The 144,179-nt window shown below is 43.9% G+C and overlaps 1 long non-coding RNA gene across 2 annotated transcripts; it reads right to left on the minus strand.

Annotated features, from left to right (window-relative positions):
* Positions 1-27,302: 27,302 nt before the first annotated feature.
* Positions 27,303-102,736, minus strand: LOC144767836 (uncharacterized). Of its 2 annotated transcripts, XR_013598357.1 has the most exons (4): positions 102,584-102,736; positions 87,841-87,971; positions 60,375-60,425; positions 27,303-27,461 (listed from the first exon to the last, which is right to left on the minus strand). It is a non-coding gene; the product is annotated as an uncharacterized LOC144767836 (long non-coding RNA). The 2 variants fall into 2 exon arrangements; XR_013598356.1 differs by lacking the exon at positions 60,375-60,425.
* Between the last annotated feature and the right edge of the window lie 41,443 nt (positions 102,737-144,179).

A 144,179-nucleotide genomic window follows, 5' to 3' on the forward strand; every position in this document is an offset into this window, starting at 1 on the left:
AGATTTGTTTGTGACTTTGCATGTTCAAGCATCCATTTTTTGTCACAGCGCAGGGCGTGCAGTGTAAAAGTGTATAAATTGGGAAGGTATCCATTATATGCCTGCCACCATAACATTCCAGCACCTTCAGATACTCAGTATAACGTAGTTGCCAGTTCCACCTTGTGCTCAGAAAGAACAAGAGGGGTTCCAATAAGTGCACGGCATAGACAAAAGTGATCTAACAGACTTGCACACAAACAAATGAGGCTGTAACAGAATAAGCACTTGCAATACAATAGGTCTCACATTTGCGAGAGTTTGAGCTATTAGCATTGAAATTTATCTGTTTTAAAAACCTGCAAGCAGTGCGTAAACACATACTTTGTACTTATTGTCCTTGCTTATGAGAAGTAAGGTTGCCAGTAAAAGAGGGGCAGTTACTGCTAGCCTTGCTTCCCGTAAGTAACAACTATAAGTACAAAGTGCCTGTTTACGCTCCATCTTGCAGGTTTTCAAAACACATACATAAAAGGCATTGTCATTTACAATACATATACACTAACCTCAGCAGATGCCAAGGGTGGGAACCAGAGGCTCGGGGATAAAGGGCAAGCCAGCCTCCACTCTACTATAAATCCTCAAAAGAAGACTGCCCCTAGATTGTGTTCCTAAGGTATCTACAGAGTTAGGGGGAGATGTGTTGCCAATGGGGGCATCTCATAAAAAGTTCCAGGGTCGATGCAGCTCACGGGGCGAGGCGCCGTTCAGGCCTGCGGGGCGTACTACTTCTTAGCACGCCAGTTCGTACTCGTGGATCTGTGAGGGGCGTCACTTTCTCGGCCAGACAGGTGCAGCACCAGGCTTCCGGTACCACGGTTCGGGGAGGCCTTTCTTGAGGTGCGGCACGAGCCTTGGTATGCAGGAGGACAAAGCGAGACAGTCGGGTACGTTACGACGTACGGACCGTCCGAGGCTATGGAATGTGCTCTGTGCAGATTCCGGCTGGAGAATATGAGAGGCGCACAACGCGCTCCGTTAGCAGGCGAGGTGGCAGGAGAGCGGGCGACCCGGCACTGGAGCGAAGAGTGACTCAGGGATGAGCGGGGCTCTCTGCGGCGGGGTGACCAGGCTCCGAGCTGTCACGACCTTGGGAGGGACGAAGGCACCCGAGTCACAACTCTGGCGAGGGAATAATAACTAAGGCCCAACAGCAGACGGGCACAAGCAGAATAGAAGCCAATGGTCCTGGGGTTCCGTTCAGGGGGAAAGCTCGCAATCAAGCCCTTGGAGATCGTTTCAGCACAAGTCTACAAAGTCCTCTCTGGTCTTTTCCTCTCCTTTCTCAGCAAGGCACCACAGCAGGCCAGTCTTACAGGATACAGACTGGTTTCCGTCCATCAGCTTCTATTGGTCCTTCTAGTCAGGCAGAGGTTCGTCATGGTCAAAACTGGATCTGATTTGTAAGGAGCGGAGCTCCTTTATTTATACTGCGTTTCTTTCGTCTTTGCAGGCCAGGGGGCCTGAGCCTGGTTCAACCCGGTTTTGGAGTACTCTGTTGACAGGAAGCTGTTGTCTTCTTTCAGTGTGCAGGGCAGGGACATCAGACGCTCCGCAGGAGGTGGAGCCAGCATTGTGGTGGTGGAGCACAACCCTACTCAGAGTCAAGGACTACGCCGCCCACCCATCCTGGTATAAGCACCCTATTCACCACCTGGAGGCCCAGACTGTCCCCGGGAATTCCCCAGCCCTGTCACTCATACAAACCAGACAACAGATACACATCCTGGCAAAGGCGGGCTGAATAGGTAGGCAAGCAAAGGCTAACTTTCTCAAAGTAGCGTTTGCAAACACAAGATATTAAAATAAACCTTATCAAAGGAAGTATTTTATTATTCTGAGTACAGGCATACTAAACTCGACATGCCACCGTGTTCCCTGATCCTACCGGAACTTATAGCGTGTAAGAATTCCGGCAGCTCATCTGGCCTAAGAGAACAGGTAGCCCTTCAACAGTGAAGAACGAAACAGGCGTTAATTCACTATTAGGACATGCCACACTCTAGGCTTGTCCTACCTTGTCCTTACAATGCACCCTGCCCGTAGGCCTACCATAGGGGTGACTGATATGAAGTTAAGGGAAGGTTTAGGGACTGGCAAGTGTGGACACTGGTGCAGTCAGCATGACAGTATGAGACTGTACGCCGGGTCTGCAATGGCGGACCCGAGACACATCTTACAAGGCCTCTTCTGTGGGTGGCGCAACCAGCGCTGCAAGCCCACTAGCGGAATTTGTATCTACAAGCCCCGGCACTCCTCGTGCACTTTACTGGAGACTGACAGTAAACCAAATAAGCCAATCGTGGAAATCAATTTCATATACACTTTACATTGGGAGCACTTGCACGGCGGCACGGGTTGGCCGTGGCGCAGTGCCCTGAGCATCGAATACCAGCAAAACTTCTGAGGCACATCAGCAAAAAAGTAGAAGGGAGACTCACGCCAAGGTGCCAGGTCTAAAACGTGTCCCCCCCAGCTGAAATGTGGGGACAACTACCCTTGCCCAGGGAGTTCCTCATCACTAAGGCGGAAAAACCTTGACAGACCGTCAGCATTGGCGTGGTCTATGCCAGGGCGGTGTTCCACCGTAAAGTCCATACTCTGTAGAGAAATGGACCACCTCAACAGTTTCGGGTTCTCACCCCTCATTTGCATCAACCATCTGAGGGGCCTGTGGTCCGTCTGAACTCGGAAGTGAGACCCAAACAAATAGGGTCTTAGCTTCTTCAGGGCCCAGAGCACAGCAAAAGCTTCTCTCTCGATCGCACTCCACCTCTGTTCCCGTGGAAGTAACCTTCGACTGATGAAGGCTACAGGCTGGTCCCAGCCCTCCTCAGTCATCTGTGAAAGGACAGCCCCCACCCCATGCTCTGAAGCGTCTGTCTGCACTAAGAACTCTTTGGAGAAATCAGGAGCCAGGAGCACGGGTTCCGTGCACATGGCCGTTTTCAGGGTGTCGAATGCTTCCTGACAGGGGTCAGTCCAGATCACTTTCCGGGGCTGCTTCTTAGAATTCAGCTCTGTTAAGGAGGCAACGATGGTGCCATATCCCTTGACAAACCTCCTGTAGTACCCGGTGAGTCCTAGGAAGGCCCTCACCTCCGTTTGGGTCTTGGGGGGTTCCCAATCCAGGATGGTCTGAATTTTGGGCTGAAGGAGCGCCACCTGGCCGCTCCCAACTTGGTATCCCAAATACACCACAGAACCCTGCCCGATCAGACGCTTGCTTGCCTTGATAGTGAGGCCTGCCCTGCGCAGTGCCGTCAACACTTCCCACAGGTGTCGCAGGTGTTCTTTCCACGTACCGCTGAACACTGCGATGTCGTCCAGATAGGCGGCACTCGACGCGTCCAGTGCAACCAACACCTGGTTGACCAACCTCTGGAAGGTGGCAGGGGCGTTTTTCATCCCAAACGGCATGACCCGGAACTGGTAATGCCCGTCTGGTGTTGAAAACGCCGACCTCTCTTTGGCCTCATCAGTTAAGGCGATCTGCCAGTATCCAGACGTTAAGTCAAACATGCTGAGATACCGGGCAGCCCCCAACCGATCGATGAGCTCATCAGCTCTGGGGATGGGATGCGCGTCGGTCTTCGTGACTGAATTGAGTCCTCGATAGTCCACACAGAACCGGAGTTTGGGTGTGGCTCCCGGAGAGGCAGCCTTCGGGACCAAGACCACTGGGCTGGCCCAAGGACTTCTGGAGGACTCAATCACCCCGAGAGCAAACATCTTTGAGACTTCCTCCTTGATGCAGGCTCTTACTCTGTCAGTTACACGGTAAGCCTTGTGCTTCACCGGCAAACTGTCTCCCGTGTCCACATCATGGACGCACCAATCTGTGATACCCGGAACCAGGGAGAACAAGTCAGAGAATTGCCCCAGCAGCTGGCGGCATTCACTCTGCTGCTCCGGGGTCAGGGAGGGTGAGAGGTTAACTCCATCCACTGACCCATCTTGCTCAGAGGCCACCAAGAGGTCCGGAAGAGGCTCGGTCTCCTCCTCCATTCCGTCATCGGTTGCCAACAGCATGCCCACTTCGGACCTCTCCAAGTGGGGCTTAAGGCGGTTAACATGTAGGACCCTCAAAGGGTTCCTGGGAGTCTGCAAGTTCACCAGGTAGGTGACAGGACTCTTGCGCTCCACAACCTCAAATGGACCCGTTCACTTATCCTGAAGTGCACAGGGCTCCACTGGGGCCAAGACCCACACCTTCTGTCCAGGTTGAAGCTCCACCAGAGTGGCATTCTGGTCGTACCACCGCTTCATCTCCTCCTGGCTGGCTTCCAGGTTTGCCTCAGCAAGTTGCCTGAATCGCCTAGTCTGGTTTCGGAAGGCCAGCATGTAACTGTATACAGACTGGGGAGGTTTCCTGGGAGATTGCTCCCAGCCTTCCCTAACCAGACTCAGAGGTCCTCGGACCGGGTGACCGTACAAAAGCACAAAGGGACTGAACCCGAGCGACTTCTGTGGCACCTCTCTGTATGCAAAGAGTAGGCATGGTAAGAGGACGTCCCACTTACGCCTCATTGGTCCTTCTAGGCCCATGATCATGCCTTTCAGGGTTCGGTTGAACCTTTCAACCAACCCATTTCTTGGGGGTGGTAAGGGGTGGTGAACTTGTAGGTTACACCACACTCTCGCCAATGGGATTTAATATAGTTCGATATGAAATTGGTGCCCCTGTCAGACACCACCTCTAGAGGGAATACCACTCGGGAGAAAATTCCCATTAGTGCTCGTCCCACCACGGGGGCCGTCACTGTTCTCAGAGGGATGGCTTCAGGGTACCGGGTGGCATGGTCCACCAAGGCCAGGATGATCATGATGCCCAGGGCTGTCTTGGGGTCCAGAGGCCCCACAATGTCAATTCCCACTCGCTGGAATGGGGTACTGATGACGGGGAATGGGTGGAGGGGAGCTTTGTTCTTCCCTCCGCACTTACCAGTTGCCTGGCAAGTCTGGCAGGTCCTACAGTGAGCATCGGAGCTCCTGTGCATTTGGGGCCAATAGAAGTGGGTGACAAGCCTGTCATAGGTCTTTTCCATCCCCAAATGTCCTGCTAAAGGCACATCGTGAGTCAAACCCAGTAGGAAGGCCCTGAACTTCTGGGGTACCACCAGCGCATGGGCTGACCCAGGTTCCGCAGCCTTAGGCCCTGAATACAGGAGATCGTTCTCCCAGTAGACTAAGTGTTTTCCGGACTGAACACCATTGTCCTGGTCTGCAGCCTGCTGCCGCATACCCACGAGAGAGGGGCACTCTCTCTGCTCCTTGCAGAATTCCTCCCTGGAGGGGCCTCCCTCCTGCTGCCAGTGGGTCAGCTCGGGCAGGTCCCCCAGTTCAGCGATCTGTTCCCCGGTAGGCTCCAGGGCATCCCCCTCGAGGTCTGCCTCCTCCTGGGCCGTGGGAACTTCGGGGGCCGGCTGTCCACGCCCCCTGCGCCTTCTCTCTAAGGCCGGTTCCTGGGCCTCTCCTTCAGGCTCCAGGACTTCTTCATCACCCCTACTGGCTGCCATGGACCGCGTGGTCACGCACGCCCAGTCGGGTAGACCCACCATCCGCAGATGAGTCGTTTTCTCCACCTTTCCCCAAGGGGAGTTCTCCAAATCGTTCCCTAGCAAACAATCTACAGGCATGGAGGTCCTCACAGCGACTTGTAAAGTACCTGAGACCCCCCCCACTCGAAGGGAACCTGAGCCATCGGACACTGGCTCTCAGAATTGTCTGCATTGACAACCCTACAGTAGGCGTGCGGTACGACCTGCTCTTGAGACACCAGGTGCTGCCGGACGGCAGTCACACTGGCTCCTGTATCTCGAAGAGCCTCCCCTTTCTTTCCGTTGATGGTCACTACCTGCCCATATTTCTTAGTGTTACTGGGTAGGTAGTTTTCGGGGACCATTTCACTGTCTCCTAGCGAGACTAAGGTCATCTGGACGGGATCCCCAACCCTTTGGACGGCTACTTCCTCCCCAAAATTAACATTAGCTAGTTGCCGGGGTGGAGTACCAGTGGGTACGGGTTTTGCAAATAAGCGACACCTAGGGTCAGAGGCAACGTGACCCTGGTCGCCACACCTAAAACAGGTGATGGGCCCTCTCTGAACAGGTTTACCTGTCGGGGTCCCGGTCTGCTTCGGGGGTGGAGGAGGCTGAGAACCTTTCCCTTGGTTCCCTGGGGGATTACTTTGGGGGCCTTTGTGGAACCCTTTCTGTTTCCCCTGTCCCCCACACTCTTCTCCTGGGGACCCTGCCCACTTTTGGCTGAGTCTCCCACTGGACCCTTGTGGACCCTGGTGCTGAGTCAGCGGTCCGCTTCCTCAGCAAGCTTCCTCGGGTTGGGCAGCTTGCTATCGATCAGGTGCTGGCGTAACTCAGGAAAACAATTAAGCGACAAGTGCTCCCATGCCATTAAATCAAGTAGCCCTTGAAAATCATTCACCTTGCTACTCTTCACCCAACCATCCAGCGCTTTACAGAAAAAGGTCACATACTCCACATATGTACCCTCTTGAATCTTCACACAATTTCTAAACCGTTGTCGATACATTTCAGGGGTTAACCCAAATCGGTTCATTAGGGCATCTCTCATGTGCTGGTAGGAGGTAGCTTCTTCAGAGGAAAGATCTAGCAGGGTATCCTGCCCCTCGGTCAGGAACCGTCCCCACAACCCCGCTCCCCAATCCTTCTCAGGGACCCGGTGGGAGGACATGGCTACCTCGTAGGCCCGGAACCACTGCCCTATGTCATCCCCCTTAAAATACTCCTTAACCACATCCTTCGGTACGTAGACCCTTAGCTCTACCTGCACTGGCGTTGTGCTGCCACCAGGAGCTGCGTCCAAGCCCTTTGCTTTCAGCTCCAATTCTTGGATGCCTATTTAGTGCTTTAGCTGGAGTTTCTTCTCCGACATCGCCATCTGTCCATTCAATCTTGCCATCTCTACTTCATGCGCTCTGGGAGCGGCCTCTGATGACAAGCCTCGGGGCACCTCGACAACGCTATCTGGTGGATCCACCACCAGCTGGTTTTCTGGCTCTCTTGACTCCTTCCAGGCTCTCAGTGCCTTGATGGTCTGGGTTCTGTTTTTGCACCCGGCGTGGGAGACTCGGAACCTTACGCATAAGGCTTTCAACTGCTCGGCTTTATAATTTTCAAGCCCTTCCCAGTCAACATCATTTGAGATCTCTCGGCAAGACACTAAATCTGTGGCTTCGTTATAGGTCTGTTCTCACTACCTGGTGATCAGTAATTTACTGTACATAAATCACAAATGCAAATTCGGAATCCTCACCGCTGCCGACAATGTTAGAATCCGAGGTCTCTGGTTGGCACAGGTATGCACTTGTGCAAAGCAGGGGCCTCTTCCTCTAGTCAGGGCAAGGGAACTACTCCTTCGAATAACCCCTGCTCACCCTCTTGGTAGTGTGGCGCAAGCAGACAAGGCTAATCTTCAGGGCGATAGTTAGTTAAGCATTTATGATTACGCACAGTAAACCCATTGACCCACCACAAATGGACACCACTTGTAAGGTTGTATCAAAAATACGTAGACTTTATATAAAAAATATACTCATATGCAGGATTAACACAAGACCATATAACGTTTAGCGATTTGAGGCCACAAGATTTAAATAGGCATTTAGTCTTTAAATGTTGGTTGTTCAGCAAGGTACGATAGCAGGGAAAACAGAACGTTGTGGACCCTGGATCCGATATGAACTCGAGACGGAGTTCAAGTGTACCTTGCTTGTGGAAGTCCGAGGCGTTTCAGGCGTGGCTACTGGTGAGGGCGGATCCGGGACGAGGCCGACGGTTCTCCAGAGGATCTCTCCGGCCCGGGGCTCCCTCCAGGTGCAAGGTGGGAGAGCAGGACTGTGGAGGGTTGTGGCGATCCAGGGTCGATGCAGCTCACGGGCAAGGCGCCGTTCAGGCCTGCGGGGCGTACTACTTCTTAGCACGCCAGTTCGTACTCGTGGATCTGTGAGGGGCGTCGCGTTCTCGGGCAGACGGGTGCAGCACCAGGCTTCCGGTACCACGGTACGGGGAGGTCTTTCTTGAGGTGCGGCACGAGCCTTGGTATGCAGGAGGGCAAAGCGAGACAGTCGGGTACGTTCCGACGTACTGACCGTCCAAGGCTATGGAATGCGCTCCATGCAGATTCCAGCTGGAGAAGATGAGAGGCGCACAACGCGCTACGTTAGCAGGCGAGGTGGCAGGAGAGCGGGCGGCCCGGCACTGGAGCGAAGAGCGACTCAGGGATGAGCGGGGCTCTCTGCAGCGGGGCGACCAGGCTCCGAGCTGTCACGACCTTGGGAGGGACGAAGGCACCCGAGTCACAACTCTGGCGAGGGAATAAGAACTAAGGCCCAACAGCAGACGGGCACAAGCAGAATAGAACCCAATGGTCCTGGGGTTCCGTTCAGGGGGCAAGCTCGCAATCAAGCCCTTGGAGATCGTTTCCGGCACAAGTATACAAAGTCCTCTCTGGTCTTCTCCTCTCCTTTCTCAGCAAGGCACCACTGCAGGCCAGTCTTACAGGATACAGACTGGTTTCCATTATTCAGTTTCTATTGGTCCTTCAAGTAAGGCAGAGGTTCGTCGTGGTCAAAACCGGATCTGATTTGTAAGGAGCGGAGCTCCTATATTTATACTGCGTTTCTTTTGTCTTTGCAGGCCAGGGGGCCTGAGCCTGGTTCAACCCGGGTTTGGAGTACTCTGTTGACAGGAAGCTACCGTCTTCTTTCAGGGTGCAGGGCAGGGACATCAGACGCTCCGCAGGAGGTGGAGCCAGCATTGTGGTGGTGGAGCACAACCCTACTCAGAGTCAAGGACTACTCCGCCCACCCATCCTGGTGTAAGCACCCTATTCACCACCTGGAGGCCCAGACTGTCCCCGGGAATTCCCCAGCCCTGTCACTCATACAAACCAGACAACAGATACACATCCTGGCAGAGGCGGGCTGAATAGTGAGGCGAGCAAAGGCTAACTTTCTAAAAGTAGCGTTTGCAAACACAGGATATTAAAATAAACCTTATCAAAGGAAGTATTTTATTATTCTGAGTTCAGGCATTCTAAACTCGACATGCTACCGTGTTCCCTGAGCCTACCGGAACTTATAGCGTGTAATAATGCCGGCAGCTCATCTGGCCTAAGAGAACAGGTAGCCCTTCAACAGTGAAGAAGGAACGGGCGGTAATTCACTATTAGGACATGCCACACTCTAGGCTTGTCCTACCTTGTCCTTACAATGCACCCTACCCGTACGCCTACCATAGGGGTGACTGATATGAAGTTAAGGGAAGGTTTAGGGACTGGCAAGTGTGGACACTGACACAGTCAGCATGACAGTACGAGACTGTACGCCGGGTCTGCAATGGCGGACCCGAGACACATCTTACAAGGCCGCTTCTGTGGGTGGCGCAACCAGCGCTGCAAGCCCACTAGCGGATTTTGTATCTACAAGCCCCGGCACTCCTCGTGCACTTTACTGGAGACTGACAGTAAACCAAATAAGCCAATCGTGGAAATCAATTACATATACACTTTACATTGGGAGCACTTGCACGGCGGCACAGGTTGGCCGTGGCGCAGTGCCCTGAGCATCGAATACCAGCAAAACATCTGAGGCACATCAGCAAAAAAGTGGAAGGGAGACTCACGCCAAGGTTCCAGGTCTAACATGGAGCGACCTACTGAGACTTTCTGAAAACAAGAAGTAAAAACATAATCACGTGTGGTAAAGATTCCAACATCCTGATTTAAAACCTGTTGGCTTGTTAAAAAGGACACACAAAGTAGAACTACAAATATTGGGGCCTCCCAGCAGAGTGAAGCACCCATGCATACATATGGCACATACAGCATCATGCATACTATTACTGTCTATCTTCAGTGCTTCCAGCAGCTTTCCCTTAGGCGTCCTCTCTGTCTCCCCATCGATGGAAACTGATGGGAAGGCTGGGGTTATATATACTGAGCTCAATTGGTTAATTGGTCCCTGCGGCCCTGCCCCCCGCTGTCCCATTCGCCACCCCGCTCCCGCCTCCCAGCTGCCCCACCCTCCCACAGCCCCTCATATGGAGGCCGTGCAGCTGCCACACAGCGGATGCGCCTAAGGCAAGCCCGTCTGCTCCCGTCCACGCCTGGACCGCGCCCAGTGCCAGAACTGCTGGCCCTCGCTGGAACCAGGGGACTCGACTGAGATACAACTCCGCCGCCCTCCACGCACTCAACACCGGATGACCACCCGCCTGCTACCGAGCCACCCCGAAGCGCACCCACGGACCCTTCACCTGTCAAGCCTGCAAATTCACCTGCCTCCGAACCTGCCCCCGCCCCTGAACCTCGCAACAACAACAACCACCTCAAGTGCATCCTCCTCAAGACCACCTCTGTCCACAAACACGCCGTCCAATTGTGGGACCTCCTCGACACAATAGCACCACACGTCGCCTTCCTCATGGAAACCTGGAAGAAAGCATCCTCGGCCCCCGACATCGCCATAGCCATCCCGGACGGCAACAAGATCACCCGGAAGGACCGCGTCAACCAAACCGGAGGAGGAATGCCCATCGTCTACAGGAACACCATCAACAACACCTACACTTCCAGATTCACACCGACCCGAAGACCACCCTTAGAGGAACGCTCATCTACAGACCCCCGGGCCCACGCACACAATACAGCGAAACCATTGCCGACATCATCAGCCTCACCAGAATACATTCTCCTAGGGGACTTGACCTTCCACCTGGAGAAAAACAGTGACAACAACACCACCACCTTGCTCAACAACCTCGCCAACCTCGGACTCAAGCAACTGGTGAACACCCCCACCCACCTCGCTGGCCACACGCTCCACCCCATCTTCTGCGCCAGCAACCATGTCTCCTTCAGCCACTCCATCGGACTACACTGGACCGACCACAGATGCATCCACTTCACCTTCAAAAAGAATACATCCCACCACCGCACGCAACAGATCCCCAGCAGATGCTGGAGCAAAATCACCACGACCAGCTCCTCTCATCGCTGAGCCAGAACCCGCCAGCCAACACCGCCGACACCAACAACGCAGCCCACAACCTCGCACAGTGGATCACCAACTGCGCCAACGACCTCGCACCACTGATGAACCCCTCAGGCACTACCGGCAACAGGAAAACCTCAAGGTTCACAGACGCCCTCAAAGAATCAAAGAAATTCTGTCGAACCCTCGAAAAAACCTGGCGCCACGAACCAACTACAGAGAACATGACAGCCCTAAAAAACGCCACCGCGACACCACCAGCTGATCCGCACCACCAAAAGGACAACATTCAAAGAGCGACTAATCAACAACACCCACAACAGCAAGAAACTCTTCAACATCGTCAAAGAGCTCTCCAACCCCAGCGCCAGCAACAACGACATCACACGTCACAAGAACTCTGCAACTCCCTCGCCACGTTCTTCCACCGAAAGATCGCAGATATACACGACAGCTTCAGACCCCAGACTCTGCCAGCGACCCCCACCACCACCCTCAGCATCTGGACCCCCATCAGCACTGAAGACACCACCAACGTCATGAACTCCATCCACTCTGGCTCCCCCTCTGACCCATGCCCCATCATATCTTCAACAAAGCCGACACCATCATCGCCCCCCATCTCCGGAACGTCATAAACATTTCATTCACATCAGCCGCCTTCCCCGAGAGCTGGAAGCATGCGGAAATCAACGCCCTTCTGAAAAAACCAAGAGCGGACCCCAAAGACCTCAAAAACTTCCGCCCCATCTCTCTTCTTCCCTTCCTGGCTAAAGTCATTGAGAAGACCGTCAATAAACAGCTGACTGCTTTCCTCGAGATAAACAACTCGCTCGACCCGTCCCATGCAGGATTTCGAGCCAACCACAGCACCGAGACTGCCCTCATCTCAGTCACCGACGACATCAAGACCCTGATGGACAATGGAGAAACAACCGCCCTCATCCTCCTAGACCTCTCTGCATCTTTCGATACCGTCTGCCATCGCACCCTAATAACCCCCCTCTTCCACATTGGGATCCAAGGAAAGGCCCTGGACTGGGTCACCTCATTCCTCTCCAACAAAAACCAGAGAGTCCGCCTCCCTCCCTTCTGCTCAGAGGCCACCAAGATCATCTGTGGCGTACCTCAAGGCTCCTCGCTTAGCCCAGCCTCATTAAATATCTACATGAGCCCCCTCGCCGCCATCGCACGCAGGCACAACATCAACATCATCTCCTACGCCAATGACACCCAACTGATACTCTCCCTCACCAAAGACTCATCCACCGCCAAAACCAACCTCCAGAAAGGAATGAAAGACGTTGCAGAATGGATGAAGCTTAGTCGCCTGAAGCTGACAAGACAAGACGGAGGTCCTCATCCTCGGACAGTCCCCATCCGCCTGGAACGACTCTGGTGGCCCACAGCACTAGGCTCCGCGCCGACACCCTTGGACCACGCATGCAACCTGGGATTCATCCTGGACCAAGGACCATCTCACCTTCAGGAAACACCTCAAGACCTCGCTTTTCGAGCAGTAGCAGCGCCATCCCCCCCCTTCAGCGCCTTGAGACCCTCGCGGGTGAGTAGCGGGCTCTATAAATGTTCTGATTGATTGATTGAGGTAATGAGCGGTAATTGTAAGCACAGGTGTGTTTCTTGTGTCCTCCTAGAAGGTGTTTGGCCGCCTGGGGGAGAGCGTATCCTGATGGCTGCGTTTTCATTGCTCTGTGTGCAAAAGAGGTAATGAGTGGTAATTGGAGAGCATAGGTGTGTTTCCTGTGTCCTCCTAGAAGGTGCCTGGCTGCCTGCGGGAGGGCGTATCCTGATGGCTGCATTTTCATTGGTCTGTGTGCAAAAGAGGGGTAAAGGCTCTGTTCCACACATGCGCGGTCTTTTCTATGCTTGGCCGAAACTTCTCCGTCTTTTAAAAGAGTTCAAAAGTATGGGAAACACACTGACCGTATCTGCTGGTGCGGGCCAAAGTACATTCAGTACAGTTATTGTGCTCGCAATCGCTCGGAAATATATGGGATACCAGCATGCGAGCGAGCGAGAAGTGTGGTAGCTTTGCCCATGTGTGCTGATGTATGTGGGGATCGGTAGCCTGACAGGATGTTAGCGCAGGCGCACTGAAAACTGGATGTTAGCGCAGGCGCACTGAAAACTGTGAAAACTGCCAGACTTGGCCTATCACATCATAAAACTGAGCGAGGAAGCGCTCGGATTCAACAAATTAATTGTAATTTTTTCAGATGGAGAAAAAAAAACCTCTAGGTATTAGTGATGTTATGACAAAATATCATATATGTTTGAGCACCCAAGTAATTAGCTAGGTATGACAGATTATAATACCATGTTGTACATTGTGGTATTACGCGATGAGGAGTTTAGTGTGGACAGTTAAAATGTCCCATTAATTCTTGGTATTCTTAGGGGCCCAGCTCGGTTTTTGGGGGAGGTTTTTGTAAGTATGTGTCTTCCGTCCAAAATTGGTCAGCTATAAGGGGTGTATGGGCAACTTAGCACTCCTTAGTATGATGTTATGCTGTTCAGGTAGCCATTTGCAGCCAAGGGATCTCGTCGTTCAGGCTCTTCTCCCAGCTGTGAAGTCTGTACACCCACCTTTGTTCTCGGAGGTGTAACTGTCTGGCGGTGTGGGTCCTCTGTTTGTTCATAACCTCCAGTACAACCCATTTAAGGTGCTTGTCATTGTGACCTTTGTCAGTATAATGTGTTGTGAGCCTTGTGTTTGTGTTCCTGCACCGTATTGTGCTGCGGTGTTCACTCACACGCACCTTCACTTTCCTGGTGGTCATGCCGACATATTGTAAGTTGCACGGGCATGTCAGTAGATACACCACACACTGTGTTGCAGAGAACAGATGACAATTACCTGGGCAACGCATTTGCTAGTGGAACAAATATGGGCAGAGAAGCAGGCTTTTTTAAAATGGGGAATAGAAATTACACACAAAAAGGATGAGAAATATCCTCAGTTTCTTCAGCCTGAAAGGGTTGGGGCCCATGTCCTGGTAGTAAGGGAAGAGAGTGACCAGAGTTTACATGTCGATAGTAAAAGCTTTAATACTCCTTTAGGTAATTCCCAGCCTACCACAGTATCAATACTAAAAAGGGGGCAGAAGCCAATCGATCAAGCTGCCCAGTGCCCCAATGATTTTTAAGTCAAGAGTAACACGTAAAGTCAGACTCGTCCTTGGTTCCCGGAGCACTTTTTTCTGCACCACAAAAGAACATGTATAAGTGAAAGAGAAATCACCTATCTGTTAGTCAATCTCTCTTGTTAAGTGTTTGAAATATAGAGGGTCTCCTTGCAAAAATTGATGATGATACATTTTTGAACTGCAAGAAAATTTAAGACATGCTTTTTCTGATGGAAAGCGAGATTAATGTAGCTTCTGATTATCAGCAAACGAATAGACTGATATTTGCTCTTTAGCCCTTTGATGAGTAGTGCTTGTAGCTCTAACGTGTTTGTAGGTATTGCTGTGGCCTCTACCTTTCGGGAGTGTTTGATGAAGATGAAAAGACCACCAGATGGCCACCTGCAGATATTGTATTTCATGGCTGGGATATGAAATTCATAATATTCTGTGATAGTTGTTGTTTCTGTGGCCCAGGTCTCCTAAAGACAGAGGATAATGCTGATATAAAGGTAATCAGGGCAGATTGATCTCAATGAGTTTTGGTGCTACCACTACACAAGGATGCCTGCCTTTGTGCACCAGCAGTGCCAGTCAATGGGATTCAGGGGAGGCAAGATGGCGGCTGAGTGAGAGTCGCTTTCACTCGCCTCCGTACCGCTCCGCGTCTCACCTACCCATCCTGAAAGACTGATGAGCCAGAATAAGTGGACGAATAACAGAGGAGTAGCAACGCGATCGGTGGCATAATGGAACCCCTGGTAGAGTGATCACGCCGACACACTTAGCTAAACAGGGAAGAAATCGGGAGGCAGCCTGGACGACTATATGGACCTACTGATTGGAGATGCGAAGGTCGGCAGCCCTCTCCTCGGTTTTGTGGCTACTGTGCGGTGCTCACTCGGATCGACACAGCGCAGCCTGCCCCACGCGCTGGAAATCAATCATTCATCTTCTGCTAGCAACCGCTGGCAGGAGGACTTGCTCGACCTGCAGGCTGGGGTTGCCTAGCAACGCTGAGAGAGAGAACAGCTTCGGAGTAAAGCAGAGGGAGGCCATGGCCACACGAGGAGGACACGAATGAACTCACCTAAACACACTCTGTGGGCCCCGCAAAAAGAGCTACTCAAAGACAGAGCCTGAGACCAAAGCAGAAAACAAAGATGTGACCAAGAAAACGGACAATCGCACCAACAAATGGGCAAAGTCAGAGAAGGGAAAGGAGAAAACAGAGGCCCCCAAAAGCAGCAAGAAAACTGATTTAAAATGTATGTTGCCGGGTGGACAGGGGGAAAAGAAAAACAGATAGCCATCACCAGCATGTTCTCCCCTATGGAGGGCAACAAGGAGCTGGGGGTTCCAGGGGTTAAAGGGGTACTGCAAATGGAAGATATAGAGGCCAGTCAAGAAACTGTACCCACTGATAGCCCCCAGGGATCCCCCCGGGATAGCCCCATAGTACGCAGCGTGGAAGGGAGGCCCTCCTGGGGATCATGCATGGAGAACACCATCCTCGGGAGCCCAGAAACACCACTCAATGACCCCCAACACAAGGTACATGATGACCTGGACCCGGACAACAGGATAGTAAAGTGTACCTCTACAACCTTGGGAGCGCAAAGAAAGAACTGTAACTGTAACTGAGCAGCCGAACAAGAGAAATAAAAATGAAGGAGCCATCCAAAAAATGGTTCATGACACATGGTATCTCTCCCCAGACTCCATGGAAAATGTTTACTCACTAAATGAGGAATCGGCCGAATCAGTATCCGGGCTCTCTAGTTGCAGTGAAGAGATGGAGGGAGAAGATACCTCTACAAGTAACGGCAGTCAATACGATGAAAAGAGAACCCAGAAGAAGAACAAAATGGGGGTCAGATTTGAAGAAAAACAGATCCAAGAAGAATGGGGATGAGGAAGAAGAGCTCGGATGGGACTACTCGGCCACACAACTAATAGGTCCAGACAACCTGAATGAATCAGTAAGAATATCTAAAGGACAACAACCCGGTCAGGTAGAGGCAAAACCTCATGTTGAACCCCCAGAGCCATCCCTGTCAATGATCTTTCCATCCCTAAAAACCTTCCAAGAGGAAATCAAGAATGAGAACCGTCAGTCGCGACTTGCATCAAAGAAACTCCAAGGCACAATGCGCAAAATTAGGAAAATATTTTCAGAAATAGCAGACAGACTGGCCATGGTGGAGAAACGCACGGAGGACTTAGAAAATACAGTGGATACACTAAAAGAACAGGCATCCTCCCAAGACTGCATGCTAAAGGATGTTATGTGGAAATTGGAGGAGGCGGAAAATCGCCAACGCCGGAACAACCTAAGCTGCTTGGAATTTCCGAAAATGTCGAAGGAAATGATGTTAGGGAATACACCATAAATCTATTGAAAAATTCTCTACCAGAGCTGGCGCATTGGGAATGGGACAAAGAGGTCCTGCGCGTTCACAGATTTCCTCTCTCAATATCCAAATGACCGGCAAATACACAAGGGTACCCACAGGTGATTTTAATATACTTTGGGAACTTCCAGCTCCGCCAGGCAGTGTACGATCTGTCCAGACCAAATATGAAAAGGTAAGGGGAAAACTTTATGTACTTTGCCAAACCAGACTTTGCACATGCCACCGTAGAAAGGAGATGGAGACTCCGGCGGCTAATAACCCCTTTTCAAAAGGCCGGGGCATCGGCTTTCCAACAAAATCCAGCAAAACTGAAAATTATCCATCGAGGGAGGAACTTTTATTTTACTTCCGAAATACAAGCACAGAAACACTTAGATGAGATCATCGCTGGGGGGAAGAGACCTGTCGATACTAGTTAAGTCAGACAACCCCTGAGATTATAATCTGGTAACGGCTAATGACACAGCAAAAACATTCTATCTCCACTTTTGCTGGTGGACCTAAAGAGGCGATAGAAGTGAAGGCATAATGATTAACATTCAAGTACTGATCGGCATCAAAAGGATGAAAACTTTCGATATGTACTAAGATGCAGAGGCTAATGTTATATGCCTGCAGGAGACACATGTGGAGGAGTCCCAACGGTAGCTCTTGAAAACCCTGGGTTATAGATTGATTGTAGCCACAGCACAGGCAACTAAGACATGGGAGTGGTGATTCTGGCAACAGGTGGGGGAATGCAATACATCAGGTCAGCTGCCGACAAACTTGGCATTTGGGCAATAATGAAAGGGATTTGGAGCACCCTGCTGACACGTCACAGCTGAATTATCTCATGCATCATGGTCGATGTGGTTCAGTGTTGCTCGCTTCACACACAGTTCTCACAGTTTTTTGGCCAGTGCCAGTACCAGTATTCTTTTCAAAGGTATCCCCAGACACGTGTTTCTAGAATCCTCTTTCATCAGTGGGGAAAATGTTCATAGGTTGCTGGACGTGCTGCCGCAGTTTCCTCAGGGTTAGTGCCACTCTCAGCGCGCAAGTGCTCACAGAGTTCGTCAGCTCACGGCCCACGGGAGCCATCTTAAACAGTCAAAGGGATTTGGAGCCCCCTGCTGACACGTCACAGCTGAATTAACTCATGCATCATGTGGGCAATAATGGAATGCCAGTATAGGGAAGGGAAAAATAACTACATGCTCCATATATGGGAGTGTCACCGATGATCCAGACATATTAGGATTCATTACAAATGAATTAGCTCACTGGTCACTCCCTTTGATTGTTTGTGGAGATTTTAACCTGAATTTACCATCAGGATCTGGTTTCGCATATAAAGGAAGGAAACCAAGGGTATTCCGAGCACTCAAAGAATTATGCTCCACTCATGGGCTATGGGACTGCTGGCATGCTAAACACTCTAACAATCCAGGCTTTACGTTTTTTTCTAAGCCACATACCAAACTTGCTAGGTTAGATTATGTGTTTGGTTCTAGCACCATGATCTCAAAATGCTTAATAGACAGACTACCACGTGTCCTGTAGGATCATAATCCCCTACTTCTTAGTATCAACAGTGAAGGGATACAACACGACCAAAACATATGGACATTTGAGAGTGCCTTACTCCTAAATGAAGAATCTTGCCAATGTTTAAATAAATGGATACCCGAGTTTCTGGAGGTCAATGTGGGTAGCATGTGGGCAGCGCACCAATAGAAATAGTATGAGACACTCTCAAGGCAGGTGTGAGGGGAGAAACCCTACGATTCTTGCTTAAATCTAATAGAGAAGGCAAACTAAAAATAAGAATGCTGCAGGGGAAAGTGATAGAAGCAGAGGAGGGACTCATAAGAGCAGTAAAAATAAGACAGGATATTGAAGAGGCGCTAAGCAGGGTGGCGATTGCAAGAAACAGAATTAACGATATTTTTACGGAAAAGGCAGTATGCAAGGCTACAATGAACAAAGAGAACATTTACGAACTGAGTGAACAAGTGGGACACCAACTGGCAGTTCGCACGAGACAGCAAGGTACAGCAAATGTGATTAAGGAGATTAGGGACCCTAAAGTGGGCCTTAAACAAGACCCTAAAGCAATAGGAGTGGCATTCCAAAATTTTTATCAAGAGTTTTACCAAGAAACTAATAAAAGACAAGATGAGATCGAGAGATATCTAGAGCAGACTATAATATCTCAGCTGCCACAAAAAGACCAAGAGAGTCTAGAGGAAATACCACATTGGGAAGACATTATACTGTCAATAAATAGTTTAGCCACAGGAAAGGCTACCGGGCTGGAAGGAATACCAATAGAATTCTATGCTAAATTTTTTAGACCACTAAAAGGAATTTTAAGAGATCTAATAACACATGTCTTTCTAGGATGACATCCACCGGGATCGTGGGCTCGTGCTAAATTGTTGTGTTTCCAAAGAAAAACAAAGATCCAATGGAATTGGGATCCTACCGCTCGATCACACTCATAAACTGCGACTCTAAAATATATTCAAAACTATTAGCTAGCTGACTTGCACCAATCACACATAAAATAGTATCAACTCGCCAACATGGATTCATCCCGGGAAGATCCACCACTGATCATGTTCAGCGGGTAATTATACTCTTTGATATAACGGAGGCTGCAGGAGACCCATTGGCACTTATATTATTATACACGGAGAAGGCCTTTGATAGGGTCTCCTGGCAGTATCTATGGACGGCAATGTTAAAGAGTGGAATTGGGGAGCAGTTTATAAATGCCACCCGTATGTTATATACAAATCCCGAAGCAGTTGTCATGATAAACGGGGAAATGTCAGGGAAAATTTACGTAACCAGAGGGACAAGACCCTCTCCCCTACTATTTACAATCTTCATCGACCCTTTTATTCATAGATTACAAGCAATTCGGACATTCTTCCAATTAAAACACCAAATGGCGACACCAAGACTTTAGCCTACGCGGATGACATCGCACTAGTCACAAACGATCCAGGGGATGCAGTAAAAGCAATGGACGAAGAGACTAAACGGTTTGGAGAGATCTCCGGGTATAAGCTAAATCAGGACAAAACCCAGATAGTTATTAACAATAAAATTACCTATAGGGATGATCGGGTAGTGGAAAGCGCCATGTATCTGGGAGTTAATATGACATCTAATTTAGACAAGTTGGTAAAGATCAACAAGGAGCCGCTAATGAAACAAACTGAAAAGAGCCTTAATAGACTACACAATCTACATCTAACTATAGTGGGTAGATGCAATGCTATAAAAATGTTATTTATCCCCGAATTCTTATATTTTTTTAGGACCATATGTTTATAGTTTGCCCCTCAGATATTTAAGGAAGTAGACAACATATACTCTCGATTCATTTGGGGATATAGAAGACCACGCAGAGCACTCAGATACATATCGCTTCCAAAAGACAGAGGCAGCCTCGCCTTGCCTGGTTTATTGGTGGGCCACGATATTGAAGTATAGTAATGCACTAATTGTCCCAAATGGAAATAACAGACAAGAGGGGGTGGTTCCAACACCGCAAGAATTCATCCTGGGTAATGAAGCTAGCGAACATCTCTGGCGACTTACATATAACTGCTATTTCAAAAAAGTGCATTTTAAAACTTTAAAGGGCATTTATATTGCATGGATATGTGCGCAAGCTCCTGGGTATTGGGATGTTCTCCTATTATAACGTTCTATCCAGAAATAATAACCTCCCAGGGATGTTTAATGATACAGTTATGAAAAAATGGCAAAGGATAGGGATTACCCAATGTGGCTGCTTTTATTCCTCAACAGGATTCAAATCATTCGAAGAGCTAAAAAGTGAATTTGGGCTAGACCATAGAGATTTCTTCAAGTATCTACAAGTAAGAGATTTTATAATGAAAAAAGGGGGGAGATGATCCAAATCTCAGAGAATTCAGACAACTGAACTAGTCAGCAAAAACACGACAGCTAAGATTGGGGAAATCTACGATAACCTGAACTCCGCACCCCCTGATGACATGGATACATTTATTTTAAAATGGCAGGATAACCTAGAGATAACTGAGGGGTCAAGCCAGAGATCATACGAACTATCCCAATCATTGCTAATGTCGACTAATTTGCAAGCCCAATATTATAAAACATAGTTCCAGCTGTACTATATACCAAATAAAATCAGTAAATGGCCGGCTGGTAAAGGTACGGAATGCCCATGATGCGCACTGTATGAAGCGGATATTGTACATATATTCGCTACATGTGACACACTCGGTCAGATCTGCAGGGAAATCTCCACCTTTCTATCTGAAATTTTTATTACAAGTTTTGACATTTCAACGGGAGAAATAATGTTAGGAGCGGATGGAGACATTCAACCAAAGGGGATGCAAGGGCTTATATTTACATCTATAGCCGTCTTTAGAATATGTCTGGCCTCGGCTTGGCTGAACACTAACCCACCAGCATTTCAACAATGGCGGGCGAGACTCCTGGCAACATATAACCTAGAGATAGCTATATGTAGTAGGGACAGAAAAAGAAGAAGGGGCTTGAAATCTGGGATCCCCTTTTACAATGGATGCAAGGTCTCATACCTTAATTGTAATTTGGGAATGTTCGATTAATATGTTCAACTATTCCGTAGCATATATGAAGCTATTGATATGTCTTACTATGTATACATTGGAAGTAACATCATGCCTAGGGGTGAGGGAGGGAAGGGGGTGGTATTGTAATAGTTGGGAGTTTGTCTGTAAACAGGGAAAATGCTTTAATAAAGACTTGTTTAATAAGAATTATCTCAATGAGTTTTTTTTAGACCTGCCACGTTCTAGGATATGATTGATACATGCAAGCTGGGAGCTGTCTCCCTGATGGGATTCCCTTGTGTATTAGTGTTCATGATGTGCATGGTACCATTGTGAGAAGTGGCTATCCAATTGAACCCTGTAACCGGATTCTGAGTTTATCACAGGCTCACTGGGATGTATGGTACGTTGGTCAAGTGTGCAGATTATTCTGTATGCATTGGGGGGCTTGGGCGTTGCTGTCTGATCATTGCCCTGTTGGTTGCCGTCAGCTCTCCTTAGGACGGAGTAGACTTCCTTCTTTGGTGGAATGGCTTTGAGCATGTGTGGATATTTCTCTGGTTCGGAGACTTTGATGTCTATCCCTCATTCAGCCAGGATATTTGATTCTTTGATTATAGCCGCCTGATATGAATGTTGGCGCAGCTCTATCAGAGTTGACTCACCATAAGTGTCCCTTGGTAGACTTGAAAACTTGACCCAAACGAGATCCTACTATCGTATGTTGGCCAGAGTGGCTATGTGCTTAAATAGATGAAGTATGTTGCCCCTATTTAAGATGGCATATTGTCCCTTGATGTGATATCTAGGGGTTAGCACTACCTCATGGGTCACCTGTGGGGGTCTTTGCTCCAAGGATAGGGTTCTATTTGTTAGATGGGTGCTGGTTGCATCAAAGCCCACACTCTCCGCTTGGTATGAAGTGTTTGAGGTAAAAGCCAAGAGTAATGGAGCATTGAACAGGCAAAAAGTTGGGGCAAGCAGAGTTATAGAGCTCCAGGTGGGTCACGCCCAAATGTTTGTGGCAGTTACCCCAGAAGGGTTTGCCTGAGTGCTTGAAACTGTCTTCCTATTTATTGTCGGTGGAGCCAGTTTATTCTGGGGAGCCAGGCTTTTTCTTTCGTTCTGTATCCCTCTTATAGTTTCTGCACTGGGAGAGGGTTCCTTCTCTTGTTCTTTACACACAATAGCTGTTAAATAGTTTGCAGCAGACTTTGTGGCAAAGATCAAATGCATCTAAACTGAGCCATTTGCAAGTTCAGGGATTTGATTCTGAGTGGTTAACAGAGATGCCACTCTTTTGGATGTTGTGGTCCTTTTGTGTTGTTTCTTTAGTTTATTCTTAGCCCTCCTAGAGAGCGGCGCATGTAGCAGTTTTTGATGGAGTAGGTTATTCTTGGTTTTAGCAACAGTGGGCTGAGTTCTGGTGCTGATACTTTGCCCCAGTAAGTAGGAAGAAGAGTTGTCACAGGAAGATGGATCTTGGTCACCAGGGTTTGTTTGGGGACTTTCGGTCCCAAAACAATAAGTTGTCTACATGCTAGCTCCAAGGCTGCTGGCTGTGCCCTTGATTACATCTGGAAGGTCAGTTAAGATTTCAGGGCGAGTTGCCCATTTATCAAGGATAGCTGCACATGAGCAGGTGCAGGACCAGGTTTCTTAGTTGCTACATAATTTTTCAATGAGGTCCATCTTGGTGGTCAAGTCCACTAGGCACTGTGCTATAAGTTGGAGGAGATCTATTTGTAACTTTATTTTGGAAGCTTGCCAAAGTAATGCTCAAGCCGTGGCGTAGTATTCTTCTCTGATTGTTGTCAATTGAGGATCATCTGTCCTATTGGTTTTTTGGGAACAGATGGTGGATTGCCTGTTTCCTTCTGCTGTTCTGAATAGCTTTGGGGTGAGCTCCCGTGTTTTTTTTTTAACCTTTATACTCCAGGTTTTGTTAAAATGATGCTGAGAGATCCGCCAGTTCTTGTTTAAAGTCTTTTGTGCCCGTCTTAATCGAACTAGCGACTGGTAACTCAGGGGATCTAGGCTGAGTAGTAGTCTGTGGGGTAAGTTGTTGCTGATTATGGTTTTGGGCTGAAGCTAATTGCTCTGGTCTTTCCGGAGCCTGGGGATTAATGGTGGCGTAAGGGTGCCACAGAATTGTTGGTTCATTTCCAAGGGGACCAGCCCCAGCCTTGGACTGGATTGGGACCTGGGCTTCCCTCTTGAAGCACACAGGTCATATGCAGCAGGTGACTTGCTTGTAAGGGTTTCCCACTCATTGCTGTTAATGTCACATGTTGGTAATGCTGTCAGGGTGGGAGGTTTGCCACCATTTCAAGATTGCTTCTGTAAAAAGTATGTGACATGCAGTTGGAACCTTTTGGGGTAACTTCACAATGGGGTTGCCTGGGCAGTTTTCTGAGTGCTTTGGGTGTTGTGGGGAGCCTTAGGGATCACTGAGGCTTTTCCCTAGGAAGCTGATTGACTGCATGGTGGGCTACCTTTTGGTTATACTGTTAATGGAAGAGTTGTCCTGACCGCCAAGGAATGCCTTATTGTGTTGTTGTGATACCCTAGAAGGGTAATAGGAGTGTAACTGGTAGGGGTATTTCCCCTTGTTGTGCTGGGGGCAAGTGGAGACTTTAGGTTGCAGGGGCAACCTTGGGTAGAGGCAGGCTGGCTGGGTCTTGGGTGCAATGGAAATTGGGATCCAAGCAGAAGGGGAGCTGAGTGCTTTCCAAATGGGAGGACTGTGCAGGTAGGGGTGGGGAGTGGGGTATCCCACCCAGTTTGCAAGCTGCACCTGTGCCTTTTCACATGCATTGGTTGATCCCAGGCCACTTCCGCAGGCTCTGGGCTCAACCAACGTATGGGAAAAGATAGACCACTGCTGGTCTCTGCCCTTCACCCCTCAGCTGTTAGCGGAGTACCTCAGCTATGCGTTTTTCCACTCTGTGCTCACAAAGCTCTCTCTCCCCACTGTGTATCCTGGGTCTCCTGCTTGCGATAGGGTGGCGGCTGGTATATTTGTAAATCCTTTGGTTAATCCAGACTCTCCCTTGCCACCTCCTTTTGGCCTCAGATAAATTGGTGACTGAGGTCACAGAAGTGGTTGCAGTCAGCTCCTCCAGCTTTTCTCTTTACGGTGCTAGCTGTGCAATTACTGAGCCCGGCATCCTTAATAGTGCTCCTGGTGTAGCTGATTCAACTCATCACTGCTTCAGCCAAGAACAGCAGTGCATTAGGGTGATAACAGGTAAGTCTCCGCCGGACAAGCTGCACCCACCAGCCTATCACTGGCTGCCTTCATCCCGTTTGCTGGTCCCCTGGTGCCTAAGCACTAAGTGCCGCTGTTCACTGGAGGTACCCATCGCTCCCCATCCTTAGTGAGGCTATTGGGAGGGAGCACTCCAAATGGCAGATGTGGGTTGCGAGCTGTGAGCTGTTGCTAATGATGGAGCTCTCCTAGCCTGGCATTTCTTTGCAGCACCCCGGGAAGCAAGTGTGTGCGCAAGAGCAACAACGACTACTCCCACTCTGCTCATTGCCCTGTCTGCTCTCTATCTGGCATATGTGTGTGCATACCCAAAACTATTTTAGAAACCTCCAGACATCATGGGGTTCCACATACTTATCAAAAAGGAGTAATAACACAAAGAAGCCATCTTTCCAGCTCCAAGGCTGCAGGACTTAGCAAAATCTACTGACGATATTAGTCTAAAAGTAATTATGAGTTGCTGGAAGTTCTTCTGATCATAGTGTTTAGGATTTAAAACATGTATTGTGAATAAATATTGATTATTACACATAAATGACCTCACAATGAGAAGCATAATTTTGAAACAGAAAAAAGAGCTTCAGAATGTATATATTGAATCAAGTATGAATATTGCCTGATATTGAGTTTAACATCTCGGTGATGTTAGGAACTGTAATAAAACAATGTGCAATCCCATGGACTCTCATTTAGGGTTTGACAAAGTGGGAAGAATGCATAAACGGAGAGCCCTCACACCATGCCAAACCTGAGGTTATCTTACTCTATTTAGATTCACATAATGGCTGGGTTACTGTCATTGGGAACCTTTACGGTCTCTGCCAAGACTCACCTATGTTCCAGCAATCTGTCCGCCATAGGACCACTAACTATCACCATCACCCATTTTCTCTGCCCAAGTCCACCATGATTTGCGGAAACAAAGTTAAAAGGCCAGGCAGTTACTTTTTGTTAAGAGGAAACAGACTCATGCTTTGCAGCTCCCTTCACAGAAGAGAGATTCCTGCCAAATAGTAAGGGATCTATAGATATGGAGTGTACTATTCCAAAATACCTTTTGATACTTAAGTGTCTTCATGCAACTAGGAGACAGCACTTCACATCATTCAAGGTAAAGTCATCTACCAATTCCATCAATGAAGCCACCAACAGGAGTAGACCTCTTTCTTTTCAAGACAATCAGGCAAAGTATCAGTCCCAGCTGTACACCCCTATGCCTCACTCTACAGAAAAGTGCAAAGCCAATCAACCTCTTTATGCGTGAAGAATGCAGAAGATCCAAAAACATATTGACCACAAGTCTGTTTCATCTCTTATATCCACTCCTTCCCACAGGCAGCCTTTAAAGCCATACATCTCCCAGATCTCTCTGACATACTAACCTGCCCAAAGTGATATCTTATGAAGATGATGTCTTACCATTTTACTTCCTCAAAGCTCTCTCTGGGGACACTGCCTTACCACTACGCACCACTGTCAGTGCCTCCCTCACTCAAGGCAAGATCCCAGAAAATGAACAGGTCCCTCCCACTCCTGTCCCACTCCTGTCTTACTCCTGAGTGAACTTAAGTAGACCTAAGTAGACCATGATGACCTACTAACTACAGGCCCATCACTCACCTACCATTCATGAAAAAGATCACTAAAAAACGCGTTATAAGCAACTCCAAGGCCACATCAATGTAACCATCTCCTGCATGTCTAACAGTCTGGCTTCAGATATTGAAAGACGAGCACCTTACACATTGCCAGTCTCAATATCTCCTGCAACCATCAACTCAGGTATGGATGGACATTCTCCTTCGGAAATCAACAGAGGATTTGATACAGATTCCCAGTAATGATGCCCATTCTCCATGGTATGCGCACAGAGGGTCAGTTCATAAAGGCTGGGTACTTTGAACAATAGAAAAATATATTTGTTGTCATGAAACACCATTCTACATGCAACCTGAATATATGTGCTTTTTCCTGCTATCTTACCCTTCTTGGCAAGACTACTTAAATAGTATATTTATTTTCGATACCAGTGAAAAAACCCTCTGCCGGAGGTGCATCAATACCTGCAAATTGACGAGTACTTTGCTATTTCTGCAGGATAGCTCAACCTGAAATACCCATTGCCCCAAACTAACCCTAAATTTACTGTCCCTATAGGAAGAACAACTCCTATCATACGTCTATTTTGTAACTAAAATGTCCTCAAACCCTGATTCTGTGAATGGAGGTGTGACATTTACGATCATGCACTGCACCTTTGGTGCCCTTGAGCATAATTTCTGTGCCCAAACACATTTTTAAGGCATGATTAAGGCATAAAGTCAACAAAAAGCAGTTGATACTTTTGTCCCATTTTCTTCTTCTAATGTCAAAGTAAACACTATAGAACACTATAGAACTGAAACAAAATAAAGAATATAAGGCATGTTAAAAAAAAGGTGCATTACCAGAGACCTTTGAAGAAAACTTCAAAGTACTACTCACACAGACACATACATATATGCACATATGCAACCTTGCTCCCAACCACCCATGCACCTTCCTTTCTTCCAGCGGCACATGCATGCATGCACCTATCTACACATGCCATAACCCCCACCTCTAAAACAGGTGTTTACCCACCAACACAAACACCCAACCCAACACCCCTGAGACAAACAAGGTGCCATAGTAAGGTAGGTGCCACCCGCACTATGTCATAACATTTAAATTAAAGAAACACAGTTTTAAAAACTACTCACAGACAGAATCAATCGTAATAATCATATATTAATCGGTTTGCAAATATTTTATACTCACAGTACTTGGCAACTTCACAAAGTATTCATTTGAAATAAAACGTTGCTGAGAGGAATGGCGATGGAGATTGTGCGGTTTGATTCGCCCCCGCTTGGTAGGGCTTTCTCAAGAGCTATTCTGATTTGGCAGAGTAAAGCTTTGGAGGCTGCTGCAGATATCAACCTGCTAATAAAGCATAGTGAACAGGAAAGGGTTACCATATATAGTGTGACTGGCCCAGTCTCCTGGCCTCACTGGAGTCAATAATCAGTAGGCATGAGAAAGCAAACAAAGAGGAAGTTCTGATTCTTTTTCTCCCTGAAAAAAGATGAGCTCAGATAATCAGACCTTATATAAATTACCAATCTTACCATATATATTCATGCCATTTTCCTAGTCGAGGATGCAAGAAGATCTAAAGGCTCCCAGGTGAATTTATACCATCAGATTATGTCATCAATATTCCAATGTCTTTCAAAAACACTGATAGATGAAAGATCATGTGTGCTTGTTTCAGGCCTTATTGATTTTGAGTGGTTTATATTAATCTAGCATTAGAGTGGATGATTAACTTGTGTGATGTCAGGGAAGCAGATTGGATTTCTCCCGGGATAATATCAGATCCAGTACAGGTCCTTTATTTTGCAGGTGCGAAATGATTTCAAAGGTTTGTAAAAAGAAGCTTTCATGCTATGGATCCGGAATCCTAGGTGTGAAACAAAATGTTGTATAGTTGCTCAATCTATTTTTCAATTGTATTCTTTGGTTCAAATCAAATCAAATCAAAATAAACTTTATTCTTTTTTTTGCATTTAAAAATCATAAAAGTCATATAGTAAAATTTACAAAATACAGACTTGAGAGGTCTTAGAGTTCTTCTTAGGTTGCAAACTATGTTTGATATTGTGGGTATGTGTCCTTAAGGAAAATATGGCAGTGGGTTGAAGTTTCTCTAATCTCCATAAGTTAGGTTCTCAATTTTGTGGGTGTTGAATTTAAAGTAGCTCATTATCATGAAATAGGAAATGCCTTTTATATTCTCCTCTAAATTTTAATCCCCAACATCATTTGAATTCTCTGATTTGAAGATTTTCAGAATTCATCTGCACAATTCTAGTGTATGAGGTGAAAGCATTTGAGGCGGCCCAGAACTGATCAAATGCATATGCTGAAGAGTAGTAGTGAAATGATTGAGCCTTGAGGGACTCTTGCTTTGGTGATGTATGTTGTGAGTATTTTTGAGATAACAAGATAATATTTTTTTCTGTTGTGAGGTATGTGAAAGTGCAGTCAGGGTTTTTTTATTCAGTGGTAAATAATTTGATTGTGAACAGGAGTGTTCCATGTTGAACAGTGTAGAATACGGCATACAGGTTGAGAAATAATATTGCTGTTACTCCATCCGTGGTCACTATTGTTTTCAAATCTTCTCCAATGTAGATCTGGCCTATCACTGTTCCTCAGAAGCCTGTTTGTTCATCTGACGGTAATAAGTTCCCTTCCAGGAAATTCAAAATCTGAAAGGAAGTTACCTTTCTATTAGTTTTCCTAAATATGGACTATTTGGGATTGTTCCGTGGTCTGTAGGTTCTGGTGGGTGCAAATTGTATTTCTGCAAGTGTGGCTGCAAAAATGATATTTTGACATCTGTTGGGAAAGATATTGTATTTAAGGTGCCATAGAGGAAGTTCTTTACGGTGATTGCAGCTTAGGTTGCTAGTAGATTTTTCATAACTATTAATAGTGGACAGGGATTTATTTGTGATCCTGCTAGTCTGCTGAATTTCGCAAGTGGATTTCCAGGAGGTTCATTATATAGGATGATATGGTAGATGCCTCTCTCTTTTGGCGTGCCTTGCTTTTATTGGTTACATTTGGGAGCTATATCTTTTGTTTGAAAACTACAGTTTCGGAGCTTTGGCTTTTGTGACGTCAGTCGACATTATTTTGCAATATTCTTGTGCTTGAGTTGTTGAGATGGTGGCACAATCTAAGTTGGAAATTCAGCCAATATATTGAGCAGTTGCTGTGTCTTTGGAGCAATTATTTTGACCTTCATCCAACATGATTTCCATTTACTTTTTAGCCATGTAGAAGATGTTCAGGTGTTGTTCTATCAAAGGTCTGCTCATCCATTCATATTAATGCACTATAGTGGTTACCTATTTAAAGGTTCGACCTGCTGCAATGTGAATGTTGAATTCCTCTATGTTCAGTTTGTTCCATTGTCTACAGGTTGTCATGTGTGAGGTTGCTTTCTTTGTGGGCTCTTTTAGCATATTGTAAGTGAAAGTGATAAGGTGCTGATCTCTCCAGTGATTAGGTTTAATGATTTTAATGCTTTTAATATTAATAGTCTGAGTTATACAAAACAACATCCAGTGTTAAACTTCTGGTATAGATCGGCAGTAGAATGCATTAATGTAGGTTATGATTGTCCAAACCTGATACACAGGTTATATTATGTGATGGCTTTGTCTGATAGAATGTGACTCCCTTGTATTGTAGTGGTCTGTACAGTAAAGCAAATATTCAGAAGAAGGTTGATTTTGGGTAGGATCTTACCCGCAGTTATTCACAAGCTATAGTATGTATGTGTTTAATGTTGTTTGCTGATATTGATCCCTTGAAGATAATTGCTGATCTTTTTCTAGTTTTACCCTGCAAATTCTGGAAAACTATCTGTGTACTGTTGGGATTGCCTCTTGAAGACCTGATCTCATGCCGTCTGATGGCCTAATTTCAGTAATGAAAGATAATTTTGGACTAAAGTCCCTTATCAGGTTGCTGATATTGTGTACTTGAAACATGCATTTAGCAATATACAGTTTAGGAGGTGATTGTACTGTTGTTGTTGTGGTCAGGAGAGTGATAGGTGCTGGGGGAAGTGAGGTAGGTTTTGAAGTTGAAGCAGATTCAAAAATTAGAGTGGTGGTGGTTCCATAGTTGAGATGGTTACATGCTAGAGGGATGTTTATGCCTGTTGGATGACATCATATTGGGTCTACGGTGTCTCTACTGTTGTCAATAGTGTTATAAGTACTGTTGTTTCTAGTTCTAAGAGATGTGCATGAATTTATTAGGTGATCTAGGGGAAGTGTGTCCTGTCTTGTGAATGATATAAGGACATTGTGGTTTTGCTGCATTTTTGTACAAAGCAGAGAAGGTATCAGTTGAAGAGAGTGAACCTTGCTTTCTTCAGAGTTTCGAGGCATGTGAAAGGTGCCTGTTTTGAAGAGGAATGGAAAGGATTGGGTTCTAGTGTTAAGGCTTTGAACACTGCTATTGAAATTAATCATGAGCATTTTTTGCATTTTATGTGGGTGTTAGGAAAGAGGATGTGCCTGGTAAATATGCCGCTGTTCGGTGTTTGTTTTGTCAATGAGGCCTAGAAAGATAGTGTGAGACTTCCTGAAAGATGTGGATCTTAGGGGATTGAGTGGGATTGAGATCTATGCAATATGTAGTTTGGAATGATAACTATGAATATAGGTAGTTAAAGGTGGATGTTATGTTTCATTGAAAGCCCATAGCTGCCATGGAGTGAGTTAGGATTAGAATGTATTTAATGAAGAATTAAAGTATGAAGGCAGAGTGTGAGTTTGTCGTGGCATTTGGATGACAGGAACCAGCACAAGAAAGGGTGGTTCCACACCAGAGAGATTCAGATATGCAGAAATTGGTGCTTGGATATAAGGAGAGAAGTGAGATGGCTTAGTTTTAGATGAAAGTATAAGGAGAAGTGGATTGGTTTGTTACTATGGCCATGTTTGGTGAGAGCAGAATGAAGGAAAACCATTGGAACAAAGGCAGGCTTTCTTATCGGTAGGTGGGTGGATGTGGGAACAGGAAGAGCGAAGTGCTTGTACCTCAGTGCAGTGTTGGTCTATGAGGTTGCTAGGTTAAGCAGTGAATCCATATGCAGGTCTAAGAACCAATTTCACATATCTAATCTTGGGATGTTCCCAAAGTTATTGATGCATACTTGACTGGATGAATTCTGAGATGGTTAAAGTCTGTGGCAGGTTGGTGCTATGCTTTGAATATTACCTTGATATAGCAGAAGTAGTTTATTGTCTATTTGCACTGTAGAAGGTTTTAAGTATACTGACATAATTGTTAAATCAGCTGAATATTGGTTAAATATCTAGACCGGAATTTAGAGAAGGTGAGTTAGAAGAAATTGGAAATTCTTACTTACCTAGCTCCATGGGGCAGTTGTGGGCAAAGAATTGTGACTCCAGGCCTCTTTTATACTCTAACAGTGGCCATGTGACATGTGATCTAATCTGATATCAACTTGGTATAGTCGGGTGTGGGCTGTGCTGCATCTAATAACACGTCTCTTCCATTGGGTGCATATCTGAAGCCAGGGATCACTGTCATGCCAAGTGAGGAGAAATTTGCACTAACATTTTGCCATAACGGATGCTACCATGTTTTCTTCTGATTGATGGATAGGTTTTTCTGAACAGGATGGCCAACTTACTATTAAAGTAACTTGATGGGGAGGAAGGGCTCTTCAATTTTATGTCGATTTGTTTGTACACACCGCAGTCCCTGTCCAATGTTTTTTCACTTATTATGACTTAATGGAAGAGAGATGTAATTAATGAAGTAAAGTAATAGAGGCCATAAATGTCAGTATTTTATTTTATTTGATTAAGTGTATGAGCACATTAGCATTCAATTGCAGAACAGACAGGGTGTTAGGGGATGATGCCTTATGATGATTAATCTGTGGACAATAAAAGAGATGTACTCACTGTTAAACTACGCTATGTTGCTGGGGAGGAGAGATAGATGGGGTCTTTAATGTAGTGAATCAAATTGATTAATAGGAAAGTATATTAGAGTGTCAACACTGTACTACTTAGCACATAATGGAGACTGGCCCAAAGGACAATATATAAAAGAAGTGGCTAAAGCAAGCACTGTGAGTGGTGGTAGATGTGAGTGTAAGTTGTTCATGTTAAGATGACTGTTAGGCGTGTCTGGGAAAGAAGAGAATACAGTGTATGTCATTTTCTGGGAGTGCACACCTCTCTCAAGTGGTGTAGATAACATTTACATGGATTAAAACCATCCTGACCATCCGGAATCCATGCTATTACAGCAGTAGGACATGTCACAAACTGGTGAATCTGTGTTTAGTCAAGGGTCAGCTGCTAAGTCTGATTAAGTCTATGATGAAGAAGATCTGAGATCAGTTAAATCTCAGTATCAATTATTGAAAGCTGGAGAATTTGGTCACCTAACAGTGTTTTTTTTGTCCGAATCAAAGCAGGAGACAGGTGCTCTTTGTCAAATAAGCTATGTCAGCATCATCTTTGAGGGGACCTCTTGACTTGATCTTGGGACTGGAGAAGAAGACTCAGCAGACAGTTTACCTTTGGTATGCTCAACATCTTAGGGGTTGAACCTAGGTTTTTATGGATGCACCATGTTTTTAACCACCTTAAAGATTCTACATTGAAAGTGTCCATAGCTGTAGTCCATAACAAATGATACCAGATCAGCTGTGTCAGCCATCCTTTTTTTTTCTTATGGAATGTAGCATAATGAACATAGCAATCAGTACAAAAAAACAAAACAAGTGTCCCGGTAGTGGAGCAGATGTCTAACGGCTAGAAATATATTCCTCTTCTTCTGCGTGTCCTGTGAGACTTCAGCTGAGGTGGTCATACCTGCTAGGTTGAAGGAATAAGGTCTTTGTTTCTTAGCTGTCTGAATCATTTGTATTGCTTGCTGGTGATGTAGGGATACAGGTTTTGAAGGAGCATTGCATGCTTGAGTTCACCTCATATTGGGACCACATTCTGTGTGTCCCGCTCACATGCACTATTGGGGTTGTTTGAATATGATGTCTATTATGTCTGACATGAAGTTGACTATGAAACACAGACACTGCATTTCTCCAGTTTCTCTTGGCTAAAGTAGAAGCTGATAGTGCTCTATCTGCTCTTAATTTGTAGGTCAGTGTCCTTTCAATCTAGATCCCAGATTTCTTGTCCACTTTATGGTATGTGCTCTTTGTCCTTTAATCATTTGTACATGGTATCTCATTGAAAATGAAATGATATGACATCTGTGGGTTGCTCTTGATCTTTGTTTCTTTGATAGGGTAATGCCCTCTGACGCAAAAGTGGAATATTTGACAGATTTGGGCCCTTATGTAAAAGCCAAGAAAGCGGAGATAAAATTATCTCCCTATTACCTAGCTGTCGCTAACACCAGTTAGCGACAGCTAGTAGGGGATAGCGACCATCTTGGGCCCCGCTTTGCATGTCAGTGATATTTATCACTAATGACATGCAAGGTGGGCGTGCCAAGATGTTAGCGACTGGAAACAGTCGCTAACATCGCTATCTCCTATTACCAACTTATGGAGATATTCGCGCTAAGCGCCAATATCTCCAAAAGCTAACACCTGCCCTGAGCAGTTCTTAGCCATGTTATCCAATGGGAGGTGGATAACATGGCTAAGAGCATTAGCTCGATAATGCATGAATATCGCTGACTTTTCAGCGATATTCATGCATTGCGGCCGATTTTTATCGCATTTGCGATAAACCTTGGTAATACCAAGGTTTATTTGCAATAAAAATCGCCGCAGCTCAGCGGTAAATTTTTGTCTCTAACCAAGCAATAGCGATAATTATCGCTATTGCTTGGTAATATGCCCCTATATATTTATCTTAAGTGAAGAATGACAGTAGGCACAGGTTGTGGATTATATGTCTTGACAACTTTTAAGAAGGTATTCAGGTAAGCAATTTCAGAAAGGAGACATATTCCATAGAGAAGGGAGTATTTTACAAAATGTAGGGAACTACTCCTAGATTCCAATCTTTTCCCACAATCCTCCTATTATAGAGTGAGTCCCACATATGTACTTTAGTACAGGTGTTTATATTTAATAAACATCAAATAATTTGTTACTCATAACGGGGGCTCATTCTTAACATTCACATTCTGTGTTAGTATTGTAGTGCCAACTATTAGATATGTTCTTTGTTGAGGTTCACAAATGTTTATTGGTCTGTGTTCTAATCTTGGGTATTCTCCTTACTCAAATATAGCTACTAAATAGCCTGTAGTAATATGCCAGAAAAGAGTAATTGGGGTGGGGGCGGGGGGGCAGGAGAAAGCAGTATCAGCATCAGTATGCAACAGGGAGTCATTGGATCAACATGGTTCCAACAAGTACCTATGTGGCTCAAACTAACTTACTGTATGCCAGCAGCTGCCTCCACATCTAGCGTGAGCTCACCCAGGTATCTATTGCAGGAGGTGCACAATGAACATTGTCAGCAGGACAGTTGCACCCTCTGGCATGAAAGCTTAACAAGAGTGTCCAGATGCAGCAGGCAACATGAGAATGAGCAACCTGCATCAGTGTCTGTACCGGCAGCAACAGGTAGGTGAGCATGCACTAATGATGGTGTCTCGACCTAACATAACATGAACCAGGAACCAGCTAATAAGAATATGTTCATGATGGGAGAGCATTTGAGTTGCTCATACCACAATATAGATCCCATGATGTGGGAATCCAAGAGCACAGTCCAACAAATGTACCACTAGTCATAGGTTCCTATCTCATTCTCTCCTGAGCTTATGCTTCCAAACAAGAGCAAAATTAAATTGTTTAGTATTTTTTGTCGACTTGTAATAAAAAGTTAAAGACAAGGGGGCATGACTAAAACGCCACTCAAGTTTGATGCCTAGTCTCGGGGCTCTGCGCTGGAACCACTAATAAAATAAATGCAGTCTCTGAAATTATGTTTTAATGCAACCACGTTTCTCTCATAAAGGAACAACTCCTGACCTGCATCTTCCACATTTTAGCATTCTTTATTTCATGTTAGAGTTGCTAGGGGGGCTAGGGGTGGTTGCATTATCTGGAGCATTATGGCTGCCGTTTTTAATTCTATCTTGATAAACACTTTCTCCTCAGCGCTTCACTCTATCTTGAAGTACCTAAATGCCATATACGTTTAAGATGTACCTATGGTTCTACAATCCTTTCATGGAAGTATCTTGGGAAGTCATCTCTTCATACTCACAGGACTTTTAAGAAGGCTTTTTTCCAAATGTAATCTTGGAGGGACTCACATACCCTTTGACAGTCTCTATTGCATTTTTTGTGTGACCAAGTTATATATAGACCGAATTATGAAACCATTATTTTCAGGTAAAGGTCATTCTATTGACATATCAGACTCTGGTCTTTCTTCTACTGTGCCCTCAATGGATATTGCATGTGCCTCTTTTGACATGACTGAGTCTGGTATCTCTCGTTAAACAGTTTTAGCTCTTTTGCTTTTGAAATCACACTCACCCTCATCTACTAAAAGGCTTAAACAGCATCCTCCTTCTCAACCAAATTCAGAATGTCCTGTGGCTTCAAAAACTGCATTAGGGGACCATTTATTGAGGAAAGCAATTGCTGCATTCAAACTCTTGATGATAGATGGTCAACTCAGGAGTCTAGAATAACATTGGTACAGCAACAAGCCAGTGGCATACAGTAAATATCCTCTAAAATTACCGCTTTGTAGAGGGATGTTATATTGTTGAAGAAGCATGCCGAAGACCTGGAAAATAGGAATAGACATAATAACCTACATTTATATGGTCTTCCTGAATGGATTGTAGTTGAGGATCCCGTTTCCTTCTTCACCTCATTTCTGCCGAAACATCTAGACTTACCATCTTTCACTAGTTTAAATGGAGGCCCTATCGGTACTTTTGCGCCCCCAGAATGTTACTTTTTTTGACGTGCCACGACATATTTATTTGGCCATGTAAAGCCACTTTATGTGGCTTTTCATTGCCTTAAAAATATGTGCCCCTTTCACGCAGAAAAATGTGTTAAAGGGGCATTCCATGGGTGTTGCTGTGGGAGTTCCCACACAACACCCATGGAACCTGACTCATTCCCAGATTTACAAGGCATTGTAAACCTGGGAATGCATCAGAACCTAATGCCACCCTAGGGGTGGTGTTAGGGAGGCACAACGAAGAGAAATTAAAACATTTCGCCTTGCGCTTTCATTTTTCAATGTCGGCTGCATTCTACAGCACAAAGACATAGGAAAGCATCTGAATGGATTGATTTTGTGCAGGAAGTGTCCCTTCCTGCACAAACTCAATCATCCCCACAAGGCAGGTACCCTATCACCATGGTGCGAAGGTGTCCGCATTGGCACACAGCAGCCCATTGTGCACCGGCACAGGGGGAAAGGACATGAGACAGGAATGCGCTGTATCATACAGATACAGTGCATTCCTACCCTTTCCTTTTGCCGTAGGGCAGCACAGTAGGGAGACCTGCCTTGCTGCCCTCTGGAAAAGCCCATAAATAAGGCCCCGAGAGTGCACACAGGGTGGGCCCTCATTTGTTTTCTACAGCTGCCCTGACAATCTCAATGGATTAACCATTTTATTTTGGGAATTATCAAATCTCCTGAAAGTTCTGAATGCAGCCAAATCAAAAAAGTAAGCTATGTGGTCTGGTGCTATAAACCTTTCTGTAGCAAGATGTCTCCACCGCTATGGCTAAACAACATAATTATGTCCTTGACCTTTGACCTGCGCTGCAAGCTTTAGGTGCACACTATGGCTTATTTCATGCGGGCACATTTAAAGTCACTTGTTGGAGTAACACTACCACCTTTGTTGATCCAGCTGAAAACAGGAAATTTATTGACTCTCACTCGAAGGTTTCAATAGACACTGCTTGCCCTCCTCCCTACATTGATTCCAGTGTGGGGAATTCAGCCTTGTTGGTTGTGCCATCTTCGTCTGTATGTTAACATGCCATCATCTGTCCTGAATCTCAAAAAGGCATGTACTTCAGTCATCAGTTTTGTTAAGAACTGGCTTCTGTTGTTCTGTTTGTTATTTCTCCTTGATCTTTTTTTTTCCATTACTATTCCTTTAGTAATTATTTTATGTCATAAAAGCCCAAATGTACAGTTATTGCTCAAGAAACATACTTAAAAGGCAGATGGTTGATTATTAAATTGCAGATCAATAATATTCTGCTAACTATTTTCAATGTCTATGGCCCGAACCAACTGGATTACTCTTTGTGGCCAAATATAGCTAAGACAAGTCTTTTGTTTAAAGATGAATTTTATATTCTAGGTGGTGATGGTAATCAGATTATTGACTCATTCATAGATCAACAATCTCAAGTTTGTTTCATTCCCCACAAAAATCATAAACAATTTCACTGTGCTATTTCCCAGAATCACCTACTAGATGTATGGAAATTGTGTAACGCTGCTGCAAGAGAGTTTTCCTTTTATTCTCCCCCACATGGTGCCCTTGCTCATTTGGTTTATGCTTTTCTCAGCAAACCGCAGGCACAACATCTCATTGCCTCTACGATTGAACCTATTGTTATCCCCTGACCATGCCCTAGTTGTTAAAGATCTGGATCTACTCTCAGCACAACCCACATCCAAAACATGGATTTTTCACAATTCTCTTTTACTTGACCCTCTTTTCTCTACCTCACTTACTACTTTTACGGATTAATTTTTTACACTTAATGCAGGTTCAGATTCAACTACCCAATGCTTACAGTTTTTCTTTAAAGCCACAGCTAAGGGATTTATCATTGACTTTGCTTCAAAAACGAAGAAACACTTTGCTAAACAACATAAATCCTTATCTTACACGCCTAGAACATCAATTCTATACTTCAGCCTTGAATTCTAATTTACAAGAACTTGTTCATGCTAAACTAAACTTTAATAAAATAACTATTGATAATGCCTCATCCATTTTACTATGTAGCAGTGCCCATTATTACGGAGGACATAATAAAGTAGGGACACTCCTGGCTAATTATCTGAAGAGTAGGAAGCAATGAATCTTTATCAAATCTATTCAATTATCTAATGAGAAGCATCAATTCAAAGACCAATATTTTAGAGGACTTTATGAAATGTTATAAAAACTTGTATGCTCCTGATTACTCTGTTCTTTCTTCTCTCATCTAGGCTTATCTTAATGACAATACCCCTCTTCCTCATCATACTCCTAACTTCACAACCCTGGAAATGGATTTATCAGTCTCAGAAATACTCAAAGCGCTCAACTCACTTAAGAAAGGGAAAACTCCTGGTACAGATGGTTTTACAGTAGAGTAAATGTAGATTATAAAATATTCACCATATTACTTGCTTTGTGGGTTGAACCATTTCTACCCAAAATGATAGGCAAGGAACAGTCTTATTCTGTTAAGGGTTAACTGACCTTAGATAATTCTAGGTAATTTTTGTATTTACTAAATGAAGCTTATTCTCTAACTGCAGTCACTATAAATTAGGAAATGGCATTTGATAGAGTCGACCGGGCCTTTTCACTTAAGTCTCTTACATAGCATGGCTTTGGCACCAATATTATTTTGTTCATATCTTTACTTGATATAGCCTCAATGGCTTCTGTTTTGGCCAACGGACTCATATTCCAATATTTCCCATTACAACACGGAGATTGTCAAGGTTGTTCCTTATCTTCCCTTTTATTTGTTTAGCACTGAAGAACCGGGTCAATCAGAACTGGCGGCGTCAGGGACACGTCCAATGTCTTCGGATTCCCCTGTCCTGGCAAACAGAGACACTGAATGCTTCTAGGTGGCGTCAAAGATCAAATTATTGGCTGCAGCCAGTAACAGAAATCCTAGAAGTCATCACGGTATGAGTTCTCAGGAGACTGCTCAATTTTACAAAGCAAGTCATCCCTTTTTATGCCAAAAATCACATTCCAGACAAATACCTAACATTTACAAACTGTCCAATCACATGTATTCACACCCAAAGTATCGCATGACGGTAAAACCAACTTTTCAGTTACCCGGCCCATGATCAATCATTGGTCAAACCCAACATTCTTCTTAAGACAGATCGAACGAACCCATAATAAAAAAGGGCACATGCCCATCGTAAACAGACCATAAAGAAAGGAGCAGAAACAGGTGTGAGTAGGATAAGGCATATTTGTGTGCAATAAAAGTTTTACAATGTCCTGTGCTCTGATCCTTAATCTTGATCAGCTAAAGGGCAGGAACTGGTTTAACAAGGTCAGCTTCAGGCAACAGGGTCAGTTCACTCAGGTCAAACATGACTCAGCACGAACTGGAACTAAGGTGAACATGTACTTAAAAAGACTAGTTCAGCCACAGTCATCGGCCTATGTGAGGGCAACCACAAAATGGCTGCCATACACAAAATGGAACCCAAGGGTTCAGAACGAAATCCCTAAATACATAAGGGCAGATTTATGAAGGCCTTGCGCCACGTTTACGCCGCTATTGCGTCACTCAAGGCGGCGTAAACGTGGCGCATCCCTACGAACGATTTACAACGTGACGCATCTAGGCAGATGTGTCACGTTGTAAAGCCCTGCGCCGCTTGTGGGCGTTCCGGCGCAGGGTGGGCGTTCCGGGGCAGGTGCGCCCCGCAAAAGTGGCTGAGTGAAATCTATAAGATTTCACTCAGTCACTTTCAGGCCAATGCTGCGTCAAAAGCCTGCGCCTGCTTGAAGCAGGCGTAGGTCTTGATGCAGCATTGGTCAGATAGGGCACCCCCGAGCCTTGCTGGAGCTGCGTCGCGCTTGCGACGCAACTCCAGCAATGCGCCGCCTTTACGGCACAGATGCGTCACGCATCTGTGCCGTTTTTGCCCCATTGTGCGCTGCATTGTAAATGCAAAAACAACAATGATGGACAGAATGTGGATCAATGTCACACATTCACCCCAGTCAAAAGATCTGGGCCCAAATCCATCGTTTTTCCACTCCACACCACCCTGGGTTAGACAATGGCGATATGCAAATCAGCGCTGACCCTGTGCCCCATGGGGACAGTCCAGTCCGAACTACAAAAGCCATGTCCTTCCCAGAACGGAAGCAAGCATCCGAGGACCGGCCCGGTTCCGAGGTAACACCTCTCATCAGCCCGGCTAGCTTGCTTCCAGTGGTGTACCTTTGTCCCCCATACTCAGGTGAATATCTTTGAATTGTATAGGGATATTCATGCATTTTTCAGAAAAATTAGGCTAAAAAGATACTTTGCAGAGAATGACCCTTTAACATTGGATAATATATCCCCCAATATAGTTGCCCTACCATCCACCTTCACACCAACCTTAGATCAGGTAGGCCCAGAGATCGCCATCTTTGAGAAAGCAGTCTTAAGTAAATTAAATCAAACTTTAAAGTTTATCCCTAAACCAATTTATAACATCTCAAAAGACGAACATGACTCAATAGAAAAATTTAAAACAAACAAATCAGTCACTGTGAAGAGTAGCGACAAAGGTGGAGGAATAGTTTTAATAGACACCTTAAAATATGAAAGCAAAATGTTGGAGATGCTTAACGACTCGACATTTTATAAGAAAATTAAGCTGAACCCTACGAATAAGATAGTGAAATCCATTAACAAGATAACATCTAAAGCCTTAGGAAAGGGTATTATAAATAAAAAGGAATTTGAATATCTAAATAAATCTGAAGGAAAAATGTCGTGCATCTATGGACTACCTAAGGTCCACAAGAACCAAGAAGATCCTCCATATCGTCCAATAGTATCAACAATAGGAACGCCTTTGGAGGCCGTCTCGAAATATCTAGACAACATTTTGCGTCCATATATTCCATTATCACCCTCCTACATCAAGGACACAGGTGACATTATAAAAAAAGTGGAGAATCTCCAATTTAATCCCCAGAAAGATATTTTAGTGACTCTTGACATCGAGTCACTATATAGTAACATACCACAGACTGGAGCAATAGAAACAACACTATGGTTCATTGAGAAATACCAAATTCCTTGTTGTAGCAATTTTATTAGGGAATGCCTTACTCTTGTACTTACAGAAAACTGTTTTGAATTTGGTGAACAATTGTTCTTACAAACGAAGGGAGTCAGCATGGGAGCCTCGATGGCTCCATCGATAGCAAATATCTACATGATCGCCTTCGAAACAAAAAATATTTTTAACGAAATAGCCCCTTTCTTCGAGTCTGTTTCCCATTGGTACCGCTACATAGATGATATTTTCTTTGTGTGGACCAATGGGGAACAGACCCTGAGGGAATTCCTCCTTTGGCTGAACGAGGCAGATGTAAACTTAAAATTTACTGCACATGCTAACAAAGACAGGGTAGAGTTCCTTGACATTTTTATCAAAAATGGTGATGGCAGATTGCAGGTTGACTTATTTACCAAACCCACTGCCAGGAATACAATGTTGCACTTCAAAAGTTTCCACCCGAAGTGCCAAAAGGACAGTATTCCGTTTTCCCAATTTTTGAGGGTACGACGTAATTGTACAGAATTAAGAGACTATGATTTACAATCTGAGAACATGAAAATCAAATTCCTACAAAGAGGCTACCCACGCCGCCTAATACGAGAGGCTTACAAATGAGCTAGATTCTACGACAGGGATGCACTCCTAAACTCAAACCGAACTAAAAATGCCCCATCCTTGGTTTGTATAACGAAACACTCAACCATAGATGGAAGCATTAGGCAGATTATAAATTCCAATTGGCATTTATTGAACCTGAATAACACCCAACAAAAAATACCCAAACCCATGTATGCGCATAGGCGCAACAAGAATTTAAAAGACCAAATTGTCCGATCCAGATTTAACAAAACTGCGGAAAATCCTCCATTTGTACAAAGGTCTTTCCGGAACAACAACCCAGTAAAAGGCACATCAAGTTGTGGCTCTTGTAAATCCTGTAATAACATTCTTCTCGGTGAAACAATGATCCTAAATAATGTTGAAATAAATGCAAAAGATTTATGGACATGTAACACACAGAATGTGGTGTATCTCATCACATGTCCCTGCCATTTAGGATACGTTGGCGAGACAGGAAGGGCCATAAAAACAAGGCTGACCGAGCATCGGTCAGCAATAAAAACTAAAAAAATGTCTGCACCTTTAGTCAGCCACTTTTTGGACTTCGGACATTCTTCCGAAGAAATGAAGTGGCGCATTCTGGAGAAAATAAAACTACCAAACAACACAGGAGGGGAACAAATCAGGAAAAAGCGAGAACTTTATTGGATCTTTACTCTTGACACATATAAACGTGGCCTGAATTCGGAATGCCCGTGGTCAAATGCAATAATATAATGAAATCAATAGACCATATAGATATGGAACAATATCTCCAACTGTAAAGTTATCATTCACTCTGAACTAGAAGGGACTCGAATTCAATGTAGAGGTCGCTTTCACCTAATTTTACTTATGAAGCAACCTTTATATATCTAATACTTTTGTCTATGATAAAATAATGATCCCTAGGTTACAACAAATAACTCAGATAGTGACACATAAGAACAAAGGGAATCAAAACGATGATTGAAAAAAATGGGTTACTTTCCCTTTATCTATGTCTGAAATAAGTCCCAAAGAAAAAACGGTAGTTACAGCTTTAAATATGGGAGGAGCCCCAGCTCAATGGGATAAACAGGTTAGAGTATAAATACCAATCAAACTACGGCTTGTGAATCCTCTGAATTCCTGCCGTTACAAGCCGCCTGCCGATTGGACCATCCCCAGAGGGAGAAAGAGTGCAAGTAAAGGTGAGTGAGATAAGAAATGTTTCCCCTCGCTCATAATGGCTTTAATCTATAGCAATAAGATAAACCCACAAACTAATATAAGTTTAATTTCTGAGCGTTTTAGGTACTCTGCCTAAAGTATAGAGTCCGCCCACGAGTAAGCGCACATCACCATACTTAATTGGTCCCCGCAGCGAAAGGGTATCGGACGAGGAAACCGGCCTTTTATGCAACACTACTGTCAACAGCGGGAATCCGTGACGGCCCGCGTGAAGGGAACAAGATTCCTTTAAGGTATGAATGCATGCCGCTTTTTCTGATCCGAGGAGATTTGATTAAAGGCGGGTTGCAATAATACCTTTCATAATACTTTTCCCTAAACATTTAAATATGTACGGCACTTCACCTCTTTTAGAGAATTGCCGCTCGGCGCAGGAGGTTTGAATCGCTTTAAGAAGGAAAAAACGAGGAAACCCGTCTTCTATGCAGCGCGATCCCCAACAGCGGTAACAATTAACGGTCTACATGTAAGAAACAAGAGCCTCTTAAGGTATGAAGATAGGCCGTATTCACTAACCTAAGCAGACTTTTTGAAAAGAGGGCCACAAAAATAGCTATTTTAAAATGCAAACATGTGCGGTTTTTCACTCTCTGTAAACAGTTACCGCTCTACATTGAAAGTTCGAATTCCCTGAAAACGTGACGGATTTGGGCTGCAAATCACCTAGCGACTGCGAGAGGGATTTTTTATGACTCTTTTTTACCAATAAGGTGAGAAAAGATACGATTGTTAGCTGCGCTTTGCACTACTAGAAAACCTAAATTACCTATTATGACGACCAATTGGTTTTATTTATAGTTTGGAGGTAAATCGTTTTTATGAAGACAACCACAATGTGGTAGAAATACAGCCTGATTGAGATGGGAGCAGTGTACCATTAAAACAAAGGTAGACGATATAACCCCCCAAAAAAATGATTATGTGGATGAGCACATGTTGCTCTCTAGCACACCCCACACATAAAATACCAAATGGAAGGGCGTTTAAGAAATATGGAATTATCTTTCTTGCAGGTCACACATGCCGATTCTTAGAAAATGAAAATAACGGTGCCTCAATCAGTCTGGTTTTTAATGAAGGTTTTGGCTGGTAAATCTTGAAGAGAGATCGCAGTCAGGTAAAGTTATATGATACCTATCATCTAAGTGAAATAAAAAAGGTACTCACCACTGAGTATTTCAGACTCAAAAGAGCTACTGTTATAGATAGGTATGTAATACTAGATGCATGAGCTTATAGAAACTAGGATACCAGTCTTTAGGTATGGTTCAAATTAATACTGAAACTCTTAAAAGAAATAAATAATTAATCCTAGTTGTCACCCTTTTTCTGTTGGTTTCCTTTACTTATCTTCTCTTTTCTAAACTTTAATCTTGGTTCTATTGCTACCTGAGATAGAAGGTGAAATATTAAAAAATTACTGACATCAAATCAAAATGTGAATCAGCTCTCCAATGAATATTAATAACAGAATAATTGTAAATATTAGACATAACAATTGATATCATGCAGATTGTAACTGTCTAAACCTCTTCTCCCAACGTTTCCTTTTATGTATAAATTTATATCAAGTGCACTGTACTATGCTATGTATTAAAAACTATCTAAAGTTGAACAATGAATGCAATCGATATTCCCATGTTGAACTAAAATGAACCAGATATCACAAAATGAAATGGAAAATGTTTTTTTGTTGGTTCACTGCCATTGATCATCAATCTCAATGTTCTAAAATGAAACTGTAAACTATGACATTTGAATTTTCAAACAAATATATAAGAACTAATAATACTCTGTTCTTTATAGACATATTGGCTGAACGTATAACTGTCCTGAGGAAGACACCACGACGTGTCGAAACGCGTTGACTCAAACTCAACAGCCACAAAAAACTTGAGAAAGAATATGTATTAGTGTCTATCTTAATATGTTTTAATTTATGTTTTCTTCAATTAGAAAACTCATCATTTTTACATCGATAATCTATTATAATTATATGTACACATTGTATAAATTTATCTTTGTTTTTATTAAAAAATACTATTTTTGATATCATTATATTTGTTTGTGTTATGGTTTAAAGTTTCTAACTTTAGTGAATATTTCAGTCGAATACATAGCTGGTTTCTGTTTAATTAATAGCCTGGGTGTTTACCTTCACATTGTATGTTTTCCCTGACCCAGGATTTTTATCCGTATCAGGGGGCCCTTGTTACTTCACAAAATATTATACCCACGGTTCATCCGTGTGGGGCTTCTCGTTTTTTGAGTCGTACCAGTCTAGAGGAAACGTGGGGATCAATCTTTCTATCTCATTGAATATATCCTTGTGGAATCCTTGACTGTCATCTATTCTTCTCCTATTTTTCTGATTCTTCTACATCCTGCCATCTATTATCTCTAGCTTTACGATCCAGCACCTCTAATAACCAATGGCCCATTTTCAAACCTTTGGGTTTTCGGATGAGGACTTTGCCACTCTTGTAGGCACTAGTGCCTCATTTGGAAACAGCTCTTCAAGTAATTCCCTTAAGAATAGTGACACGAACAAACTATTAGATCTCCAAAAAAAACTTATAAGGATCGAAGCCCATGGGGAATTCATGCTGAACTATCTCAAGCATGGTATCATCCCCTTGGGACTGAGGGTCAGGAATATCCCTGGGCTCTTTGTTGATATCAAGACCTTTCTCAACAAATGGAGCATGATTGCTACTCGTTGCTCCAGAGATTTAATGATCCTGATAATATCTACAGCAAAAGATCTTGCTGCAGATATACGAAAAGAAATAGAGGAACTTGAAGACAAACTTAAAAAATCAACAACAGTTGAAGATGCCAATAAACAATTTGACATCGTAAAGCAGGATATCGCTTCTTTTTCTGACTATCTAAGAAAAAGAAAAGAGGAAAAATTTGCTAAGGATAAAAGGTTCTACACCATAGAACGGACCTACCCATATCTTGTGGCAAATTATTTTAAGTCAGATTATCAACATGGGGCACCAAGATACGAAACCCAGCAAAGAATCAACACCTTCTCTGATTCTTCAGACCCTGAGTCGGAAGAAGAAGGAGGGATGGGATTCCACAATGATATGCCCTTTGACCCAAGAAATAACCACAGAGGCAACCGCCGATCTTTTTTAGGGAACAGAGGGGGGAGAGGGGGACGGAGAAGAGTGAGATTCCAAAATCCACAGAGAGGGAACTATCAGAATCACCAGTATGCCCAGGAACCTCAACAGTACCTGGAAACCAGAAGCAAGCAATACTGGAGGAACGGGATGTAATCCCGATATTTAACCTCTCTTCTCACAATCTAGCACCCTCTGACCTCTCTCTTCTATCAAAGGGATTATCCTTTGTCCCCCATACTCAGGTGAATATCTTTGAATTGTATAGGGATATTCATGCATTTTTCAGAAAAATTAGGCTAAAAAGATACTTTGCAGAGAATGACCCTTTAACATTGGATAATATATCCCCCAATATAGTTGCCCTACCATCCACCTTCACACCAACCTTAGATCAGGTAGGCCCAGAGATCGCCATCTTTCAGAAAGCAGTCTTAAGTAAATTAAATCAAACTTTAAAGTTTATCCCTAAACCAATTTATAACATCTCAAAAGACGAACATGACTCAATAGAAAAATTTAAAACAAACAAATCAGTCACTGTGAAGAGTAGCGACAAAGGTGGAGGAATAGTTTTAATAGACACCTTAAAATATGAAAGCAAAATGTTGGAGATGCTTAACGACTCGACATTTTATAAGAAAATTAAGCTGAACCCTACGAATAAGATAGTGAAATCCATTAACAAGATAACATCTAAAGCCTTAGGAAAGGGTATTATAAATAAAAAGGAATTTGAATATCTAAATAAATCTGAAGGAAAAATGTCGTGCATCTATGGACTACCTAAGGTCCACAAGAACCAAGAAGATCCTCCATATCGTCCAATAGTATCAACAATAGGAACGCCTTTGGAGGCCGTCTCGAAATATCTAGACAACATTTTGCGTCCATATATTCCATTATCACCCTCCTACATCAAGGACACAGGTGACATTATAAAAAAAGTGGAGAATCTCCAATTTAATCCCCAGAAAGATATTTTAGTGACTCTTGACATCGAGTCACTATATAGTAACATACCACAGACTGGAGCAATAGAAACAACACTATGGTTCATTGAGAAATACCAAATTCCTTGTTGTAGCAATTTTATTAGGGAATGCCTTACTCTGGTACTTACAGAAAACTGTTTTGAATTTGGTGAACAATTGTTCTTACAAACGAAGGGAGTCAGCATGGGAGCCTCGATGGCTCCATCGATAGCAAATATCTACATGATCGCCTTCGAAACAAAAAATATTTTTAACGAAATAGCCCCTTTCTTCGAGTCTGTTTCCCATTGGTACCGCTACATAGATGATATTTTCTTTGTGTGGACCAATGGGGAACAGACCCTGAGGGAATTCCTCCTTTGGCTGAACGAGGCAGATGTAAACTTAAAATTTACTGCACATGCTAACAAAGACAGGGTAGAGTTCCTTGACATTTTTATCAAAAATGGTGACGGCAGATTGCAGGTTGACTTATTTACCAAACCCACTGCCAGGAATACAATGTTGCACTTCAAAAGTTTCCACCCGAAGTGCCAAAAGGACAGTATTCCGTTTTCCCAATTTTTGAGGGTACGACGTAATTGTACAGAATTAAGAGACTATGATTTACAATCTGAGAACATGAAAATCAAATTCCTACAAAGAGGCTACCCACGCCGCCTAATACGAGAGGCTTACAAACGAGCTAGATTCTACGACAGGGATGCACTCCTAAACTCAAACCGAACTAAAAATGCCCCATCCTTGGTTTGTATAACGAAACACTCAACCATAGATGGAAGCATTAGGCAGATTATAAATTCCAATTGGCATTTATTGAACCTGAATAACACCCAACAAAAAATACCCAAACCCATGTATGCGCATAGGCGCAACAAGAATTTAAAAGACCAAATTGTCCGATCCAGATTTAACAAAACTGCGGAAAATCCTCCATTTGTACAAAGGTCTTTCCAGAACAACAACCCAGTAAAAGGCACATCAAGTTGTGGCTCTTGTAAATCCTGTAATAACATTCTTCTCGGTGAAACAATGATCCTAAATAATGTTGAAATAAATGCAAAAGATTTATGGACATGTAACACACAGAATGTGGTGTATCTCATCACATGTCCCTGCCATTTAGGATACGTTGGCGAGACAGGAAGGGCCATAAAAACAAGGCTGACCGAGCATCGGTCAGCAATAAAAACTAAAAAAATGTCTGCACCTTTAGTCAGCCACTTTTTGGACTTCGGACATTCTTCCGAAGAAATGAAGTGGCGCATTCTGGAGAAAATAAAACTACCAAACAACACAGGAGGGGAACAAATCAGGAAAAAGCGAGAACTTTATTGGATCTTTACTCTTGACACATATAAACGTGGCCTGAATTCGGAATGCCCGTGGTCAAATGCAATAATATAATGAAATCAATAGACCATATAGATATGGAACAATATCTCCAACTGTAAAGTTATCATTCACTCTGAACTAGAAGGGACTCGAATTCAATGTAGAGGTCGCTTTCACCTAATTTTACTTATGAAGCAACCTTTATATATCTAATACTTTTGTCTATGATAAAATAATGATCCCTAGGTTACAACAAATAACTCAGACAGTGACACATAAGAACAAAGGGAATCAAAACGATGATTGAAAAAAATGGGTTACTTTCCCTTTATCTATGTCTGAAATAAGTCCCAAAGAAAAAACGGTAGTTACAGCTTTAAATATGGGAGGAGCCCCAGCTCAATGGGATAAACAGGTTAGAGTATAAATACCAATCAAACTACGGCTTGTGAATCCTCTGAATTCCTGCCGTTACAAGCCGCCTGCCGATTGGACCATCCCCAGAGGGAGAAAGAGTGCAAGTAAAGGTGAGTGAGATAAGAAATGTTTCCCCTCGCTCATAATGGCTTTAATCTATAGCAATAAGATAAACCCACAAACTAATATAAGTTTAATTTCTGAGCGTTTTAGGTACTCTGCCTAAAGTATAGAGTCCGCCCACGAGTAAGCGCACATCACCATACTTAATTGGTCCCCGCAGCGAAAGGGTATCGGACGAGGAAACCGGCCTTTTATGCAACACTACTGTCAACAGCGGGAATCCGTGACGGCCCGCGTGAAGGGAACAAGATTCCTTTAAGGTATGAATGCATGCCGCTTTTTCTGATCCGAGGAGATTTGATTAAAGGCGGGTTGCAATAATACCTTTCATAATACTTTTCCCTAAACATTTAAATATGTACGGCACTTCACCTCTTTTAGAGAATTGCCGCTCGGCGCAGGAGGTTTGAATCGCTTTAAGAAGGAAAAAACGAGGAAACCCGTCTTCTATGCAGCGCGATCCCCAACAGCGGTAACAATTAACGGTCTACATGTAAGAAACAAGAGCCTCTTAAGGTATGAAGATAGGCCGTATTCACTAACCTAAGCAGACTTTTTGAAAAGAGGGCCACAAAAATAGCTATTTTAAAATGCAAACATGTGCGGTTTTTCACTCTCTGTAAACAGTTACTGCTCTACATTGAAAGTTCAAATTCCCTGAAAACGTGACGGATTTGGGCTGCAAATCACCTAGCGACTGCGAGAGGGATTTTTTATGACTCTTTTTTACCAATAAGGTGAGAAAAGATACGATTGTTAGCTGCGCTTTGCACTACTAGAAAACCTAAATTACCTATTATGACGACCAATTGGTTTTATTTATAGTTTGGAGGTAAATCGTTTTTATGAAGACAACCACAATGTGGTAGAAATACAGCCTGATTGAGATGGGAGCAGTGTACCATTAAAACAAAGGTAGACGATATAACCCCCCAAAAAAATGATTATGTGGATGAGCACATGTTGCTCTCTAGCACACCCCACACATAAAATACCAAATGGAAGGGCGTTTAAGAAATATGGAATTATCTTTCTTGCAGGTCACACATGCCGATTCTTAGAAAATGAAAATAACGGTGCCTCAATCAGTCTGGTTTTTAATGAAGGTTTTGGCTGGTAAATCTTGAAGAGAGATCGCAGTCAGGTAAAGTTATATGATACCTATCATCTAAGTGAAATAAAAAAGGTACTCACCACTGAGTATTTCAGACTCAAAAGAGCTACTGTTATAGATAGGTATGTAATACTAGATGCATGAGCTTATAGAAACTAGGATACCAGTCTTTAGGTATGGTTCAAATTAATACTGAAACTCTTAAAAGAAATAAATAATTAATCCTAGTTGTCACCCTTTTTCTGTTGGTTTCCTTTACTTATCTTCTCTTTTCTAAACTTTAATCTTGGTTCTATTGCTACCTGAGATAGAAGGTGAAATATTAAAAAATTACTGACATCAAATCAAAATGTGAATCAGCTCTCCAATGAATATTAATAACAGAATAATTGTAAATATTAGACATAACAATTGATATCATGCAGATTGTAACTGTCTAAACCTCTTCTCCCAACGTTTCCTTTTATGTATAAATTTATATCAAGTGCACTGTACTATGCTATGTATTAAAAACTATCTAAAGTTGAACAATGAATGCAATCGATATTCCCATGTTGAACTAAAATGAACCAGATATCACAAAATGAAATGGAAAATGTTTTTTTGTTGGTTCACTGCCATTGATCATCAATCTCAATGTTCTAAAATGAAACTGTAAACTATGACATTTGAATTTTCAAACAAATATATAAGAACTAATAATACTCTGTTCTTTATAGACATATTGGCTGAACGTATAACTGTCCTGAGGAAGACACCACGACGTGTCGAAACGCGTTGACTCAAACTCAACAGCCACAAAAAACTTGAGAAAGAATATGTATTAGTGTCTATCTTAATATGTTTTAATTTATGTTTTCCTCAATTAGAAAACTCATCATTTTTACATCGATAATCTATTATAATTATATGTACACATTGTATAAATTTATCTTTGTTTTTATTAAAAAATACTATTTTTGATATCATTATATTTGTTTGTGTTATGGTTTAAAGTTTCTAACTTTAGTGAATATTTCAGTCGAATACATAGCTGGTTTCTGTTTAATTAATAGCCTGGGTGTTTACCTTCACATTGTACCTGGGACTCACGTCTGAGCATCCCCAGTACAGAGCGGTTACTGCAAAAACAACAATGATGGACAGAATGTGGATCAATGTCACACATTCACCCCAGTCAAAAGATCTGGGCCCAAATCCATCGTTTTTCCACTCCACACCACCCTGGGTTAGACAATGGCGATATGCAAATCAGCGCTGACCCTGTGCCCCATGGGAACAGTCCAGTCCGAACTACAAAAGCCATGTCCTTCCCAGTTGGGCCCAGATCTTTGGACTGGGGTGAATGTGTGACATTGATCCACATTCTGTCCATCATTGTTGTGTTTGCAGTTACCGCTCGCATTGTAAATGCGGCGCACCATGGGTGGCGGAGCTGTGGCGCACTGTGGCGCACATTAACTGGCGCATGCCTGGGGATGCGCCAGTTAACATAAATCTGCCCCATAGTGAATCCATCAGTCTAACATGACGAAAACACTCATACTTGTGGTACTAACTAGTTACGGTTCGCTAATATCAAATTCGTAACGAAACCATGATGACCTTTATGGAACAGGTTCAGAATTCATGGAACCTCAGCACTTGAACACTTTTTATCTCGAATTCCAAATTATAACCATATATCAGGTTTTCAATATGGTGAAAAACATTAAAAACTCTCCACCTATGAGGATGACATTTTTCTTATCCTTTCCTGGTGTTACAATCCCGGCACTGCTCCCTGAAATCTCTTTTGGTTTAGGTTATAAAATGAATTCTGACAAAACAGAAGTTTTGCCCATTACCAAATGTTGTATTATGCTGCTTTATGACTCCACTGGCTCCCATTGGAATAGTTCAATAATGAAATATAATTTTTACAAATTCTATTACAAATTCAGTTCCAATAAATTTGACGGAAGATTTAAATATAATTGGTAATATTAATTCTGCCTTGGTGGGGTCGTTTCTCTTATATATTTTGTCTATGATCTCAGTTCACATACATCTTACGTACTTTAAGAAAAAACTCCAATTGTCTCTGAAATAACAAAAAAAATCTAGACTCTCCTTATTGCATCTTAGGAAACCTAAAAAGGAAGGAGGTGACAATTGTCTGGACTTTCACACTTATCATAAAGCTTTATGTTTGTTAAAGGCCTCTAAATGGCTCTTCCCATTCTCTTTCCTAGTCATGGCTCTGTGGCTTGACATTGAGTATTCCTTCCTAAAGAAGTCCTGTATTTTTCTTTAAAGAGCATCACTGCATCTTCACCATTATTTAAGAATACATGTGTTCTATTAAAACCTAATTATCAATTACAACATTTATCTCAAGATTCTTTTTTACACTATCCACTTTGGTGCAACCATCTTATCACTATATACAACATACCTTTAGAAAGTCTCGGAGACGAAGGGGTATAATGTGGGCCGAAGATGTATTTCATGGTATTGATTCTCCCTCTTTCCCTCAATTTCAAGCAAAGTTTAATTGCGCTCACTTGCTTTGGCATAAGTTTTCTCTTCTTGTAGAATTATTTTAGAAATTCTTTAGTCACTCCCATCAACTTCTACATCTCCTTATTCGGACAACTCACCTAAAAAAAATCTTATACTCACTCCCAAGGCCTCCCCTATTTGTAAATATTTTTTAACCCCAGATTCTTCTTGGAAAAACCCCAAAATAAGGTTTAGTTGGGAAGCAGATTTGGGATGTGCTTGGGCCATCTTCCTCATGAACAAAAGTTCCAGAACTGCCTCTACTACTCAATGTATGTTCCTTTTATATTATACATTACACCTTACTCCTGCATCTATAGCCAATTTGTTTTTAATATGAATAATAAATCTTGTTGGTCATGTGGGCATCCTAACAGTGATCTGATGTATCGTCTCTTTTTATGCACTCCCACTGCTTCTTTTTGGAATAAAGTCTATTCCTGACATGCAGTGATATTTCACTTATATTGCCCAAAGCAGACGTCATTGCTTTATTGGATTTTGTCACATATGGTTCACATAAGAAAGGACATCATATTGGCCTTAGTTTTTCAACAAATCCCAATCAATTGAAAGTGTTCCACTAATATTTCAGCCAAAGTTTGGTGATATGATGTTTGTCATTATTGTAGATTAGATGTAGTCTTTGTTTCTTTGTGCAAACCACATGTTAATAGAGATTTAAATTGGTTCCATTAACAAATGTCCTAGATATTGCAGCTAAACATCATGTGAATTATACATCCTCTCAAAACGTTAAGCCTCCGTAAAGTGTAACTTTCTTTTAAATATATTTTAATATACCAACCATATATTTTAATTATTCAAAATTGTATGTATTAATTACTGCTTACTGCTATTCAATCTCCAATTGTTGGTTTAGTAAAGTCAGGTCAAATATAACCTTAATTCTGCATCAGCCATAAAAGTATTCAATAAATAGATTAAAATATAAAAATAGTTACATTATTTCAAAACATATTTAAAAAAAATGTCCATGTAAAACAACAGGAACACAATTGCAAGTTGGTACAAAAAGGGGTCACGTTCCAAAATGCAAGAATATGTTATCTCAAAACAGAAGTTTTAGCGCTTCCTTTCATTCACATCAGTCCCAAACTCTTTTTTGCAACTGCACAAGCATTTAAAGAACAAGGATCAGCTCTCGAAATTCTTAATGCTACACAGTAGATTAAAGTGCCTATCTGTCTACAAACTGGTGCAATCCATGTAGAGCTGAACTTGTTTATGCAGCGCACACAAATATACCAAGCCGTACAGATTCGGTTTGACCATCACAAAAAGGCCAGTTCACAGAATTTGAACCTGCCCACCTTGCTGTGAATGGGATTGAGGGGACTGTCCCCACTCTAGGTTGATGATATACAGCCTGATTCATCAAGCTGATTTGCGCTCGCAAAGGGCCAGATTTGAGAATCTGGCCCTTTGCGAGTGCGATTTTTGCATTTGGGATTCATCATCCCAAATGCAAAAATCACTATTACCGAAATCGCATATTTGCAAGGAATTGGATTTAAGGAATCTCTAATAGAGATTCCTTAAATGCAATTCATCAACCAATTAGAAATAGCGAAATCGCAATATTTGGTCTCAATTTACCACCAAGTCTGACTTGGTGGTAAATTGCGAAAATAGTGTAAAAAGCACTTTAGTGCATTTTTTTCTTTTGCATGTTACACACACACATGTCCTTCGGACATGTGTGTGCGCAACACCTGTTCAAATGTGCATTTAAGGGGTGCTACAGGGTGTCCTTTGGACACCCCTGGCACCCTTAAAATCGCTATCTTATTTGCGAGTAGCAAATTGCTACTCGCAAATAAGGGATACTCACCATTCATTCCTATGGGCCTTTTGGCCCATAGGAATGAATGAGGAGTTATTCCTTATTTGCGAGTAGCAAATTGTTACTCGCAAATAAGGAATGTGTAGGAATCGCTATTTATTTAGCAATTCCTACATGAATACCGTTTTGCGAGTCCTCAATAGCGATTCGCTATGAATCGCTATTAGGGGCTCGCAAAACGGTCCGTTGATGAATCAGGCTGATAGCTTCCTATCTAATGGAACTGTGGTCAAATCAAAGTGCTGCTCTAGACTATATGACAGCTTGAAGTCCAGGATCTCTCAAGTCACGGTGGGAGCCCTAACTTTTAGTTCCGTCCCCTGTAGTGTAAACAAAGGTTTTTCAATGCACCAATAGAATGAATGTTGTCTTTAATAGGATAAGGCCAAAGACCACCCTGACCTAGAGAGTTAAAAAGTTATTTTATTGAGGGCAACCATGGGATTTGATTAGAACTATCAGCTGCATAGCGCATCAACACAGGAATGACCCAGATTCTCTGACAAAACAGCAATGGGTGCAATGGGGTTATTTGGGCTACCTTTTTGAAGCCCATAGCAAAAGATAAGGGATACAGTAGGGTGGTTGATGGAAGTGAGGCTAATGATCCTAAACATATTTTCCCTGTCCTTATCACATCAGAAAAATCATTAAAACCCCATAACTCAACACCATATGAAGCTGCTCTGTTGCTGTTGGTTTATATTCTTTTGCCTTTCCCTCTTTTGTCATCCTTGTCCCCCAATACAATCTTTAAACAGCTTTAGTCCCTCCTATCTTGTTAACATTTTGATACATTCCCTGTTCACATATGGTATATTTGACATCCAGTTTTATGCAACTTTATCCCAAATAAAGCTGGTTAAACAATGTGAGAATATACATTCAAGAGTCACTTTTTGTAGTTTGCATCTTGGGTAATTGAGCTACAAATATGTTTTCCAATCTCTAAGCAGTGAAATTAATTAATTTAACCATTCAAATTGATTTCAGCATTAACCCGATTGAAGTTTTTCTGCAATGAACCGTGCCAGATAATAACACTCCATTTGTGATTCAGCCAAGTATTTAAAGAGATAGTTAATTAAACTAGTGAAAGATATATTCTCTAGAACATTACTGCAACTCGCTATATCATTGAAATGTACTATTTTTTGTGATATAAAAGTGGATCTCCAATTAAGCACTGACACCACATCTACAGAATTGTTAATTATAGGAAGGTAGGATCCGTCTGCATAGTAACCCCAGTTTATGCCTGGTGCTAAGCTGTTATTGACTGGTCTGACTAGTATCCTCCTAATCAGGACCACAGTCTATGTGCTTTCTTGCTTACATTGTTATGGTCAGTACTTAGGTCAACATATACATATTTCCATGATGTGTGCCCTTAAAACAAGAGGACAGGGCCTAGTTGTGGGGGTGGTGTATGAAAGTGATATGAACATGATGGAAGGAGGGGGTGGGTCCATGTCAAGGTCAGTATTGTCCATGCCCCTCATTACCTCCTCAGGTACTGGTATGGATTACTGTCAGGTTCATTGGATGTGGGGATTTGAATGTTTAAGGTCCTGAAGACTGTCAGGTTTGTCTATCAGATGTATCACCAATGGAAGGCGGTCCTGCAGGTGTGACAAAACATCAATCAACCAGGAACGGGGTTAGCTGATACACTGCTTTGTCCCACCTGGTATTTTATTGCCTCACCAATTCAAGAGGGTTTTACAACTGCTCAATTTGCTACTGAAGGTTGGTGTGGAGTAGGTTGTCCATATGTGAAACCATATGCTGTAAGGGCAGCAAGATGTTGTTAAGATAATGTGGCATTGAATATGCTGGGCAAAACAATGCTATTCCTACACTGCAGAACCGCAATAAGCCGAGAACCCACACTTGCATTAGCATCTTTCCCTGCTGGGAGTGTCCCACTGCTAATCAGGGGATTCCTGTGTATCTATATTAGGGTCGAAACCATATATCTGGAGCATGCTTGGAGTGTGAGAAAGGGGAATATCTAGTGTATATACAGGGTAGTTGGGGTGAATTGCAGATTCTTTCATAGATGGGATAGCTGGGGTAGCTGAGTCAGGGCACCTGTGCGCTAGCAACCTGGAAGAGTTTCAGATGCAGAAACAGGACCTTGAAAGACTGACCAGGACTGACCTGGATAGTTGTAAAAGTGCATTCTCCTTCTATTTGTCCATGGTATGAGTAACTCACTGTGTGGCTTACAATAGAAGGTGGCCTCTCCCAAGTCTGCATAGCAAACACTGCTGATGGTGGAGTGTTGGGCTCAGTCTCCTCTCGAACAGCTGCTGTGCACAGAATATTACAAACATATTTTGTGAATCACAAACATTTGCAATGTTCACAGACGTTGCGTTGGCATGGTTGCTGTGTGAATTAAACCTAATATGTTGTGTGTAAAGAATTTCCTGAATATCAGATGGTTCTCGCAGTGGAATAGGAAACACTTTTCATGCCTTTTCTAACAGTGTTAAGGTACTTTAACCTAGCATACTACTGAGCAACTAGTGCCGCAGAGCGTGCAAACCATACGCAGAGCGAGATGCCCTTATTTGTATGTTGAATGTTCAAGTGGAAAGGCACAAAGCCTTAAAGGTATTTCTCTCATGTATGCGCAATTAGTCAAGCGTGCACAGTACATCTCTACAGGAGTATCACAGTGTTCTTATTCTTGTTAACACTGGAGCAGCTACATCAGACATGCCATGACATGATGACATGACAAGACATGACAAGACATGGCATGACATCAAAAAAGTAAATCCTCTTCTGTATGCTTGAATTCAAAGAAGCCAGTCTGACATATGTTGACCAACTCAGCCTGGAACTCCTAGGCAACTCAGATCCACATTTACTGCATTTCCACAGACCATGTGGCATGTTCTTTCAACCAATCTCACAGACCATGTGACATATGATTTAACCCAATCCCACAGACCATGTGCTTTCACCCAAATCCACAGACCATGTGCCACATGCTTTAACCCAATCCCACTAACCATGTGCCATGTGCATTCACCCAATACCACAGACCATGAGCCATGTACTTTCACCCAATCTCACAGACCATGTGACATGTGCTTTCACCCAATCTCACAGACCTTGAAAAGTGATTTCACCCAATCTCACAGACCATCTGCAACATGCTTTCACCCAATCCCACTAACCATGTGCCATGTGCATTCACCCAGTCCTACAGACCACATGCCAAGTGCTTTCACCCAACCTCGCAGAACATGTGCAAAGGCCATACCTTTGCTTAATCTCCTGCCAATTAAAAGCATTTGCAGAGCATTGAGGGAGGTTCAGTTGTCAATGTTGGCTTCGCGGCAGTAAAAAGAACCAGGCCCCCAAATAACCACAATTACAAAATGGGTAGTAAATACAGTAGCCCACATTTGTAAATTGCAGTGGCAACTGCTCTTGATGTAATGTGGAAGGACAGCAAGAAGGAGGGGCATAAATACATAAAAAAAGTATAAAATTAAATAAATCAATACTTACCTGACACTGCATCTCTTGCTCCTCTTCTGATCCTCGACTGGTGCACACTGCTCATGCTCCCAGATGCCAATCCCAGTGCTTCTCTCATACTGTGAATAGCATTCCCAGCAAGACAGTAGCACTGGGATTTTTTTTAGCTCTGCCTAGTTTGCCTCTAAGACAGTGCATGGGAGCGTGTGTCTTTTCTCCATCCGGCTGTACAATACAGCCATGTGTAGAAATATGCTTATGCCGGTTTGGCTGGTCAAAGACGTCCGGCCAAACAATCATGTGCACTGTTTTGATTGTCTGAGGGGTGGGGAACCACAGGCATTTCTGTTTGTTGTGGGCAATTTGTTTGACAGTAGTAGAGAAATGCAGTGGTGAAATTCACAATGTACCTTCCATATCAAAAAGTAACACGTCCCTGCACGTCCACCCACAAAGTGTGATTGGTTCACCGATGCAGCTTGTAAGGTGATAACACCATACAAAGCTTGCACAATGCTGGTTACTGCCACCTTGTCTTCATTTGAATATGTTTACAACAGCAGCAGCACACTAATTTCCACAAAAACATTCTATACACAGCCACAAAACCAGTGTCCACACAGTCACAAAATAAACCTACCCTTCAGACAGTCTCATCTGGCACTTTTAAGATTGCACTACAGGCCACAAAAACATGACTATTGTCTACAATTATCAGAGAACCAGTTTGAGCAGACATGCCACATCAAATCATTTATTGACCACAAGAAAGTTCAGATGGAAAAAGCTAATCCATGTGGGAAATTGCGGGTGGTGATAATTTGTGACTAATGAAAATAAGGTATGCCCTGTCTGTTAGGAATGTTATGATTCATTGCAAGTGCTACCTACTTTATTCTGTTGGAGCTACAGCTGAAGACAATATTGACATCTTGATTGATAAGGATTTAATTGATTAACTTAAAGAAATGTTAATTAGATATAGTAGGGTCTGGACATCATGGGGGAAACATAAATGCTTAGATTTGGAGACACACAGTTATGGATGACTCCCCCAGTATCCATGAATACAACAAAGGGGGGGACACTGCTCCAGGGTGAGTAGTGTAATAAGTCACTGCCTCACTTTCTGCAAAGAGGGGAAGAGGGGTGTCCTAGGTCTGGGACTCAGATAGGGGAGAACAAGTCTTTTCTCTTGTTGCCCTCACACCCCCCGAGGGATGTCTTGCTTCATCATCGGCGGTTGGTCCTCGTCTGGCCGGCACTTCAATGCCATATGGGTCCCCGAAGAGTCACTTTATTGGAGATCTTTTGGGAGCTGCTGTTTGATGCGTGAGGGTGTGTGGAGTGAGTCCGCTGTGGAGGGTGATTAAGTGCGAGCAGAGCGTTTAAACTGCCTAAGAGTAACTAAAGAGTGCTTTAATAAAGTGGTACCCATGGGAGAATAAAAAAACCTGTAGTTTTATGAGTTACCCATGTAGGTGTGACGTACCCAGGTAACTAAAAGGTCGACATGTTTCACGTCTCTCTTGTCGTAACAATCTTTGGCATTTCATCAGGACCAAAGCAAACAGTGAGAGTGGTGTTGTGCACATAAAAAATAATAAGGTAGAGGGGTAAGGTTTCCTCTAGACGATCAGTGGGGGTCTGGGGCTAAGAATCCTTTAGTCTAGGCATTTTACTAAATAGTAGATTCCACTCCGAACATGACGTAGGAGAGGTAAAAACGAAAGAGAGACATATTTCAAGTGAGTGAGGGAGGCTGGTGGTTTTACCTCCCTGCACACAAGTCGTAGAAGACGCAAAGTGTGCTACGGTGAGAGAGAACAGCAGGAGAGGGAGACAAGCCAGTCGGCACAGTGCCCATCACTCTCGGCACCCTGTAGAGTGACACACGTGGAAGGAGCCGAGGGCCGGCCGCCCAGAGGAGTGCCAGCACATTTGACTCTCCTCCCGGCATCCCGGGGGCATCCGTGATAGCATTAGTGCTTGTGACATATGAGGGAGCCCTGGCTGGGGTCACGAAGTTTTACTGGTCCTGCGGGTACTAGTATAGGGAACTAGAAGCACCCACCAAACATTGCCTGTGCGGGATGTTTGTGTGAAGGCTAATAAGAGCCCCTCCTGTCCATGTCAGTGACCAGTATTAGGAGTACAGAGGTTAAAAGAAAAGCAAATGTCCAATATTGTATTGCTGCAACCCTACCTAATGAAGGGAGAAATGTGCTCCTTAGGCTAATGGCGTAGGGTGCCCGCACCTTATTGGGCTAGAGAGAGGGTAACAAAAAGATACAGCAACACTGATGAGAAACAGGCACCAAACATTATTCTTGGTTGCTTTTACTTACTTAGCGTAATCCATCACCGCTATGGCTGACATCCTGGTACTTACATATTAGCTTGGGTGTCAGCTCCAATCAACCTGCGCCGTCCTGCCACCTGCCTGCAAGTGAGGGAGAGCAAGCGGAGGTTATCTACAAATACTATTCACCATATGACCTTATTTTATATCAACCAACTAACTCTCTCTCAATCACCTTTGCAAGACCCCCCCAAATGGTTGAGAAACTTCTCTCAGGTCCCCATGGGAGTCCTTGAGGAACAGATAAGCTCACTTCTCCCCGAAACCAATGACCACCTCTCAACTAATGACCTCACTGAATGTGACAACGCAAAGCTAGTGTCCATACTTGACAAAATAGCTCCCCTAAAGCTCAAAAAGAGTAGAGCCATCCCATCCAGATCATGGTTCAATCCTGACCTCCAATCCGAAAGGAGAAAACTTAGAGCCAAAGAAAGAATGTGGAGAAATAACCCTACCTCCATCCTCCGCAATCAACTCAAATCAGCCCGTAGGAAATACAACAACCGCATCAAAAACAAGAAATCCAGCATTTTCCGCTTGGTGCTGGACAGTGCCAAAAACAGACCCATGGAGCTCTATAGCGTCATTAGACAACAAACCTCCAAGCCTGTATCCTCCTCTGTACAGGCGTCCAAAGAACTATGTGATAACTTTGCCAACTTCTTTAATGATAAGATCACCAAAATAGAACTCTCACTGTTCGTCAACAACACGCACCCCATGAAAAGCATTGCGGCTGGATCGCTTGTTCTCTCTCCTGGTTCCTCTCCCAATTCCTGGCTTAGTTTCTGTCCCATCCTAGGAACTGAGATAGTCACTTTGATCTCCACCCCAAGCCCTCAACCCATGTCCTAGACCCCATTCATACCCTACTGACCAAAAAATTGAAGCACGCCTTAGCTCCACTTTGGAGCACGATCATAAATAGCTCCCTGAAAAACGGAGTGGTTCCAGACTGCCTAAAAATGGGTCGTCACCCTCCTGTTGAAATAATTTTAGACCTGTGTAAAACCTCCCCCTTCTTTCAAAAACTCTAGAAAGATGCGTACTACATCAACTAACCCAGCACCTAGACAACATCAACCTCCTGGACCCCACCAGTCTGGTTTCAGAAAAGGCTGCAGCACAGAAACAGCAATTCTCAACATCATCGACGATATCCATGGATCACCAGACTCTGACCTCCTCATTCTCCTTGACCTCTCGGTAGCATTCGATACTGTAGATCACAAACTGCTCATAAGGGCTCTCCAAGAAAGAGCTGGGCTTGGCGAGGTAGTCCTCAAATGGTTCTTCTCCTTTCTACATAATCGCACACAAAAAATCAAAATCAAAATCAAAAACTTCACTTCCGTCCTCCAGCACGTCAAGAAGGGCATCCCTCAAAGATCGGTGCTATCACCGCAACTCTTTAACATCTACATGGCCCCTCTTTCCAAACCTCTCAGAAAAGCCAAAATCCGCTTCCATCTCTACGCTGATGATACTCAGATCTATCTGGAAACTACTTCTCTTAAAGACATACAAAGACTTAATGATGTTCTGAAAGATGTCCAACACTGTCTGACAAGCAACCACCTGAAACTAAATCCTGATAAGACTGACACACTCCTCATCTCGAATAAGGAAGATAACCCCAAAATTGCTGAATGGTTAAAGGCCATCGATGCTCTCAACGGGAATCTCACACTAGCAGACGCTGTCAAATCTCTAGGCATCACTCTAGACTCAAAACTGAACATGAAGAGACACATTAAGAATTCGGCAAAAGCGCTTTCCTTAAAGTCAGACTACTGCACAAAATAAAACCCTACATTCTGTCCAATGATCTCAAACAGGCCATCCAATCTCTGGTACTGTTAATACTGGACTATGGGAACGCAGTCCTCTCAGGAATTCCAAAATCACGCCAGGCCCCCATCAAAACAACGTTGCATGCGGCCGCCAGAATGATCACCGGTGTCAAGACATTCGATCATATCTTCCCAGCTCTCAAGGAACTAAAGTGGCTTCCAGTCGAAATGCGGATTAGCTTCAGAACAGCCTGCCTCACTCATAAAGCCCTTCACACAGGCAAGCCTGAGTACTTGGCAAAAAAACTCAGAAAAGCTGGCCAGACCAGGAACCTGAGAAGTTCAAACTCCCTCATACTCATACCACCAAAAACTAGAAGAAAAAAAAACTGCGGACCAATCTTTCACCGGAAGCACACTCAAAATCTGGAGCTCAATTCCCCCTCACATCAGAACCATTACCTCCTTTGTAGAATTCAAAAGCTAACTCAAAAACCTGTTCCTCAACCGCTCCCGAGGGAAAGGATAGCTCGGGGCAGCTAGCAGACATCAAGCTCTGCTCCAGCTCTTAGACTCCGAAGCACCCTGAAGGCAAATAACTGTCCTGCACTACATTGTGCTGCTCTTTATTTTTGTGTTCTTATGTTGATGTGTCACTTTTCTATTTTTGTTTCTGATGATTATCTGTTATGTAACTATTGTAAAGTGCTCCAATACCCCTGGGTCTGGCCAGTGCTATAGAAAACTTCTTAAATAAAATGTAAACATTTTTTTAAAAATAATTGCCCATAGGAGGCTCCTCTTTCTGGTATTCTTAGTCATTAACACTTTGGCTGCTTGACTCATTTCCCTGCTGTGCTGGACCTTAATGTAAATGGGTGTGGTCATGACGAGCACAGCTTGTCATGAGCACCCTAGAGGTATACGTCATGACGAGCTGAGCTCATCATGAGAACGGAAGGGGTTAACAGGCTGCGCATGCGTGCATCGCTCCAGTGTCTGTGGAGTTGTGCATGCGTGCTGTGTCAGGACTTCTAAAGGGCTATTGAAGGACAGCGCGTGGGTAGAGTGGAGGACAGTGGTTACTCGTATGTGTTCTGGACATGATGCTGTTTATCTAAAGTGATCAGAGATCGTGTGTCTGCACGAAAGTTATCATAGGTGGTGCCCTCCAAAACCAAATAGTATCATACTAGAGCCCCTAGTCAGGACTCCCAGAGTGAGGGAGAGAATTTAGTCTAGTAGTCCTAGCGTTATGAACCTTTCACTGGTTGTGGTGCCGATTATGTGAGTTGGAAAGAGCTGCCAGTGAAAAATGGCACAAAGGGAAGGTCATGAAAGGTATAGAGACTCCTCCATGTGCTGGGTTGGTGTCTCCCTGGTTTAAAGATGACTTTAGGGCATATAAGTGTGGTGTATAATACATGCACTAGAGTCTGTGTCGCGATCACAGAGTCTCCTCCACCCAAAGGAGGAGGTTAAAGTTCAGACCATATTATATTACGTGCACTGGAGTCTGTGTCGCACTCACAGTGACCCTAATGTGAGCCGGAGATAAGAGTTTATCTAACAAAACAGAAATGCCAATACTGATATAAATAATTTGAATAAACCAATGTCCATCCAAATCCAGAAAAGAAATTCAAGAATGGGAATTGCTCATCAATAGCATTTTATTCAACATTTTTTCAAAGAATGTATTTCAAGGTTTAATTCATAGTACAAAAAGGATGTTTCTGACAAACACGTGGGACATAGAGGCATTAACCATGCATTCAATCATTCATTCAAAATTGCAAGCATATCACAAACAACCATATCACATTTACACGCTTTAAGGGAAAAAGTATGTGCAATTTATAACCACAGTAAAACAACAGTGAAAAACAACAAGCAAGAAACAGCCACGGTCTACAAGTGTTTTCCAAGAGCAATGAAGTTAACTATTTTTTCATAATACATTCCTATATCTCAGACAGACTAATTGAAATTCATTATAAATTAATGCTGCAAGATAATGTACAAATACGTGTTTCGAATCCCACTGAATCGTTGGGGATTCTCTTCAGGGCCTACTGCAATATCTGTGACAAATGAAACAAAAGAGAGAAAAAGGAAAAAACCATGAGTGATGCGATTTATACAGTTTTGCAATTCAACCCGGGCCCGGGCAGGTGATTAAGTACACACAGTTAGTAGTTTTACAATTCGTGTGTTTACGCTGTTCCCACACAAAGTCATCCAATTGTTGTGATTTGGTATGTTTGGTTGAAGAGCAAGCTCCACATGTGCCACAGGAGTGGTGTCTAGTCATGGCAGGGAGATTCCATCATTTGGTTTCCTGGGGTCTCTGTTTTGCTCATGGCCATGTGTTGAACAGCTGGTCACGAAGGTTTGTCGTTTGTTTGGGAAGGATCTAGACCCAGTGAGTCGGTGTTGAGGATCCTTCAGTTGTGCTTGATAATCTTCTTTATTTGGTTAGATAGCGGGGTAAAAGTGGTGCGCATGTGATTATGTCGCTGGTTTGACATTCCCTAGTCTCCAGGAGTCCTTGTCAGGTATTATTTCTGGCACGTTTGCTGGCTCTAGAGATCACGTCTATGGGGTAGTGCCTTGAGACTCAAACTCTTGTACCTTGCTGCACTTCTGCTGAATCCTCAAGAATTGGCCATAAGGTAAGTTCTCTCGCAGGGCTTTTGGGTGATAGGTCTTAAAGTTAAGCAGACTGTTGCAGTTGGTCGTCTTTCTGTAGGTTGTGGTAGGCAAGTAGCCGTCTTTGAGGCTTATGAGTAGGTCCAGAAATGGGATTGCCTTGTCACTGGATGGCTTGGTGAAGCGTAGGTGGGGATCCTGGTTGTTGATCCAGTCATGGAATGCAGTGGCAGCCTCTTCTGTTGCCTTTCCAGAGGATGAGGACATCATCGATGTACCTTTTCCAGGTGATGAGATTCCTCTGGAAGCGGTTTGTGTCTGTGAAGATGTTGGTGGCTTCAAAATGACCCGGCTAGGCTCGGAGCTAAGGTGCTCCCCATGCTGGTGTCTAGTACTTGGTGGAATAAGTTGTTAGTCAGTGCCAGCGTGATTGCATCGATGACGAAGCTGGCCGGGGTGTTGGTGGGTAAGTCCGCCTCTCGTAGTAGGTTTCCCACTGCCTCGATGGTGGCATCCTGGTGAATATTTGTGTATAGTGCCTCTAAATCGAGTGTGAGGAATAAGTTGATCCCCTCTGTGTTGTCGCCATTGATCTCTTAGATCAAGATAAGGACGTCGCAGGTGTCTTTGAGGTACACAGGGGTCACCTGGACCAGTGGGCGTAAAAAATGGTTCAAGTCTTTTGTAGTATTGAGTGGTGTTCAGCTGCTGTGAGCACTCTTTCCCGTAGTCCTCGAGGTCCAGGTTCACTGTGGCGCCCCCTTTGTCTGCGGGCTTAATTATGATTGTGGCATATTACTTAAATGAATTGATTGCCTCCCAGGTTTTTTTAGACATATTGTTGTAGGTTGGTCTTGTTTTTAGTAGGTTAGCCTCCTTGAGAACCACTTTCTCAAACATTAGGACCTCACTGGGGACCATTCCACCAGCGGTGTGGGTAAATCTAGACTGTGGTCTCAGTCCTGTGTCGTTGTGCTCAAGTCTCTTTGAAGAAAGACTTGAGTTTTATTTTGCGGAATAGTTGGTGTAATTCCTCATTCATCCTGAAGTTGTCTTCTTTAGATGTAGGCACAAAGCCTAGGCCCATTTGCAATACATTTGTCTCATCTGTTGCAAGTTCCCACTTGGACAGGTTGACGATCAGCTTTTTTGGTGCGTATTGCTTGTTGTCATTCTGGGTTTGTTCTCCATGTCCTGCCCTTGTAAATGTTTGTTCCCTCTTCTTCTTCTTCCTCTGCCTCTTCCCCTTCCTCTGTTCTGAAAAGGATGGGGAGGGTATTGGAAGAATGGCTGCTGGAACTCTGGTTGTGGGCCATAAAGGGGGGATACCACATCGGTGTGCTTGTTGCGGCATGGTTGATTGGGGTATCCATACATTGGGGGCATCAGTGGTGGTGGAAGGAGTACTTGTTGATTTCAGTGCCTACCCACCTATGTTTGCTGAAATTGCTGTTAGATGAATGTCCAGAATGCTGAGAGGTGGACGAGCCATCATAGGACAAGGCATTGTTGTCAGTGGATTGGAAATCCTCCTTGATGTAAGGGTAGATTTTCTCCCTATCAAATCTTTTGATGTCCTTCTGCAGCTTAAAGATCTTCTGTTGGAGAAGGTAGTCTCGATGGTCGGACATTTGTGCGTAAATTTCCACCAGGCGAGTCTTGAAGGCTGATGGACTATTCCTTACTTTTAGACCATTCTCTGCCATGTTGATTTTTATTATCAATGCCTCTGAGAGAAGTTTGGCGGTACTAATAATTAGGATAATCCAGTCAGGGTGCATTTCCATGCAATCTGGCTCCATTCTCGTCTGAAGAGCGAGCCCTCTAGGAAAATCCTAGGTGCTGTGCGTACTAGCAGGCCGTTGGGCGCTGAATTTACTTGAATGTACTCTGTCATTACAGACCCGTGAAGAGCAATTTTCACTTGTAGTTTATTGAGGGAGGCTAGTGAGTTCCAGTCACATTGTAAGCTAGCTCTGGCTGCATTGCCCTCATAGTCCAGTAGTGAGGGTGTCTTTAGTATTTCAGCCACAATGTCTTCACCAAATCTCAACCCCATATTGTCCTCCATAGTGGTATATCCCCCTAGTACCCACCGTCATCTTTCAAGAGGTTATGTGAGAAAAATAGGTTGAATATGGTGAATGCAGTGTGAATGCAGTAACCATGAAAGGAGTTAAAAGCTTTTAGGATAAAGACTGTCCCCGATGGTTGACGACCAATCGATGTTGAGGAAGACTGCCTCCAAAAATCAACACCACTAGCATGAGTAATCAGGAAAGGGGGTGAGGAAACCGCAGTAATGTATTGTAGCTTTTATACCCAAAGATAGAAAGGGACATACAGGAACAGGAAACAATTATTCAGCCATGAAAGAATGGGATAAGACTGAAAAAGGCAATGCCATTCTATATATTAGATTGGCCAGGGAAGACATTGGAAAGTTCTGGCCTGGAGTTAATGGCTCTCAATTCCTTTAAACAGATTGTGCAAATTCTGGGGCCATGTCTATGCCATGTGTTGAGGTCACTGTCTGCAGACCTCACCCCCACATGCCACAGCCACCAAAAAGTCCACATCCCTAGGAGAGCTGAGACACTGCCAGTCGGCACACCCCAAACACCAAAGGTCTGGGACACTAACCTATGTTTCAGCTATGTATCTGCCTCAGATTACCCAGAGTGCTGTGAGGGTGAAAAAAAACTCCCTTCATCAGGAGCAAGAATTGTGGGGTACATACAGATTGAGCGTGTAAATGTGTCCTCAAATGAGCTAGAAAGTTTATTCCTAATTTTAACCTGGAAGTTACTAAACTCAAAAAGTCAAAAAACGCTGCACAGTAGCTAAAATAGATTAATTTTCATAAGCAAAAATATCACATTTGGATACTTGATCAACAAGATAAAAAAAATCTGAATTCTGTGAAATAATCTTGAGTGGATGTCAACAGCCTGAACGAAATTCTCTTTGTAAATGAACTCTTAGTATGACAGCACCTGAATTAGGCCCATCTGAAAAAAATGTCACTTTTGCTATTCCTAAATAGCGAATCGTAAAAAAAACGCTATTTGGGAATTGCAAAGTGAAATGTACATAAATTGAGATTTCCAAATAGCATTCCCACTGAGTCGCAATTGCTATTAGGAAATCTCAAATTAGAAAATCATTAAATTGTAATTTCATAATAGGAAACACACAACTTAAACAAATGGGCCCAATATACCAGTAAACCCTGAGCCCTGAATTCAGAGAAAATAAGTATACTGCTCTAACAATGTTATACTTTTCCATGACACAGATATGCCCAGTCATACCACCAGGTTCACAGTGACAGGGATTGAGCATCCCTTGGGCCATCACACACATTCCCACTACTGTCCTCATTGGCCACAATGGAAACATATGCGCTGCCAACAATGTACACAAGATCTAGCTTGCATCAAACATGATTAGCAGTTTAAGTCCATACTAGCGGCAGCACTGAATCTCAGAGGTCCAGAAAAAACATACTGCAATTAAAGCAGACCCTGGACTCACACACATATAGGACATGTGTTGGTTCGTGTGATGTCCTTGTCAGAACAAAATATTGCTTAGGACAGTTAGTGCTTAATTTGTGGCAGTGGTTTCCAGTGCTCGGTACCAGCACTTAATGTTCAACATCGGCACCTGAGACAGAACAACAGTTGTTTATCATCTCAATATGTATTCAAAACCACTAATACTAGACACCCAAGCCATTCTTATGGTTTTGAGGGCTCATACAGTCTGAAATGTCACATAATGGCAATGGCTGGTGGTAGCCTGCTGACGAGGGCCCTGCCACTTATTTTTCACAAATCGAGCACTAGCGACATTTGAACGTTTAAATGTTGGAAGGCGCATAGATGTCAAGGAAGCTGTATCCTGTATTCATTTTTCTCTAAACAGATCCCTTTTAGGGAGGTGTTAGTGCTTCTTGGAACACCATTGAAACTGATTGCCCTTTGCCATTACAGCAATGAGTACATTCAGATTGTGAAACTACTCTGATAGCCTTGCTGTAGATTATGTATTATGAATGTGGCAAATTGGAAACCGCTTTGCCAGAGGACTCCTGCAAAAGGGAGTTCCTATATTTCAGTGACTATTAATTCAGAAAATGGAGTTGTTTGCCATTTTATTTTGGGTGTAAAGAGGTCTCCCTTTTGGTGATGCAAACTGCATGCTTCTGCCTATCTAGGTGAGTAAATGCAATCCTATGGCCATAAGTACGGAAAGTTGTGCACATTGATGGAAGTCTACAGCGCTACAGCACATAAGTTTATACATTTTATACGCATATTTAAAAAGAGTCAAAAACCGATGATGTCATCATCACCTTATTTATCACCCTGTCATGAGGAGGCCAGATTTGTTGGAACGCTGAAACGCGACCGCGTCAACACTTTCCATAAAGAGGAGTTTTTATTGCCATTGACACAACTTCTGATTCGGGTTCTGTTTAATTACTTTTTGAACCAACTGTGTCTGACTACCTCGGAGTGTACCCCCTAGACTTAATAGGAGGACACCTAGCTGTTGCTTTAATATTTTTTGCTGGGTGAAGAAGAAATTATTTGTGATTAACTTTTTTGTATAAATTTGGTGTATTTTGTCTTTATTTGTGTACATATGTATGTATATTTGTGTATAGTGTAAAATTTGATACGGAAATTTGTGGAGAATAATCCCGTGTGATTACAACAAATAAAATATGTAATCACGTCCTCACACAGTAGTGATGGTTATTGTAATTTGATAGTAGCAGACAAGTGGACAAATGTCACAAAAATAGGAGAATTTAGAGTCCCCTATCACTCAAACATTTGGATATCTAGTCCTCCTTTTACCACTTCTTCAGTTTGCCTGTCATCATCACCTTAAGCACAACATGACAATATGAAATGATGCTATGTTTCAACCTGTGGTGTAGAGATAAAAAGCTTAGTCCTATTTGACATGTGTACTTGAGGGACAAGGTACATAACACACTTCATAATACACTTCTACGGGATATCAACCGCCCATGGGTAACCGCATCTACGTATGTGACGCAAGGAAATATGACGTGACGTTATTCCTGCCCATTGCTTGAGCCTGCTTTCATTTGGTGCTTTGACTTCATGCAACGACATATGATGCTACATTAGTACATCTGGCTTTGCATTCAATTCTAGTGGTGTATGACCAGTTTCTGTCCCTTCACGCCCAATTTGTAGCCATCCTCAGGTGTTTGGCACTAGGCAATGCGAAGCCATTCATCACTCTGCTTGAAGGCAATTATGCAAGAGATTTTGCACAATGAGGTTGATTGACACTGCTATCTCTGATGCTTTCTATAGAGTGCATATCTGCGCAGACGCACAGTGAACTGGGGGCCACATGTACAAAAGGTTTTAGTGGTCGCAAACATAGAATAGGGCTGTTTGAACCTGGACATTATTTAGGGGTTGCCAGGGGTCGCAGCTGTGACCCCTGGCATGAGCTTTGCAACCTCTGCCAGAGTCCCTGTGACCCCCTAGCACAGTTATATCAGCAGTATCACTTCACTTCATGGATTTTGCTGAGCAGGAGCGTGATACAGACCCTCTCAGTCCCCAAGGTGCAGGTTTGGGCAGACTGTCTCCCAGCTTGGGGTTGTGAGGGGGGCACTCAGCCACTTCCTTAAGGTAATCTCCAGATCTGTCAGTAGGCTGCAGCCTGCCATGTGCCTGTGTGCAAAGACAGTGAGACTGACGCTATTCTGCAGAAACGAAAGTAACAATAGAGTGCTACATTTTCTGCAACATTTTAAAGCTTTTTTTTCCTTAAGAAGCCGGTTCAGGGTGAAGAAGGGGTCATGGGTTTCCTTTTTCAGGAATGGGAGTGAGCCTCAGAGGATAAGCTAGTCGGGTGGATTAATGTAGGTAGCCAGTGAGCTTGCCCCATTTACCTAGTGCCACAGTGTTAGCCTGCAGAAATGGCAAGAGGGCTGTTTTTTGATATCCTCTCTTGCTCCCTCCATCTTGGTAAACTGAGCCGGTATCAGCATTTTTCGAGGCATCCTTGGGACTTCATTTGGTAAACAGGTGAGCACAGAAGACCATGTCTTGCATGTCACTACCACGGATTGCTCTCAAATGCAAAATAAAATAGCCCTCACTGCAACTGGCATGAACAGATCATTTTACAATGCTGGTGGGGCTTCCGGTTGACATGAATATATTGTCTTGCGATATACCTGTTTTGATTATCTGTTGTTGTATCATTTACAAAACCAAAAACAAAATAACATGAATTTTAGAAAATTAGTAATATTGTCATTTACAGGCTATTGCTGCACTGTAAGTGCAGCAATCAGCCATTACAGCAGAAATATTTTGTGTGGAGTCCCTTATTTCGACTTTAGCTTCATGCAGTTGCAGGATGGCAGTATAAAAATCATTCCTTCTGTCTGAGTTCATGGCTTCTTCTGTAAATGTACGCAAGTCTGACATGCATTTGATTAAGATGCAGAGCTACCCTTTGTGTGACTGAACAACTGAAGGTCACAGAGCCAGGTCACACAGCAGGGGGTGGCTCAGACGTCAGAGGTGAGCTAGCTATCAGGTGACAGAAGGTGTAACACAGGCCTCTGGCGGTACAAAAGGGGGTGGTGATAGACGGAGCATCTGAATCAATCAAACACTCACATCCAGTCAAAAGATCTGGGTTTAATCCATCACCGTTCTTTAGCCTACTCTGCCACCCCAGTTCAGAAATGGCCATATGCAAATCAGTCTGACCCTGTGCCTCATGGGAACAGTCCAGCCCGAACTGCCAAGCCATGTCTTCCCTGGACCGGAAACAAGCTTCCTAGGACCGGTTTCTGGCATTTCAGCCGTCTTCAGCCCGGCTTGCTTGAATCCAGTGGCAAAGTGAGCAAGGGACTCACGTCTGAGCATACCCTGCCACACTTATGGCGATGGATTAAACCCAGATCAGTTGACTGGGGGTGAGTGTTTGATTTGCTCAAACGCTCCGTCCATCATCCCCTTTTGTATCGTAACACAGGCCTCTGACAGCAGTGGTATCTTCCAGACCTCACTACTCCATTGCGTGACTGGTTAGAAATAACACATCTCTACCCAAAAAAGGGGCACAGGGGCACAGGGACGCTGAACCTCCTCTGAGAGCAGGAAACTCTTCAAGTGCAGCTCAGCCACAAGTTTTCTGTCACTGCCCACCCTGGCAGAACTCTCCTGGGAGTTCCAGAACTAACTTTCTGGCAAAGTTTACTAACACTTTGTGCCTGGCACGTGTCACAAACGTGATGCAAACCTGGAACACAGTGTTCTGTTGGGATTTACTTTACCACTCAAGTCATGATTTGCACTGCAAAGGTGCACGCAGTAACAGAGAGTAGCTGCATGTGCTCCTTTCCTTGAAGGATGTGTCCAAAAGGAGGACAAGGGTGTTCCAATGCAATAATCCTTGGGTGTTGATACAATTTCATATCTACTAACATTTGAAGATGGGGATTTGCTGCCTGAATCATGACTACTTGTGGCAGGGGTAACAGTAGAGCAAGTTTTAAAAGTCTCCATACTTTTCCAACTTTGCACGTGTGTTGCACTGTATAGCACCCAACACAACGGAAACCTGTTAAAGTATGTCAAGGAATAGTTGTTGTACTGACAGCATACCCTTCCTGTACAAAACCTATGCCACATTTGCACTAGGGAGCAAGTGTGTGTGTGTGTGTGTGATGGAAGGCCTTCTAAAGGTTGCCAGCAGAGGGCGAAAGAACACCAGCTACATATATTAGTACATATGGTGCTGTTTTTTCCCTCCTGTTAGTTGCTCTTTGCTGTGCCAAAAGGTACTACATTTGGCACTTTGTTTTGCAAGGGCACATTAGACGGTTAATACTTGTATTAGTTGCAGTTATGAAACAACTCTGGTTCTGAAAAGTGCTTTAATTCTAAAGCCCTCATTTATAGACCTCTGATCTTAATAAAATATTACAATAAATGTGATTCAAATAGGTATGTTCATTTAATATACTTTTTACAGAAGAATTATGTTAACAGATTAAGAAATGCAATAATACCTGGTCTTGGCACAATAAAGTGGTGCCCATTAGCAACACCTTTACATGTTGAAAGGCGCAGATGTCACATGTTATCCCCCATTCAATTCTAGTTTTTCTGCAATATCAGAACTACTAATTTTGGTAATTACCAGAATTGTCATATTGCCAGAAATGCTCCTACCAATGATCTCTCAATGATAGCCTGCATGTCTATGCACAATGTGTCTATTTTATCCTCATATCTTTTTATCTCTGTTTCTATTTCACATTCTCTTTGGTCTGTCTTACTATTCCTAGCAAAATGTTGTTAAAAAAGGGAATTTGTTCACACAGGCTCGTCAAGATCCTGTTGCGAATCCCATTTTAAGAACAAATGTATTTTTGTGCCAAAAATGGGATTATGCCGGTTGGGGAAACCACAAGTGTTTGCTCCTATGGTTTGCAGTTCGTAAAGCCTTGCAAAAATAGAGGGGACACATTGTGCATCCTCTAATGAGGTGTAAGATATGCCATTCATGGGCCATTGCCCATACCTGGCAATTTGATGAAAATTGAAGACACTCTAGTTTGAGAACCCCCAAAATTAAAAATTTACAGTTGAGCAATTCAGTCCCATTTTGGTGGCCTGATGAAGATCAGGTCATTAGTGATGGAGACAGAAGTGGAGGAGACAGATAAAGATTAAGAACATCTTTAAGGCTTCTGGAATCAGCCCATCTATTGTTATATATAGATGCCCCTCATCACAGAGTTGAAGGTATATGAACAAGTCTTTGTAGAGGCAAGGAGGCACTTTAAAATCCGAACACAACGAGGAAATCAGAAAAGAAGGTATAATGTATGTGGAACTATTCCACGCCCTGGCCTCAACCTAAAATGGGTGATGTCCTTTAACCAAAGCACAATTTCACTGTTAGAGATGCTTGACTGGGTAAAGTAAAGCATTTTTACTCTACCCTGGATATCTCCATTAGGAAAGTAGTTTACTCAGTGTAGTCATTATACAGGGCATTACCAAAGTAAATTGCAGAGAGCTCCATAGCTCTGCTGATACACCCCATTCATGACCAGCCCAGCATTGCTTCCATGTCTCAGGAGTACAAAATTCCATGTACAACCCGAGCATTGTTTTACTTCAATGAACCCTAATTATGGCTGACATTGTAGTCCAACTCGAGAGCAGGATGGCCCTTTGTTTGTGATGTGGCTGTAGAGATGAGATCGGTCAAAAGCCTGCACAAATGTGTTCAACCACTTAACCTTACATGCATGCTTACATATATTGTGACTCTGGCCATCACAATAGTGATGTAATGCATGCATGGAAATTGCATGCTGACAATGCTAACATTCTTATCACTGAAATAATCATTTCAACAAAACTCTTATACATACTGGAAAAAATGCAATCTGTTTGAGAGATGTGTGTGCAAACCTTTAGCAGTAATACCATGTTTTTCATGGGTTAACTGCTCTTCTTATGAACCATCAAGAGTAAATCAATATCATATCAGAATATCCAGGTTTTTTATGCATTGTGCATAACAACACTGGTGCTAAACTTGTACCTATGGGCATATAAAGAGGCAGGTGTTGCAGATAAAGAATCTGTCCAGGGAAGGAGCGATTTGACCAAGATCACACAAATTGTTAAGTGGGATGAAGGCTCAAAAGATTGGATGGTATATAACGCATACAAAGGCCTTTGGTACAGGAGGGATATGTCACATGGATATTTCGTATGTTGGCAAAGCAACTTGGATGGCATACTTTCTGGCAGTGGAACTTTGGGGGTCACATTCTCTCAATCAATCAATCAATCAAAGTACTTTTAAAGTGCGCTACTTACCCGTGAGGGTCTCAAGGCGCTGAGGGGAGGGGGTGCCGCTACTGCTTGAAGAGCCAGATCTTGAGGAGTCTTCTGAAGTTGAGTAGGTCTGCCGTAGGTGGGTAGGGAGGGTGTTCCAGGTCTTGGCGGCGAGGTAGGAGAAGGATCTGCTGCCGGAGGTTGTTCATTGGATGCGGGGACAGCGGCGAGGACGAGACTGGCGGACCAGAGCTGGCGGGTGGGGGTGTAGAAGCTGAGTCTGCTGTTAGGTAGGCTGGTCCGGCGTTGTGGAGTGCTTTGTGTGAGTGGGTGAGGAGCTTGAAGGTGATCCTCTAGTCGACGGGGAGCCAGTGTATGTCTCTCAGGTGGAGGGTGATGTGGCTGTGGCGGGGGACGTTGACGATCAGTCGGGCGAGGCGTTTTGGATGCGTTGTAGTCGTCGTAGATGTTTGGCTGGGATTCCTGCGTAGAGTCCGTTGCCGTAGTCGAGTCTGCTGCTGACGAGAGCCTGTGTCACCATTCTTCTTGTTTCGGTCGGGATCCACTTGTAGATCCTGCGGAGCATGCGGAGGGTGTTGTAGCAGGAGGAGGAGACGGCGTTGACCTGTTTAGACATGGAGAGGAAGGAGTCGAGGATGAATCCTAGATTGCGTGCATGGTCGGTGGGTGTCGGTGCTATTCCCAGTGTGGTCGCAACTGTACTTTTACAGTACAGAGGTAATAGTCACACAATAGTATTCAATTGATGTTGCTGTGCCATGAAAATACATGTACTGTAATATTACATGCAGTACTTTTTTCATTTGTCACCCCGAGTGGGATGTATGCCCAGACGTGGGTCCCATGCACTCCATGCCACTGGAGTTAAGCTATCCTGGTTAATGAGGGGTGAAACCCCCAAACCGGTCCTAGGATGCTTGTTTCGAGTCCTTGGAAGACCTGGCCTGGCAGTTCGGGCTGGACTGTTCCCATGAGGCACAGGGTCAAGACTGATTTGCATATGGCTGGGTTCAAACTGGAATGGCATGGTGAGCAAAAACCGATGAATTTAGGCCCAGATCTCTGTACTGGGGTGAATGTATGACATTGTTCTGCATTCTGTCCATCAATTGTTTTTGCATATTACTTGCAGTGTCATAATGTGTTTTTTACAGCTGCTTAACAGAACGATTTTCCTTAAAAATTTAGTCATGTCTCTTCCTGGAGTTAAAGGATGTGTGAGGTCACTTCCTGTAATGTCAGGAGGCGTTGGGGCAAAATGTGTGATGTCACTTCCCCTACCTCTGGCATCTTGGTGAATCTACATCCATGTGTTGAAGACCCCTAAATAGCATTTTGAAATGTACTAACCATATTTTGTCAGTCAATAACCTATTAACGAATCGCAAAATGCGGTCTGCGAGTCAGTATTACCAAGGGGCATGTTGAAGGCATCCCTCCCTAATAGCAGGTCGCAGGAGGATGTATGAATGTTTGTGACTGGAATGAGGTCACAAAACATTGGCATTTTACCATCTACTTCAAATAGGTCGTTATTCAGTTGCAGATGGGAATGGGTCCCCAACTGATCCCTTTCCTTTTGTAAATGGCTGCAAAAACCTTATTTAGGAGATGGCAGGGGGTCCCAGGGACCATTGCCTACTCTTAAAAAGTGAAACTGCAATGTTTTTTGTTTTTTTTAGACACATCCCATTTTCTTTTAGGGAAATGGCCTATATTTAAAAAAACAAGAAATATTGCTTTATTTGAAAACAAAAACAAACATGGTGGTCTGCACCCAGCAGGCCACCGTCCCTCTATTTTTAGCGATTCCCAATGGGTTTAAATCTTGACCTACATCATGAATATTAGTGATTCACCCCATTAGGAATCACTTATTATCATATCATCAGGAAAGTCTCCAAATCAGATTTGGCTTTCCCGTATCCGATTAGTAGCCCTTTTTTTGCGACCGAATCGTACCAGGGTCCGGACGACCAAGTACGATGCGAAGATCGAGTAAGAGTCAACCAAATCGTTTCCCAATCCGATCCTGTATGTACAACTAATTTGTAGCCGAATCGTACCGCAGGTTGGAGCCGGATTATGACTGAGCGAGTACGATGCACAATTCAGACAGCCACATCGACACGGTCTGAGCGAGACAAATCGGCTGTTGGATTGTACTTCAGGGGGCTATAGCAGGCCCCCCTTCACCCGGGACCCTCCAAATCTGTCACACGGGTGTTTCCATGGGTCTCCTCGAACCAAGCATGCACAGTGTGGTGGACACCATGGGGTGCCCGCCACAAGGGTTGCGCTTTTCACCCACCCACCCACCCACTGTGCATGCGTCCAGTATACATGCTCTCATAGAGTTAAATGGGAGTCCGAGCAAACCGAGTCCGTAAGCATACGGGTGCATTGTACTTGCTTGTTTAGACTCCAGGAGCACAATTCAATTGTAAAGCCCTCCGGATCTGAGTCGTAAGGAGTACTTTCCTAGCAAGATCATAATCAGGCCCTACATTTTTGAAAGACACATTTATACATATGTTTTAGTGACATCCTAAATGTGAGTCGCTACATCGTAATTAGCAATTTGTAAAATGAAACCTACGTACATGTGGCCATAGGCCTTTACAAGGAGTTGATTACCCCATTTTTCAATCCCACTGTACAAAGGGAAATACAGATAATGAGGCCAGGAATGCTGCACATAAGGGGGGGAAAAGACAGGTCTATAAGATGCAGGATTGTGAAAAGAAATTCACACTGTCTCGTACTTGAGGCACTGTTGCCTTGTGCTGTTCCATCCATCGCTTATATTTTTTTCTTTTTTTTTGCAGCTGGTGCCATCAGATTTGATCCAATGGTAATAGCATTTCCTAAATGCCCATTTACCATTTAGGAAATGCTATGTACATGCGTTTAGGAAATTGCAAATTGGAAATCCCTATATCCTATTTCCTATTTTGAGAATCTCAAAATGCGATTTCTACTGGGAAAAAAATCTAATTTTGCAACTCTGCTAATGGACTTGTACACAAGGAAATGCAGTTTTGCATTTCCTAATAGCCACAATAGCTTTGAAAAGGTAGCCAGAAGAACACATACTCTCATGTTTAATATTATTTATACTGTAACTTCTCACTTGGACTAGTTATGCCTGTAAAATATCTTAATATGCATTTGTCTTTAAAGAAGTAAACCACATTTGTATGAATATACCACTGGTAATTGCCCTCAGTCAATTTGTCTCTTTTTTTCTGGCTGTAACAAGAGCAAACCTGTCAGAGCTCTTCACTCTCTTGACCCTTCCATCACCTAGCTTCCAGTTTAAAGCTGTTAACAATTGGTTCATAGCTGGACCTAAAGTACCTCAAGGTTGCTGCTAATCTGAGACATTTGCGGTTCACTGATAGAATATTGATCACAAAAATATTGATGTAAAATATATCGAAAAAAAATAAAGACTACAAAAATATCGACTCCCATACCTACACAGGTAACTACAAAAATATGCAATCAAAAATATCGATGTAAATAATATAGATGTAAAAAATATCAATTTAAATATACATATAAAATAAAAAAAATATATCAAATAGATTAATTTTATTATACATTTTAACAAAATGTTACAAATAAACTTTCAAAAAAGATAAACACACAAACATAATAATTTATACATATATATGTATATTTAATTTAAAATAATTAATAAACTATTATCTTAAATTTATTTTAAAACTGAATTTATAAAAAAAATATATCATTAATGTAAAGTATAAAAACAAAATTCTATAATAAATTTTAAACATTAAACTATTAAAAAATTTAAAACAGTAGGGAAAGTGTTGGATAGCAAAATATTTAAATTTACTATTCCAACTTCATTGACTGCAACAGTAGAGAAAATGTTGGCTATTGTAGGAGCCAAAATTACTATTCCCACTCCAGTGAGAGCAACAGTAGGGAAAGTGTTGAATATCGAGGGGAAAACATTACTATTCCCACTCAAAAGAATGCAACAGTAGGGAAAGTGTTGGATAGCGGAGGAGTAAAAATTACTCTTCCCACTCCAAAGAGTGCAACAGTAGGGAAAGTGTTGGATAGCGGAGGGGGAAAACATTACTATTCCCACTCCAAAGAATGCAACAGTGGGGAAAGTGTTGGATAGCAAAGATTCAAAAATTACTATTAAGACTCAAAGAGTTAAAACTAAAATCATTCAAATAAATAAACAGTATTTTGAAGTAAAAAATCAAATATATTAAATATATAAAAAGAAAAAGTATTATAATATTAATTACATATAAAAAACCTACACATAATATATAACATAAAATAATAATTAGATGAATTAAAAAAAATATATTTTAAACTTGAAAATATTTACAAGCAAATAAATTACTTAATACATAAATGTATCTATTGTAGTTCCTACCCTGTAACACCACACCAATAACAAAACACTTCACATTTTTAATGAAAAATGTTTAAAAAAGTAACATAATTGATAATTAATTAAAAAAATATTAATTTAAAAAACCTAATACACATTAATTGACTATACACACTTTAAGACTACGATATTGACAACACAAATCTAAATTATATTCTAAAATAATAAAACACAATTAAAACTTATTTATAAATTAAAAACTATACCTATTAATAACTAATAATAAAGTAATTTAAATGTATATGTAATACCCACCCTTTACCCCTTTAAAAGTAAAAACAACAAACAAAAAATAGACAATTAGACACAATTCATATAAAATATTTAACATTAACATTAATTGCAACTATATATTAATTAATTAAATACAAATTACTTCCCACCCTTTTCTTCTCTAATCACCAAAACACACACCTACAATTAACTACACAATTACCATAATTACTTACCAATTAATTAATTAAAATTAATTAACAGCCAGTAATTGATACATCAATTAAAAATAAATTACTTCCCACCCAACACCTATAAACATCACAACACACACCTGAAATTAATTACACAATTACAATCCAAATTAACAACCAATTATTAATTAATTAATATTAAATTACTTTACATATTTACCACTATAAAATCTCAGTTAAACAAATATTAATCAATAAAAAATAATCAATACATTTCCTAAAATTGAATTACTTCCCAACCTACTCTCCTATAAACCCACAACCCGCATCGGAACTGAAAACACCAAATTCAAATAAAAAATTAGATAATAACTACTAGAAATGTAACACATACATTAAAAATACAAACAATTCTTTTACGAAAAACATACAAAACAGATATCAAATATATACTAAAATACATAACATTAATAAACAAACAATAATTTTTAACAACAATATTTTTGAAAATGATATTAAACAAGTCGATATTCTTGACCACAATATTCTTGCAGTCGATACTTCTGCCCACAATATTTGCAACTCGATATTTGTGCAACTCAATCGTTTTGATTCAATATTTTGTCTCTGCCCCTATAACATTGCCAGGCAGTACAAAGTGAATCTTTCAATGAGCAAACAGGGCACGGGTTGGTAGTTATAGAGTGTCCACCTACAATGAGTCTAGGTCAGTCAAAGTTAAGTACATTTGCTCGGCCATGATCACCAAGGTAAGTGCAGATTGCAATGTAGTGACCAGAAACAGAAAGACAGCTGTATTTCACTAACCGAGTTATATATACACTTCAACTTGTAAAATGTATATAATGCGATGGTACTACTGAATATAGGTGCCAACAATAAAGTGGTACAAATGTTTTGAAGACAGAATATCGAAGGGCAAAAAGTTGAAAGTGAAGTGCTTATAGGGATATTTAGATTTACTATTTCTAGCTCCACTCACACTCTGTAGATGGACCTGGTGATGTGGATCATTGCAAGTGGGAGAAATGAACGGTTCAACACTTCCAGCTGGCATCACAGCCCCGGGGAGCCAGGTGCCTCGCCGCAAAGTTGCAAATGGGAGGTGCTGAGCACATACTGAAGCCAACCTGTCACCTGCGGTCTCAGTCTTCGCTGATGCATTTTGTCCACCATGACCTGCTTCCACCCACTCCAGCTATGTAGGACAGGGGCATTAAACAAGGGGTCTGCAAATAGTGTTGGAACCCGGCACGACTACAGGGGGGTAAGCAGGGGGGAATGTAGAAAGGATAGCCCCTAATATCATAGCAGAAGTGTGTGGTGAGGCCAAATATGGACTCCACATAGAAGAAGGGGCTCTGCATGCAGAACCGCTGCTGCTCCCCATTCAGCATACCTTGCGATTCGCATTGGCCCCTCCAGGTATGGAAGATGGGGACATTACACAAAAGGCCCACAGATGGTGTTGAAACTCGCCACAACTGTGGGGGGCAGGAAGGGGAAGACTATAGGTGTGCTGCCCCTCATATCGCAGCAGCAACAAGTGTGGAGGTTGATTGTAGAGTGAACATGAGACAAGGGGCCATTTTGCTGCTCGCACTTTGACATACCCTCCAAGAAAATGCCTCAGTAGCACATAACACCACAGGAGGGGCAACAGTTTAGACTGGGCACATCTAAGAAGTTGACTTGGATGGGTTGAAACCATCATCGTTCTTTAGCTCACTTTGTCACCCCAGTTCAGACCCAGCCATATGCAAATCTGCCTTGACCCTATTCATCCTGAGAACAGTCCAGCCTGAACTGCCAAGCTGGGTCTTCTGTGAATGAGTGTCTGAAAAGTTTCAGAACTCCATCAATCATCTCCTTGTGTTTGCCCTTATTTGTCAGGGTATTCACCAGACATTGGTCCCTTGCTCACTTTGCCACTGGATTTAAGATAGACTGACTGATGAGGGGTGTTACATCGAAACCTGTCCCAGGAGGCTTGTTTCCGGTCCAGTTTGGGTTGAACTGTTTCAATGAGGAACAGAGTCAAGACTGATTTGCGTATGGTTGGGTCTGAAATGGGGTGGCAAAGTGAGCTAAAGAACGATGATGGATACAACGCAGATCTGTGACTGAGGGTGATCATCTGCAAAGTTTCAGCGCTCCGTCCATCATCTCCTTGTGTTTGCTTTGTTCACCCTAAGTTGGCAAGGTATGCCCAGACGTGGGTCCCTTGCTCACATTGCCACTGGATTCATGCTAACCTAGCTGATGAGGGGTGTTACCCTGAAACTGGTCCCAGGGTGCTTGTTTCTGGTCCAGGGAAGACCTGGCTTTGCAGTTTGGGTTGGACTGTTCCCATGAAGAACAGGGTCATGACTGATTTGCAAATGGCTGGGTCTGAACTGGAGTTGCGAAGTGAGTTAAAGAACTATGATGGATTCATCCCAGATCTGTGACTGGAGGTGAGTGTCTGAAAATTTTCAGTGCTCCGTCCATCATCTCCTTGCGTTTGGTTTGGAAATAAAGTGCCCGGCACAGTAATACATCACATCTAGAGCCAGGTCAGCTTGCTTAACGCAGCACGACACATCCCATGTCACACAGATCAAGCAAATGAACCGGACCGCTATGTCCAATTTCACTCGATGAAGAACATAACTCCTGCTGCTCCTTCCCCTCCACCCAGCAGTCCAATCTCCTCTCTGCACTGACACTTTTAGCCATCCAGCCCTATTTAATACCTTCAGTGTGTAACTGATCTCCAGTATGTCCCAAATTTGCATTCTCATGATAAGTGTAACTTGGCATTGATAGAGACTTGCCACGTGTCACAGTGGGTTCTCAAACAAGTAGTTGTTGAATGTGCAGCACCAGTAGAGCTGTACCTTCACTGTGTCAAGATTTGTCTTGGGCGCCAGTCCAAGTGACAACCATATCACAGTCTCTGGTAATACTCTGCAACTGAGCATCCCAATCATGTTGCACAAGAGGCTGAGGGGTCAGGCTGTTGTATGATGATAGACTGTCAACTGTTATGGTAACAACCACCTCTCCTTGACCGTGGGTTCATTTTCCAATAGTTTGCAACATATACTTGCACTTCACAGTTAATAAGCTGCTGACCATAAAGGACTGTGAAACAGAGTGACAACAAGCTGTCAATGCATTAATGCAAGGAGAATCACTAATTTGCATTAGTTTAACCCCATATGCATGATGCTTGGCAGATTTGTCAATCACAGACGCAAACACACACATACTTGTGCAGCACACACATGCTCGCCGGCCGAGGACTAGCCATACCCACTTACTCCACCCTTTAGCAGGGGTTTGCAACTCGGAATGTCCTATCTCATAGATTCCCATGTGGATGATAACAAATAAGTGCCTGGTAGGTGCACATTTCAAAGTCCTTTTTTCCCAGTGCTTAGCATTTGAATCATACAGCCCATTAAAAACCTTCCCTTGGCTCCCTACCTCTGTATCTCCAAATGAATACACTTGCCTGGGATACTAACTGCCAACCGTCCTTGGATCCGAGCACATCTGCTGCTGTGGACAGCCAGCCTCATGTGCACCACAAACCTTTCCCCTCTCTTCCCAGGATGGAGTGGGCCATGGAGGATTGTTCCCACCCGATGCTGTGATGAGTTTGGAATGGGTGGGGTGCAATAATAAACAGTGGACCCTTACTGATTGACAAGCAGCCTTCGAAACCTAGGGCTTATGCTTAAAGCAGCCACGCTGTTTTTAATCAGTGAGGCTGCAGTGCATCATTGGGGCAGTGCCTTACAGTGTTGTAAGCCACTGGACACCAGGGCTGAAATCAGGTAAGCCCTATAAATCCTATGACAGCAGGCACATTTGGCTGTTGAAAGTGGCCAGTTTTGCCAGACCCTCGCACAGAGCAAGGGTCACATGTGTAATGAATCAAACATTTGTAAAAAGAAATACGAGATAGCAATTGAGGCAGAAATTGAAGCAAGGGCAGAGCCCTGCCTCCTTAATCAAGAAGTGGAGGATCTCAGATGCTGATGATGACGTAGCACAACCATGAAAAAGGCTGAAGGGGATGGTGCTAGACATGGACAAAATCAAGTTCTAAATTGAGGATATGGAAGAAGTAATATTCAGATCCTGTGGTAACAGAATGAATAGCCATGTGCCGCATGGAGTACTAGGTGGAAAAAATGCTCTACAACATTTTTGGAGTCACTCTCCTGTATGCTGAAGGCAGAGTGAGTACATTGTGCTTTGGCACCAAGACAAATCCCAGGAGCTCTACCGCATTGTAAAATTGCTCAGCTCTAGAGCCAGGGACACAATTTTGAAAAATGCACTATCCTGTATGAGTGCATGACTTTATCATTCTCTCCGGACTTCACTCAGAGTGGCCTGGATGGCGTTGCAAATTGTCCTCTGTTAAAATCCTTTGTCCCATGGAAATTCTATGTCCCATGCTCTACCCTGGCAGATTCCAGTTTGTTCTGGATGGTAAACCTTTGCTCTTCTCTGAGCTTAAAGAAGCAACCTTGATTCTCAACAAACATGACAAAGACAGGAACATTTCCTCTCAGGAGCATAGAGATTCTACTGAACAAGGGCATCCAGATGTGGAAAAGAGTACAGCCTCGGATGATGCCTGCTTTCACCGTTCAGTGGGAGTAAATGGTCCTAGGGCGGCTGTGCCACAGCTTAGTCACAAAATAAACCTGGGCTGTTAATGGAATGCCACAGGAATTAACGTGTTTGCCGCTCGGATGGGCTCTCCTTAACTGATTGGATTTCATCTTTACTGGCAGAGGAGACATATTTTGTCAACAATGCTTTTCTGGCCCCTATATGCAAGGTACCCTATACCTCTCAGCTACCTGTTTCTACCTATGACTATGCATGGCCTTTGGTTCTGCAATGGGAGGGGGAAAGAAAGGAGCTGTTGTTTTTTGTTACCTTTAAGCATACAAATCTCAAAAACATTATCAGGTTCTTCTTCCTATGGCACCTCATTCTTTTATTAGTTATGTCCACTCCTATTTCCCTTATAGGAGATAGTTACTCATCCTGACAAATCATCCGTGGGTCTGAAAGGTCTCTCCTGGATTGTCAGGGGATTGGGTGACCCTCACGAATGCTGCCCAGTCCTGGTCCACTTTGCAAGGCACAGGATTAATATAGCATTCCTACAAGATAGATATCTGATACCCTCAAGACACCATGCTTTCACCAAATCATGGAGAGACCCTACATACTTTACATCCTACCCCACATATTCCAGAGAAGTGGCGATCTTGAGTAGTAAATTGACACACTCACCACCTGCATACTATCACAGAGGCTGAAGGGAGGTACATAATAGTACAAGGCTTCTTGGCCAACACCCACATCACTTTGTTGCACTCCTACGGTCTGACCATGGACAAGTTCTTCACCAATATAATAACTTGCATCCATGTGCAGGACATGAGTTCCATTATTTGGGGAGAGACCACAATGCAGTCTTAAATTGACTACTGGAATGCACCAGGGTTCTTGCCGGAAAACATAACAATGGCCAATTGGGTTTTGTTAAGGGACGTTTTATCACAGATAATACACGCTTATTTTTCAACATTCTATCCAAAACCTCCCACATATCTGACAACTTAGTCGCAATTGCACTAGATGCGGAGAAAGCATTCTATAGGGTCCACTGGCCTTTCCTCGGTAGGGAACAAATTGTTCCCTACCAAGAAGATCCACTAGGAAAGGATCCATCCTCTAGGCTAAAACTTTGGAAAATATTTTATAATTGATATTCACTCAAGAGGTGGGTCTATAATTTCTACAATGATGCAAATCTTTACCCTCTTTGAGAATGAGGCAAATCAAACCTTCTAAAAAAGATCCAGAAGCTTTGCCAGTATGTAAAAATGAAGATATAAGAGCTGTTAATTTTGGAATGAGCAGATGAGAGAAATGTACACAACATTCTACCGTGAACCCATACTGCCTGGAGCGTTATCTTTATGTATATGTAATCCTGTATGCAATTCATTGTGTGAAACGTCTAACTCTAATGGGTCAAGATTTAGTTGTGTATCAAAAGATTTATTTTTAGTGGAAAGATAATCTGTAATTTCAGTATCTAAAGGTGAGGTATCTGGTGCATATATAGATTTGTAGATATGGTGAAATTCTTCTAAGATCTCTGAATCCTTATATTTGAGATTCTGTTGAGTATCTAGAATTGATTCAATATTAAGTCTATCTATTGTGTCTGACCTTGAGAAAATGTACAAGTAGCTTGCCTGATTTATTCTGACCTCCATAAACGTTTGTGCTGAATTTTAATACATATAATGAAGCATTCTTTATTAAATCTGAATTTTCTGGCTTTGAGTTAAGATAAACATTCTTTTGACCTAGAAATATAGTAAGAGTGTTTCAATCTTTTTATTTTTGCGAAAACTTCAGCAGCATAATTAATGATGAAGTCCCAAACAACTTCCTTAAAGATGTCCCAAATAGTAGAGAAAGGTAAATCATCAGATTCATTAAAATAAAAGTATTCATTAGAAAAAGAGGTAAAGGAGGAGGGAAATGTAGGGTCTAGAAGTAGAGAGTTGTTAAAATGCCATTGCTTAGGTAAATTAGGTTTATTAAGCATGTCTAACAGAATGGAAACTGGAGCATGGTCCAAGATTAAAATAGAACCAATGTCAGCAGATTGTAAGGTCTGTGAAACATTATGAGATACGAAAAAAAAATTGACTGAGTTTGCTGTACCAGGGAGAACTAAGTAAATTCTCTTATGGTGGGATTACAAAGTCTCCAAGCATGTAACAGTTTCCACTGCTTGATAGTTGGTATACAAAGCTTATGGGCTTTTTTCCGTGTGAAGAATGCAGAGGAGTTGCGATCAATAAAGGGATCTATAATCTCATTGCAATCCCCTGCCAAAATAAGGTTATCCTGAGGACATTGTAGAAGACTTTTTGTAAGGTTCGTCTAAAATAAAGAATCACCAGTAGATCGGGCATACAAGTTAAATAGGGTAAGTGGAACCTTTCCAATCAACAATTCAGTAAACAGCCATCACCCCACATCATCAAATTCCTGGGAGATTAGTTTAACGCCATTGGCCAGATGTAGCAATCATTTTACCGTTAGCAAATGGGGCAGAATCGGCCCGTTTTCAAATTGTAAAAAGCCTTTTGGGATGTATCACCCCAAAATAGGGAATCACCAAAAATTGTGATTCCCTATTTAGCGAATGTATTTAGGAATCGCAATTTGAGATTCCTTAAATGAAATGCAGGAAGCAAAAAAAAAAATTGTGACCTGCCTTTAAGGAATCACAAATTACCACCAACTTCAAGTTGATGGAAATATGCGAATTCAATGAAAAATGCACAATTTTGTATTTTTCAAGGTGCAATGTGGCATTTATACATGCCTTTAGAGCATGTATGTGCGTCACATGTGCACACATGCATATTCCAGGTGTGCAACAGGGTGTCCATTTGCCACCCTTGCACCCTTGAAATTGCATGCACACTTTGCGAATACCTATTGGGTACTCGCAAATTGTGAATGCTATTCCCATTCATTCCTATGGGCCTCTCTAGTCCCATAGGAATGAATGGGAAGCCATTCCTTATTTGTGACTTGCAATGTGTGAGTCGCAAATAAAGAATATGTAGGAATCGCAATTATTATTACGAAACCTACATACATTGCATTTTGCGATTCCATAATAGCAAATCGGTAAAATCCGCTATTATAGGATCATAAAATCCAATATTGATACATGTGGCCTAAAGAGATTACGGCATAAAGTACCAACTCCATATCTCTTACTGTCTCCTGGAGTAAAGAAAACCAAACCCACCCAATCTCTTTTTAATTTTAAAGATTAATTTCCCTTGAGGTGTGTCTTTTGTATTAGAGCTATGTCAGATTCTAGCATAGATAAATGCGTTAGAACACACTGTCTTCTAATGGAAGCATTTAAGCCTTGTATATCCCATGAAGTAATTTTCAATGAATAGAAATTTCAATGTGAAGGGGAAATAAATCACCTTAATCATGTAATAGGAATAGTACAATGCAAACCATAATAATGTCACAAAAGTTGCTTGACAAAAAATATAATCATAGTGAAGATAGAAAAAACAGAGAAAATGCTGATAGAAGGAGTATAGTAGGGGCAGAGCAGAAAAGAGAAAGAAAGTTCAAAAGGAAGAAAAGGAAAAGGATTAAAAACAAGACTAAAGACACCCAAAGGAATACACATACCTAAAAAATTCCCAAAAAGTTGGGGGAGAGAAACCAAATGGAAGTGTGGCATCCAGACTCTGCAGATGGAAAACCCGGACGACCGCAGTCAACGTGATGTGAAACAGTGACAAGCACATAGAGTAGGGTATCTAAAAGGGAAAAACAAAGAAAACATATCCAATTTTACACATTAACAACAATATCGAGCGTAAAGCACAAGGAAATTAAACGGATGCATAACAACAAAATCCATAATATTGAAAGAATTAACTCAAGTGGAATGCTAAAGATCTTCAAGAATTTATAAAATCTCTCAATTTGATGGGATCTTCATAGATGGTTGAGCTGTTTCTGTAGGTAACCTTGAAGAGGCAAGGGTGGAAAAGACCATAGCAAGTACCCAGAGAGCGAAGATCTGGTCCCATATTCAGGAGTTCTTTGTGGCTATCAGCTCGACTATTGGCGTAGTCCTGGGAGAAAAACAAAGCGTGACCTGACCAGGAGATACAATTTATTGACTTTGACGCTGAAAGGACTTTGAGGTGGTCTGTGTACTCCCGAAAATACAGGATTTCATTACAAGACCGGAGGCTGCATGATGCATCATCTTTTAATGCAGTCACAAGCAGCCGCACTACATCATAAATAGGCTGTGGGGTTTTAGGTTTAAACCTATAATAACTGATAAAACCCCACTGAAAGAAAAATAGCCCTCACCGGTGAAAACATATAAACACTGAAAAAACACCTACAAAACCACAAACTAAATGCCATTCAAAGAAAGGAAAAAGAAAGTAAAATAAGTCATTTTGTTCTTACTGAAGGGGTCAATAAAATGTAACTTTGTTATACAAGCTAGCAGTAAGAAAGAGTGGCTAACATTATTCTGCTTGAGTTTTGTTCTTTAGGGATGCCACTAAAATATTGTTTCTTCTTCCTGTTACTTTTTTCAGTTTTATGGCCTTTGGTCTAAAGATGCAGGGTTTAGTTTCACGTTTTAGGTTTAGTTTAATTATTTTATAAACTGTAGAGAATCAGGACATATCAAACTCACATTTGATATTTTGTCTGCTTTATATTTTTTCACTGGTAGGTAAAATGGCTAGTTTCATAAAAATCTTTCCTAATATGTGTCATCAAATTTGCCCATAGAGAATCGGTACAAACCCTTAATACATCAGACCATAGTTTCTAGTGGGTCAGTATTAATAGCAGGTGAATTGCCAACACCTCAGGCTTTAAACATTAAATGCAAGGTATAGTGACAAGTATATATATATATCACCAAGCATCTGGGATAGTGGTGAAAACGTGACACCAGACTTTTCGAAAACTGGAGAAGTGTGGCTCACTGGTTAGAGGAGGCAGACCCTGATGCAGAGGTCAGACCCGGGACCAGGGTTCAATTCCCGACGCGGCAGGGTCTTGAGCCCAAAATGTCCACGGACTCGATAATTCTCGCCTCGGTGCCTATTCGAATCATGGGTTCACACTCTGCAGCTCTGGGCAATAGCTTGCTTAATCTCCACTATGGCCCCCGCCGCGGCGGGATGCCTGGTCTTCACCTTGGGGATGCCCAGTAGGGGTAATCTCGCAGGGAAAGCCAGGACGGGTTCCCAAAGCAAGCGCTAAGAGACCTGTCGGTGATTTGGCGCTGTATAAATCGAAATTAACTTGTTATGCTCTGCAAAAAATGTTCTTTCCAAGTTCAACAAAGATTGGAGTGATATTGTTTGTATTTGTAGTGATTCAGCTACGTATATAAAAAAATTGTGATGACCTGTCAAAATAGATACCCGAGCTGAAGTGATTCCATGTAGGAGATTCTTGCCACTTGTTAGATGGTATGCTGAAAGCATCTTTACAATTTTCAGAGTTAATGAGGGATGCTATTGACGTTTTAGTCCATTCTGGTGCACTGTTTTCTTATGCCCAGGAACTAAGACGCAAATATTTATCATTTCGTGCTTTATGTGACATCAAAGAAAGAGTCATCCCAACTGTGCCCCTTAGCTGACGGTTCTCAGCCCAAGGGGCTATGAATGCTGAGAGGGCCTTTTTACAGAAGTTTACATGGAAAGGAAAGCGCGAGCGCACATGACCAAAGACTCACTGAAGAAGTATTGTATGGTGTACTACAATAAGATTAATTTGCAAAAATCTCTTTGGACCTCATATACACTATACATACACTGTCTATATACTTAGGGGCACATGCATCATTGAGACATTTTGCACTTCTTAATTTGCGAAAAATAATGAATCGCAAATTAAGAATTGCAAAATGCTATGCATCATTTTTTTCGGTATTCATTTGTGATTCGGTAAAAATCTCAATTTTTACCTAATCCCAAATAAATACCGAATTCTTAAGTTAATTTTCGCAATTCCCATTGATTCCTATGGGCCAAAGGGCCCATAGGAGTCAATGGGAAGCATTAGCAAATTGCGAGTGGCACTTTGAAAATTTCATGGGTGCAGGGGGGGGTCCAAAGGACCCCCCCAGGCACCCCTGAAATGTATTTTTCGCATCATGTTTCACACACACATGTCCTAAGGACATGTGTGTCCGTAACATGAATGTTGAAAAAAAAGCATTTTCAGCATTTTAAACACTTTTTCCACATTTACCGAGTGGTTCAACTACTCGGTAAATTTGACACCCTAATTGCAATTTCGCACTTTTAAAAGTAATGATGCATTGCTTTAAAGAAATCGCACATTTGCGACTTCTTAAAAGCAATCGCAATGTTAGAACTCGCAAAAAAGTTACGAATTCTAAAATTGCTTCATGCATCCCAAAAAGCACTTTTGGAATAGCAAACGGCCGATTTTAAGGAATCGCACCGTTTGCGACTCCAAAAATGCTTGATGCATGTGGGCCCATGTTCTTTCAGTGCAGAAAGCAAGCAATGATAAAATCAAAACGTTCCATAAACACCAGAAAAACACTTTTTCTGTTGTTTTTAGTGGCGTGAAAATGTGTAACCACTGATAACAACTGTTTTTTAAGATATTGAAAACACTGAAAAATCCCCACCAGAATTTACCAAAAATAGAAACTGAAAACAGGACAGCCTAATCATAAATAAAACAGTTCTAGAATGGAATGAACAGATGGTATGAATGGCATGAGCACCAAACAGACTGCCTCTTTTAAATGGGGCTCTCAAGCAGATAAGTTCCTTATGATTTTTCTCTTGTATTCATTGTTATTTTCATCATGTATTGTTTTATCTGGTTAAACTTTCTTATTTGAGATGTCCTGCTAGTTTCATAGCTTTGCTCACGTTGTCCTTTGTAAGGGCTTCCCCCTCCCTCTCTCCCTCTCCTTTCCTCCCTCTGGTTTCCAATTTTTGGTCATCAGCCCTTCCCGTCCCCCTCCACTCACCGGAGTTTTCCTTTCAGCATTTGATCTCGGGTGGGCCCGCACTTGGACATCTCCCCTGATGCAAACGGAGGTCACTCGCCTCCATTTTCGGGATCCCTTTTCCCCTAACAACCCAATGTTTAAGCCAAGATTACTTTAAATAAATATTCCGATGTTCCCTTGTGAATCACTCAGAACATCGGGCAGCTACAAGCTTCACAGCTGTCCATCTGAGGAGTGTTCCTTGGCCACAGGGGCGCTACGTGCTCCCGTTCCCAAGGGCTTTTCCTCTGATCTCACACAGCTCAAACACTTCTGACAGTTGCTGTTGCCGATCAAAAGAAACACTTTGTGCTTCCTTCGACGCAATTTCTTTAAAAAAAAACTTGTCAGCATTCTAGCTCTAATTATCAATATTTCACCACCCTAATGTCAGATTTTGACTCTGCTGATGATGCACAAAGCTCCCCAATATCAATAATACATCTTTTAAAAGCTTAATTCAAAAAGAAAGGACGTCTTGCATGTTAGAAACGCTTAAAGAGGTTATGTCCTCAAAAAAAAACCTTCCCCTTGATCAGGCGACCTCCATGAAGAACCTACTAATCATAATGTTTCACATATGAATAAAGGGAAAAGAGCTAAAAAATCTAAAAACATTGAGCCTTACTCAGAGAGGACTATGGGAGGTCCTAGCACTTCAACTGATTTGGGAGGTCTTAGCACCTCAAACATTGTGGGAGGTCCTCGCACCTCAAATACTACAGGTGTCCCTCGTGGCACAACTAACATGGTTGTCCCTAGCAGCACAAATTATCGAAGTGCTCATAATAATCCAGACACTGATTCTGAGGACGAGGACAACTTCCCTAATCCTTCTGATGAATATGTCGTTGATGAGGACCTTGATTTTGTTAACCAACCTAATGATGAATCACCGTCCTCTTCCAAGCTGTCTTTCTCAACGCTTTGGGCGAGGAAATGTTTTCACCCCTTAACATCTCCTACCCCAGAAGCTCTAATTGGTTCCCCCAAGAGCATGTGGCGAAATTCATTAGGAGATGGCTCAGAAACACTCTGGAAAGAGAGACTCGTAGTACCCTTAGATCCGAGTGCCCTAGACCTGCAATACAAGACAAAGTCTGCCAGACCCTCAACCTTGATCAAACTGTGTAGGCACCCCAGAAAAGGTTTGGAGAGGTCTCTCAATGGCTGCCAGGATTGCCTTCTCAACATCCTGGGGCCCCTGACCAGAATCTTAGATTTGGCAGAAGAATGTCGCATTAATGACACTCCCCTTAACATTGACCTTATCAGAGGCGGGAGCCAAAGGTTATCCTTGGCAATGCTAACTCTAGCCTTAATATTGAGATAAGGAGAGCCCTTCTCACTAATATTAACCCCAAATTGGGCAACATGGCCGAAAAAGAACCTTCCCTAAACCCTAAGGGTCTCTTTTTGGTGAAGATATAATCAAGTCTATCGGTAAAATTGTCTCCACCTTCACCGCCCTCGATAAAGCCCAAGCTAATGTGAGACGTGTTTTTAATTCCAACCTTTTTGAACGAGCCGGAAGAAGGGGCCTTTCTTCCGGCCGGGGCAACCAAAGTCCATTTTCAAGATTCAGAAGGTCTGGAAGAGGCTTCTTCCCATTCAACCCTCACTTCTACGCACCAAGAGGGAGTGGCTTGCGGAATAGAGGATCAAGATCCCGCGGCATACCCAACAATAACAATATTCAAAGTAAGTACACCGCTTCCTCCTTCTTCTTTCCCTCCAAAGGTAAGGGGCAGGCTACAGTTCTTTTACCACATACGGGAAACTCTATCTCAAGACCCCTGGGTTTTGGAGACTGTTCGAGGTTTCAGGATAGACTTTATCAATACCCCTACACAAACATCTCTCCCGAGAGTACTAGCTCTTTCAGAAGATCACCAAAAAATGGTAGAAGGAGAGATTGCCTACAAGCTTCAAAAGGGCGCAATCTTAGAGGTTCCTTGGAGTTTAAAGAGGTTTCTAAGCACACTCTTTCTTGTTCAAAAAGAAGAAAGATTGGAGACCAGTCATAAATACACGTGAATTAAACAAGTATCTGGTCTACAGGCATTTCAAAATTGAGGACATCCACCTCCTGAGAGAACTACTTCTAGAAGGAGACTGGTTGGTGAAACTAGTTTGAAAAGACGCCTACTTTACCATCCCAATGGCCAAGGAACACCATCCCTTCCTTCAGTTCACTTGGAACAGGCGTCTTTTTCAATTTCATGCCCTACCTTTTGGGATTTTTTATGCCCCCTGGTGTTTCACCAAGATTATGAGAACTATCGCCTCCCTTTTCAGTGACAGAGGTATTCGCTTAATTATTTATTTGGACGGCATTCTCATTAAGTCCCAACACCATTTGCAGATCCTGAAAGACTTGAGGATTGCAATGGACCTCATAGAGAATCTAGACTTTATTGTAAACCAGCAAAAATGAATCCTAATCCCCTCCAGATCCCTGGAGTTCCTCGGCTTTACAGTAGACACCTCAAAATGTCTTCTCTTACTTCCCCCAAAGAAAATTGGCAAAATTCGGAAAGAGATCAGGTTTGTTCTAAAACAAGATTCTCTATCCCTAAGAGAGTTAGCCAGACTTTTAGGCCTCCTCTCATCCTCCATTCAAGCCATCTTCCGGGGGCCTCTCAACTCCCGAGCTCTTCAGAGTTTAAAAGGGAAAGCTCTCAGATCTGGACTGTGGTACATAGATCTTGTAACCTTAGATCAGGAAGCCAGGTAGGAGCTGTCTTGGTGGCTGGAGAACTTGGATGCTTGGAATGGCAAACGAATCGCTGGCTCGACTCCGGAGTTTGTCCTGGAATCAGATGCGAGCCTTCATGGAGGGGTGCTCGCCTCCTCAACCAAAACACCGGTGGTGTATGGTCTCTTGCTGAGATCTCCCATCACATAAACTATTTAGAACTTACGGCAGGCTTATACCCTCTAATGAGCTTCAGACACTCGCTTCAAGGGAGATCTGTTATCCTAAAGATGGACAACATCTCTGCAGTATCTTATATCAACCGCCTAGGCATGACCAGATCAGCAGACCTTTCCAACTTAGCCAAAAGGCTCTGAATGTTTTGCCTAGAGCACAAGATTGTCCTAAAGGCGGAGTATCTCCCGGGAAAGTCAAATATTTCCGCAGATTGGAACTCGAGATTCCTCTTAGACTTCAACGATTAGAAACTTGACGTGAATGTCTTCAACGCTCTAAATCAAATTTTGGGCCCACTGGATGTGGACCTTTTTGCGAGCAGATTAACTTTCCAATTAGAGAAAGAGTTCAACTGGATGGCGGATCCGGACGCTCTTGCAGTGAACGCCTTTCTCCAGCTCTGGTCAGACCTTCGGGGTTACGCGTTTCCCCCCTTCGCCATGATTCAGAGAGTTCTACAGAAGGTCAGACAAGACCAATGTTCCTTAGTCCTGATAACCCCCTTTTGGCCTTCTCAGGCCTAGTTCCCAACCACTCTAGAGTTAGCTTGCAACATTCCTTTCTTAATTCCTGTGGTCAAGGGTCTGGTTACAAACGCAGACGGAGAAGATCATCATCTAATTCTTTCAGGGAATTTGAACCTTCTTGCCTGGAAAGTGTCAGGAAATCCAACAAACGGTCTGGCCTTTCGTCATCAGCTGCAACTCTCCCCTGAGAGTCTTGGGCCCCAGGAACACACTATAGGTACAATAACATTTGGAGGAAATGGTTTCGTTGGTGCCTGGTGAGGAACTTGGATTCCGTAGAGGCTCCTGTTGCACACAGTTAACTTTCTTGTTGAACAATTTGACAAGGATCTATTAGTTGCTACAGGTCAGCGATTTCCACTGGCCACTCCCTTATCAGGCGTAAGACGATTTGTAAAGACGTTATAGTTTGTAGATTTTTGAAAAGTATCAGACTGAAGAGACCACCTAGACCTAAATATTAATCCATGTGGGACGTTAAGGCTATTTTAGACCTTTTTTCATCCTGGCCTGATAACTCTCTACTCAATAGAATGCCTTTCCTTTAAACTTGCAACTCTCTTGTGTTTAATTTCATGCCGTAGAGTTTCTGATATCAAATGTCTTGATATCTCTAATAGATCATATGATATGTATGGCATTAAATTTGAAATGCTGAGAAGAACGAAAACTATGTCAGACTCCATTTATTATCCTCGCTTTGAGCTTTGCAAGAAACTCTGTGTTGTGGACTGTATGAAAGAAGGGCTGTATGAAAGAATATGACAATATAATAAGGGACCTTCGCCCTCAGGCTGCTAATCAACTGCTTATTTCATTTGTTAAACCATTCAAACCCATTAGCTCTAACTCCATAGCCAGATGGGTGAAGTCCGCAATGAGCCTAGCTGGCGATGACTTATCTAAATTCTAAGCCCACTCTGTTAGAGGTGCTGTGGCCAGTAAGTCCTTCTGGCCGGGTGGTAAGTTGGATGATATCCTCAAAGCAGCGGACTGGTCCAACGCATACACATTTGCTCGACATTACTGCAAACCAATCGAGCACATGTCTGATGTTGTCCTACAAGGCTACCAACATGCATAATGTAGCCTCCGGTCTTGGAATGAAATTGCGATTCTCCTATTAACATGACCAGAGAATCTGGATTTCATTAAAGACGCGGAGGTTAACATTATCCTACCCGTCCCTCCCTATTCTTTGCATAGTTTATTATTGAATGAATTATTTTGATTGGTGTTTTATTCTATGATGCCATTCTATTTTAATCAATTTGATGCTCTGCAACTTCAAATCTTTAACATGTTCCTCCTTCCTTTCAGACTATTCGTCTCAATGGATTCTTCTCGTCATCCTTGATTCCTCCTTGCCTTTCCTCGTTACTCCCTTCTGGATTCTTGGATTCTTCACTCTCAAGAACAAGTTTAAACTGAACCTTTTAGAACTTTTGTTATTTCTCCACATTTAAAAGAGGCAGTCTGTTTGGCGCTCCTGCCATTCATACCATCTATTCATTCTATTCTATAACTGTTTTATTTATGATGTAGTGAGGCTGCTTGTAAATGCATTAAAAGATAATGTATAATGTTAGCCTCCATGTCTTCAATGGAATCCAGATTCTCTGGTCATGTTAATAGGAGAATCGCAATTACACCTCTTGGATGTCTTGAAGAAGAACCAGCAACTGGCATATGCCCAGTCGATGACCCCGTTGAATATTTAAAGTGGTGCCTTTAGGAAGTTTTAACAGCTCAGGGAGCACATTCTTACAGAAAGTGAGAGGATCAGACCTCTCCAAATTTTTCGGCAGGCAAAAAATTCTCATGTTATTTCTTCTATTTCTCTTTTCCAACTCTTCAACTTGCATTATAGAAGCAAAACTTGACTTTGAAGAGAGTTAACTTTATTTTCATTTGCGCCATAAGAAGAGATGTTGCACTCTACTGCCAGCAAACATTCATGCATTTAAGACCACGTTTCTGTAAGGAACTGCAGCTTATATTTTGTTTCCACCATGAAACGAGCGCAAATCGCAAATTTCTTCTAGCAGTAAGTCCAGAGAAACTAGAGGAGGTGATCTTGTAGGAGAAGGTAGATCTTGTTTTAACTGTTGCTTGGTCATTGACCAGGAAGTTGTGTCTGTAGAGGCACCATTCATGGATGAAGAGGCTAAATAAGCTTCCAAGGCTGCAGATTTTGTGAAAATTGTAGAATTTTTAATAAGTTGTTGCTTTAAAGGGAGGGCAAAAGAATCAGCTCTCTTCAGTCTCCCCATATGACAGTGAAGCTAAAAGGTTTTCAAAGGTGCCATTAAGAGTAGAATAGAAAGTATGGTGCTTTATGTTTCTAAATGCTGCTTAGTATGTTATATCAGAAAAGCAAAATGAGACCAGAAACGTGCCAAGAAATGTATAAGCTGAATTAGCCCAAAATGCTGTCTGCATAGTTTGGATGTTATGGTATGCACCACGTGAGAGAAAACTATTCAAAATTCCGTCTTTCGGCACTCAGCTGCAGCGGGAGGAAGCAACGCAAACTAAAATGGTGGCCGCTTCTGAGAGAGCGCGGTCGGTAAAAAGCTTTAATACTGACGTTGCAGAGGTACCGCTCACCTACGAAAGGTGTGCGCTGCTCTCTACATCTCTGAGAAGCAATGCTGGCTCTTCAGGAGGTCCGCAGTAAGGAAACGGCTGTCGGAAGTCCGCGTAACCCCGACAAGAGCTACATGTGTGACGCCATTTTTTATGGGCATCAAGCCACACGCCAACTGCAGAATCAACCCTGATACTCCTGGAAGTATATGAGGAGGACTTCTGTAGGACAGCGTCCCAACCACAATGGCTGAGGTGGAGGTAGGCACTCTTCTGAAGACTGGCGAGCCTGCAAATAGCTGTAACTCACATAGCCCCTGGTCACTAATAAATTTAGACAGCAAAATACCTAAGTTCAATACAGGGTAACAATTTGTACATAGTGCCATTGGCCATTTGATGAGGCATGCGACAGGGCTGCCCACTTTCCCTACTATTCTTTGCCATAGTGATGGAGCCTCTGGCTTGCCTACGTAGAGACAGACCCCACCATTGGGGAATTAGGTTTGGGCAGAGGAACGTCTTCTTATTGATGTATGCCGATGACATTTTATTGTTAGTGAAAAGGCCAGACTCCAGCCTTCACTTGATAATTAGGGTCATTATTGCCTATGGTCTGTGGTCGGGTAAGCAAATCAATTGGAGTAGATCTATTCTGATGCTCCTCATGGCTGCCATGGTGTAGCCAGGGCTTGAATACCTGTTGCTCTGGACGACGGACCCGGTGTGATATTTGGGTATAATGTTTCCCAGAGAAACAGATACAATAATGTAGGCAAACTATGGAGTATGAATATCCGGGATTAGGAATTTAGTACAGAAATGGATTAGGCTCCCCTTATTGGCAGTTGGTAGAATTGCCCTTATGAAAATGGATGCACTGCTGAAATTCCTAAATATTCCCATCCCGTTGCAGGATTTTTCCCCCCAATTGCACTCCCTTATGATCACACTTGCATGGACCTGGAAGCAATGACTCATCTGCTGTTCAAAACTAGAGAAACTGTATGGTGGGAGGCTTTGGTGCTCAAAAGTTTGAACTTTATTATTTGGTTCACAGGCCTACTTTGTACATGCATGGATACAAAACATTCTCAATGCTCCACATGTTGACTACAAATGAGGCCTGGCAGACCTTGCCCTCTTGCAGTCTCTGTTGGCTGGGAGGCCAAGATACCCTGAAAGGTAGATTAATACAGTAGAATGTGCAGGGTGGGCCCTGGGCATCTTGCAGTCATAGCAGGTAGTTGGGACAGGTATACAGTCTATACAGATATTACACATTATCTGTACACTTATACTGGCCCAGACACAGGTCTAATCCCTCTGTTGCGCCACAGGGGGCTCTGGTTACTAGCTGATCTGTTCCCAAATAATACAATCATGACTTTTGAGGAATCGCTCCTTTCGTCAACATCGCAGATATTTCTCGGAGCAGTAGTCGTAGATGTTGGTACGGAAGTTTGCGGGGAGGTGTTGCAGGTGGGATGGTGGTGAATTCCAGGGAATGGCCGAATCTTATTAACTGGAGTACCCATCGATTTGTGGTGATGAGATGCCAATTTTTTAGGAAATGGGTCAACTTTCCTCCAATCTTTAATGAGGATATTGTTGCTGGACTGGCTGGAGTAATTGGCCATTGGCATCACTGATCGATGGGCTAGGTTACCACAATCTGAAACATACATTACGCTACCCAATGCCATAGTATCCTCAACTCCTCCTCCCCGGTACTGGTAATTGTTATCATTCCTACTACAGACCCCATCCCCAACAAACCTGATTGCCTACATGTATAACATGGTCCTGGATCCCACCTCCGAGCCAGAGTGGAAGGCCTGACTGCAGTGACCATCTGATCTAGGCATGGAATGCACAGACAATCATTGGGCTTTTTGGTACACACAGACCAAAGAGATATTCCCCAAAGGGGCCTGTTTATGAGCCGGCTGGCACCACTCCTGCACCATGCAACGTGGTGCAAGAGCACTGCAAAGCTTACATGTGATTTATGATGCTGCGTAAGGCCACTTTCAGTGTCTTTGAGTGGCTCTACAAATCTTGAGTAAGACAACACAGCTCAAATTGCTGCGTTGCCTTACTCTACCCAGGGAAGGCGTTCCATGGACGTGGGTGTTCCCTCACAACTTCCATGGTTTTTGATGAATTCCCATATTTACGGGGACTGGTAGACCTGGGAATGTGCTAAAAGATATGCCTTCTCAGGTGAGCTGTAATGAGGAAAAATATCTTTAATTCTCCTGGTTACTTTTTGTTTCTACATGTGATACATTCTGCAGCACACATTGAAAAAGGAATATGCCTCTCAGGATTATTTCTGTGCAGGACGATTTCCCTTCCAGCACAAAAACAATCTTGCATGCAATGCAGGCACCGTTGCACCATAGAGCAAGAGTGCAAGAGAGCAAGAGTGCCCGCATTGGCACTAGGATGTCAAAAGAGTGCCAGTGCAGGGGATAAGGCAGGAATGTGCTGTATTGCCTTAAATATAGAACTTTCCTGCCCTTTCCATGGCACGCAGTGTAGTGAAGCAGTCTGTCTTGCTGCACTGTACTGCGTGAAATTTACATAAATAGCCCCCTTAGATTACTACATTACAAATACCTTCACACGGCATACCACTCCACTGATAGCATGGTCAAACATGACCTCTCAAACAATCCCAGCTTCCGCGATGCTCAGACATACCGATGGATTTATTTCACTTACTATGGGACTACCAAGCAATAACTGAATTGTGGTCTAAGGTACTACAGGCCTTGGATCTCATCGTAGGTTCAGCTGCAACAGTTACTCCGATTATGGCACTGCTGTGTTATGTGAAGGACGCTCCTAAACATTACAGGAGACTCCCCACAATGGCAACTCTGCCTGGTTGTCACTGGGTGGCAATGGTATGGGGAGGTAAGGCATACTTGTAGGAAAGTTCCCATTTTTGACATGGTCATCTCCACTTTTTGCCTGGTTATGATACTAAACAGGTCCCCAGTGCCAACGCTCTTTTCCTGAAACAAGGTAAACATTCAATTGAGCATCAATTGGCAAGGACTTCAGCACCCCTGCAAGACAGAGAAGTGGTACCCCTGGAACCTAGGGCATGGATACAGAAGAGGGTCCGTAAGGGTAGCAGCATGTATTGTGCCACCCTCAGGGATCCACACACAAACACATGCAGACTCCCATTGCAGAACGCGTCAAAGGCTGCAAGCCCACTTGAAAACACAACATGACACATACCGTGTGAGTCATGCCCACAGACACACAATGTAATATATGTCAGTCACCCTTAAAGCAAGCCATAACGCCCTAAGGCAGGATGCATTACATTACATGTGAGGTCATTTCTGCCTGAGCAGATATGCCCCTGTGATATCTATGTCGATTCTTAGACTTTGCAAGTGAACAGGGAAGCCATCTTAAGGGCATTTACTGGGCACCTATCATGACAAGTTACCCAACTACATAATGGCTTTTCTGAAACCCATTGTGTTTGCTAGCAAACGTTGCACATCCTGGCTAGTACCACACCTAAGGTGAGCTGCCTGATGTGCCCCACGAAAGGAGCATCCCACCATCTACCCTTCACTCTCCTTTACGCCTCTTAGTACAGTATTAAATTGGCTCTCCGATAGCAGGAGATTAAATTAATCTGACCAAAGAAGAAGGCCAACGAAGAGCAAAAGAATGCAAGAACTGTGGACTAGCCCTGGATGTTGTGAAAACCCTTACCTGCCCCCTACTACCATGACAATTGCAAAGACCGACTCATCCTGCAGCTGTGCATCCTCCAAAAGCCTTGGAGGCCTGACAGCGCTTCGCTACGTGGTCAGCATCTCCCTTAGAGTGGATGAGCTACCTCCTTTCAGCCTGTAGGCACCTCCTGCAATGTCCTGCTGACCACGGGGACCATGACAAATCCCCAACTTTTTTGAGGGACTTTGCTATCCTTATTCTACAAGAAACTTAAGCTCAACCAAAAGCCCCTCTAACAGGCTATGTTGAGTTCCAGAAAGCAGTTATCAAAGTTAATAGATATTTTCAACCAATGGGTTGCTTAACAGTTTACATTTCTACATCACTGCAACACTCAGCAAAAGAGATTGTTCTGAAAGTACCTTTGGCCCAAGTCATTAATTTTAGCATACTTCATGCATCGAAAATTACTCGCTTTTGATTATCAATGCCATACATAAATCCTACCAAGTCCAGTAAAAGGTGAAACTTAGTATCATCATGCTATCCAGCAACTTAAATGCTAATCTATTTGGGTGAGATTCAGACCATGAGGTTAATAGGCTGGACATCGAGTACGACTCCCAGCTCGAATCGTTAATCATCGAAATAAATTAGCAGAGTTTTTTCTTAACAGAATGTGATTCCCTAAGTCTTAGGCTCCTTAATGGGTGCCTCAGTGGCAACATCCCTCCCGGCTGGACAAGGGCTGCACTGTGGGACTTTTCAAATATATCGACGATTTCTCTCAAGGATCTGTTCACTGAAAATGGAGGCTGTACTTTCTACTAGCTCTAGAACTGAGACTGAAAATCTAAAACGGCTGAAATGGGACAATGAAATCAGCCTGGAAGCTATGCCATTGATAAGAGCCCATTTTATCGCATACACAGTCAATGTAGTTCTCCCAGTGGAGGCTCTTCATTGATCAAATCCTTCTGGAACCTTAAGTCAATTTTCTGCCATGCACCAAGCCACATGATCCTTCTTTTCTAAATTCAAACTACACACTCTCTGAATGCCTTAAAAAGCAAAGTCAACTGCAAAAATGTGAATTTGTGTTAAGCAGCCTTCTGTATTAGCTTTCAAACTCAGTCTAAATAAATCAAGATCCTCTTCAGGAAAGCAATCTGGAGTGCTAAAAATAAGAAACAAACAAGGACTTTTGGACCCAGCTGTTGCAAGTAAGGTAAAGAACACAAAGGGATTCTGGTCTCAGAGCAATCAAGCTACACTAGGAAGTAAGAGGGTCACTACAGGGTACACAATGCCTTAAATTTAAACTCTGACAAAACTGAGGTCATTCTTTTTGGAAACATATCACAATTCTGGAGCCCTAATTACTGGCCCTCTGATTGTCGAGCACTCCCTTCACAAGCTCAGAACGTGAAATCTTTAGGAGTCCTAATAGATAATAACTTACATTTCAGCAAACATTAACTCAGTGTTTTCTTCAAGCTTCAACACCCTTAGAATCATCAGGAAAATCCTCCCTTTCATTATCTCTAACTCAGGGAAAATGGTCTTTACATTGTTAATCCTCACCAAATTGGATTAATGCAATGGACTATACTTAAATCTCCAAAAGCAATACTTGAAAAAACTGCAGAGTTTTCAGAAGGCGGCTGCCAGACTTCTTCTTGATCTTCCAAAATTCCAGTCAGTTTCCTCAGCCATCAAGGGACTCCACTGGCTTCCAGTGAGTAATCAAATGGAAATTCAAGGCACTTTGCCTTAGCTATAAAACTCTTCATGTCTCAGGCCCTGCCCATCTCAAACAATCCCTAGCATGGTATGTACCCAGCATGGATTTACGATCTAAAAGGTCCATGATGTTCATCCTACCCAGCTTCAATAGTTTCAAATGTGGAGGGGGTTCGGGGGGGCGGTTACTTTGCCTCAGAAGCCTCTAAACTCTGGAACATACTGCCTATAAACATCAGAGCGGCTCCCACCCTGCTGATTTTTAGGAAAATTCCTAAAACAGGGCTCTTTAACATCTAGTCTTTTACTCAGCTCAATGTTTGTTATGCTAAATCAGCGCCAAGACACCCCAGGGTATTTGTGCGCTTTATAAATGTATTAACATAACATAACCTAATGCGAACATCACTGAATGCATGTGGGTCTCTTTTCTGTCGACTCACTTTTCAATGCATGCTTATCTACCTCCTGCAGTTTATCAAAGGATATAAGAACACCTGCAATGGACACTCCCAAAGCCGGCTTTTCAACTATCCTCGATACATTCAGCTAAGCAGAGAAACGCTGCAAATTACAGCTGTCAAGGCTGTGGTGACCCCAGGCAACAACGGGCTTCCTTCTGCTTTCTTTACATCAGAATTACATCAGACCCAGTATTCTGGACTAAGGCATTAACGCCCCAGCTCAAACACTGTCTGGCAACTAACACCATTCAACATTCCTAGAGATGGTCCCTCATTCAACCAATTTTTAAAGGAGGCACAACATTTGACCCCCTCCAGTGCCGAGTCATTGCCCTAATCTGCAATGATGCCAAACTCTGTGCCAGGTTTGTTACTTGATAATTTTTGAGCATGGGCAGAGGAACGCCAGATCATTCCAAGAAACCAATGCAGCTAACAGTGGTGGCTGCCATGGAATGAGGGTGGAGGAAAGGGGCGGATGGATTAAACATAAATAAAAAATATTTAATTAACTTCTCTGGCGCGCTACCGCATGCCTATGCTCTGTCCTCAGTCTGCTGGAAGCACCCAGACTTCTGAACTCTCCTAGCCAATCACAACGCTGAAGCAGCAGCATCTTGATTTGTGTGAACATCATGTTTGGATGCTCAGGCACTGCCTGAAAGCATGGGCATGTTCTCCATAGGGCTGTGCAACACAGCCCAAATGAGAACATGCCACGTGCACATGATGGTTTGGCCAGACCTAAAGGGCCAGTCAAACTTTCATGAGCACTTAGAGGAGTACATCCTCTCCTGCTCTGGCATCACAAATCCCAGCTCCAACCCAACTCCTGCATTGAAAAAGAAAATGATAATAGTGTCCTGTTATTTTTATTTTTTGCACTGCTAAAATAAAAGTGGGGTGACGCTCCTCCACCTTAGTGGAGGAGCCATCAACGGCGGCTTAAGAGACAACTGCAGCACCACTTAAAATCTGGTGGCTCTGGCCCTCATGAGTGACAAAGCAATCAGAAATAAAAGGGTGCTTTATACCTGCTTCTGGACTTCAAAGTGACTTTTGATAGCATATCAAGAGGCCCCCTTTGGCGCAAACTGCAGGACTGGAGTCTGCCACGCACCTTGTTGAGAGCAATTTAACAGTTGTATACCAACACTTGGGCACAGATCAAATTAGATGAAGACTCTTGTATTTCAAGGAGGACCCGTACAAATACTGGGTTGAAACAAGGCTGCATTCTTGCTCCCTTGCTTTTCATTTTATGCATAGCTGATATGTTAAAGCCCCTAGATGAAGCAAATAGTCACCCACCCAAACTAGGAGGCACACACAACACACTTGCTATATTGCTATATGCTGATGATCTTGTGCTTCTCAGTCAGACAAAGATTGGTCTTCAACTGCAATTTCTACCCTACATGCTTTTACTGTTGGAAAACAACCAAACAAAAACCATGACTGCGACATTCAGCCCAAAATTAATCAGCCATTTCAGGTGGCAGTTTAATGGTGTCTGTCTCCATCATATTAAGGTTTATAAATATCTAGGTATCCTTCTAGACAGTAAAGTTTCATTCACATCTCACATATGCTCCATAAACTACAAAGGCTCCAGTTTAATATGTGTTCTTTCAGCTTTTGCCATAAAGCTACGGGGACCAAGCCTTGACCACCTTCTCCAGTTAATGAAAGCACTAAAGTCGTGTCGCACTAACCTATTAAGCCAGGATAGTAGACAAATTGATTACCAGAATCTGCAAAGTTACCCTCTTCCTTCCAAGGAGACCATCACTGATGCAAGTGAGACTCAAGTACAACATCATTAAACAGTACTGGGCCAAGAGGCTGCTATCTTCTTCATTTATGCCACAGGCTCTGATCTGCCTCACCAGATGCCATTCACAGCCTAATATGGTGTGAATTAGAGGGCGATTATTCAACAATCACATTGTCAACAATTTGACTTCAATTTGCCTGAATTCTTATTGACTGTGGTCTCTTCAGATCTTAAAAAACTGAGAACATCCACTGTAAAAAAAGAAAAAACTGGTGGATTTGTCAGCTCTAGGTAAGCGTTCTCATGCATGATCAGTTATCAACTCATTCTTCCAATAAGCAGCCGAACTACATCACCTGCACTTACCCTCTATGGTTTAAGGCAAGGCTTGTGGCATTATGACTGGGCAAGTGGCTAAGGAAGATAATCCTTATTCCATTTTTTATGTATCTGCTGCAGCAAAGTCGATTTCTTCTCCATTCCAACTCCATTCGTCTTGAACAACACAAACCGTTACAACACAAGCTTTTACAATGTGGATTTTACAACGCAGCTACCATTACATCGTATGATTTTACAACGCATACCATTACATCGCTAAATCATGGAAATGCACTAAAAGTACCATTACAATGCAAAAGACTACAATGCATACTATTACTACTCATGCTATTTCTACACTTTAAAAAAATAATTTCATTAAACCCTGGGACGGGATGCAAGGCAAATGGGGGTTTTGGGTGGGGAAGTTTATTAATACACGGATGTAGAATAAAAAATGCTCATGTATTAAAATTAATACTCGTGTATTTTAGTATATCCCAATATGAATTAATACCCCTTTATTAATAAAAAAGTTAAAAGAAATACATAAAAAAAGAAAAATTCAGTTTTGGAAAAAAAAACAATGAAGTGAAAGCAAGATTACTAAGCCCTCATTTTTAACAATGCAAAAACAAAAAGTCCATCAACTATTTTTATGAATGCTCCTTAACCTGCAATTAGCCAAAATGGCTGAGATTGCAACAATAGGGGGGCTATTCCAATCTTGTTGGGAAAGCCCTCCATCCCAGTCGGATCCATAGTGCTTTCCGACCGACTCGCACTCTTGGGCTCCGAACGCCCTAGTATGATGTGAACACGTTCTAACGGACACGGGTCGCTCCGAGCCCCATTGAAGTCAATTGAAGCCTGTTGTACGACGCATACATAGGCTCCCATTGACGAAAAAGTTACGTTGCAAAGAAGGGTGCCCCCTGTAGAGGGTACCCATCTGTGCTACCCTCACCATACATGCACGTTTAGGGTGGTCCTTGGGTCCCCCCATGTGACCGACTCTTAAGGCTACAGGGGAAGGTGGTGTCCGGTGCGGACCCTAAAAGTCTGCTTCCAGGAGCTTTTATGAGTTGGAAACTCCATCTCGATCCGGCTGTTCGAATCGTGCATTGTACTGGCTCGGTCAGAAATCGCCTCGATTGCACGGCACGATTCGCTTATGGCCAACACATACCGAGAGATCCAGACCCGGAAACATCTTAAAAAAACAACAGTTGATGGACAGAATGCAGAACAATGTCATACATTCACCCCAGTACAGAGATCTGGGCCTAAATCCATTGGTTTTTTTTGCACTCCACACCACCCCAGTTCAGACATGGCCATATGCAAATCAGCCTTGACCCTGTGCCTCATGGGAACAGTCCAGCCCGAACTGCCAAGCCATGTCTTTCCTGGGCTGGAATCAAGCATCCTAGGACCGGTTTCAGGCTATCAGCCGTCTTCAGCCTGGATAGCTTGACTCCAGTGGTGTGGAGAGCATGGGACTCACGTCTGAGCATACCCATCCCACTCGGGGTGTAAAAACAACAGTTGAGGGACAGAATGCAGACCAATGTCATACATTCACCCCAGTACAGGGATCTGGGCCTAAATCCATTGTTTTTTTACCCTTGAAACATCTTAGTCGGCAATTTCACATTTCCCGCATCGTACTTGCACGCTCCTACAGTTGTACGAGTCGGTCGTAAAACAAACATCCAGCTCGTACTTTTACCGGCCGGATCGTGGTCGGAGCCATTGCATTTAACTGAACATTTATAAAGCTATCAAAATAATTCTGGTTTTTGACAGCTTCTGAATCACGTAAAAACAATTTACAGAACATATTTTCTTTTAAATTATCGTTCACCATCAAAAAAACGTATATAAGCAGCCGTCCACCATTTTAAAAACAGTGGTAAACTGACTCCCACGGAGACCACGCGTGTTTTTCAAGCCACCAAACTATTGAACTTTGGATAACACAAACAGCGCCACCTACAGTCCCAAGTAAGTGTACCATTAAAGTATTACATAAATACAAAATTAAAACATAATTCAGAAATACTAACCATTAAAATTTTTAAATGGTTTACAGTATTTGCTGAATTTCAAATGCTGCAAGATTTAATAAACAGATACAAGACAGCAAAAAAATACATAAAATCTGTATGTAAAAATACGTATTATTTTTATATGAAATAAATATTATTAAGCTTTTTAAAAATAAAATATAAATTCAAAATAAACATTACTATTTGAAAAAAATGCAGCTGTTAGTTAAATGTTAAACCAAAAAACAGTTGTGCTTTGCACTGAAAAAAAGGATAGTTTTGTGGTACAAATTTACTAATCCTCTAAGAAAGTGTAAGATGGTGGTGGGGGCAAATTTACTATTAAATCTCCGAGCTGTGTTTGCCTCAGGGAAAGTGTGGGATGGTTGAGGAAACAAATTTACTATTCCAACTCTGACCTGTATTTGCCTCAATGAAATTACTGGATGGTTTTCGGGGCAATTTACTATTTCTACTCCGAGCTGTGTTTGACACAGGGAAAGTAGTGGATGGTGGATGAGGCAAAATACCTTTTCCAACTCCGATCTGTGCATGCCTCAGAAAAAGTGTAGGATGTTCGGGGAAGAATTTACTATTCTCACTCTGACCTGTGTTTGCCTCAGGCAAAGTGCTGGATGGTGGGGGAGGAAAATGTACTATTCCAAAACCAAGCTGTGCTGGGCCCATGGAAAGTGTAGGCTGTTGGGTGAGGCAAATTTACTATTGCAACTCCAACCTGTGTTTGCCTCTGGGAAAGTGCTGGATGGTGACGGGGCAAAAGAACAAATTAAAGATCGACCTGTGTTTGCCTCAGGGAAAGTGCTGGATGGTGGTGCGGGCAAATTTACTGTTCCAACTCCGACCTGTACTTACATCAGGAAAAATGCTGGATGGCATTGAGGGCATATTTATTAATCCAACTCCAACCTGTGTTTGCCTCTTCAAAAGAGATGTATGGTTTTGAGGGACACATTTACTATTCTTACTCTGACCTGTGTTTGTCTCAGGGAAAGTGATGGATGGTGTTCTGGGGGAAATTTACTATTCCAACTCTGACCTGTGTTTGACTCAGGGAAAATGCTGGCTGTTGGTGGTGGTTGCAAATTTACTATTCCAACTCCAACCTGTGTTTGCCTCAGGGCAAGTATTGGACGGTCATGGAAGCAAAGTTACTATTCCAACTCCGACCTGTCTTTACATCAGCAAAAGTGCTGGATGGTGGTGGGGACAAAATAACTATTCCAAATCCGACCTGCATTTGCCTCATGGAAAGTGCTGGATGAGGTTGTGGGGCAAATTTACTATTCTTATTCTGACCTGTGTTTGCCTTGCAAACATATGTAAAATTGCAATTTATTTTTTTACAGACTTTTGATATATCAGAACATTCAATACTGAAAACCTTCAACTACAAATTTAAAACAGCCCCTCAGAAGAAAACTAACTTTCTCAGGTACAGATTTATACATATGCTTTTATAAATAAAGTTTTAAGACCTCAACAGAAAAAATCAGTCAAACCCAAGCATAATCTCCCAAAAAAGCAAGACAAACTTAAAACTGCACAACCTTTACAAAGCACTACTCTCTCACATTGCAGGGTAATTGAAAATATAAAAAACACCAAAATATAATTCTTAATTACTATTATTTTTTTCAGAAGAAAGATAACAACAAAAAAATCCAATTTCAAACACAGCCTCAAAACAGAGAACACACAACACAGGACCTCAGAAAATCCAGAAGCAACAAAAAAGAACACTCAAAAAGTAAGCTTTGCAAATAGCTCTTGTGTATAGCAACGATTATTCATTTATAAGTAAAAAAATAGGAACAAAACTATTCAAAAGCAACATCAACAATGTTAAACAATAAAATCAAGGTTCATACTGCCTAATATTTGAGCTGCAAAAAATGTACATTATATTTTCTCTAACATATTTTTTTGCAAATAGGAAATCAACAACACTTCAATGACATTTAACAATATTATTTTTCTTTTTCAATTGTTTACAGATAATGGCATTCAATGAAGAAGCCAAGTACATAAATTCCAGCAGAAGAAATTGTCTTTCTCCGGCCTTTCGTCTCAAAGGAAAAATCACTTAGCTGCGAAGTGCCACAGGGCTCCGCAACTAGCCCCCTCTTCTTTAATGTCTATCTTCCACCTCTGGCTAAGGTAGTTGAATCTTGGTGGGTCAGAATGATCGCCTATTCTGATGACACTCAGCTTGTGTTTTCATTTAGACATCTCTCTGACGGCGGCCTTGTCAACTTTAGATGCTGCCTCATCTCATCTTGGATGACCCTCAATACCCTCAAGCTCAATACAGATAAACTCGAGGTGCTTTTCTTCAATCAAAGTGCCACACTTCCGTCTCTACTGTGGTGGCCGTCTGAGCTCAACCTTCTCCCGGTACCTGTAAAATCAGCCCAAAATCTGGGTTTCCAATTCGACAATTAACTGCCATTTAAGACTTAAATCAATAAGGTCACCGCCGCATGTTTTGTCAAACTTCGTATGATTAGCAAAATTCTCCCTTTCCTTCCTCTGGTTTCACGTAGGACGGTCATTCATGCCCTTATTACTTCTCACCAGGATTATTCCAATAGCCTTTATGTGGGAGCTCCAGCCTATCTGATTAATTGGTTGCAGATTGTGCAGAATGCCGCAGCAAGGCTGATATGCAACATTCCTTACCGCCACTCAATAACTCCTCATCTGTTGAAACTTCACTGGTTGCATGTGCCCTATCGCATTCAGTTTAAAACCGTGTCCTGGCTTTCAGGGCTCTAAATGGCATGGGGCCGGAGTATCTCAGACGTAGGCTAAAGCCTGTTCAGTTTGCCCGAGCTCTCAGATCCAATCACCTCCGGCTTTTTCTCTCTCCCCGTTTCCGCTGTTCCATAATGGGGGGCAGAGCATTTGCTGTTGTCACCGCCAAACTCTGGAATAACTTACCATTATGTCTGCGGCTGACTAAATCTGAATCCTTGTTCTGGCGCAACCTAAAGACCTGGCTGTTTTCCAACCTCTAGCCACACTAGACATCGATGTTGCTCTTTAGTCCGTAGCGCCGGGACACCCCTGTCGGGGGTAGCCACGCGCTTAATAAGCTTCATAAATAAATAAGTAAATAAATAGTGAGTACGTTTATTGTAAGGAGAGACTAACTGACCCCAGGTGTCATTGGAGGTGTGTGCAATACTACCTATCACATTGCACAGGCAGAGCAGTTATTCTTTGTGACTCTGTTTTAAGAACCACAAAGCATAATCACGCTGCCTCTGCAATGGAGATGGAGGTACGAGAAAACATAATTGAAATAAATGCCCACAATACCCAACCAACACAGAATTATGTTACCCCCTAAGAGTAACACTTCAAACCTTTTCTGACATTAACATTCCTCCTGAACGTTCTATAACAGTTACTAATGAACCAATCATTTTATATGACAACCAAAATCCTCTTAAAAGAATAGTAATCTTTAGCACACCACTTAAGAGTAGATATATTTGGATGATGGATGGGGCGTTTAAATCCACACTGCATCAATTCACCCAAATACACTATTGATGCAGATATTAATCATACATTTGTTCCGTTGGTGTACAGTTTAATCCCTAATAAACAATCCTCAACATACACTGAATTTTTGTCAGTGATAAAAGCTAAACCAATGAACAAAAGTGCTAGAAAAGTGTACATTGACTTTGAATTACCTATGATTAACCCAATAACCAAAATGTACACGGAAACCCAATTTCAAGGATGTTTTTTTCACTTTTCACAGGCATATTGGCAAAAAATTAAAAAAACATCCTCAGTTGAGGATTATATATCAGATAGCAAACTACACTTTGTTTTGTTCGTCCTGACAGTGTAGATGAATACTACTCATTTATTACTGAATCTGAATACTTTACTACTTTACTGCAAACAAATACAAATTGACACCCCTACCAAATTACTTTGAAGACACATGGATTGGCCATCAAAGCAGGTCAGGTCTCAGGAGGAAACCACATTTCCATGTGCAGTTGTGGCACTGCTACTCAACCTGCTTAGAGGGAGGAGCAAAAACAAAGAGAGGAAAGGCACAACTCCTTCAATAAATCAATTGGGAAACCACATCCTAACTTCTATCATTTCTTGGAAATGTTGACAAAGGAGCAAAGATAATATTGCACACATCCTATATTTCTAATCTACACTATGTCCTATAACTCCTTACTTGCCGGTTTTGACCCAAATGCCCCCTAACTCAATTGCCATTTTTTTAAAATATGTACATTTTAATGAAAAGTCGGGTTTCCTTACCTTCATATGTCTTCTTTTTTCAACCCTTGGACTTATGTTCAATACAGTTTTTCACCAAGAGTCCTTTGCAGTCATTTAAACCATTGCAAATATTCCATAGTCCTTGCTTTAATCCATGACCTGAATGAAACTGTGTAAAAAGGGCACAGGCTTGCATAAACATATTTTTACAGTTAAAAAATAAACTGTAAAAAAACTGTGCCCACATTCAAAATCGCACCCCAAAGAAAAAATACCCCCCCCTGAAAATATAGGGGCTCATTATGACGGCGGGAGGGCCGGTGGTGACGATCCTCCTGCCATCAGAAAGTGATTCACCCACAACCAACCACCAAATTAGGATGGCGGTGGGAATCACATAGTGTCCCGGCAGATAGAAAGTCCGTCTGCCATCGTCCCGAAAGGCGGTCCTTTTCTGCCCACCTTGCAAAACCCGGAACTAGGGCATCATTGCGGTGGTGCTGTGCAGGCACCACCATAGTGATTAGCATGAGCTCTTCCGCCTGTCTTTTTGCGGCTGGAATTCTGACATAAAAAGATAGGCAGAGACTGGCTTTGGGGCCTGTTGCGGGCCCCCTCTCTGTGGGAGGTGAGGTGTGCACTGGGGCGTACCCATGGTACCCCCCTACATTTCCATTCAATAGGCAGCAGGCACCGCAAGAGTCCTGCCACCTTGTGCATGGAAATGCACATCGTGGCATTTTCACATTGCGGACAGTGCTGCAGCCAGCAGCACTGTCCGCAATGTGAAAAGGCCAGGATGCAACTGCCAGACTGGCAGGCACATCCTAATTGGGCTGAAGGGACCGCCACACATCTGGCTGGCGGTCCCATCACCGTTATGATGGCGGGTGGACTGTTGTCCGCCCGCCACCATAATGAGCCCCATAGTTTGGCAAAAAAATACAGCCAAATTCCATCTATACTATCCATTTTTGTTTGAAATCTAAATCCAAAATACCATGAAAAAGAAGTAAGCATTTTAAAAAAAAATCACCTTCCAAAAAACCATTGTTGCAATCCTCTCTCGAAAAAAATGAATTTGAAGTCCCAAAATCCTTTAAACAATGGGTAAAATATTGGCCAAAAATTAAGTTTTTTTAAAAAAGTAAGTCTTTTTGAAATACCTACCACAACGCATGTACTTATTTTCAAATAAACCCAACGCTTAAAAAAAAAAAGATTACTATCTTATCACTTTTGTTTAATAAAATTAATGATCTATACAATTTCATAAAATTTATTAAACTAAAATGTGTTACGAAAGAAAGAAACCTGACGTGGGCCTATTACTTCTATCTGTTTTGGAATTATGTTATGTTAATACACACTATGGGGTCGATTCCGATCCGGTAAAAAGTGCTCCGAATTGCCGTTCGGAGCGTTTTTCCCCGTACGAATCGTACCCGTCCCCGTACGACCCAGCAAGTACGATCCCAAACAAAAGCGTCACTCCGTACGCCTCGTAAAAAACTCCGTACAAATCGAAAGTCCATACGAATTGAAGTCGGATGGCGCTCCACGCTACGTCTGAACGTAAATAGACTGCGTCTCCCGAACCAGGAAGTACGTTCCGTGTAGAACACACTCTGTACGGCTCTTTTTCTACGAGTGCTGAAAACTACCGTAAAACCAGACTCCGGCACAACCGCACCACTGTACGCGACAAAGAAGACATGAACGCCATCGTCCGTCTCATCCCAATCCTGTACGGCCACCACCTCGTACATAGAAACAGACGACGGCGCAGACGGTGAGTAGAACAAAGTCCAACATACCTGTACGTGGTGCCACACGCGCACATCTCCATTGCACGACTGTAATGTCTGGGTACGTTGCGCCACACACTCCCGCACATCACCAGTGTAATACTGAGACGTGCCGCACCAACGTCATAGACCTCGGGGTACGGTACGTCACCGCTCATCACCTGTGTAATACGTAGACGTTCCGCACCTACATCATCGAGCTCGGGGTACGGTACGTCACCGCACATCACCAGTGTAATACGGAGACGTGCCGCACCTACGTCATCGACCGTGGGGTACGGTATGCCACCGTACATCACCAGTGTAATACGGAGATGTGCCGCACCTACGTCATCGAGCTCGGGGTACGGTACGTCACCGCACATCACCAGTGTAATACGGAGACGTGCCGCACCTACGTCATCGAGCTCGCGGTACGGTACGTCACCGCACATCACCAGTGTAATACGGAGACGTGCCGCACCTACGTAATCGAGCTTGCGGTACGGTACGTCACCGCACATCACCAGTGTAATACGGAGACGTGCCGCACCTATGTCATCGAGCTCGCAGTACGGTACGTCACCGCACATCACCAGTGTAATACGGAGACGTGCCGCACCTACATCATCGAGCTCGCGGTACGGTACGTCACCGCACATCACCAGTGTAATACAGAGACGTGTGGGACATATGTCTGCCATGTCAGTGTAAGTGTAAGAGGTGTGTAGAAAACACACCCAGCAGTGCCCAGCATTAGAATGCGTGTGTGGCTAACACCCCCACCAGTGCCCACCAGTGCCCAGCATCAGAGTGTGTGTGTGGCTAAGACCCCCACCAGTGCCCACCAGTGCCCAGCATCAGAGTGTGTGTGTGGCTAACACCCCCACCAGTGCCCACCAGTGCCCAGCATCAGAGTGTGTGTGTGGCTAAGACTCCCATCAGTGCCCAGCATCAGAGTGTGTGTGTGGTTAAGACCCCCGCCAGTGCCCACCAGTGCCCAGCATCAGAGTGTGTGTGTGTGTGGCTAAGACCCCCACCAGTGCCCACCAGAGTCCAGCATCAGAGTGTGTGTGTGGCTAAGACCCCCACCAGTGCCCACCAGTTCCCAGCATCAGAGTGTGTGTGTGGCTAAGACTCCCATCAGTGCCCAGCATCAGAGTGTGTGTGTGGTTAAGACCCCCGCCAGTGCCCACCAGCGAACAGCATCAGAGTCTGTGTGTGGCTAACTCCCCCACCACTGCTCAGCATCAGAGTGTGTGTGTGGCTAAGACCCCCACCATGCCCACCAGTGCCCAGCATCAGAGTGTGTGTGTGGCTAACACCCCCACCATTGGTCAGCATCAGAGTGTGTGTGTGGCTAAGACCCCCACGAGTGCCCACCAGTGCCCAGCATCAGAGTGTGTGTGTGGCTAAGACCCCCACCATTGCTCAGCATCAGAGTGTGTGTGTGGCTAAGACCCCCACCAGTGCCCACCAGTTCCCAGCATCAGAGTGTGTGTGTGGCTAAGACTCCCATCAGTGCCCAGCATCAGAGTGTGTGTGTGGTTAAGACCCCCGCCAGTGCCCACCAGCGAACAGCATCAGAGTCTGTGTGTGGCTAACTCCCCCACCACTGCTCAGCATCAGAGTGTGTGTGTGGCTAAGACCCCCACCATGCCCACCAGTGCCCAGCATCAGAGTGTGTGTGTGGCTAACACCCCCACCATTGGTCAGCATCAGAGTGTGTGTGTGGCTAAGACCCCCACGAGTGCCCACCAGTGCCCAGCATCAGAGTGTGTGTGTGGCTAAGACCCCCACCATTGCTCAGCATCAGAGTGTGTGTGTGGCTAAGACCCCCACCAGTGCCCAGCATCAGAGTGTGTGTGTGGCTAACACCCCCACCATTGCTCAACATCAGAGTGTGTGTGTGGCTAAGACCCCCACCAGTGCCCACCAGTGCCCAGCATCAAAGTGTGTGTGTGGCTAAGACCCCCATCAGTGCCCAGCATCAGAGTGTGTGTGTGGCTAACACCCCCACCAGTGCCCAGCAGTACCCAGCCGTTAAATCAAAAACATACCATTGTTAACCTCATTACCATCAGGAGATAGACACATGTTAACATACCCAAATTTGAACATCACACCAGCTCCCTGGCACATAGCAGTCACACACATCATCAGACAAACTAAAGTTCAGAAACTGAAATAAATAGCTTTATTCAGCTGGTTCAAAATTGAAAACGCAAATAAGAGTCCTTGCTCATAAAAGGCCAATGGCCAGTCCAAACAAGTCTGAATCACAGGATGTGCTCACACCCAAACTTGCCTGCACATGTAGTTCAATCCGCTGTGGTAACTCTGGGGCCATCATCTGTGGAATCCTCCGGCACCGCATGGACAGGAGAGGGAAGGACAGGTGGAGTGGGTTCAGGTGTTCTGGATTCATCCACACTGGCCGGTGCATCGCTGAAAGTAGCAAGATAAACTTGGCTGCACACTTCAGCCAGTTAGGAAAAACTACCACCTGAACCCGGGAACACATTGGGGGTAGAGGTAGAGGGATGTGAGTCTGTTCTCTGGGGTCTGTGGATGCGTGTGTGAGCCGTGTCCCCTCTCCCTGTGGGTACACATCCCCTTGAGATTGGGTGCGTGGAGCTTTGATCTTCTTCTGCCGTGTGGGTGTGCTGGGTGTGTCTGCTGTTGTGTCTGACCTGTGGCGTCTGCGTGTATGTTGTGTAGGTATGGGAGAGGCAGAGGTGGATGGGTCTGAAGGATGGGGGGGACAGATGCTGCTGAGTGTACAGAGCTGCCGTCGGTGTTGACTCTATGGCAGCCACACTCCGACGTAGATCAGACATGGCAGATGACATGCCCTCCGTGAACGACACCAACTGTGTAATGAGTCGTGTATGTCCATGGAGGACAGTCAACATTGATGTCCACAGACTCAGCACTGAGGGCAGCAGGGGACACAGGAGCAGGGGCTGTGGTGACGGGAACAAAGGAGACACAGGGGCTAGCACGGACCCTAGGGACACTATCAACTGGTAGGGTGGAGATGGTACTGGAGGAGGGGAGGCCAGCCAAAGATGAAGAAGTTACCATTGCTGCATATTCCCCTTCCTCCTTAGAGTCTGATTCGGAGCCGTCCGCATGGTAGGATGTGTCAGTCACATGTCGTCCGGCCTGCAGACTCTCCTCACCCTCCGTGCCACTGCCTCCCTCTGACTCCTCAAAGCAGGTGGCACTGTCGCTGGGTCCCTCTGCCTGGTCCGCGCCTGTGTCTCCTCCAGATTCAGATGATGATGCTGTTGGAAAGGAGAATAAGAAAAACATATCAGTCACCTGTACACATCAGACATATCAGCTACAAATCCGTTGTGCACAATTATAAACATGGCATGCATCATGAGTCTCATGCCACAGAACTCTGCACAATGCTAAGTCTAGTTTTGGCCAATTGTAACAGAGACAACGCTCAATGTATAATAGGATACAAGCAACAGGCAAGGCAAAAACTTGTATGAGAGACACAATGGTGAATCACTGCCTGACAACAGGATAGCTGATGATGCATCACAGTTCATTTGCCCACCCTGCCACCCAAAGCCAGACCTGGTCATGTTTGTTTTGCTTTGACCTTGTGCCACATGGGAAAAGTCCTGTCTGAACTGCCATGTGATGCCATCCTGGGACCTGAACCAAGTGTCCCAACACCTCACACTGGCATCACGGTTGTCTACACCCAAAGCCACATTGTGTGGCTGACCATCAATATTATTTACAAACTACATGCAACATAGTTTGAGAATATGCACACACGCACTCCCCAGTGTGAGTATGCACAAGCCAAATTTAGTGCACTTGTACAGTGTGCACCTGTAGCTAACACATGACAATTAGAAAATGTACCATGGAGAAAGGCCACTGAGGCTGACTCGTGCTGAAAACACATGTTGAGACCCAAGATCAGTGCCAAAATATGAAGAAGGACTGACACAGTGCACATGTGGAGCTACATGTAAGGTACCAACAGGTGTCACAGACCCCCCTCCAACATGATGATGTGCAAAGGAAGATGCATACTAAGACATTGCACCATAGGAGTACATGTGAAAAAAAATCATTAGCCAAAGCGCTGGTCAAATGTGGAGTAGAGCAAGGCATGTAAAGAAGCAGCTGATGAAACTGGGACATTCTTATGCCAATGCATTAAGTGCCTGTCTGACCACACGACTCCAACTATGGGAGTGTTACCATGCCTCGGAGCACTGCAGGTAGCATGTGACACACATGACAACGAACAGAAATGTACCTACCCCCTTCTTGCTGCTGTCCCTGCTGCAACTGCCTATGGAGGTGAGGGAACACCACTTCCAGGACCCGGAGCATGTGGGGGGTGAGGTGGTGGGTGCCGCCATGCCGGCGTTGAGCTTCCAGCTTCAGCTGTACTATGACGATGCGGCGGGTCCAGCACCGGATGTCCTGCCACCTCTTCTTGATGTTTCTGAGCCTCCTGCGAGGCCCCCCCTCACTCCTGACAGCCCTGGCGATGGACACCAAGATTTCACCCTTCTCATAGGCAGATACCTGTCACAAATGTAAAGTAAAAGAACATCAGTACACCTGGTCCATGTTTCAATAACACACATATGAGCACAAAATACTTGAGGACAACAGGGCATCGGAAGCTACACACATTTGCATCATTGTCCTGGAGTATGTGGCTGTGAGCAAACACAAATGCATTACATGCCATTTAAAGGCTACAGATGACATGAGGGGTGCAAACCACTCTTAGAGCATGGCACTCACTGAGCAATATATGCTACATCTGGGTGCACTGCAGCACGTGACATGCTGTCACACACCCCACTACAACAAAGAACTCTCTTGAAACAACACTGTACACCCTGGCACTCACTCCCAACAACATAGCATCTATCCACTATACATACACAGTGGCTATAATGTCACACACACAACAGGTGCACACTGCAAGGTATTACACACATCACTCACCTGATCCTCTGGTCTCCCATACAGCTTGCTATAGTTTGGCAGGAGGGCATCCAGCAGGGCCTTGTTCTCGCCATCAGTGAATGCAGGTGCCCTCTCCATGCTCAGCTAATCAGGGTCCAGAGGATACAGAGACAGCAGCTGTGGTTACCACTACAATGTTGTGCAGGCAAGTGCCCTCCCACAGCCACACGTTGCCTTATATTTGTGCTGCAGAGGGTCTGTGAGTCCAAGGAGTAGTGTGTGATAGGCCACCATAGTCTGCATCCTATGTTTCATCCAATCACATCACACATAAGGCCATGACACACATATGCATGGTTTGAAAACTGAGCCAGAGCTGAACAACAACTTTTGCAACATTGCATACTTTTGCCCAACTGAATTTTCTAGAACACCTGTAGGAGGCTCAAAACTCCATGACAACCTGGTTGCATTCTGATCACTCCACTGTTCCCCTAGATGTTCCCTATGTATTTATTTGAATACCCACACAAGTACTGTGCCATTGCCATTGCAAATGCAACCCATTCAATGATGTAACGAGGCGTACACATGCACGTACCATTGGGGTACGCTGTGCTCGCGTATGGGTAAAATGCTATTGTGAAATGAGGCGTACACACGCACGTACCATTGGGGTACGCTGTGCTCGCGTATGGGTAAAATGCAATTGTGAAACGAGGCATACACACGCACGTACCATTGGGGTACGCTGTGCTCACGTATGGGTAAAATGCTATTGTGAAACGAGGCGTACACATGCACGTACCATTGGGGTACGCTGTGCTCGCGTATGGCTAAAATGCAATTGTGAAACGAGGCGTACACACGCACGTACCATTGAGGTACGCTGTGCTCGCGTATGGCAAAAATGCAATAGTGAAACCAGGCCTACACACGCACGTACCATTGGGGTACGCTGTGCTCGCGTATGGCTAAAATGCTATTGTGAAACGAGGTGTACACACGCACGTACCATTGGGGTATGAGGTGCTCGTGTATGGCTAAAATGCAATTGTGAAACGAGGCATACACACGCACGTACCATTGAGGTACAGTGCGTCAGACATGCTCAAGTGAACGCTTGTGTAGGCTGCGTTCCTGACCTCCTTTATGTCACCAATGGGAGAGTGACTCCAAAAAATCACATTGCAGGGATGTAGTCTACACTCATGTTGACGATGTGGATGCATACATCAGCATGGCATCCTTACATCAGCATGCCTCAGATGTGGCAGACATTGAAGAAGCACAGGGACTGTGACCTTGTGGCTCAGTTGATGTGTGAAGAGCTGTAGAGACGTGTCATCAATCATTTTGCACATGTGTATCACATACATTCAACACTTCGCACCTGAGTAACGTCTGCAACATATTGTGAGGCACATCAACACCATTCAGTACTGGGAACTGTCTAATGATGACAGCAACATGCCCACTGTCACAGAGGTCTAATTGACGCACAGCATGACCCTGTGTGACCACGTCATGTGTGTGCCATGTGCGACATTGTGCATGCTGTTTGCATATGAAATAAACAGGTCACTATTACGTTCCTCACCTTAGAATATCCCCAAGTGTCATCCTGGATATGGCAATTTCCGCTTAGCAGTACACTTGTGTCGGTAGGCATCTCCTGCGGCTCCGCGTGTGTCATTGGCGTTGTGTGTGCCGTGATGACGTTGTCTGAGTACTCATACGTTGCCTCTGCCTGCTCACGTCAGGTCCTCTTTTTTCACACCACCAGCGCTGTTCCAGTATAAGTGGAACCGTACTCATTTTTCTTTCTCAAATCATAGTACGATCATTTCTGACCATTTAACTTGGATTGTCCGACTCAGGACGTTGCCAATAGAGATGGCCATTTCCAAGCCTGTGAGAATTGCGACCGACTCATGTCGATGACTGACCCTCACCTTCGGTGTCTCCACTGTTTTGACGTCAAGCACGACAACAAGAGCTGCTCCGACTGCCGGGACCAGACATATGAAGCTAGGTTGTAAGTGGTCCCACAAGCCGCTCGGACTCCAGCAGTTGGCCCTGCACCGCAATAGCTCATGGTCTCGACGTAGGTCGAGTGGCTGGGCGTGGGTGTCCAGACATCAGAGCCCCGGGATTTGACATCAGTCCTACAGGGCAAAGTCGACAGGTAACCACAAGAAGTCAAAGAGACGTCATCGAAATTCTAACTCAACACAATATACGTGCAATGCTGCATGGGATTGGGGTGACACCGCCCACGCGGCTCTGTCAGATTTGCAGCCGTTATAGCCTGCACCACAACCTCCGGTCCCTGGCCAGCATGCGACGCAGGAGGACTCAGTGCGCTTCCTCATGGCCATGATGCCCTCACTCCACGGACGGCCTACGCTGCGGCTTAGGGCCCAGCGGACCCGTCTGGGGGCACTAGCGGGTCTGGTGCTTTGTTCCCGACGCCGTCATTGGCTTTGGCTCTGACGCTGGCGGCGCCCTTGTCCCGGACCAGCCGGGACAGACAGGATCCGATTGGTGATCCTGGTCCTCTCAGGTTCACCTCACAACCTCACCGGCAACAGTCCCCCAGGTGTCACCCTTGGCGCCGTCCTCGGGTGGTGCTGTCCCCGATACCACACACTATACGGCTCAGGCATGGCAACTGCGCGGCAGAACACCACTTTTAATGCTGCATGGGGAGGTAAACTTCAACGAGCCGGGCACAGCTTATGACAACCCTGATTATCAGGGAATGGGTGATAAGGAGTATTGGGACGGTTCTGAAGACCCACTGACATGTGAGTGTCAGTCCCAATACGACAGGACAGGTGGACTGGGGGATGTCAGTGGTCTGGACACCTCGCCAGACACTGGTAATGTCTCTACTCCAAACGTGTCTTTGGATGAGCGGGCAACGTACAGTGTTGTGTTTACGTGGGCGGCTGAAGCCTTGTCCCTTCATCTCCCCGTTGTGGCCGTGAGGACCAACCTCCTCACTGAGGACCTTAAACTGCAGTAAAGCTCTGCTGATCCTCTGCAGCCGTTTCATGAGTAATTGACTGATGCTATATTGGCCACCATGTCCTGGCCCGCTGCAGGTTTGTACATTATATTTTCTCTAACATATTTTTTTGCAAATAGGAAATCAACAACACTTCAATGACATTTAACAATATTATTTTTCTTTTTCAATTGTTTACAGATAATGGCATTCAATAAAGAAGCCAAGTACATAAATTCCAGCAGAAGAAATTGTCTTTCTCCGGCCTTCCGTCTCAAAGGAAAAACCACTTAGCTGCGAAGTGCCACAGGGCTCCGCAACTAGCCCCCTCTTCTTTAATGTCTATCTTCCACCTCTGGCTGAGGTAGTTGAATCTTGGGGGGTCAGAATGATCCCCTATTCTGATGACACCCAGCTTGTGTTTTCATTTAGACATCTCTCTGACGGCGGCCTTGTCAACTTTAGATGCTGCCTCATCTCATGTTGGATGACCCTCAATACCCTCAAGCTCAATACAGATAAACCCAAGGTACTTTTCTTCAATCAAAGTGCCACACTTCCATCTCTACTGTGGTGGCCGTCTGAGCTCAACCTTCTCCCGGTACCTGTAAAATCAGCCCAAAATCTGGGTTTCCAATTCGACAATTAACTGTCATTTAAGACTTAAATCAATAAGGTCACCGCCGCATGTTTTGTCAAACTTTGTATGATTAGCAAAATTCTCCCTTTCCTTCCTCTGGTTTCACATAGGACGGTCATTCATGCCCTTATTACTTCTCACCAGGATTATTCCAATAGCCTTTATGTGGGAGCTCCAGCCTATCTGATTAATTGGTTGCAGATTGTGCAGAATGCCGCAGCAAGGCTGATATGCAACATTCCTTACCGCCACTCAATAACTCCTCATCTGTTAAAACTTCACTGGTTGCATGTGCCCTATCGCATTCAGTTTAAAACCTTGTCCTGGCTTTCAGGGCTCTAAATGGCATGGGGCCGGAGTATCTCAGACATAGGCTAAAGCCTGTTCAGTTTGCCCGAGCTCTCAGATCCAATCACCTCCGGCTTCTTCTCTCTCCCCGTTTCCGCTGTTCCAGAATGGGGGGCAGAGCATTTGCTGTTGTCACCGCCAAACTCTGGAATAACTTACAATTATGTCTGCGGCTGACTAAATCTGAATCCTTGTCCCGGCGCAACCTAAAGACCTGGCTGTTTTCCAACCTCTAGCCACACTAGACATCGATGTTGCTCTTTAGTCCGTAGCGCCGGGACACCCCCGTCGGGGGTAGCCACGCGCTTAATAAGCTTCATAAATAAATAAGTAAATAAATAGTGAGTACGTTTATTGTAAGGAGAGACTAACTGACACCCAGGTGTCATTGGAGGTGTGTGCAAAACTACCTATCACATTGCACAGGCAGAGCAGGTATTCTTTGTGACTCTGTTTTAAGAACCACAAAGCATAATCACGCAGCCTCTGCAATGGAGATAGAGGTACGAGAAAACATAATTGAAATAAATGCCCACAATACCCAACCAACACAGAATTATTCAGCATAAAATAAAAGGCAAGTTACCCCCTAAGAGTAACACTTCCAACCTTTTCTGACATTAACATTCCTCCTGAACGTTCTATAACAGTTACTAATGAAACATCATTTTATATGACAACCAAAATCCTCTTAAAAGAATAGTAATCTTTAGCACACCACTTAATCTTGTTAAGTTGGAGAGTAGTTATATTTGGATGATGGATAGGGCGTTTAAATCCACACTGCATCCATTCACCCAAATACACTATTGATGCAGATATTAATCATACATTTGTTCCCTTGGTGTACAGTTTAATCCCTAATAAACAATCCTCAACATACACTGAATTTTTGTCAGTGATAAAAGCTAAACCAATGAACAAAAGTGCTAGAAAAGTGTACATTGACTTTGAATTACCTATGATTAACCCAGTAACCAAAATGTACACGGAAACCCAATTTCAAGGATGTTTTTTTCACTTTTCACAGGCATATTGGCAAAAAATTAAAAAAACATCCTTAGTTGAGGATTATATATCAGATAGCAAACTACACTTTGTTTTGTTCGTCCTGACAGTGTATGAATACTACTCATTTATTACTGAATCTGAATACTTTACTACTTTACTGCCATTTTTTAAAAATATGTACATTTTAATGAAAAGTCGGGTTTCCTTACCTTCATATGTCTTCTTTTTTCAACCCTTGGACTTATGTTCAATACAGTTTTCCCCAAGAGTGCTTTGCAGTAATTTAAACCATTGCAAATATTCCATAGTCCTTGCTTTAATCCATGACTTGACTTGAATGAAACTGTGTAAAAAGGGCACAGGTTTGCATAAATTTATTTTTACAGTTAAAAAATAAACTGTAAAAAAACTGTGCCCACATACAAAATCGCACACCAAAGAAAAAATACCCCCCCCTGAAAATATAGAGGCTCACTATGACGGCGGGAGGGCCGGTGGTGACGATCCTCCTGCCATCAGAATGTGATTCACCCACCACCAACCACCAAATTAGGATGGCGGTGGGAATCACATAGTGTCCCGGCAGATAGAAAGTCCGTCTGCCATCGTCCCGAAAGGCGGTCCTTTTCTGCCCACCTTGCAAAACCCGGAACTAGGGCATCATTGCGGTGCTGCTGTGCAGGCACCACCATAGTGATTAGCATGAGCCCTTCCGACATTCTGACATAAAAAGACAGGCAGAGACTGGCTTTGGGGCCTGTTGCGGGCCCCCTCTGTGTGGGAGGTGGGGTGTGCACTGGGGCGTACCCATGGTACCCCCCTACATTTCCATTCAAAAGGCAGCAGGCACCGCAACAGTCCTGCCACCTTGTGCATGGAAATGCACATCGTGGCATTTTCACATTGCGGACAGTGCTGCAGCCAGCAGCACTGTCCGCAATGTGAAAATGCCAGGATGCAACTGCCAGACTGGCAGGCACATCCTAATTGGGCTGGTGGGACCGCCACACATCTGGCTGGCGGTCCCATCACCGTTATGATAGCGGGTGGACTGTTGTCTGCCCGCCACCATAATGAGCCCCATAGTTTGGCAAAAAAATACAGCCAAATTCCATCTATACTATCCATTTTTGTTTGAAATCTAAATCCAAAATACCATGAAAAAGAAGTAAGCATTTTAAAAAAAATCACCTTCCAAAAAACCATTGTTGTAATCCTCTCTCGAAAAAAACGAATTCGAAGTCCCAAAATCCTTTAAACAATGGGTAAAATATTGGCCAAAAATTAAGTTTTTAAAAAAAAGTAAGTCTTTTTGAAATACCTACCACAACGCATGTACTTATTTTCAAAAAAACCCAACGCTTAAAAAAAAGATTACTATCTTATCACTTTTGTTTAATAAAATTAATGATCTATACAATTTCATAAATTTTATTAAACAAAAATGTGTTACGAAAGAAAGAAACCTGACGTGGGCCTATTACTTCTATCTGTTTTGAAATTATGTTATGTTAATACACACTATGGGGTCGATTCCGATCTGGTAAAAAGTGCTCCGAATTGCCGGAGCGTTTTTCCCCGTACGAATCGTACCCGTATGCGTCCCCGTACGACCCAGCAAGTACGATCCCAAACAAAAGCGTCACTCCGTACGCCTCGTAAAAAACTCCGTACAAATCGAAAGTCCATACGAATTAAAGTCGGATGACGCTCCACGCTACGTCTGAACGTAAATAAACCGTGTCTCCCGAACCAGGAAGTACGATCCGTGTAGAAAACACTCTGTACGGCTCTTTTTCTACGAGAGCTGAAAACTACCGTAAAACCAGACTCTGGCACAACCGCACCACTGTACGCGACAAAGAAGACATGAACGCCATCGTCCGTCTCATCCCAATCCTGTACGGCCACCACCTCGTACATAGAAACAGACGACGGCGCAGACGGTGAGTAGAACGAAGTCCAACATACCTGTACGTGGTATCACACGCGCACATCTCCATTGCACGACTGTAATGTCTGGGTACGTTGCGCCACACACTCCCGCACATCACCAGTGTAATACTGAGATGTGCCGCACCGACGTCATCGACCTCGGGGTACGGTACATCACCGCACATCACCTGTGTAATACGGAGACGTGCCGCACCTACATCATCGAGCTCGGGGTACGGTACGTCACCGCACATCAACAGTGTAATACGGAGACGTGCCGCACCTACGTCATCGACCGCGGGGTACAGTACGCCACCGCACATCACCAGTGTAATACGGAGATGTGCCGCACCTACGTCATCGAGCTCGGGGTACGGTACGTCACCGCACATCACCAGTGTAATACGGAGATGTGCCGCACCTACGTCATCGAGCTCGCGGTACGGTACATCACCGCACATCACCAGTGTAATACGGAGACGTGCCGCACCTACGTCATCGAGCTCGCGGTACGGTACGTCACCGCACATCACCTGTGTAATACGGAGACGTGCCGCACCTATGTCATCGACCACGGGGTACGGTACGTCACCGCACATCACCAGTGTAATCCGGAGACGTGTCGCACCTACGTCATCGACCGCGGGGTACGGTACGTCACCGCACATCACCAGTGTAATACGGAGACGTGCCACACCTACGTCATCGAGCTCACAGTACGGTAAGTCACCACACATCACCAGTGTAATAGGGAGACGTGCCGCACCTACTTCATCGAGCTCGCGGTACGGTACGTCACCGCACATCACCAGTGTAATACGGAGACGTGTGGGACATACGTCTGCCATGTCAGTGTAAGTGTAAGAGGTGTGTAGAAAACACACCCAGCAGTGCCCAGCATTAGAATGTGTGTGTGGCTAACACCCCCACCAGTGCCCACCAGTGCCCAGCATCAGAGTGTGTGTGTGGCTAAGACCCCCACCAGTGCCCACCAGTGCCCAGCATCAGACTGTGTGTGTGGCTAACACCCCCACCAGTGCCCACCAGTGCCCAGCATCAGAGTGTGTGTGTAGCTAAGACCCCGCCAGTGCCCACCAGTGCCCAGCTTCAGAGTGTGTGTGTGGCTAACACCCCCACCATTGCTCAGCATCTGAGTGTGTGTGTGGCTAAGACCCCCACCAGTGCCCACCAGTGCCCAGCATCAGAGTGTGTGTGTGGCTAACACCCCCACCAGTGCCCAGCATCAGACTGTGTGTGTGTGTGGCTAAGACCCCCACCAGTGACCACCAGTGTCCAGCTTCAGAGTGTGTGTGTGGCTAAGACCCCCACCAGTGCCCACCAGTTCCCAGCATCAGAGTGTGTGTGTGGCTAAGACTCCCACCAGTGCCCAGCATCAGAGTGTGTATGTGGTTAAGACCCCCGCCAGTGCCCACCAGTGCCCAGCATCAGAGTGTGTGTGTGGCTAACTCCCCCACCATTGCTCAGCATCAGAGTATGTGTGTGGCTAAGACCGCCACCAGTGCCCACCAGTGCCCAGCATCAGAGTGTGTGTGTGGCTAACACCCCCACCATTGCTCAGCATCAGAGTGTGTGTGTGGCTAAGACCCCCACCAGTGCCCACCAGTGCCCAGCATCAGAGTGTGTGTGTGGCTAAGACCCCCACCAGGGCCCACCAGTGCCCAGCATCAGAGTGTGTGTGTGTGTGGCTAAGACCCCCAACAGTGCCCACCAGTGTCCAGCATCAGAGTGTGTATGTGGCTAAGACCCCCACCAGTGCCCACCAGTTCCCAGCATCAGAGTGTGTGTGTGGCTAAGACTCCCACCTGTGCCCAGCATCAGAGTGTGTGTGTGGCTAAGACCCCCGCCAGTGCCCACCAGTGCCCAGCATCAGAGTGTGTGTGTGGCTAACTCCCCCACCATTGCTCAGCATCAAAGTGTGTGTGTGGGTAAGACCCCCACCAGTGTCCACCAGTGCCCAGCATCAGAGTGTGTGTGTGGCTAACACCTCCACCATTGCTCAGCATCAGAGTTTGTGTGTAGCTAAGCCCCCCACCAGTGCCCAGCATCAGAGTGTGTGTGTGGCTAAGACCCCCACCAGTGCCCAGCATCAGAGTGTGTGTGTGGCTAAGACCCCCACCAGTGCCCACCAGTGTCCAGCATCAGAGTGTGTGTGTGGCTAACACCCCCACCAGTGCCCAGCAGCACCCAGCCGTTGAATCAAAAACATACCATTGTTAACCTCATTACCATCAGGAGATAGACACATGTTAACATACCCAAATTTGAACATCACACCAGCTCCCTGGCACATAGCAGTCACACACATCATCAGACAAACTAAAGTTCAGAAACTTAAATAAATAGCTTTATTCAGCTGGTTCAAAATTGAAAACGCAAATAAGAGTCCTTGTTCATAAAAGGCCAATGGCCAGTCCAAACAAGTCTTAATCACAGTTTGTGCGTTAATGGATGTGCTCACACCCAAACTTGCCTGCACATGTAGTTCAATCCGCTGTGGTAACTCTGGGGCCATCATCTGTGGAATCCTCCGGCACCGCATGGACAGGAGAGGGAAGGACAGGTGGAGTGGGTTCAGGTGTTGTGGATTCATCCACACTGGCCGGTGCATCGCTGAAAGTAGCAAGATAAACTTGGCTGCACACTTCAGCCAGTTCGGAAAAACTACAACCTGAACCCGGGGACACATTGGGGGTAGAGGTAGAGGGATGTGAGTCCGTTCTCTGGGGTCTGTGGATGCGTGAGTGAGCCGTGTCCCCTCTCCCTGTGGGTACACATCCCCTTGAGATTGGGTGCGTGGAGCTTTGATCTTCTTCTGCCGTGTGGGTGTGCTGGGTGTGTCTGCTGTTGTGTCTGACCTGTGGCGTCTGCGTGTATGTTGTGTAGGTATGGGAGAGGCAGAGGTGGATGGGTCTGAAGGATGGGGGGGACAGATGCTGCTGGGTGTACAGAGCTGCCGTCAGTGTTGACTCTATGGCAGCCACACTCCGACGTAGATCAGACATGGCAGATGACATGCCCTCCATGAACGACACCAACTGTGTAATGAGTCGTGTATGTCCATGGAGGACAGTCAACATTGATGTCCACAGACTCAGCACTGAGGGCAGCAGGGGACACAGGAGCAGGGGCTGCGGTGCCGGGAACAAAGGAGACACAGGGGCTAGCACGGACCCTAGGGACACTATCAACTGGAAGGGTGGAGATGGTACTGGAGGAGGGGAGGCCAGCCAAAGATGAAGAAGTGACTATTGCTGCATATTCCCCCTCCTCCTTAGAGTCTGATTCGGAGCCGTCCGCATGGTAGGATGTGTCAGTCACATGTCGTCCGGCCTGCAGACTCTCCTCACCCTCCGTGCCACTGCCTCCCTCTGACTCCTCAAAGCAGGTGGCACTGTCGCTGGGTCCCTCTGCCTGGTCCGCGCCTGTGTCTCCTCCAGATTCAGATGATGATGCTGTTGGAAAGGAGAATAAGAAAAACATATCAGTCACCTGTACACATCAGACATATCAGCTACAAATCCGTTGTGCACAAATATAAACATGGCATGCATCATGAGTCTCATGCCACAGAACTCTGCACAATGCTAAGTCTAGTTTTGGCCAATTGTAACAGAGAAAACGCTCAATGTATAGTCGGATACAAGCAACAGGCAAGGCAAAAACTTGTATGAGAGACACAATGATGAACCACTGCCTGACAACAGGATAGCTGATGATGCATCACAGTTCATTTGCCCACCCTGCCACCCAAAGCCAGACCTGGTCATGTTTGTTTTGCTTTGACCTTGTGCCACATGGGAAAAGTCCTGTCTGAACTGCCATGTGATGCCATCCTGGGACCTGAACCAAGTGTCCCAACACCTCACACTGGCATCACAGTTGTCTACACCCAAAGCCACATTGTGTGGCTGACCAATAATATTATTTACAAACTACATGCAACATAGTTTGAGAATATGCACACATGCACTCCCCAGTGTGAGTATGCACAAGCCAAATTTAGTGCACTTGTACAGTGTGCACCTGTAGCTAACACATGACAATTAGAAAATGTACCATGGAGAAAGGCCACTGAGGCTGACTCGTGCTGAAAACACATGTTGAGACCCAATATCAGTGCCAAAATATGAAGAAGGGCTGACACAGTGCACATGTGGAGCTACATGTAAGGTACCAACAGGTGTCACAGACCCCTGTCAAGCTATCCACGTCGTCCCTTACCTTGCTTGAACAGATGCCCTCTAGGATGACGCAGATGATTCCGCAGAGACGCAAGGGACCAACTTCCCTGATTACTAACTAAAACTTACTGGTTCTAAATCACAGCAAGAAATTAACTAGAAATTAGGGAGGAGGGCCGGTACTGGACGTTGAAGTGAAGACTCTTGATTCTTGCTGTCGACCTGCGAGGCAACAAGTACAGAAGACTTTACTATTCAGGTCCTATAGTTTCCTCCTATTCTACTCTAGATCTTTTAACTAATCTAGTTAAGGCACTTAAGACTCTATCTGGATGTCTTGACGTTCCCCTACCTGCGATCAGTAAGGAGTTGGCCTTCGTCCAGTATTTCTTTATAGTAGGTGAAGACGATGTCGTCAAGTGTCCTCTAGGATAAGTGGTCAGCTTGTAGGCTTGTATGCTCAAGTTGAATTAGGCTGGGAATGAAAGAGAAGGATTACTTAACATTCTTTAAAAGACTTTCGCAAAACCTTCCTAACAATTCTACCACTTACTTGCAATAAACTTCTTGCTTCCTAGACTTGGGGTTCTTAATAATCTTCCTCTAATTTCGGAAAGATAAGCAAAGATACACAATATCCTATACCTTAACAACAAGAGAAGACTAAATTCGCAATCTAAGAATTGCTCTAAATTAACACTCATGAAATCCTAAACAAAGTTCTTCTTTAGTAAACTGAGATTCAAGTAACAGAATAGTCCAAAGTCTTTTCTTGCGTTTTCTTCTGTGAAGCAAAGTTCCAAAAATTGTTATTGACCTTTCTTGCGAAGGGCGCCTTTTAACCAAAAAATGAAAGTACTTAGCTTTCTGCCTCTTTGTCTTCTAGGGTCATCATCGCTGTTGCAGAGAAAGATTCGCCATTATGAAGAGCAACGAAGATGTCCTGCCGGTATGGAGAATCCTTCCAGGTAAGTCCCAAGTCCAGACGCGACCTTCTTCTAAGGAAGTCTGAAGGCAAAGCGCCTTCCAGAAGGCTGGGTGCGGTTTAAATACTGGGCCGCACCCAGCTCCACCCGGTTACGCACACAGAAAGTGCGCGAGATCGAAGTTTCCCGATCCCTTCAGAAGCGCACCAAAAAGGCGCGTGCGAGGGATGCGAGGAGAACGCCTCTCAGAGCGAAGGTTTGGTTTCCGTTAGCGCTCAAAGCGAAGGCTTGGTTTCTGATAGCGCTGGCTCCAAATCCTGAAATAAAACACATGGGAACACAGAAACCTGCACAAAACATTTGAAATAACCACAATAAGTTTACAAGGCATGAAATACTGTACACCTAAACACACTGACTTGAAGCGTGCGGGCGCACGGGACAGGGGTGGGTTTCAAAAAGGGAAGTACTACAGATGCCGAAAGGGGATATGTAGTATTTAAGGAAGGGCAGGTGTGGAATCATGACAGTACTCCCTCCTCAAGATCCCCCCAAGAACGGTGGAAATGGGTTTTGGTTTATCAGGGTGTCTTAAATGAAAGTTCCGAATCAATCTGGGAGCATTTTTAAGATGTTCTAGGGGCTCCCATGATCTTTCCTCAGGACCATAACCCTTCCAGTCGATGAGGTAAAATAACCTTCCCCTAACTCTCTTGGAATCCAAGATTGATCTTACTTCAAATTCTGAGTTGCCTTCAACAATGATAGGAGGTGGAGACTTGGAAATACGAGTTTGAGGATGAAAAGGCTTGATTAGAGAGACATGGAAGACTGGATGTATCAAGTACTTACTAGGGAGGGTCAATCTAACACAAACTGGATTTAGTATTTTTTCAATGGAAAAGGGGCCAATAAATCTTGGATTGAATTTTCTGTTCCCTTTTAACTTCAAATTTTTTGTACTCAACCATACTTTGTCACCTATTTCATAAAGAGGTTGTTCGGATCGATGTTTATCCTTGGCTTCTTTTTGAGATTCTTTCGCTTTGGCCAAGTTGAATTTAGCATCCTCCTGAATGGTGAATATCTGGGACACATAGTCATAAATTGTGGGTACGGAATCATTGATGTTATTGTTGGAGTTTTCAGGAATGCTTTTTGGATGAAAACCGAAATTACAAAAGAATGGGGACATTTTAATAGAAGAATGCTCAGAGTTGTTGTAGGCGAACTCCAAAGGACTTAACAGATCGGACCACTCTTCGGAAACATTAGGTAACATACAACGAAGATATTGTTCAATAGTTTGGTTAGTTCTTTCAGTTAAACTTTCGGTTTGAGGATGGTAACTAGAGGATAAACGAACCTCCATATGTAACAAAGAACTCAGTTTTTGCCAAACCTTAGAAACAAACTGTGATCCCCTATCCGAAATGACAACCGAAGGAATTCCGTGTAATCTTATCACATGGATCATGAGCAAATGAGCAAGCTCCAATGCAGTGGGAAGCTTTTTTAAAGGAACAAAATGGGCCATTCGGGTAAACTGGTCTACAACAGTCAAAATTGTATTGAATCCCTTCTTGGTTTCAGGTAGTTCAACAATGAAGTCTAATGATATAGTATGCCATGGTTGAGGAGGAATAGGTAATGGCATCAACAAACCACTAGGAGCCAGATGAGAGGACTTGTGCTGGATACAGATGCTACAAGTTTCCACAAATTGTTTAATGTCTTTAGACATAGAAGGCCACCAAAACTTCCTCTTGATGAGTTCCATAGTCTTTACAACGCTTGGGTGGGCTGACAGAACCGTATCATGATGAAGGTGAATAATGGATCTTTGAATTTTCTCATTTGGAACAAAGATCAAGTCGTGGACCATCAGCAAACTGTCTTTCTCAAAAAGAAAAGGATGATCTTTTCTCCAAAGCTCCAATGCCTTTTCTTTCAGAGCTTCTTTAATGTCGTTAATGATGTCATAAACAGTTAAACTTCCCTGAAAACAAGAAGTTGGGATTACAGGGTGAACGACCTCAGGTTGATCTGACATCTTTTCTCCTAGTCTGGATAAAGCATCTGCTTTTAAATTTTCCTTTCCTGGGCGATATGTGATTACAAAATTGTAGTCATTGAAAAACATGGACCAACGCAGTTGCCTAGCAGATAAAGCCTTTACAGATCTTAAAGCTTGGAGATTCCTGTGATCAGTATAAATCGTTACAGGATGACGAGCTCCTAATAGGTAATGACGCCATTCTTCAAACACTGCTTTGATTGCTAACAACTCCTTGTCGGCAATTGCATAATTTTGTTCGGCTTCTGATAATTTTCTTGAGAAATAGGCTATAGGGTGCATTTGGCCAGTATCTGAATCTCGTTGTGAAAGAATGCCACCCAATGCAAATTGAGAGGCATCTGCTTCCACAATAAAAGGTAGATTGGGGTCTGGATGACTTAAAATTGGAGCCATGGTAAATAACTTTTTTAGGTTTTGAAACGCTTCATCAGCGGCTGGGGACCATAAAAACTTGGCTCCTTTTCTCAACAGCTTGGTAATAGGTGTTATAACCTGAGAAAAGTTCTGAATGAACCTGCGGTAAAAATTTGCAAACCCTAGAAAACTTTGGATTTGTTTCACAGAAGTGGGACTTGGCCAGGTTGTTACAGCTTCTACCTTTTTAGGGTCCATTTCTATTCCCTCTGGGCTAATAATATAGCCCAGAAAATCCACTTTGGAAACGTGAAATAGACTCTTTTCCAATTTTACGAAGAGTGAGTTTGAAAGTAGTTTTTGAAGAATGGCGCGAACCTGTTTTACATGTTCTTCCTCAGAATCAGAATATATGAGAATATCATCTATGTAGACTACACAGCAGATGTCAATGAACTCATGTAATACCTCATTTATAAAAAACTGGAAGGCTGCAGGAGCGTTACACAAACCAAATGGCATGACTTGGTATTCAAAGAGACCGAATTTAGTACGGAATGCTGTCTTCCATTCGTCTCCTTTTCTTACTCTAACTAAATGGTACGCTCCGCGTAAGTCCAATTTTGTATAAATTTTAGCCTTCTTAATTTGGTCTAATAGTGTAGGGATCAAAGGCAAGGGGTACCGGTTCTTAATGGTTACGTTGTTTAAGGCTCTATGGTCTATGCACGTGCGCAGCTCCCCTCCCTTTTTTGGAATAAAAAAAGAGCTGATGAAACTGGAGACTTAGAGAGACTAAGCCATTAGCAAGATACTCATCAAGATATTCTCTGAGATGAGCGTTTTCTGCCTCCGTAAGAGCATATATTCGACTGCAAGGTAAGGTAGCTCCAGGCATCAAATCTATTCTACAGTCGAAATCTCTATGTGGTGGAAGGGTGTTGGCCTTCCTTTTGTCAAAAACATCAGACAGGTCATTATATTCTGATGGCACCCCTTCCAGAATTAGTATATTGGGTGATTCCATTCCAAAGTCAAAACCTTGAACCACATCCTTAGATCTCTTAGTAAGGAAACAATGATCTGTGCAAGCAGGAGATTGAAAAGTGATTGTCTTGGTTACCCAATCTATGGATGGGTTATGTTTTACTAACCAAGGGATTCCTAAAATCATTTTGAATTGAGGGGCATCAATAATGTCTAATTGTATTCTCTCCCTATGTATAGGAGAACAATCCATTTCTAATACCTCAGACTGTCTATTTACTGGACCCGAAGTCAATTCTTTGCCATCCACAGCTCTGACGATTTCTGGATGGTCCTTTGACAAAGATCTGAAGCCTAACTGAAGGAAGAAATGAGAGTCTATAAAATTACCGGTAGCACCAGAATCTATGATGGCTTCCACCTGTCTAGAGTAAGAGTCTGGAAGCAGACCTCGAAGTTCTACAAGAATTGAAAAGTGTCTACAACCAATGGGAGGAAGAGTTGAGGCCAAACTAGAGAACAAACTCGATAAACCGACCTCTCCCTTTACCGAGTTTTCTAGTTTTCCGACTTTTCTTGTGTGACTGCTAAATCGGATGATCTAACTTTAAATTTGTTTGGTCGTGTGGGACATTCCTTCACAAAGTGTCCTGTCTTCCCACAATAGAGACATTGATTTAATCGCCGCCTCTTTTCTTTCTCCTCCTTAAACAAGGGACCTCGGATAGAACCTATCTGCATAGGTTCTGCAGTATCAGATTTGGAACTAGGTTCTCGGTTAGGTGCTGATGCGGATCTTTCCTTAAAGAAAACTAGTTTGTGTTCTGACTTCCCTCTTTCTCCCTTTCTTTCGGAAATACGATGATTTAATTTCACCACTAAGTCAATGAAGGCACTTATCTCTTCAGGGGGGTCTAAAATCTGGGTGATCATGTCTTTCAATTCGTCCTTCAATCCCCTATAGAAGATTGAGATTCTTTTGTCATGAGGCCAATCAGCTTCTAACACCAAACGATTGAAGGTAGATATATAATGTAACAAATCAGATGAGCCTTGTTTTAAACCTAACAGCTCATTGTCTGCTGACTGAACAAATAGATGTTTAGCAAACATCTTCTTTAAAGCCCTCTCAAAATCCCTGAAGTTATACAAGATCCGATCATCACTTTCCACTAAGGGGACTGACCAAAGGGCAGCGTCTCCACCCATGTAGGATAACATGAATGCAACTCTGGAAGAATCATCAGGAAAAGCTGTGGTTTTTGCTATAAAGTGTAAATGACATTGTTGCAAAAACACTGAGAACTTATTGCAATCCCCATAAATCCTCTCCGGGGGGGCTAAAGGGGTGGGTACCGGAGTCACAACATGGACTTGTGTTGGAGAACTAGAACTGGAGGACCCCTGAAAAGTGGCTGATTTCTGCTGCACCGAGTCCTGGAGAGAGGATAAATCCCAACATAAAGCAGCGTTATCCTGCCTAATTGCTTCTAACACTGCGGCCAAATCCTGCATAGATACCTGATCCATTGCGTCTGGGCGGAATTATCAACGTGGGCTTTGCCTTCTGTCAAGCTATCCACGTCGTCCCTTACCTTGCTTGAACAGATGCCCTCTAGGATGACGCAGATGATTCCGCAGAGACGCAAGGGACCAACTTCCCTGATTACTAACTAAAACTTACTGGTTCTAAATCACAGCAAGAAATTAACTAGAAATTAGGGAGGAGGGCCGGTACTGGACGTTGAAGTGAAGACTCTTGATTCTTGCTGTCGACCTGCGAGGCAACAAGTACAGAAGACTTTACTATTCAGGTCCTATAGTTTCCTCCTATTCTACTCTAGATCTTTTAACTAATCTAGTTAAGGCACTTAAGACTCTATCTGGATGTCTTGACGTTCCCCTACCTGCGATCAGTAAGGAGTTGGCCTTCGTCCAGTATTTCTTTATAGTAGGTGAAGACGATGTCATCAAGTGTCCTCTAGGATAAGTGGTCAGCTTGTAGGCTTGTATGCTCAAGTTGAATTAGGCTGGGAATGAAAGAGAAGGATTACTTAACATTCTTTAAAAGACTTTCGCAAAACCTTCCTAACAATTCTACCACTTACTTGCAATAAACTTCTTGCTTCCTAGACTTGGGGTTCTTAATAATCTTCCTCTAATTTCGGAAAGATAAGCAAAGATACACAATATCCTATACCTTAACAACAAGAGAAGACTAAATTCGCAATCTAAGAATTGCTCTAAATTAACACTAATGAAATCCTAAACAAAGTTCTTCTTTAGTAAACTGAGATTCAAGTAACAGAATAGTCCAAAGTCTTTTCCTTGCGTTTTCTTCTGTGAAGCAAAGTTCCAAAAATTGTTATTGACCTTTCTTGCGAAGGGCGCCTTTTAACCAAAAAATGAAAGTACTTAGCTTTCTGCCTCTTTGTCTTCTAGGGTCATCATCGCTGTTGCAGAGAAAGATTCGCCATTATGAAGAGCAACGAAGATGTCCTGCCGGTATGGAGAATCCTTCCAGGTAAGTCCCAAGTCCAGACGCGACCTTCTTCTAAGGAAGTCTGAAGGCAAAGCGCCTTCCAGAAGGCTGGGTACGGTTTAAATACTGGGCCGCACCCAGCTCCACCCGGTTACGCACACAGAAAGTGCGCGAGATCGAAGTTTCCCGATCCCTTCAGAAGCGCACCAAAAAGGCGCGTGCGAGGGATGCGAGGAGAACGCCTCTCAGAGCGAAGGTTTGGTTTCCGTTAGCGCTCAAAGCGAAGGCTTGGTTTCTGATAGCGCTGGCTCCAAATCCTGAAATAAAACACATGGGAACACAGAAACCTGCACAAAACATTTGAAATAACCACAATAAGTTTACAAGGCATGAAATACTGTACACCTAAACACACTGACTTGAAGCGTGCGGGCGCACGGGACAGGGGTGGGTTTCAAAAAGGGAAGTACTACAGATGCCGAAAGGGGATATGTAGTATTTAAGGAAGGGCAGGTGTGGAATCATGACAACCCCCCTCCAACATGATGATGTGCAAAGGAGGATGCATACTAAGACATTGCACCATAGGAGTACATGTGAAAAACAATAATTAGCCAAAGCGCTGGTCAAATGTGGAGTAGGGCAAGGCATGTAAAGAAGCAGCTGATGAAACTGGGACATTCTTATGCCAATGCATTAAGTGCCTGTCTGTCCACACAACTCCAACTATGGGAGTGTTACCATGCCTCGGAGCACTGCAGGTAGCATGTGACACACATGACAACAAACAGACATGTACCTACCCCCTTCTTGCTGCTGTCCCTGCTGCAACTGCCTATGGAGGTGAGGGAACACCACTTCCAGGACCCGGAGCATGTGGGGGGTGAGGTGGCGGGTGCCGCAATGCCGGCGTGGAGCTTCCAGCTTCAGCTGTACTCTGGCGATGCGGCGGGTCCAGCACCGGATGTCCTGCCACCTCTTCTTGATGTTTCTGAGCCTCCTGCGAGGCCCCCCTCACTCCTGACAGCCCTGGCGATGGACACCAATATTTCACCCTTCGCATAGGTAGATACCTGTCACAAATGTAAAGTAAAAGAACATCAGTACACCTGGTCCATGTTTCAATGACACACATATGAGCACAAAATACTTGAGGACAACAGGGCATCGGAAGCTACACACATTTGCATCATTGTCCTGGAGTATGTGGCCTGTGAGCAAACACAAATGCATTACATGCCATTTAAAGGCTACAGATGACATGAGGGGTGCAAACCACTCTTAGAGCATGGCACTCACTGAGCAATATATGCTACATCTGGGTGCACTGCAGCACGTGACATGCTGTCACACACCCCACTACAACAAAGAACTCTCTTGAAACAACACTATACACCCTGGCACTCACTCCCAACAACATAGCATCTATCCACTATACATACACAGTGGCTATAATGTCACACACACAACAGGTGCACACTGCAAGGTATTGCACACATCACTCACCTGATCCTCTGGTCTCCCATACAGCTTGCTGTAGTTTGGCAGGAGAGCATCCAGCAGGGCCTTGTTCTCACCACCAGTGAATGCAGGTGCCCTCTCCATGCTCAGTTAATCAGGGTCCAGAGGATACAGAGACAGCAGCTGGTCCTCGCAGGTTCACCTCACAACCTCACCGGCAACAGTCCCCCAGGTGTCACCCTTGGCGCCGTCCTCGGGTGGTGCTGTCCCCAATACCACACACTATACGGCTCAGGCATGGCAACTGCGCGGCAGAACACCACTTTTAATGCTGCATGGGGAGGTAAACTTCAACGAGCCGGGCACAGCTTATGACAACCCTGATTATCAGGGAATGGGTGATAAGGAGTATTGGGACAGTTCTGAAGTCCCACTGACATGGAGTGTCAGTCCCAATACGACAAGACAGGTGGACTTGGGGATGTGAGTGGTCTGGACACCTCGCCAGACACTGGTAATGTCTCCACTCCAAACGTGTCTTTGGATGAGCGGGCAACATACAGTGTTGTGTTTACGTGGGCGGCCGAAGCCTTGCCCCTTCATCTCCCCGTTGCGGCCGTGAGGACCAACCTCCTCACTGAGGACCTTAAACTGCAGTCAAGTTCTGCTGAGCCTCTGCAGCCGTTTCATGAGTAATTGACTGATGCTATATTGGCCACCATGTCCTGGCCCGCTGCAGGTTTGGCTGTAGATAGGCACGTTGCCAGACGCCCACACCCCTCCCCGGACTACCCATGTTTCCTGTCCTCCCACCCCACCCCAGAGAGCATGGGCATCCAGACCACCAAATCACAGACCACATTCCGGTTTGCTCCGCTGGACAGGGTATCCAAGAGGTATGAGCAGTACGGAAAGATGGTATCATCCTCCCAGAGTCTGGGACTGAGGTCTTCCAACATCACATGCCTCTTTTTCCGCTATACACACTCTCTGTGGGACACGGTAGTGGAACTGCTGCCAGAGTACGCATTGTAGGTATGGGCAATACTTGGCCAAGGCCTTGTAGAATGCCGATCTGCCACACAGTATTTGATCCGGTGTGGGCTGGATAGCACAGACTCACTGGGCAGAGCGATGTCATCTACAGAGGAAATTTGTTGCAAAGCCTGGTATGCATTCCAAGTTAGGAATATGGTAACAACAACTGTTCCTTATAGATATTTTGTTACAAAAGGTAAGTAACTAGTTCATACTGTTCAGTATATCTGCTGTAGGAGCATCTATGTTGGGTCCTTGCCGTGATGACAGGGTTTCTAATGTACGCACACCATGCCACTTGTGCAAATGAACCGCTCATATGTGTGATGGCATCACAGACCATTTGTCACAAATATCACATTTATGCTGACTGATGATGTCCATGTAATAGTTTGGGAAATATCACACCGCAATAGGAATATGTCTGATCTGTGCAAATGATGGCACATGTGATGTGGGTGTGTGTATTGCTGTCAGCCGTCTGGATGTGCAGACAACCTCCTAATGCAATTTACGTGACGTGTGTCACTGACATGATACATTGTCATGCTCACTCAGACCTTCCCATCAGATCATTAATATGCATGCCATATCCATTCCACAGACCAAAGGTCTTTTACTTTTCACGGAGGAGTGGCTGGCAGCTGGCACATGTTTCCTCAGTGTGTAACCCACGCCACACTCAAAATTGTCTAGATTTGTTGAAGCAGTGTTGCTTGTGCCATGTACATTGTTATTGTCTTTGTCTGACAGTTGTACACATTTTCTACTAACTTTGGTTTGCAGGGCACCCCCTCTGGAAAGGCCGTTGCCAGACTTGGAAGCCATGTGGGAACGTAATTGCATACAGCGTTACCGCTTCGGCAGACAGTTGATCAAGGACCTGACGGACAGGCTGGAGGCTCACCTGCAACCACGACACAGGTATCCAACTGCGCTGACACCCAAGGTAAAGGTGATGGCAGCCCTACATTTCTTTGCCACAGGTACATTCCAATTTACCATAGCTGATGTGGGAGGGATGTCTCAGACCATGTTCAGCCGTGTATTGACCGATGTATTGGCAGCAATGTTGCTGCACATCGATGAATTCATTACATTCCCTACTCTAGAACAGTTGACACATGTCAAGGGGGAATTCTATGCCCTGGGACGCATGCCACATGTAATTGGTGCAATTGATGGTACATATGTCACTCTGGTGCCACCACAGGCTCAGGAGCAAGCGTACCGCAACAGGAAACACTACCACTAGATAAATGCCTTGTTGGTGTGTCTTGCCAACATGATTATCTCACATGTTTCTGCACGTTGTCCAGGATCGTGCCACGATGCATTCATCATGAGGCGTAGCAGGGTACCACAGATGATGCTGCAGCTGCACAACCATCGGGCATGTCTTGTTGGTGGGTAAACTCTGTCAGCCATGTATGTCAGTATGTCAAAACGTCATGGACTGTATCATATTACACACTCATTTCCATGATGTCAATTTGCAGGAGACACAGGATATCCAAACATGCCGTGGCTAATGACTCCGCTACGCAACCCCAGGACAGCTGCATACCAGTGGTACAACAATGTTCATGGGAAGACCAGGCGGGTGGTCGAGCGAACATTTGGGCTCCTGAAGAGCCGGTTCAGGTGCCTGGACAAGACAGGCGGAGCACTCCAATACACCCCACGCAAGGTGTGTGACATTTTCACCGTGTGCTGCATGCTACACAACATGGCAGTGGAGAATGCCGTGCCACTCTACCTTAATCCTGATGAGCTGGAACATCCGCCCGTTGAGGATGAAGGCCTTGCCCAGGATGCCAGTGACGAGGAGGTTGAAGATGATATCCGGAGTCACCTCATCCGTAACTTCTTTTCATAATGGTGAGTCATATGTGCTTTTAGGTAAAACGTACTATAGAGTTGCATGGGTAGCATGCTGTGTATGCAACTGACTGTATGTAATGTCACTTGGATGTTTGTTGTGCTGTGGCACACAGGTGCAGATGTAATGCAACACACATATGTGCTATGTGTGTACTTGGAATGTTACTACAACATCAGGCTATTCAACAGGACAATGTCAGAATGACATTCTACGGAACTTGACCCCTTGTGTGCCTCTCATCCACAGGTCGCCCTGCCTGTTGTCCGTTGGGGTCATCGTGGTCAGCCTGCTATTGCTCATTATGATTGCAACGTCAGCCGAATCAACGGAGCATGCATGGACATGTGGAGAAGTCAATTAGGGTAAGGACTCATATGAGGCTGTTTAGCGTTGGTATGGTTTCAAATGTGTGGTACATGTTCATGCGCATGTAATGAGACCATGCATACATGCAACAACATAATGTTTCTTATTACATGTATGGCCACTCCCATGACACGATAGTCACCCCATCTGACAGTCATCTGTTGTAGGTTTTGACTCGGGTGAATGCATCAATGTGTGTACACATTGACACTGCAAATTTGCATATACCATGGTTTGACATTGTCTTTGAGGTCACAACCACGGACTCTGTGGGGGATTACAGCCTCACTGTGTGCATTAGAATCCACCTTGTGGGCCAGTCCAGTTTGTTTACCACTATACCATGTCGTGTAGGTGTGGCCCAGTGAATGTTCCACATGTTAAGACAACTGTCCTGTGATTCTGTTTGCATGGATGCATTGCCCCTTGTTGCAGTATGTCATGTCACTGTCATGTCGTTACCGCAGTGCAGGTTGAGAATACTGCTACGCCAGCCTACACAGTGAGTAGCAGTTATGTTTTAATTCACATGATGCCATGCATGTTTAGCATTAGACATGACAATGTTGGGATGATGCATATGTGAATTATTGTGTTGCACCAGTGGAGTGCGGTCATTCACATGATTCTCTAGTCCCGTGCACCATTTCTGTGCAATGGTATGGTATCATTATGTGGCTTGGATCAACATCACTTGCTGTTGAGTTATTTTCAACCTGCATGTCATGTTTTGCATAGTGATGCAAAGTTGATAGATCAAAAGACTGGCTACAGAGTGCCTTTATTGCATGTAGGTCATTAGCTTCCTCATCATATGTGATTCTTACAGCTGCTGTGGGTGATGTCAAGTTTGCCTACATGGCGCTTACGGGTATACATAATCCAATACACATATTACACTTTGCGTAAGTAGAATAGCCATATGTTGAAATTTGTTTGTAGGGTCCACTTCATCAGAGACAGTTAATTATTTTTTGGCCACATAGAGCTCATTGCATGATGGCTGACTTGTGAGCGTTACACAAGACTCAAATAGATAACAGACTGTCCTAGGTTTTATGTGTCCGTGTTACAGCATCTGATCTCATGTGATAGCATGATGATTGATCTCTAATTGGCTACAGTCGTTACACCTCACAGGTGTGACTGGTACAGTGTATTTCATGAGGTATTTTTAGTGTCTGTGACATGAGAAACTACTCCTAATGGTTATTTGCCTTTGTTTCAGGTCTCCCTCCCTGCAGTTCCCATCCTCTCCTTCCCTCGCCTGATCACCCTTTTGTGTCTGTCATTTGTACTCTGACCAAGGGGCTATTTGGAGGTGGAACCCTTTGAGCATCACACCACTCTGATGAAGAAAGGTATGGCCAGGCCCTGACAGGCTTGTAGCGAATAGTTCTGCTGCATTACAGGTGACATCATTCATAGACTTTTTTGTTTTCTTGCCAATGCCCATGTATGTTTGGTAAGGCTCCATGGGCTAACGAGGTAAATTATCATGTTGTGCATGACGTGTGATTTCAACTGAATATTTTGCCTCCTTGATGTCAATGCACATGTCCTTCTAATGTGCATGTATACTATATGGCATGATGTAAGCTTATGCTTCTTATGTGTTTACGTGTACAGTGACTACATGCATGGTGTTGTGTAAGGCTAATATACTATGTTGTGTGTGAGGTAGATGGCTGTGTAACTGCTGTTTAGCTTGGAACACACTAGCTGTAGTCTACACCTGCTGACGCTGTGTGTCTTGTGCCCCACTTGTCCCTCAGGGGCCTGATCCAGTGATCGAGATCTTTGGTGATTACTGTGCCATTTTATTTCCAGTGACCCTGTGTGAAGCAGACACTCCTGCATTCACATACACATGTCACTTTGTGGCTTGCCAATGCCCTTGTGGTTTGTGCTTGTTTTTCAAATTGTCACACCCCTCCTGCCATCATGTCTTCACTCATTCCTGCTGCTGCATGCACAGCCACAATGCAGTGCACACTATCCTTCCATCCATGTGTAGAGCATGCTCCTGCCACACTACACACAGAGAACACCAGACAATCATCCTTCTAGTATCACAATGCCTCAAACTCAGCCATTGCAGCTTCTATGCCTGTGTGTGCAACACATACTGGCAAGACTATGCTGAGCCACATGACATTGTGTCTACGTACCACCAGGTCATGTGCCTTGTACAGCACACACACACCTTCCATAGGCACAATATTGTTACCTTGTCCACACCACTGCAGCAAAAATCTGCTTCCTTACAGTCACGTGGCAGTACACGACCTGGTCACACCACTTCAACATAGTCATCACAGTCAATCAAGTAGCCACAGGGGACCCACACCATGACCACGTCTCTTGTGTGTGGTGTGATTTGCACATTCTGGTGTAGATAATTGTCAGACGTGGGTAGTTGTTCTGTATGTGTTGCACACATCACAGGAGTATGGTACTTGTAGCTCCATAGGGGGAGGTCACCTAATCGGGTGAGCTTGGGTAGAGTGCTACAGCCCATTGCCCACTATCTGTCCTGCCACCCATGTCCTGTGCGCCATTCATCACATCCACAGTACAGCATCATGCTGACGATAGTACACATACCTGAGGATACAGATGTAGGTACTCCCTACGTGGACTAACTTGTTTTGTCACACTGATCTGTACACCTCAAAGTGACTCTCCTGGGCCCGGCTGTTACTGCAGTTTTGTGATCCAAACCCCCCTCCAGCATTTACTATCCCACACAGGTGTGTCTTTCCATCCATGTTTCTAGTTGTTAGGAATTCGTAAAGGATGTGTGTCCTCTCCAGGAATCATATCCAAGTGTGTGGATGGCTGCAGTTTGTTGAATACCCTTGCATTTCATACATTTGCACACACATATCATTTTATACTGTGGGTACATGATAACTCACCAAATGCGTATGATGTTTAGAATATTTATTGGGTGATCTTGTGCAGGAAACGTAAATAGGTGCTGTACAGAAAGGGGTGGAATCCAAAGTTCACTGCTGGAGATGAGATGCCTTACAGTTAGAGTCAACAGAGTCCAGG

Source organism: Lissotriton helveticus, chromosome 7 (assembly GCF_964261635.1).
Source record: "Lissotriton helveticus chromosome 7, aLisHel1.1, whole genome shotgun sequence".
Lineage (NCBI taxonomy): Eukaryota > Metazoa > Chordata > Amphibia > Caudata > Salamandridae > Lissotriton > Lissotriton helveticus.